A 144,179-nucleotide genomic window follows, 5' to 3' on the forward strand; every position below is an offset into this window, starting at 1 on the left:
TTTTTGTGTTGAATAGACCATTCATCGAGGAAGGCTTTAGGCTATAAACCATCACGCTGCGACTAATAGGAACGAAGATACAATGGAAAATGTGAAAAAAAAACAGGGCAGGTAGGTATAAATCATAACTTTTATCTTATACCCACGGGTACGAAGTCGCGGGCAACAGCTAGTGACAAATAAATTTGTAGGCAAACTTACCTAATAACCGTAGCATAATATATTGGTGGTTCTATCGCAACATAAATAAATCAATCGGTCAAACCAAACGAAGCATAGGGACCCGCGTTAAAGAACACATAGTTGACGTGAAACACCGCCGCTCAACGAAGTCTGCAGTCGCCGAACATGCTGAAGGTTCCAGCCATTATATTAGATTTGACCAACCATAGATCCTCGCTAAAGGATCCAAATTCCTAACCAGGATGTTTCGCGAGGCTATTGAGATTAAAAAACACCCTAATTTCAAAAGAGAAGATGGCTGGAAGATATCACCTACTTGGGATCCAATAATAAATAAACTCAAGGCCAAACCCAAGAGCAGCGCTGCAAGACATCAAGACACAGTGAGCTCATACTGCGTAGGTCGGATCACAAATAATTAATTAAAATATGAAGGTAGAACGAGCAACATCTTCTGTCAAGACGAACGCCATCTCAGTCTGCCCGTGACCATGATACCTGCAAAGGTTTCGAAACGTCGGGAACTAAAATCTAAAATTAAACCGCGATAAAATCCGTAAAAGTAGTTTCATTTCTATAAATAAATCAGTTGTAAAAAATGTAATTGTCTAGCTATGATATTTCATGAGATACAAAGACTGGTGATAGTCAGACCGATACCCGTAGTAATAATCTACCGTTTTTACCCTTTCGATGGGGAACCCTAATTTTTATAAATATGCTGTCATAAGGGTTGAAGATTAGGTTGGAACTGTGGACTTTAACCATTGCATTCAATTAAATAAGTTATTTCTTCTTCTTCTAATATATAAAATTCCCGTGTCACGATGTTAGTTACCGTACTCCTCCGAAACGGTTCGAGCGATTTTTATGAAATATTATATACATATTGGGTAGGGCTGAGAATAGAATAACATCCATTTTTCATACCCCTATGGACTAAGGGTTGCTCACACAAAAAAAAAAATTGGACGTAATTGTTTGTTTTTATATTTTTTATAATGTGGTATTAAAAATTCATACAACTAGAAAAAAAAATATTTGGCAATACAACGTTTGCTGGGTCAGCTAGTATAATATAATAACGATTACTTTCGTGGGGCGGTTTTAATATAAAATTCATAATAATTATGAAATTACTTAAGAAACATTTTGATGGATAGACCGACTAATCAACTGGGGTACTTAATTATGAGAGGGCGAGGGCACGGCGCAGCGCGGGGCAAAGATCGAAAGAAAGAAAGAGAGAAATCAATTTCGCTGAATTGAAAATCGTGTTAATCTCAAATTAGTATTAGATCACTGCTATTTAAGTTCGAACACAGGAATTGTGTATATCTAGGACAATTCACACATACTTTAACCCAGATCACTTAGAACATTTCCATGGCAATTGAATTCAATGTGTAGCCTATCATTTAGAATTGCTGATTTCAAAATATCTTCGTGGACTGATCGTATAAAATATTCCACGACGAGATTGCAAGCCAACTCACGTTATTGAAACACTGTGTGGTCTACTTTTTTATGTATACAGCTTCCAGCTGGGCAAGAGCCCAAGGGCCTGTAATGTCTTAATTTAATGTAATAAAAAGTGTGGGAGAGAGAAAGTATAAAGCGGCATCTCTCTTACACTACTGCAATGTTATTGGTAGTAGGTGCAAAGGTTATTAATTACATGACTTGTTTATAAGAATTAGGATGTAAATTTTCAAAAGAGTTTTTTTCTTAAAGAGATCGTATTTTTCCGTTTTTTAGAACTGATTATATGTAGGTATTTAATAATGAATCTAAAACTGTTATTGAAATAGTTTGTTTTTAGTTCAAAGGTTAAGATAAATTAATTATTTTAACCCATCATCATCATCATCATCCTAGCCTTTCCCAACTCTGTTTTGGACGGATTCCAGTCTAACAGGATGCAGCCAAGTACCAGTGTTTTGAAAGGACCGACTGCCCATCTGACTTCTACAACTCAGTTACCTGGGCAACACGATACCCCTTGAGAGACTGATTGACTGACTACCTGCAACGACTGTCATAGATGTGTAAACAGCCGTGTATATAATAAGTTTTTAATTCCATGAAAAATAAAAGAAGATTTAAGAAGAATTAGAAACGATAACTTTTAATGTTTGTTTGTTGATCTTAAAACTACAAGAGATTAAGATTTTTTCTCGCGCAGTTCCAAAGACGTTTATTTAAAGAATGGACAGATTAATGCTGATAAGATAAGAGCTAGAGTCTAATATCTATGTGTTTCAAAATTTGCATATTTCGGTAAAGCCTATATCAACAACACGTGCTATTATGTCACATACCATCTCCAAGTCATTCAGGAAATACATAATATGTACGTTCTAGAAAAAAATCCACCCAACCAGGGTCTCATTAATAAGGACCCCTGTTGGGTCCGAAACTAGTCGTACCCTGATACGCGTGAGAAAACCGTTACATAATTTAATAATATATTTTCCGTCATTTTTGGAAAATTTAACGACATGCAAAATGATTTCGAAAGAAACTAAAGTGTTTCGAATAGAGATCGTCTGTTTGCATTTACTTACCGAATCGGTATCCGAGATATAACTGGAGACCGTCTAAACTGGCCTGCCTAGAGGCCGGTTACACCTAAAAAACATAACCCTCCTTCAGGAAATTAGGATAAATGTAGCCTTAATCCAAGTTGTCAGATATCTCCATGCCAAATTTAATTGTAATCAGTCCAACCTTTCGGGCGTCAAAATTCTGGGTGTCTGTGCATGTGACTTGAATGTTTGTGAAATCTCCCGCGACGCAAGCATTAAAATCCTTAATGCGTGAATTATTTTCTCTAAAAATGCTTCTTTTCTTTTGGAATAATGTTTAAAAACTTCTAGGGGCCTACCGGTACATCATGAAGAAAGATGTCAATTTACACTCCGTGTATTGCGACGATGCCAGACACTTAGACAAGTTTAACGTTAGTTAAATGATAAGACATTTTAATGATAGCATTAATTAGCAAGTCACTGTGAGTTGATAATTAGCTGTTTGTGACTAAGAGATTTACTACATGATATATTTATTTTGTTGTTTTATTTTATGGGGATAGAGTGGTTTTTAATCTGAGTAGTTTATAGTTTCTTGTTATAGTGGTAACGTAATAGAAAACTGCAAGTACCTAGCTACCATGATTCACAAGATACAGAATGAAAGCATGACGGTTCACTGAAATTCCCAATTTCATATGATTGATGTAGAATTTGTCGAACAAGTAGTGGCTTTGAGAAATGCTGTGAATCGAACTATGATCTTTGTCTTGGCAGTCCAATGTTCTTACCACTTGGCTATCGTTGCCCACAATTGTAATAAACTAATTTTAGAACATGATAATAAGCTTAGTATACCTAAAATTATCTCATTCACACGTCTCAAGAAATAAGACCACCGAAATAAAATCAAATACGTTTTCTGTGATTCAATCTTTGAAAAAACAGACAGACAAACAACGCATTTTATAGTGCCTCCAATTAAAGTATTATAAAAATGTGATAACATCTCGCGGGGAAGTTGTAATGATAACAGACAGATCACGCTTTCGTAACATTATCAAACAGGGATTAAAATTAAATGTTTTGTCGTGTGCCGAAACTGCATTTCAAAATAATTTAAATATCTATACTCAAATTTGTTAAAATTGATTGATGTGTCTTTTAAAATGGTTGTAACAACACCGAGTTTAATTAAATAATTTAAATATCCACGTTTTAAATTGTCACTCCATTCAAATTTTATCGAAATCGGTCCAACCTTTTTTATACTTGTAAATTGCATTGTAATCATTTGAATGTACTGGACAACGTAGTGTAGGACGCCCATTGGCCAGGTGGGACGACGACTTGCGAAAGACTGCAGGCGGATGCTGGATGCGGCAAGCCGAAGACAGTGCGCTATGGCGCACATTGGGGGAGGCTTATGTCCAGCAGTGGACTACTAAAGGCTGATGATGATGAATTGCATTGTCATCGGGTTTGAAGCTAGCTTGAAAATTTCAGTCTGCTAGCTTATCGGGAAGTGCTTCAAATTGAGTCACAAATTCAACCGGAACGACAAACAAAGAAACAAGAACTTATTAAAAAAAACAATAAGAACTATCATCTCCTTCCTTGTCCTTGACAATTTTTACTTAATATTTTTTTATTCTTTTTACTGAGAATTCCCTACTAATCGGATAAAGAAAAATAAACCCTTAATATTTCAATCGTTGCTCAACCTCAACTTAATTCTTTGTCTATGAATCAATATTCGCAATAACACAAGTACTAGGGCAACAAAAACAAACAGCACACAACACATACTTGTATACCACACGTTATTAACGATCCTTCGGTCTCTGCATGCCTGGTACCCGAACGTAATGTTTGGTTAACTTTAATTGGATTAAGTTTAACTGGCACGGGATCAGATTGAGAATAGTTTACAATCCACGGCTATTAGAAGTTATTCTGTTAACCGTTCGATAATAAACTTTGGTTTCAAGATTAACTGATAATTTTAACTGCTTTGTTGTAATTATAACAAGAATCTTTGGTAATTATTTTAGTTTGATACATATAATTGTTTGTTTATGATGTTCAAAAAGGTCGACCAGTTTTGAAATACTATTTAGAGATAGAAATCATCTGCTCTATCTATTTCTAATAATTAAAAGCCGAGTGTAAAAGTTATTATGTCAACCCACTGTCCACGTATCTAGCACATTTCTTTTGGACGTTTGAATATTTGTAATACCCCGCAAAACGAGAAATTAATCAGGAAAATTTTATTACTTACGCCTACTAATTATACTGACTATACCATTTTTGCCTTACAATTAAAGTGTAGCAATCATTTTAAAAACGAAATCTTGTTGCTAGTTGTTTTACTCATGACGTTCTTTATAGGTCACGATGTTGTCATTTTAGTAAAGACTTTGTTTCATTGGTTCAAGTTGCAAGGGGTATCGTGTTGCCTAGGTAACTGGGTTGAGGAGGTCAGATATCAGCCACTCCTTTTACTTCCTTATACTTAGGTGCATCTGGTTAGACTGGAAGCCGACCTCAACATAGGATAGGGACAAGGCTAGGATGCTTTAATCAACTTACAACTTCTATAATGATTAACTCGCATGCACACTCTGTCTTCGAATCTTCTCTAAGAAGTCTGGTTACAAGAGCCACATGAGCGTTACCAACCTTAGAAGTAGATAGTCGCTGTATCCAAAATCAATTGAAAAGTCATCTTCATCATCTTCACCAAGACATGTAATTTTGAAACGTGTCATTTATCAGAATTACTTTCAATCTTAGCTTTTTCATTATTTTATTTGAGCTGGTAACTAATCATTATTTTACAAGTCCAAAAATAATAATCATTTATCGCAAGCGTCAAGATTCCCCTGATAAGTAATGATTGAACGATGCCTTCGTTTGCTAAGCTTTTTACCGGGATGTTGTCAATATTTTTTTTTTATCGAAATTTAATTGAGGTCCTAATTGATTGGATAAATTACTGTGTTAGAATCACCATTTACAGATAATTCTTCTCATTTCTAAGTTTCAGTTTTTAAAGGTCAATTAATCCAACTACCATGTCTTGAAGTAATATTATTTTGGTTGTAGAGGAGGAGCGAAAATAAACAGAAAAAAAATATCTATTTTTTTTATCTTTGAACTTTTGATTTGTCTAGCTGTCATGGTAAATGCGATACAGCCTGATGACAGAAGGATAAACAGTCATAAGCCTTGATAATATGCATCCATTTAACTTTATTTCTATAAGTACGGGACCTTAAAAACGACAACGACTTTACACATACATATTTTTATGAATGATCTTTAAAGAAAGTTTATCTACAATGGCTGAGTAAACAAGTTTAAACTAACTAACATTTATCACAAGACCGCTAACCGCCAGTAATCGGTGTTAAGAGTCTTAGCACAAGTTTACCTGTCGATTTTAACTAAGGAATTGTTTGGTTAACGCCTTAAGGCAGTAACCCACTTCACACAGTTAAAGAATATATTTTGCTTTATCTATACTTCTATACTAATATATAAAGCTGAAGAGTTTGTTTGTTTGAACGCGCTAATCACAGGAACTATACTGGTTCTAATTGAAAAAATATTTTTTGTATTGAATAGACCATTTATCGAGGAAGGTTTTAGGCTATATACCATCACGCTGCAACTAATAGGAGCGAAGATACAATGGCAAATGTGGTAAAAACAGGGCAGGTATACTCGTAAATCATAACTTACATCTTCGAACCACGCGGACGAAGTTGCGGGCAACAGCTAGTTGATTATATGTTTTCAATAGTTTAAAGTGTTATTTTGCTTAATAGGGGGAGGTTTTTGCCCAGTTGTGGGATACAATTGGTAAGATTAAGTGATAATACGAATACCTGCTTTCAGTATCAAACTTGAATTAAAAATATCGTTTGATTGTGGACTTTCATTATCATATCAGCTTCTTGCCATCATAATATTGCTTTGTCATGCAATATACTCATGCATGCAAAATTTCAGCTCAGTGTGAGCCTGGAATGTGGGTCAAATTTAACTAGCACGATTTCATTACATCTGGTGAAACTTAATGGAAGTTAAGAATTGAATATTCCCCATTACACATTTCGATTCCTAAGGGAACCAGAAATCCGAGATCCTAAGGGTATTAAAACGGGACTCTATCTAGCCATAGTGTCCTGTTTTGCTTTTGAAATATAATATTATGAGTATAGATCTTGACCTTTTTAGGGGTAAAAATGGAATCCTGTAACTGACTTTTACTGTTATAAAACAGGTGAAATTTTCACACATGTTGTGTTTCTGGTGCTGTTTTACCAAAAAAAAAAAAACTTATTTATCTGGAATCCAATCGGTAGATCGTTCAACTGTTACCACTACAGGCTTCCCTCAAGTTGCACCAAAACTCCTCCGTCATGCGCATCTTATCACATACAATATTTTATTGAATTTATTTTCAGATAATACTAGGGATCATTCGAGCGAGGCACAGCGGACGTTCTGTGATGGGTAGCTCACCACCCAACCACGATCGCCCACACTGGACTGCGCATCCTTGTTGAAAAGATGTGGAGCCCATTTGGGCTGATGCTTGCCAGACTAGAGGGATAGTTCATAATGGTAACTGCAATCCCGGTACAAAAAGAGCAAAAATAAAAACATAGATACATCTTAGTAACTGGGTTGAGAAAGTCAGATAGGCAGTCGCGCCTTGTAAAACACTGGTACTTAGCTGAATCTGGTAAGACTGGAAGCCGATCCCAACATATTTGGGAAAAAGCTAGGATGATGATGATGAGGTGGGTTTTAGTCAGTAAGCCCAACCCCACTCAACCCAAAATGGGAGGACTTATTTGATGATTTCCCATCCGGAAAAAAGAAGACTGTTTGTTGTAGAGGCTCGACTCGCACTTGACCGGTTGTGTTTGTAATAAATTGAGCGTTGTTTCAAAGCGTTGGTCGTTTGTTTTATATTTGCCTAACAAGTTAACAGTGTGTCTAACATGTAAGTACTTGTAAGATATGCAATTGAGTGAAAGTCTTTTTACTTGAATCCGTAGACTTTTAAATAGCTATGACAAAACCGTGTTTAAATTACACATTGAGTAATTAAGATTTTAGTGTTCCTTACTCAATGGGTAAAAACGGAAACCTATCACTGAGGCTACATTGTCTGTTCGTCTGTACGTCACCAGACTTGGCACCAAGATCGTGGAAATTATCACAGATCATGTATTTTTCTTTTCTTTTAGCCTGTTTGAACAGACAGTCGCCGTTTTTTCATACGTACGTGGACCTTTATAAAAATCAATTTAAAATGAAACCTGAGATTTTCATTTGCTTCAAATTCTGTGGTGATTAGTTTTCGAAACTCGACAGAGCTTTGTATTATTTTCGTAAAAAAAAATCGCCGAAAAAATAAAAATTACACAACACGAAAAACTTTGCACTTTTGGCGCCAAAGTCAAGTTTCATTATAATTACCCCTGAGGTCTACCACCACGTCTGGAAGTTTTTTTTATACACTCACTTTTCTTGCTTGTTTGTCGTTCCGGTTGGATTTTTGTAACTCAATTTTGAGGGGCTTCCCTAAAATTTTCGAATTCGGATCAATTTTGATAGAATTTGAAAGGCATAAGATATTTAAAAACACGGTTTTTTTTAGCTGGTTGTGGAAGCGTGACAGCGCAATACACGTACACGTACCCTCAATATTATGACTTTGAGATGTAGCGGTAGACACCACAGATATAACAATGATTTAGGCCTTTGTATTACAGACTAGCTGTTACCCGCGACTTCGTTCCCGTGGGTACAAGATATAAGTTATTATTTATACCTACCCTGTTTTTTTCACATTTTCCATTGTACCAATCTTCGCTCCTATTAATCGCAGCGTGATGGTTTATAGCCTTAATAAAGCCTTCCTTGATGAATGGTCTATTCAACACAAAATTAATTTGGACCAGTAGTTCCTGAGATTAGCGCGTTCAAACAAACAAACAAACAAACTATTCAGCTTTATATATTAGTATAGATTTTAAGCTAATAAATTAAATTGAAAATTCCAAGTAATTCCCATTTCTTTCTCTCACAAACGAAACACAATTTACCGATCTCAAGTACCAGGGCAGCAGGAACTGCAGCAGTAAATATCATCAGCGAAGCGATAACAAAGTATTAACTGTAAACAATATACATCAAAATGTTGGCTGAGGGTATAAATAAAATCAACCCAGTTAGCAGTCCCTTACACGGTTCGTCGATTCGATTCCGTTATGATATACTATCGATTCTCTAATGATAATGTTGGTCCAGTTTTGCTTTTGTTCCTAATCAATTTAAGTTATTTATTTAATAGTGATGTTCATATAATAAATGTTATTCGGAGTGTCTCGTTGTAATTGACTGGCCTGGTCTAGTGGTTAGTAGCCCTGACTGCTACACAGGAGGTCGTGGATTCAATTACCACTCACGACAAATATTTGTGTGATGAGCACGGTAATTTTTTCTGAGTTTGGGTGTGATTCAAATATAATTCGTATGCATTAAGAAATATGTAAGTATGTTTATCAGTTGTCTAGTAATCATAATACCAGCTTTGCTTAGTTTGAGACTAGATGGCGTTGTGCGAAAGATGTGGAATAATAGATTATTAATAAGACAATTAAAGTGTGACTTGGATTTGCGACATTAAGGTGTTCGTATCTACAAAGAAGCAAAATAAAAACAATTCGGTTGTGACACACATTATTTTCATGTCAGTAATGACCGCTGCTTGAGCGATGAGCGCTGATGAGCTGACAATGATTTCAATAACATTATATTGACATTAATTATATTCTGAAAAAGTAAAAATATGTGTGTATACTTGTTGCTTGTTGAATCTTAAACGCCTAAACCCATTTGGATCAAACTTTCATTAAATTTTTAGTAATGACTGTTTTTTTTCTTGCTCTATTAACAGCATAGATCATTTTCCCACGGTTTAATACACCCACTTTTTTTGCTTATTCTTAGCTTAGGCTGAAAATTTCAGAGTAGTAAAATCGACAATACAACTTACAACTATAAAAGCGGCTGGACCGATTTTGATAAAATTTTAATGGACTGACATATAATAACGTGTGTATTCAGATTATTTAAATCTATGATTTTTTTAACTTTCACTAACATATTTAGCAATAAGTATTTATTCTCATGCTCTATTTACAACAATTTTCATTTTAATCAGAACAGTTGCTCCACGTTGCTCCTAAAACTGCGTATACGACCAACCCAAAGACATTTTTCCTTTTATAAAAGATCAAGATAGGGGTATGAACAAACACGAGTGCATTATCCATCCCTCTTGTAGGCATATTGTACATCAGGCCCATCACCCCCGCTTACACAGATGCCTTGAGGCAAGACACTGTTTTTATTATAAGTGGAAAAAGTTCAGAAATTTCCAAAAGTATCCGTTAGTATTTTGAATTTTGAAACTGGGAAATAAATAACGTTAATTTATGAGATAATACCTTGATAGCTAAAATGGACTATATGGAACTGATATATTGATGTAAAATGATACAGATATAGACTGATAGTATTTATCAATACTGCACAGTCCTAAATCAAAGTATTTTGAATTCAAATTCATATAAAATTTTCCAATTACTTTCCAAAACGTCAAAAAACGTAATGACAGCAACTGAATGTGGTGCATCGTCAATACCGCTTCAAAAAGAAACCGTTTAGCACTAACGCGAGTCGTGGTTCTGTACAAACGAACATTGGCGTCTTAGTTATAGATTTCCGTTTTTAACCTTTTATGTACGGAACTCTAAAAATCGTCTTAAAGCTGTATTTTAAACTTTTATAACTAAACTCGATTATTGAAATTTAGGTTATTCAGTTGTTCTAAGTAAATTAAGCTATATTTTTTTCATTGATACGTAGTTGACAGTTATGATTGGCTGTCTATTAAATCATTATCCAATCAAAGAGGTTACGGGTTCGATCCAGATATAATAATTAAAATTGTTTAACTATTTGAAATATTTGAGTTTATTTATAACTTATGGACAATCGAAATTATTATCAACTTTTTAACGCACAAATCGAAGTTTTTAACTTCGCTTACATAATATCATGTCACCATGATTTGAATAAAAACTTGATCTACTCTATTTTTTTAATTGTTAATTTTTTAAATGGGTTGTATCGCATTCCTAGACATTATCTTATAAGTTTCCAAAGAGTATGTGGTTACCACTGGTATATTTTTGACACTATAAATATTAAATACAGCTGGGTTTATTTAAGTTACCTAAATTCCTTAGACACAATTAAAGTTTACCACAAATTCCTCTATATTTTTACGTAAATTCATCGAAAAACGTCTATACAGGTACCAGGAGCGCATAGCAACGTAGTACTTTAAAAATCACTCGGCACCCGATGCGTATTCGAAAACGTAGAAAACGAGCGATCGCGGGCTCCGTCAGACTCCTCATTAACCCAGAAAGTGGTGGCCGTCGACTCCAAGCAAACCAGTGAAAGACGATGAAAACTAGTATACAAGATATATTAGCTAGTGTCGATGCGGAGGCAAGCTCAGTACCGACGCGACCGCGGACGGGACCGCACGTGATTGCACTCGACAGTTACGATCGAGTTAGCGTTCCAAATTTGAATATTGCTGGTTGGCTGTGTTTGTGTGTTGACGGGTGCATTGTGAATTATTTTGAGTAAGTTTATTCTTTTTTTTTAATTTTATAAATAAAACCTATTTAGATAAAATATTTTGTTAAATTAAAAGGAAGTTTTAATAAAAAATAGTTATACTTTTGAAAAATGGATGAAACAAACTACAAACAAAACTAAATGTTTTATTCAAATTAAAAACGCATATATTAATATAAAGATAACTTTCTTATTCTAAAAATATTTACCGTCCAAATACTGGCTGGTACCTAGTACTGCCTAGTAGTAACCTAGACCTTTAGAAAAAGCCTATTTTTTATGTCAAACAAGTTTGTATGCGTGTTCATTACCTACTTTTGTATTCATGGAAAGTCGTGGTTAATATACGATGTTTATTCTGGCGCCTTGCACTGGCCATTAAAAAACTTATTACCCACTGCAGTTTTCTAAGCACCCTTGCTGGTCTCTTTTTGATAGCTATTTAAATTTTACTATCACTGGTAATGTGATTCACGTCTTAAAAGGTAGATAAAAATCTTATTAGTTTTCTAGATATATTTAAGATAGTTTAAATACACTTTCTCTTTGAAATTTTAAGATCAATTCAAAATATCTTCTAAAAAAATTACAAGTATTTTACTAACTAGAAAACCATTTTAATGACAAAAATCAAGACAAAAAAAAATATACAAAAAAAATAGTATGAAACCTCCTTTCTTCGAATAAATTTAAAACAGATCTACTATTTACCAATCTAGGAATAGATTGCAAATTTTCGCATGAACATTGCAGTCTAATATTGGCTCCTCAACCTATAAAAACGGTCGGTAATAACGCCCAGGTAATTTACATTAATTACACTTGTCTGGTATTAGAGTATCGAAAAGTACTTTAAAATTATTATTATTATACCCGATATTATATAGTCAGTATTACCAGAATATTTTCGACATATCGCCAAACGTGATGACGATAGATGGAGTAAATTTATTAATGAACTAGCTGTTGCCCGCGACTTCGTCCCCGTGGGTAGAAGATATAAGTTATGATTTAGGTGTACCTGCCCGGATTTTTTCACATTTTCCATTGTATCTTAGCTCCTGTTAGTCGCAGCGTGATGGTTTATAGCCTAAAGCCTTCCTCGATGAATGGTCTATTCAACACAAAAAGATTTTTTCAATTTGGACCAGTAGTTCCTGAAATTGGCGCGTTCAAACAAACAAACAAACTCTTCAGCTTTATTATTTTATTTTATTTTATTTATTTATTTATGTTAAAACGATAGAGACACCAATTACATTAACATAGACGTGAAATTTAAAATAGGAAGAAAAACATAATATAAACTAGAAAAACCAACCAGCTTAAGTATAAACATGAGAAACTTAGTTACATCAAAGAGTAAACTATTAATAAACGAAACAAACGTAATATAAAATTTATAACAATAACAAGATACACATTAAACTATGCGTTCGCACAGGCTGAGACACAAACACATTATTATTTTAAAATCTTCAACAAATAGATCACAGTTCGGTTCAGCTTCCATGAGGTCATTGAGCATAGCTAGAACACGGGGAACTGGGGATGAGGCCCGGGCCACTGTGCGACTAGTAGGTGCGGTTAGTAGTCGGTGTTTTCGTCCTCGAAGATAGTTGTATTGTTTATATATTAGTATAGATGGTGGCCAAGACATGGACGGTGAAATAATGGCAAAGGAAGAGACATCTACACAATTTAAAAGATATAGCAAGAAGTGCACGAGACAAAGGAGAATAGATAAAACAAAGGAAGTGCTACACCATACACTTTTATAATGGAAAAACTCTCCGCAAATCATTGCAAATCTTGTAAGCCAGGATCAACAATGATAACCAACGAAGACTACCCAACATAACATTTACCAATCTTGGAAGCAGCAATGTCCTAATAAACGATGGACTGTCTTGAAAATCGCATTGAAATTAATCAGACGTAGAAAATGAGAGGATTAGGATACCCAATAGTTATTCAAAACCGATGATGATGGACTTAGCCTGAGTACAGACTGTGATAGCTTTACCGGAACTTAGTACTGCTAGCCTGTATTTGTCCCAATGCAGAGCAAAACCTTTATTCATGGTATCTAGAATGCAAGCTTTAAAAACACAAAGAAAATTATGTACTTTCTTCTTTCTAGTTTGTTTATTTGTCCAAACTTTTTGGCTCGTCTTAAAATATATAATTATTTTGTAACTATATTAATCACTCTTCCTAAACGTCTGTACCATATTCTATGCGTTTAGGCATCGCTATAGATAGTTTAGCTTCACAAATCAGTTAGGCAGAACGAAGTTTCCGGATCGGAGCATTCGGAGCGAGATTGGCATTTGATGATTTTTCAGCGGCAAAAGGGACCTCCCACAAAGCAGACATGTTCTTTTTGCTGTTGTTAAAGATATTAGCACTGAACCCTTCGCGATTCCAACTCATACTTGGGCTTATATTCAGCAGACTAAAAACAAATGACTGCATTTTAAAATGAACAGTAATGCCATTTTTCTTGTAGATCTACAGATAGGTGAGCCAAGTGATTAAGAGAATATATGGTATTTAAGAGTTAAATGACTGTAATAAATCATGAAAATATATGGCTTTTAACTGTACGTTACCCATACGGCAGAATGCTTATTATTACTTGCTTTATATTGTTTTTTTTTTTGTGGTGGTAGTGTAGTTTTCTTAGCCATCAGCATAGTCCTATTACTACTTCTTAATGTTATCGTAAAGCATTTCCTCTATACTGAATTTTATACTAATGGCCTCCCTAAATCCAGGCTTATTGAGAGTCTCGCGACCACGATAATGTCCTTTGCTAATGTTCATCTAGAAGAGCACTGAAATTCGAAACCTATTTTTATATCTCCACTAAAAAGATTTTATGGAAAGCTAGAATATGGTATGATTAAACTTTTAATGTCTTGTTGATGATGAATGATACATAATGATAATGATCAATGATATGAGATATGTTCCAGATTCGGTTTTCTTAAAAAAAAAACGGAAATAAAAACTTGGTCTTTTCTAACGAATCTTATTCTCTTGCATCAAGGACTAAGGAGATATTTAATTCAATAAGTTGTTAAAGAAAATATAATTTGGAACAGACCCGTTTAGATATCCTTTACCTTCAAAATAATATCTACGGACAATTAAAAAAACAACAACATTAAATTAAAGAACTAAATTCCAGATTCCACTTAAAGCCACTACTGAACTCCTTAACTTAAGGAAGCAATAAAAAACCTAATCTTATTTTAAGACTGCAATTGGCAGAGTCTAAAGCATTCCCAGGAGACATAGCTAAGTGCGGATAATTAATTGCTACGCGAACAGCAGGCGATAAACATAAAGAACTGGATTCATAGAAAGGTTTATTGATCATTATTTGGTTGGATTAGAAGGAACTATTTTGTACTAACGTCGAGATCGGTTATATCGCGTTTCCAAGAGAACTCTTCAAAAGTCCCGGATAAAAACTATGTTCTTTCTCAAGGTCAACTCTATCTCCGTGCCAAATTTCATTAAAATCTGTTCATTGGTTTATACGTGAAAGCGTAACAGACAGACAGAGTTACTTTCGCACTTATAATATTAGTAGGGATTTAGGTACAAAAGCACAAAGAGATAATGATTAAGATATTCAAGAAATCGTTCTAGAAATGAACACACGTTTGAAATAAATGTTTTAGGTTTTCTTGATAACTAAAGAGAGACAATTTGCAACCACTAAATTTAATCAAATGCAAAATACTAATAATATAACAGATTTGTGCATGGAGGAATAGACCAGCTCAATTTGGGTTGGCAGTTTCAGATTTCAATGTCTTTAATCTTGGTTTTCTCACAATTTTTTATGATCAAAATAGATAGAATTTGAAATGATTTGTGCATTGATCACCAGATCAACTCAATATGGGTTGGCGGTTACAGATTTTTTTTAATCTTGGTATTCTCACGATGTTTTCCTGTCTGCCAGTGCTGTCTAAGAATAATTTTGTAAGTACATTAAACTTTGAAAAAGGTTGTTTTCGTAGTTTAACGTTCGTATTGCACCTTCATACTCAACCATACAAGTCCATACATTACTACTTACAACTAATATGGTTTAAAATAATATTTATAGTATCACCGTAACAGCCTATTGTGTTGTACATATAACTGTAGTCACAGTGTAAATGACAGATTTCTAATTTCAATATTTACAACTATCGTTAAAACGAATTACAGAACAGCTGTTCATACACCCAGATTAATAATACATGTGAAACATAAATAAATACCTGAGCGTTCGATTTCACAACTCCAAAGATATACAAAAACTAGAGAATAAAGTGCGAGTAGAACTCGACACACTGAGGGTTCCGTATAGAATAAATTGTGAATAAAATTGGTCACTCGTAATTTTTTTGACCGAAACAACTGTTGCCTAACCTCGATCTTTATTTTTGTTATAGCTGCAATAGAAATAATATGTGTGAGAATTAGCATGGTCACGGTTCATGACACGTAGTTTGATGACAGACAGACAGACGGCGAGACACCGGAGCTTAAAAAATTTACCCTCTAGCTAGGGAACTTTAAAACAAGCAAAACCGTTACATCAACATAAGGATATATACCCGATAAACAATTTGTATCATCAATTCGCCACGCAAAAAACCTGACCGGTATTGTTCAAGAGATTTGGGCCAAATTTTGACATACTTTGGAAATTATTTTCGTATTCTGGGCGTACCGATGCCCGCTGCGGCGTTAACGGTTTGCAAATGTACCACAATTGGTTTATTGTTAAACTTCTTTGATGTTATTATGATCCTTTCTTCGATAACTAAAGGTTAAATGATTTGACTGGATTTTTCGGAGATGTGGACTTTGAGTTTTATTGTTAGCATCCTTTAAACCAGCCAGAATTTCAGTCATATTTTTAATATCTTTAGGACGATTTAGATTATTTTTCTACAATCTTATGAGTGCACAATATAATGTCGTTGTGGCCTTGTACACACTAACACATGGGGAATCGAAGTGCAGGTTCGATCCTAACACAATCAAGTACCAATATAGGTCTTTAAAGTTATAAAGTTTCTTAGTTATTTTTAGACAAATCTGACAAACGGTATAGGAAGACATCGTGATTAAATCTGGAGTTCCAAATTTTTGAACCTATAATCGCGAACTCACCGAAAGCTAGCGTGATGATATAATGTATGAGAGGAAGCTGTTTCCCAGCAGCATAAAACAAGAAGTTTACGATATAATTTTATGTGTCTCATAGTAGCATCAGGTTTAATGGATTTTATTAAATGCAATAAAAATACTAATCACTCTGTTCGAAAACGCTACGATGATAGTAGTGGTAGACAATAATTTTAATAGCAATAATGTACCTCAATGTAAACTAATACAGATTCGTGGTTCCCTATTATTTTTGAGTTTTGATGGAGTCTTTGAACTTGATTTGCAGTGTCTATAGATATTACAATACAAAATTTGAGTCTAGTAAAACATCCGGGAGAGTGTTCACGAGTTTGAATTGTTATATTAATACTTTCTATTTCTATTCTTGCTACAATTTTACTAGCATTACTTATATCAATAAAATTGTTACCATCAAGTTGGACGTTCTAAATTTTATCCCGTTGTCTAGACCTTAAGTAAATTTATTTTCAACAAGTGACTTTGACTTATCAGTTTCATAGTTTAAGGCGATTCGTCTACAGGCTCAGTCCAGAGGCCCAACTGTATCAAACGCTATAATATGATATTTCGATACAGTTTTTTGTTCTCCTTATTCCCTACTTACACATGCTTCTATTAACTTAATATTGTCATTTGGGTCAATATGTTCATCAACTATTCTACTAACGTCACAATCTTTATCGTAACTAGGCGATTAATCACCAAGAAATTGAGTGTGAATGAGAACGTCGGAATCTCTCATACTATAATTGCTTCATTCACCAGCAGTCTCGGAACGAATTAAAATCGTATCAATATTATATACTTTCGCAGATAATGACTTAGTGAGGTAATAAGCTGTAATTACAGCTGTTTGTAATTTAAATGGCTCTTATTCATGAGTAACATTTGGCTTATTAGCTTCATGGTTGGTTTTCTTGCCATTATCACGATTGTCTTCTTATAAGGTAGAGACATAACCACTTTAACTTTTTAAGCTAAAGTTTAGTGTTCATGTGGTATCTATCACCTATTGGTAAATTTTACTTGCGAAACTGCAAAACCATCACGGAGAATAATAATTTTCATAATGAACCTCCTTCAAAGAGTTTCTATACTTCAGATGAAAAGTTTGACCGTAAAACTATCCGAATTATATTTATTTATTTATAATAACAATTTTACCATCGACACATTACTTTTTCTTGAATTAGTAAAGATATATTTATTACAGATATAACGTCATTTACTATGATAGTTATAACATGTTTTTTGGATTCCGTACTCAGTGGGTTAAATGGAATTTCGATTACTGAGGCCACGTTGTTTGTCCGTCTATCACGGCTATATAGCTTGAAGATTCAATGATCACGAGATCGTGATCGCTAGATAATTGAAATTTTCATATATTAGGTAGTATTGCCGCTATAGTAAAAGTTTGATAGGTGACAAATAATCTGTGGTAAATTCTATTCCTACCTGATTTGTGTATTTTAAGTCTATTTGTATGTAACCCTCTAAGTCGCGTTTTAGCCCGGCACTTGACTTCTTTATATTAAAGCAGTCTTAACAAAAAATATTAACCCGCTATCCAAGCCATGAGATTTGAACGAATGGTGATTGCAACTCGTCAGATCCACTTCTAGTTTATGTCTCGTTTTATTTTATCGCTTATTTCTTTATGATAATCTAAAGCTTAAAAATACAACCTATTTCAAATTTAAAATTGGATGGGATGCGCTCTGAAAAATTCAATTTGAATCGTCGTTTAAATTACAGTTTATTGATAGGTATGCGTTGAATCGAAATTGTGTGGCTTTGTGTTTTTGGAGTTATTTTTCTAGTTTAAAATAGGCGTTAAATTAAACAGAAATAGTATTCAATTGAAGTTTATTTTTGTCTGAAATGTAAAGAGTAACGAAATTCTGTTATTGAGGCTCTGCTGTCTGACCATCATGCTGTCTGTATCTCATGAATTGTGATAGCTAAGCAGTTGATATTTCTGTTGCCACTAGTACATCCAATAATGAAAAAAAAAACTAAATTAAGAAACGATTAGTATGGTCATATGATTAATGGGTGACCAACTTTTTTGAAAATACGTATTCTGTTAGCCTAATTGCACGGAACCCTCAGTATCGCAAGTCTGACTCGCACTTGACCGGTTTGTAAATCTTTCCTCATACTGTACAAAACTAGTATCTACTATTGTCACAGTGACATATTTAATACATAAAGGTGACGTGTGGACAAAAACGGCAATTTGTCGCAGTTCAAAAACCATTTTCTAAAATTCTGTGACGTCACAGTGTCATCGGACTCAAACGAGAAAATCCGTGACAAAAAGCATGTCTTAACTTTTTGACTTCAACAAAAATCTGGATTTCTCGAACTGTGTTAAGGTAACGGTGCAAGTGCACTCCAAATGCAACTTATATATGCATACATATAAGTATATTCTATAGGAAGCTATAAAGCGTTAAGCTCTCCAAGATATTAAATATTCATGAATCTTTTTTTTTCGTCGTATCCAGCGGCGAGTCGAGTTTTTAATCATTGACAAAAAGTTCCGTTTTAAGTAAAAGATTTTTCACTTCCTTAATACCTTTGTGGTTATAATGGTGCCGATAATTTCTGCGTTCTTTGAAGGCGCGTTGTTAAACATTCTTTGAATTTATTTGTTTTTATGTTTTACTGTTAAAAGTTACGTAGCTTAGATTTACTAGTGCTTTCCAGACTGATTAAAATTAGCTTTTAATAATCAATTTTGATCGAAGCTGATTTAAAAAAAGTACTTTTTTTTATGACTCCTGTTCAGAAATCAAAAGTGGAAGTTCACCGTTGCTTAATACAATTAAAATTATGTAGGTACTGCTTATGCTTTGACCAAAAATATTTCGTCTCGTACTCAACTGATTTATTTTTCTTAAGCCTATTTGGATTTAATCTACGTCAGGATTCCGTCTCGCAATTGACCGAATTCTTGAAATATTTGTTATTATCTAAACAACAAGTTAGGAATGTCACTGTTTCCTTATAAATTGTTGCATCCACACACAGATTAATTCATGATCCTCAATTTCTATATTCATGTGTAGACTTACATTTTGCAACATACCTAAGGCACTAGACAGATGGACTGCAGTTCAACTGCAATCCAACTGCAAATTTGTTACAGAAACCGTCACACGAGTGCACGCCGACTGCAATGGGACCGTGTACGCATATGGTTGGTTTGCAGTTCTATTGCAGTCGTGTCATTTGCATTCAACATCTGGATTGCAGTTGAAATGCGGTCCGTCTGTTTAGACCCTAAGTGTTTACATAGCTACTAACAGTTTAATATTGAGAGAGAATCTTCGATCTTCGAATCTTGTGACTGACAAGATGTTGATCAAGCCTTTTCCAGTATAAACCTGTTTCCTTTCATTATCAAATACATTACATGTACGATAAAAGGAGAGATTGAATTAAAATCTTTTTGGAACAAATAAATTGGAGTACCTGACTGTAACAGGAGTATCTTCATTTGCTTAATTGCTCATTGCGATATTCGATGGACATGCAGTTGAAAAAGAATTTTATCCCATATAGAATAGAATTTAAAATATTTTGTATTTTGCTTCCATACCAAAATTCTTCTTGATTATGCAGATTGGACTGATCGATGGTCTTTTGAACGCTAACATTTGATGGTTTCTATATTTGATGTGATGTTAGAGAAACTATTCGTGTATTATTGATTATTTACCGACTTTCAAAAGGAGAAGGTTTTCAATTCGACAATAATTAATTTTTTGGACTGATTTTGATGAACACAAAAAAGTCATAAAATTTGGCTCATTAGATTTTTATTTGAAGTCAAGCCGACTTCAACTTCAATATTTGTGTTGTTAAAACAATATTATTATACTACTCAGAATTTCCGCTCCTTAATCCTTATCATCCACAAGATTATATTAAACCTCTTTATCATCAAAATTCAGGCCAAAAGAACATTTGAATACAGCTGAATTTCCAATATTTGCTTTACTGAAAACTAGGTCATCAATCAAATCAAAATCACTGCAGAGCAAATTGAATTTTAAATCTATCTGCAAAACGAAATTCGTTTTGATAGATTCCAAACAATGTTGCATCGAATGTGGAATAATTTAAGCTGAAGCGAACAAAAACAATTGTTACAAAGGACTGGAATTTCGAACTCAATGGACATCCGTAGTTAGATGTGTGCTTTCAACCAGAGAGACTTTATTTGGAGTAGAATAACTGCTATTGTTAATATTGGATTTGTTATTACTTTTTTTTATAAATTAATGTTTTAAATAGTATTTTTAGCTATTTAATTAATGGTACCAATTACTTTTTTTAATGAAGTTACAGACAATTAGATTAAAATAAAAAAAAGTAGATTCACCTAAATATTAAAACTACTGAACAGATAATTTTACTGTCGCGGTTCAAGTTTGGGACCTGTCAGATTCCAAATCGTTTTCCCTAAATTCACAAAATATAATATATAAACTCCTGAAATACGAATGCATTTATACAAACACATCTTTATCATCATATCATTTATCACAACGTTTAACGAATCCATTCCGCGCGTATTCTCAACTTATGCAAAATGAAGCGGTTATTCTGGATTCCGAACGAAATTCCCACCGGGCCGTTACTGCAGAATATTGAAAACCAAAATCCAAGCACCATCTGTACTATGTAAATGATTCGCTTCAATCGCTGCATTATTTGTTACTTATAAACTTAACAATGTACAGTTCTGTTGGATGCAGTCTGTGAGCGCTTTACGGTACTGATTTAGCGGTTCGATAGTTTTGTTAGAATTCAATTATGGTCGAGAGCAGTGACCCTGTTATATGCAGTCAGCAGTGCTCATTGGCGTACTAACGTAGTGTATTTTAATCGTGAATGTTATACCCATATTACTGTTTGTTTGTTTTTTAATGAGAGTACAATAGAATAATTCAGATCGTTATTTTTTTCGTTTGGTTGTATGACTTGGATTATTGGATGCTGTTGAACGATTTTCAATCGATGCGGTACAAGTGATGTAATGTTTTATACATTTCGAAAATATACTTATAAGTAATGCCATTTATTAAATTAATAGTTATTTTTCACTGAATGTCACTAGATTGAATAAGATGTTTAAATCAAAATTTAAGTTTCATTTTTTTATTTATTTTGTTGATCGATGCGGTTTTATGATCGAAAAATATAAAAAACTTTAAGTAGGTAGCAGAATAATAATAAAACTAGGGTATTGTATGTGTATAGATAATAGCTATGATCTACTTTAATATAGGATAGTTCAGAATACTTTCCGTAACGTGTGTTACAGAAGATTAATAATTGTGAAAGTAGGTTTGCTTGCCAACGAGGCGGGTAAATTATAATTAAGATAAAATTTTCTTTATGCTGATTGTATTAATATGCAGGTGTATATGAAAGTTATTTAATTTTATTAAATAGGTTAGCAGTTTATTGCGTGAGATGACAGTTGATATATCAAGATAATTACAAGAGCTGAATGATTCGTTCATCAAAACTATTAAGAAATGTCATAATCATTAAATTTTCGTACCAGTTAGTCAAGTATTGAAAAGTTGTCTGTTTTAGATATTTGAATAAACGGTCAAAGCTCAGTCGTAATAAGCATTCATAAATCAATAACTAATTAAGCAGGGAGTTAGGTCTAATAGATAAAAGCATATAATTTATGATCTTTATAACCACTAATTAATTAACTCAAGTTTACAAATGGCATTTTAAATTAGCATTGCGATTCATACATTAATCATACTATGTAGGCAACAAAAAACATACAATTTAATTTGCATAATCGCTCTATGAGAACAAACACAGATACATTTTGTTTGTCCAAATACAGCTCCTTGTGGGACACCGTGCGAGCGCTCATCAAATACGAGTCCTGAATACAAAGTATCACCTTGTTATGCCTTCCTAGTACATTTAGAACAAAATCAGTGAATAAAAGACTCTCTGACCTGTGCGACATGGCTAATAAAATGTAAAAACCCCAGTTTCTACAGTGTCGAAAGCATGTGAATGAGCCAAGGACGTTTTTAGGATCAATGTGTTACTTTCCACTTTTTTATAAAATTTTAGAGATCTTTAAATGAAATTAAATGAGGCTGTCATTTGGCATAGGCTTGGGACACTGATGGGTTATTATAATAATAGTCATGTTTGAATATTTAATTAGTTTATGTACGAGACTAAAAAGTGGCAAAAAATGAGAATTTTTTTTTTTGATTTTTTTTTGTAAAACTATATGATATCTGATGTAAAGAACATTCTTTAATACCTTATGCTAGCTTTTACGAGCGATTCTGCCCACGGATGTTATTTGCCCAGACAAAATGTAGACTTATATTCTTTTTTTGGTTGAATGCATTCTCTTTACTGCCAACCCATAAAACTTGTACAATAAATTATTAAGATCATATCACAATGACCCCAAAAAAGGCTTTATTACAAGTAGCTGTAAGCAAATGACATTTGTAACAGTTGCAATAGTAACAGATAAATTCTATTAGTAAAAATGTTAAAATGACAATTTAATTATCTACTTATCACCATTAAAAATCGAATCCGTTTCGAATTTATTTTGTTTATTGCTTTTAGAATAGTTTTACGTTCAGTTACAAAGGATGCTGTATCTAGTTTATTTCTATTAGCCACATTCATTGCAAGTGAGAACTTGATTTAATTTAATTAATCAGAGTTTTTGCCTTCCGCTTCTGTTTTGACACGAGCTTTAACATCCGTGGATATTTTGTCTTGGTGAAACTAGTTTTTATAATGCTCAACAATTTCTAGTTTCCCGGAAGCTTTAAACAAGAGAAACGGTTTGCCGAAATGTTAGATTTATGTATGAAGATAAAAATGTAGAATTTTGCATTTTTTAAGAAATGGTTACGTATAAAGAAATGAGAGCATTTGCGATCTAGCGGTATTTCTCGTTTTTAAATGGACGACATCCTGATTTCGCTCATGATACCAAAAAACAGTTTAAAATGATTCTGCATAGTCGTGTTTCCTCTATACCTGAAACTAAGAAAAGATGGATTGATATATTTATATCAATATGTATAATTTTTTCAGCCTTTATGTATAATTTTTTCTGATTATAATATTTGGAAACCAGGTTTTTCAATAGTGTCTTTCAATTATTAAAAAATTTTGAAACGTTGAATAAGTTCCATTCCCACTTTCACATTGGAATCGAATGTGCACCTTGTGCATACAAACCTTACATAGAACCCCACGGCTACAGCGACATCGAAACAATAATCCCTTATTTTCATTAAATATCAAAAACTTGTTTCAGAAAACCAGTTAGTCGTTTCCTTACACCTCTATCCTTCATCTTTGTTTTAACTTGAACCGAATAGCAGTTTATAAGTGTGTAATCTGCAATTTATATCGACTTAGTTAAACATTCAATTGTGAATTTCCTACCAATTTAATTCTTAGGGGTCTAACACTCTTGGCCCTTAATGGTTGGATACGTACCACTACTTTGTTTCTTTAGTGTCAATTACCACTGTCCCTATTAAAACGGCAATGTACCCATAAAATTTTATGGAATCTGATGCATTAAAATACGTCTTGAAAATATTTCTGCTTAGTTTTGTTGAGTGCACATTTTGTAGGTGCAAAATTGTAATTGTGTAAATGTTTGACGTTTCCTGGTATTCTGCGCCATGGATGGGGGATTCTTGGGTTTAAAGGCCTATGTCTAGCAGTGGACCGCAATTTGAAATAAAATTACGTCATATTTCTTCGTTTATTATTAAAACAAGGGACCTTTTATTTAGTTAATAATCCTGGTACTGTTGGATTCAAGAATTTATACCTATTATTTGTAGCGAACTAGCCTTTTTTTACAATCAGATATTTGGCATAAATTGTTCTGATACAATTCTCGTTTCTCATGTTAAAACATAAACTTATTCCAAACGGCTCGACCGTTTCTCATGAAATTTTGTGTGCAGATTGGGTAGGTCTGAGATTTTTTTTTATTCCTTAGCACTCATTTTAATTTCAATACTAACATTTGCTGGGACAGCCAGTCCATCTATAAACAGATACATAATTAGATAGGTCTAAACTGATTCATCTAATCCTAAAGCTTGTTTCTAAGTTTGATGTTCAAGTTGAATTATAGCTTTTAAATTCACTAAACGGACCTAATGTTATGTTATTAATGAATTTTAATCCATATAAGTGTGCAAGAAACAGGAAATAGATTATTAGATTAATAGCTGCAATTTAAAAACTGAATGTTTTCGATAGTGCGTTGACCTAAAGTTTGATAGACAGAAGTTACCTACCTATACGTTAACTTTTTAGTATTTTTTGTGGAATAGTATATTTATGTATCTACTAATTCTACTAAAAAGATTTATTTTCTTCTTTCTTTTCTTTTAGAAAAACGACTCCCGCAGGAAGCAATTTAATCCTTGTGTTGCGGGGGGTTTACAAACATACAAATCACATGCATAAAGACACCCAGACTCGGAACAAGCATTTCAAATTCATTGTATTGACCTTGATTGTACCGTCCCATACAAAATTTCTAATTTTTGTGTAAGGAAAATGCTTAAGAGTTACGAAAAGTGACGTTTTGAGCCAATTTTCATTCATTCATCGGGCATAGATAGCAGGATTGGGGCCCTGATGACTAACAACCGAGATAGATAAACAGAGCGGAGCCTCAGAAATAGAGTTCTGTTTTAAACCTTTAGGAAAGAACGTGAAAATCGCAAAATTAAAATAGCTTACCAAAATAAACTAAAATGCATACCTTTTGTGAAATGTAACCAGAGCTAAATGAAAGTAAAACAATCCCTTTGTTGAAATAGTTTTGTGTTGGCAGCAAACAGAATCGTAGTCTGCTTTGGAAAAAAAACAAGCAATTTAAAAAAGGTTTTATACGAAACAGTTTTGTTTTAAGCTTTTGGTATTTAAACTATACTAAAAGGTTTTTTTTCACAAAGAGATTTTTAAAGTTCAAAATTAATTTAAGACTATGTTGTGTATGTTTTTAGGTTACATCTAAAATGCATTTTGTAATTTGAATATTGTTTTAAAGTGTTTTTTGATACAAAATAAATAGTTAGAAAAAAACGTATTTGATAAAAACAAACTAATTTGTGCGTGATGTAAAATTAATAAAAATATTTAACGAGTATTTTCATTTTAGTCATATTTGAAAATCGCCTAAAAAAGAGGCTTGATAATCGTTAAATAAGTCTAGTATCTTTAGTTGTGCAGTTTCAAAATATAATTTTCATGAAGAAGATACGGCCGGATGAATTAATTAAAACATTAAAACCTTTCATATTAGTCTAAACTCTACGCAAAACCTTTTTTTTATAAGTTTGCAAAATTATACGAAAGAGTTATTTGTACTTACGCTTAAAAATTATCATTATATTATATACTAGAAATTCTTGAAATCTCGTTTAAATTTCTTTCAGCATTGAAATTTAAACTGTATGTTCATTGTCACAAGAGCTATAGTCTTTTGCTGTTGACGGTCTAGGCTGAGTAGTATTTTATAGCTTTATTCATAGTTTTCTAGAATCATAATTATGTTTTGTGATTTATTATAATTACTGGATGGCAATAGACAAGTAACGAGTCAGTTCATTATAAAAGTTATCAGGAAGTATTAGTTCAAGTTAAAAGTTATAATTTACTAGCTATCCCTTCGGCTTCGTTCGCGTGGAATTTAATAATTTTAACAAATATTAAATATTTTTAAACTAAAATTGTCCGTAGTGAGAAAAAGTTAATTAGCCTATTTTTTGGATTTTTGCATGACTTTATTTTTCTAAAATAAAATTAGGTAGCTTAGCTCATTGTTACATCACTTAAAAGTCCGGTCAAAATCGGTCCAAAAATTTAAGAGATTTGCCGGACCAAACGCAAATAGACATACTTAGACATAAATTGTACAAAATGCTTTTTTGGTGATTATATAAATAAAAACAGTTAGTTTTATAATTATTACAAACACACATTCGAATTTTATTTTTATTTAAGTTTAGTTTTTGTTCAATAAAAGAACAAAATGCACATCGAACAAATACCTATGTGAAAGTAAAAACAATTGAGTTACAAACAAGAGGCTATTGCTGTTTATTTATAAATTAAAATTCTCGATCCATTTAATTCAGTAAGCTACGTATAAAAATAATAATAAAAACATAGGAATGCAATTAGCAGCACGTACGCACAAAACATTTCTCTATTTAGTTTCATCTAAACCTTACCGGACAGTAATCTGTGCCGGCCACAAATAAAAATATTAAAAAGTTTAATGACAGCGCGGGGTGGCGATGCCGGGAACGAAGAAAAAAAAATACAAATGGCGGACAATGGGAGGCAGAGACAATGATAGTTGTACCAGACCGTAAATATACGCTTTTCGTAGTAATTGTGGAATATTTTTTTTAAATATCCTGAATTATAAGGATTCCACGAAAAGGTACACTCATTAAAACGTTGTTGTTTTTCTTTTCGGTACAAAAATGGAAAGAGAAATTGATATTCTGCATAATTTAGTCTGTGTTATTAAAGAATGTTTTTGATGCAATTTTGTTACGTATTACAGAGAAAGGTTGTTGGTGAGTGATTTTAAATTGTGATAATGTTCGGTTTTGATGCAAAAACTTTAAGCATGTTTTTGTTTTGGTGCATTTCAATTAGAATAATCACGTATTCATATTATGTATGGAAATGGAAGGCGAGAGACTGATATTAGTTACAAGTTAACAAATACCTATGTCGTCATTATAATATTTAGGGTTTCGTACCCAAAGGGTGGAAATAGAACTTTTTGTAGGCTCTACTGTCTGTCCATCCGACTATCATCAGGTTGTATTTCGTAAACCGTTATATCTAATAATAAATAAATAAATAAATATATATATAAATATCTAGATTATTGAAACCTTCACATATGACGAGGCATCCCCGTTGCCTCTATAGCAACAAATAAAAATATAAATCAAGGTTAAGCAACGATTGGTTAAATCACAAACTTCAGGGGTGACCATTTTCCAAGGGTAATTTTACGATTAACACTAAACCGGTTTCAGTGTCATGACAATGAAAGTTTTTGGCCTCAAGATAATAGTACTGAAAACCTTTTTGCACGAATAGTTTAGAAAACTACTTAGTACGACGACTTGATGAGTTTGTCTGATTTTATGACAACCTTAAAAGTTGCATGAATTTCATTTTTGACGTTCATATTTTCACTTTTCCATTTACATCTGTATTTCTTCTTGACATCGTCCAGTAATTTCATTAACTTACCCGCAACACTAGCTACCAATTACCGAACTAAAATAATATTGTTACTATGCACACTTTATCGACACAAAGAATAGTATCGTCCGATCTACTGAGCGACGGACTCAATGCAGTCACAAGAATACCTCAGCATTCAATACTTACGGCCTGTGCTAGGCCATTTATATCGACCAACCAGCTCACTAGAACTCTACATTTCAAACGCTACCTCTCAAAGTACAGAGGTGCGGGGTTCTACGTATCTGGTCGTTCCTCTATCTCATCTTAAAAGTACCATTGTCAGTGTAGAACTTATTGGTTGATATTTGAAATAACTCAGGGTCTGTAATAATGGAATACTTTTTAGGGTTCCGTATAAAAATGGTAAAATGGGGGTCTTCTTTTACCATTTTTATTGGAGTTTATACTGGAGTTTCATGATAGCTAGACAGCATGAAATGAACAGATGATGATGATTTTTTGTGTTGCGGTTTATAAAAACAAATACTGATGGTTAAGCATCGATTGGTACAGTCACAATTTTGATGATGGGTGGCAAAAAAAAATATAAACCACCCAACATATTACATGTTGCTTAGTCTATTTGTACTGAACCCTCTGTGTCGTTAGTCCGACACGCACTTAACCGGCCTTTTTATTGTAGGTACTAAGACGGCATAAAACGAAGAAGCTTCTGCAAACAATTAATTAAAACTGATTGCTATGGACTTATGGTAGCCTGGTACTTAGATGACCTGATAAAGAAAAAAGTTTAGTTCCATGTTAGGTGTAACCTTCACTTACATTTTTTCTGCCTATAAGCAGGCATATTTATTCCTGATTCAATTAAAACTTTTAACTAAGCATTAACACAAATAAAACCAAAAAATCCAAAGATTAAAAATAAAATCTATTTTCGATTACGTTCTAAATCAGACAGTTAAATTAAATCGGTTTCGATTAGAATCGAATTCTAATTGACTGCAATTCGATTCTTATCTCCACAAACAAGACGAGACGGAAAAAGTCACTCGAGCTAATTCAAATTTACATGTCATAGTGGTGTGAAAACGAAAGTTAAAATAACAGTTTTAAACGCTTTCACTTGTTGCAATGGCTGTCAAAATAATCTAATATTGTTGATGAACAGTTTCGGTCTAACATAATAACAGGCCGTGTTTATACATACGGCAATCAAGATTGTATATCTTGAGTCGATAGATCGGCTAGTGGAATTTCGTCTTAATATATGTGTTGAAAATTGAAGAATTGTTAGAGTGATTTGGGAGATGGTTTTTAGTTATTCTTGGTCGCAATTTTCAGATCTTCTTGTTGTATGATCAATGAAAATTTAGTTTTTAGAGTTTTTGCCACCCGTGGGATCCTTAAGCGGCTTATTCCCTGATTTTTTTCGGAAATTATCAAATGAACACTCCCGCTTTGGGTAGAGCGAAAAGAAGTGTCAGGCTTTCTTTGATTAAACCCATCCATTTTATTCTTTGTATTATATTTGTGTTCATTATCACGAATGTAGGTCATTTAAATAATGAAAATAATCCACATTGCTTTCGGCATTTTATCAAATTGGATCCCCCCAAAAAACATAACTTAAACAAATAAGTATATTTATATTGACAACATAGCTTTTGTTTTTCTAAGGGTTTTTATCGAGGCCAATCCAACAAGGATAATTCTGATTTATCCTTATATCTCAAAAAATATTCTGACCACAACAATGTGGTGTAAATAATACACCTTTATTGCAAAAACCTGCCTGCAGAAGCTTTGTTTATTTTACTTTACCGTCCAGAGACGAGTAACCTATCAATAAATGGTAATTTATTACCGGTAAAAAGTTTAAATATTACAGCAAAGAGTGATTGATGACTTTTGGCTCTATAACTGCTATCAACTTTTAAACCAGGAGTTTTGCCGATGTGGAAGGGAGATGCAGCTACAAGCGGTGTATAGCGCTTTCTCCCTCGCACAGCGTTGACATTTCTGTTTCATGAACTCGTAGTACAAGCACCGATAAAATTATTAACAGCCGCAGTTGACCCTTGGCACGAGCTAAACGATCTAAAACTCTTTATTAATGGTAGACCTTATTACCAATGAATAAGGTTGATTATTGTAAGTCACTATTTTTCTGCCGGGTGACAGATTGATATATGAGAGCTGTTACATTTTTCTGCTGATAACATGTCATTTATTCGGTGAACAGTTTAAAACTTTGACAGTTTTATGGAAAATAAAACTATCAAAGTTGTGTACATGTACGACATATTTGAGTTCAAGCATAAAAAGTTACATTTCCACCGGGAAAAAACGGAAAACTTTTCTTAATCACCGCTGTTTGTCCGTCTGTCCATCTGTCACCAGGCTGTCTGTAATATCTAATTGTAATCTGTACTTAACAGACCCGAACAAAAAGAGGAACAAAAATTAAGACTACACAAGCAGATTCACTAAAGCATTTACCAAACCATTAAGCCTAAAAGACGTATACAAAACTACCTCAAAATTGAGTTCAAATTTTCAAAATAAACATTTAGCATATTAAATAACTGACAATTTATCACTCTACATCCGAACCGTCTGTGTATATCGCCAATACTTACCTGCCAATTCTCATGTCAAAAGTTTATTTTGTGCTTTCTTTTCAAGCCCACTCATAATTTGCTTTCAAATAAGCTGTTTGCGTTTTAGCAGGCTGGTTACAGACTGGTAGCTGACTCGTTGATTTATAATAATTAGTCACTCATGAGGTTCAAGAAATTTGTTTCCAAAGACGAGTCGGGATAGAATATTCTGGCACAGAGGATGACACAAATAATGGGAAGGAGAATAAAGAAAAAGAAGGTTTTGCCATAATATCTGGTACACGGTAAACGTTTACATTGTAAAGCAATTACAAGATCAAATCGAATTTGCTATGGGTATAAGAAAACGGCCTCTACCGATCAAAAAGATCGTACTGAGTAGCATGCCATAAGAGAGGAATATGTGTATCCAGCATAAAAGGTTCATGGTGATAAGAAAATATTATTTATTTTCATATCTTCATAATCATATTTCCATATTATAATATTTGTTTTACACTGAACTTTAAATCTCTTCATTCACGGAAAAACGTCTTGGGAAGAGACTTGGTTATGTCTAATGGCTAACACAGGTCCATCATGCAGAGGCCTTGATTAGAACTTTACTATAAAATTTGACGTGACATGTACATTAAACTATCCGCCCCTGCTCTATAAATTACAAAAACGGCTCAAGATAACTTTCAAATATAAATATCTTATTACATAAATAAGAGACATTATTTATAGTTATCACCCTGACTTGCAATTCGCACAAATGGTTCTAGACTTGACAGAAGAATTCAAATTTATTTTCCTTTTAAATTTAACGTCTCCTTTTTCTTTTTAAATTGCCTATGAATTATCCCAACAATAAGAATCTAATACAATTTTCGATACCCACATATAAAATGCTCACTTATTTCCAAACTTACGGAAAAAGGAAAAAAAGTACGCAAAGCTAAATCCGTAACATTTTTTGATCGATTTGCTAAAAAAATGTCTTTCGATTTAACAGATACTGTGTAGTTGGCTTTATACAGTGTAAAGTATTTCGAAGAGTCATTATAAAGGAAAAAATCTTCTTTGTGTGCATCCATTCAAGTTAATGTGGTTGATTGCAAAAAAAATTCGCACTTGACACTTTTGGTGAATGACGTCACTTTAAGCTCAAAGCAGGTCTTTTGTTGGAGGCAAAGCGAGACAACGATATATGCAGTGTAGTGCGGCATCACGCTCCCACAATGGTCACAATCGTGTTTGAAGAGTTTATAGTGAAGGTGCTAAGAAATTGGATTTATCGGTCAGTTAAGAGATAGGTGGTGATTGAATTAAAATTGTTGAGTTGACCCGTCGACCTATTGAAATGAAGTTTGAAGCCACTTAAGGACTGATCGTGATCGTTTATTACTCATTCATGTAGAGTTCATGCCATGTCTGATGATATGTGGTTAACTTGACAATGAAGATAATCTTACTTATATTATCACGCGAAAGTTTGATTATCAAAAAGTTTTGCACTTACTTTGCGGCCCAGAATAGAGAATCGTGAAAGGATTTAGGGGAGGCCTTTGCCCAGCAGTGGGACACAGTGGGCTAGAGAAAAAAATACACAGTTTTGTTTTATATGAAGCGTGAATCTTTATTTAATTTATAAATGTTGTGCACGTCGGAATCTTTCGACTAGTTTTAAATCAAATAAGTATTTACAATTATGGATGATAAAGTGAGTAATGAAAATACCTCAGATTAAAATATCAATGAGAGCCTTTGTCAAGCCAAACAAAAACCAACTTGCACCAATTTTACCACAGCAACAGTGACATTCAAAAACAATTAATCAAATGACGTAGACTCAAATCAAAAGTAAAACTATGGTTAGTTTAACGGTCGAAATACTTTTAACCGTGCCGTTTACCGTTAAACTATTATTAACGAGATGGTTTAGCCGTAAGATTGAGGAATGGTAATTAATTCATCAGATCTATTGTGTTAACGACTGCCTGCAATTTCTGTTGCTCTAGTACTCGCTATGATATCGTCATGCCCTAGTAATTGTAGTCATTTATTCTCATTACTATTCCATTGGTTCTTTTCTTGGTTATTTTTCTTAATACCACTTAAAGATATTTCTTTCATAATGTAATAGAAGCTTATTATTGTCCTCCTGATGAGTTTAGCTGTCTTTCTTCATTGGAAAGATTGCAGGTTTAAGTAGGAGTTGTATCAGAATTGAATGGATCGATTTTTGCCATTTAGAGATTATATTGCCATCCGAAAAATTTTGATACGGATGTCAAAATTCAACTTATACCTTTATTCATATACTAAATTTACTTCTTTAAATTAGACCTACGATGTTAAAAAATTTTCGAGACAATTTATTTCTTCCTATTATAAACGAGCAAGTTTGTATCTATGAATGTTTTTTCCTCTTTCAAGCAAAAACCACTGAACGGATTTAGACTAAACTTTGTAAACAGATAGTTTTTAACCAGGATTGCCATACGATAGTGTTTATACTGATTTTATGTTCCCGTGAAATCATTTTGCGTGTCGAACAGGTCCGCTGGCAAAAGCTAGTTTTGAATAATCTTTAGTTCAACAACTAATCCATTTAAACAGTCTAGTTCTAAACCTCAACTTTTGAAATCCCTCGGGGTACGCCACGGTAATCTCGCGACCACACAGCATCACCATTATGTCGTAATAACATTTTAATGGGCCCCATGTTGTGAACTGGGTCATAATATTCTATGGCAATTTAAAAATCTTTTACTCGTTAAATCTTTACGAGTGTCCTGAGAGCATCTATGAGTACTGTTTTCATTTTAAAGTCTATAAAATTTACTATTGATTTTTAAATTAATAATTTTTGAACTATGCAATTTTTTGCTTTAGCTATCTGAGGTACCCAGTGAAACTACTAATTTAGTGGAGGTCATATAAGCAGTCAATCTACGTAAAATGCATTTATTTTAATGCCGTGAATTTGAAGTAAGTCTGGAAATATGTCAGGCAGAAGTCTTCATCGTCATCTTCAGCCCATATTCGTCCTCTGATGGACATAGGCATCCCCAATTGCACGCCATTGTGATCTATCTTCGACTGCTCGCATCTGCCACCTGCCATGATGAAGTCTTGTATAAAACTAAATGTGACAAAAGACCTTTTTTATTTTTTAATCTTCATCAAACAAAACAAAAAGTATTAAGGAATCATCATAAAATATTGATGGATCTCCACAGTCAACGATATAACTACAGCAATCATTCCTTTGTTGGAAATCATCATTAAACTGTCACTTTCATCTGTATTCGATAATTTCATTTCAACTGCAAATTGTGCGAATTTCTTTTTAGATATTTCTACTTGTCTGTCATTTTTTTCCTATTGTTTTCAGCTTTGGAGCTTAGCTTTGAGAATGAGGTAATGATTGCCCATTATGTTTCCATTCTTATGACTGTCATTATCAAATTGTTGGTCTGTCATGATTACTTCTTCAGATAATGTTGTTGAAACAAGATTCGTTTCGATTCGATGGCTTTTATCTTGATGATTGTGTTATATGTACTTATATTTGTTTGATCACATTGAAAGTTTGGTGATTGTGATTTGGGCAATTAGACGTTTTGTTTTATGAATAAACGTCTCTCGCATTCAAGAATTTAGTCCTTGTGTCGTTGGGGTTTCACAGACGTTTAAATCACATGCACAAAGATACCCAGACTCAGGAAAAGAAGCTTACTCTAAATGCGTGATGACCTCAACCACTCGGCTATCGGTAAGCCAGCATGCTAGAAGGCATTAGTCTTATGAATACTTAAATTCTCTATTCAAGCAAATACAATAAACTTGTCGTCAAAATAATTTGTAACGCAATGATTTCACTTATACTACTAAAAAAGCCATCAAGAATACTAATTAATAAAGTAAACGAGGCCGTAATAAATTTCACACGCTCTCTTTAGCAATTAAAAAAAATCGATCAAATCAATTTACTTAATTTTGATAAAACTTTTTATAGTACTATGTACTCTTAAAAAGGCATCGCAAACCAAGCGTAACCAATCGCTGGTAATTTGACACACTTCTCACCGGATTCAAGAGAAAAAATTGGTCCCGAAACTGTGGTAGAAAAAAACTATAGCTGCTAAGTAAAGCTTCTAATTTGCTACGGATGTCTTCAACGTTTTGCGGATAGGCCGGGTTGTGACCAAGGCGGATGAACGAAGAGGGGCTGATAATTTAATAAAATATGTATGTACTAGCTCTTGCCCGCGACTTCGTCCCCGTGGGTAGAAGATATAAGTTATGATTTATACCTGCCCTGTTTTTTTCACATTTTCCTTTGTATCTTCGCTCCTATTAGTCGCAGCGTGATGGTTTATACCCTAAAGCCTTCCTCGAAAATGGTCTATTCAACACAAAAAGAATTTTTCAATTTGGACCAGTAGTTTCTGAGATAAGCGCGTTCAAACAAACAAACAAACAAACTCTTCAGTTTTATATATTAGTATAGAGTATAGATAAGTTAAACAAACGAAGTTTGGATATAAGTGACAACGATTTCAATTCTCACTCAATACATGTTACCTGATGATAAATTTTAATTGAACACAGTATGGGCCCTGTCGGGCTCAACAAGTTTTAAAAGAGAAGAAGAATCCCTTAATTAAATTTGTTAGGAACTTTTGTAAATTAGTTACTTTGATAATCTAGTATTTTTATGTTCTATGAACTTAGTTTTAAGTTTAATGTTGTTTGAAGATGATTTATAATAAGTACAACGCTAGAAATCAATGATGGGAGACGGCTTATTTTTTTGTCTAAATTGTGTTGCTCAGTATTATCACCTTGTGGCGGTTTGTGGCTTCATGTAACATGGGTTTTATCTTTTGCTTGTTTTTGTTTTTTGGGATATTGATCATACAAATTCGCGGCGTCAATTTGTGCAAGACTTGTGGTTTAGGTCACACTACTGTTAGGCCTAGATTTTGCGCCATGCGCTTTAAAACATAAATCCATAGAAAGATGTGAAAGTTATTTCTCGTTCTATTATAGTGAAGTATCCATCGATTGTCATAAAAATCATCAATTTCGAATCTGATATCTTATTCAATGAATCTTAATGAAGACAAATCACTTTTTTATCATAAGGCATCATTAAAATAACAATAAATTGACAGATTAAGGTCAGAAACTTAACATTCATATAAACAAGAACAATATTAGCATCAACCATTGAATGAGCACTATTAAAATGCAAAGCAAACATTTGTCTGATAATAAGAATCTAGGGCGTCTAAAAATCGCGTAAAACTTTTGCTCAGACAATTTTTTAAGCCGTGTTAATGTAAATTTCACCCCAGTGTATCCAATAACGACACACCCGCATTCATTGAGTGTAGTGAGCCCGCAGACATCCAATCTAGTTCAATGTACCAGCATGGCAACAAAAACAAAAGTGTATTTTTTGCCATCGAGTTAAAAATGTGTGGGTGTTGACGGATTATTTTGGGACATTAAGAAGAAAGTATATATCATGATACAGAGCAATAAACGAGGTTACTCTCGTTGTGACTGAAGATAATTAAATTAAAAGTGAATATAATTGGCATTCACTACTGTCTCGCGCGTTTATTTTAATTTGACTTCATTCTCTTCCAGCCAATCAAACAATATTTTTAAAAACTGGTGATTTATTGAAAAGAGGAATGAATAAATAAAGTTCTTCACAAAGAATACGGTACTATATTCACACACGAAAACGATAACTACATTTGGGATATCCGTGCCATTAAGAAAACAACCGTACAGAACCGATTGTTCAAACCATAGGCAATTATAGAGCTTGCAAAATTGTACAAAAACCGTTGCAAATGTATGTCCAGTACCAGGCGAGCATGAGTCGCGTGAAAGTCTTTCAAGGTATTGTGTGGAGAACTACTTTCGTTGCAGTCTTCCGGGTCATGGGTCACGCGGACTCAAGGTTGATCGTTCTGTGCAGCGACCTGTTTGATTTTATGATTGCCTAGTACATTGTGCATGGCTCGAAGTGGTTGACACTAATTCGTGCGTGCATTATCTTAATCTGTTGGTCCTATATTTTGAACAGGTTTGCATACAAAGCTCAGTTCACGGTATAATATTTTGATTGTGAAGCCGAAACGGTATTTTTAATTGAACAATCACCTGTTACATGTTATACTGGGCGTATTCATTTCACTTAAATCCCTACTTTTTCCTTCTACGGAATCTCATCAATGGCATTGATCGAAATTGGGTGAAACTCCTTATGTTTTTGCAGTTCTCAAAGATCCATTCAACGTGATTGCTTTCAATGTCAAGGACTTGACCGTTAAGCAAATAATTATTACGGCATAGCCAGTCATTGACCTCAAATCACACATATTCGGCGGGCAGTCGCTAAACAAAAGTTTCTAAAATCATTCTGTAGAACTTTGCGAGGCATTCTGTTAGCAGTGTGCAGTTTTTTTTATATTGGACCTAGGTGCGTAACCTTTAGGGACCCTTTTTTTTTGGTAAGGCGGGGGAATCCTCATGGACACCCACTCCCTCGGGGGAGGAAATGGGTAGTGTCAGACTTTTACTGACTAAACCTGAACCGCCGTGCTAAGTCATCCGCGTTTTGTGACGGTGTATGGCAATGCGTTGCAATCCTTCATACAAACCTTTAGGACCCTGTTTTTTTTCGTAGAATAATTAAATGTTTATATTATTTAATAACGACCTTTTAATTGAGATTCGTAGTATAACTTGGTATAAAACAATATTTAGAACTCATTCATCCATCATCATCATCATCATTTTATTTAAATTTATTCAAATTCTTGTAATTGTCTTTGTAAAATATGTTTTGTTTATGTTGCTTTGATATTGAGTTAAATATAGTTTTAAACATGTCATAATTAAGTTTAGTTTTGCTGTGAATATGAGCCCTGGTAATTTAAATCATAAATTTTATATTCGAACTATGGCTCGACCTTTGCCCAGAAGTAGGACACAGTACAAAGTGGGCTAAATAAAAAATAAGCAAAATTTGTCACCTAGAGAAGTAAGTAGCTTTATCTCATTTACATTTCGTTAAATTGAATTACTTGGGAATTTAATTAAATATTTATTTATTGGACAGCGCAATTACCTGTTGCTATCGGCTGTATCAGCCGTGTTAAGATAGGGAAACTTTTACACCTCTTGTGTCTCCTATAATTGGTTGCTTTCGTATTTATTTATCCTTTCTACTGAGTGTATTGGTTTTGGTTAGTCATTGATTTATCTTTGTTCGTACCTGGGTGTTTTATTTTGTTATTATTATAGACGTTTTATTAAATAAACTATTTTTCTTCTGTTGATATTTTTTTTAGGTTTAGACTTCTTTTCCGTTTACTAAAACATTAAGTACTTATGTTTACTTTATTATTTAACTTGTCTTAATCAACCTTGGTTTTGCTAAACTTAAACTTAACGCTCTGAGCAGGCACTAAAAGTATTTTTTTAATGTTACCTTCCTTCTCTTACCATTTTTTTTCTGACATTGTTGACTGCAAAGAAAGCATCAAGTATTAAATACCTCACAAAATAATTAACACGTTCAAACAAAACTTAAATACTCCACTAAAATACAGCAAGTCCCCAATCCTGTAATAACTGTTCCCCTAGTAACATCGATTCTGCTTCACGTAGTGCACCAATCTATTATCCGAGATGAAAGTTAAGCACTTTATACTTCTGCAGACCTAGTAATTACATTTGGATTAAGTAGGCCGGTGAAACTGAATTAACATGCTTACAATAAAGCTAAGCGGACAATTAACTTTAATAAGATGTGGAAAGTTGCTGAATTATTGAATTGGAGTTCGGTTTATCGATTGAGCATTGATTTTGAAAACTATAGCACTCACAGTGAACTTATTAGCTGTCCGACATGTTTTTGCTACGGCAGGCTTGTAGACAGCATTTTATATTATACTAGCTGACCCAGCAAACGTTGTTTTGCCGAATATTTATTCTAGTTGTATATATTTTTAATGCCACATTATAAAAAAATAAAAACAAACAATTTCGTCCATAAACAAAAATATTTTTTTTTAGTGTGAGCAACCCTTAGAGGTACGAAAAATAGATGTTAGTCGATTCTCCGACCTACTGAATACGCATATAAAATTTGGTAAAAATCGGTTAAGCCGTTTAGGAGGAGTACGGTAACTAACATCGTGACACGAAAATTTTATATATTAGAAGAAGATTTCTGCAAAGGCGAATGACGAATTGATACAGATACGCAAATGAAAGTCAGATTCCCGTAGAGTGAAGTACTTTACAGTTCCGTGCAGTAAGTGCAAGCGGTGAGTGGGTAAAAACGTATATATTGTATCCGTCCGTCTGTCACCGGGCTAAATCTTATAAAAGCGTGATAGTTGGCCACTTGAATTTTTTTACAGCTGATATAATTCTATTGCCGCTGTGTCAATACTAGTAAATAAATAAAAGATGCTAAAAATAAGGACATGTTATAATTTTATTCTTGAAAAAATACTTATTTCCAATTATGTATAGAAAAAGATTTTCAATGAGTATGAGAACGTGCTGAAAGGAATTTATCTCGAAGAACGGTTTTAAAATTGAATTAAAGGCATGGCCGAGTGACATATTCGATGCAGCAGGGTTGTCAAAGTCAACATTATATCTATACTCTATACTAATATATAAAGCTGAAGCGTTTGTTTGATTGTTTGTTTGTTTGTTTGAACGCGCTAATCTCAGAAACTACTGGTCCAAATTGAAAAATATTTTTTGGTTTGAATAGATCATTCATCGAGAAAGGCTATAAACCATCACACTGCGACTAATAGGAGCGAAGATACAATGGAAAATGTGGAAAAAACAGGGTAGGTATAAATCATAACTTATATCTTCTAACCACGTGGACAAAGTCGCGGGCGACAGCTACATAGTTCGTAAATAAAAATCCATGACATTTATTATACATACTACGGATTCTATTTCAAATTACTTGGAATATTCCATTTTTTTTCAAATTTAGTTCCCGTTCCAATTAACTGCACGCATAGTCGATTGGTGTAGGTAGCAAAGCCAAACCTATTCACATGAAGTTTTACCGTATCCTGTGTATGTTAAGCATCCTAGAATTCCACGAAAACTTTTGGAAACTCCCACGCCACAACGATTAAACCTTTAAAGACAAATAAGCTTATAAATCAACTCTATATAAAGTTCCAGCAAAACTTAATTTAAATATTATCCGATACAAAGCCAGCCCTATAGGATACCGTTGTCATCCGGATTAATACTAGCATTCCGAGCGAGCGCTTGTGGTGGAACAATATGTATTGTGGTGCCTCCGTATAAACACGGAAATAGGTTCCCTTCACCATTATCGAGTATAGTAAGACCTATACCGAAGATGTTCTTAACGGAATTCAAAGCTAGAATTGGTTTAGAATTCGTTGTAACGGTTAAGGTGCAAAATGAACCTTATTACGAGGGATTTGTTGTCTGTTTGCCTGTGCGTGTGTGTGTCCGTCTGTATCTCATGTTCTGTCATAACTAGGCAGTTGATATTTTCAAAGATGATGTATTTTTGTCGCTGCTGTAACAAAAAATAATGAAAATATACATCTAGGTCAAGCAACATTTTTTAAGGTCATAAATTTGATAAGCGACCAATGTTTTAAGAAAGTCTGACTTGCTCTAGACTATTCTGTCTAATAATCTAGAGAATTTAATATCTAGAATCATTTCAAAGTATTTATTTGTCTTTAGTAAACGCTTAAAGTGGAATACGTACGACTAACGTATTGTGTCTATTTGAAAGCTCTAGTAAGAGCATGTCTTCTGTAGTGTCTTTTTATGTCACTTTATTTGCAATCAATAAAATATAGTCTTTTTTTACGCTTTGTAAATAATGTATATTTTTCTTTTTATATATAGTTATATAGTTTTAAAAATGTAAATATTAGTTTAGTTTCATTTATTGTAATAAATAGGTTGAATAATTCTTATTGCTTGCATTTTTAATATTCTGTGTATATATCTGTATCTGACATTATTTACGTTGTTTTCCATGTTTTTGCCTCATAGAAAATATTATTCCACAGACGACAGCTTTCTCGATGCACGGGCAACAAAATTATGACTGAACGCTAACGTAACAGTTGATTCCACATCAAAGAATTAGTATAAGCTACATACAGCCTCAAAATTTCACTAATTCTAAGAGAGAAATTACTTTTTAATTTATCGTACATATTGAAATTCCCGGTCATAAAAGAATTAATAATAAAATCTATCGATAAACATTTAATACTTGTACAGCGAAAGTAAGAGAGTTATGAAGCAAAACATGGTAAATGGCTTTTAAAATACAAGGTCGCAATCGTGAGACGAAAGGGCCTTAGTAGGTGCGAGAAAGTCGGAATACTGTCGGCTTGTTATTGGCAAGGCATAAGCAGTAATTGTGCGTCGTTTGCTTATCTTAAACATAAAATACGTTGGATAGCAGCGAAGTGTGTTAGAAAAATCTTTGCTTGAAATAACGAAAATCTATTGTTGAGGAAGCAAGTTGAATCGTGTGAGAAGTATTTTATTGATAAAGATAAATTGAATTTATTTATTTGCTTTATAAGCTCCGATGTTTGTTTGTGTATATTACCTTTTTAGGTATTTTAATCCTATTGTTTTACAGTACTCATTATAATTGGCTGTGAGATGCGTTACTTAGGCCCTGCCGTCTATCAGTCTGTTACCAAGCTGTATCTTATGAACCATGACAGCTATATAGGTGAAATTGTCACTGGTGATGAGTTTCTGTTTCCGCTTTAAAATTAATAAAAATATGCATCGAAATCGAGCGGTTTGATTTAATAGGTGACCAATTTTTATTCCAATTCTGCGAATCGCACTTTTCGGAATTCAGACCCGACCGGTTTTTGTTAGATTCTTATATAAGATCCCACAGCTGGGCAACGGCCTCCTTTCTTGATATAAACACAATCTCGATACTATAATGAAACTTAAATATCAAATCCCAAAGTAATTCACATTAAAACAACTTGTAAAGTGCACTTTAGTGTTTTAAAATAATTGCTTAAGCAAATTACCCATCTTAAAACAGGTCATCTACCACCACGTCTCAAAGCAATATTATTATAATTGTGGGAGCGTGACAACGCTATACACGGCGTATAGCTCCATCTCGCTCCCACACCGGCAGATATTATTTAGAACATGGTGGTAGAAGGTAGCTTAAGTCTGTTTTGAAAATGTAATTGCTTACGAGTACTTTAATTATTATTGGTTTGCGGTATTGTTTAATAAAATAAATTGCTTAAATGCATGTCTTCTGAATTAGATTAGAAAGCAGAATTACTACTTTCAGTACTTAAAGTAAAATAATTGTTAACTTCAGTCTTATAACAGACAGTAAATGCCCCACTCCTAGACAAAGCCTCCATCATCCTCCCACATTTGAGAAATGGTCACCGCGTTTTGATAAACGGTACAAAAAAATCCATTCCAATAATTCCGAATATGCGATTCGATTCGAAATTTATACTAAACCAAATAAACTAAATAATTCTCATTGAAAGCAGCAAATATAAAACAATTTTCACAGTACATAGAATTGATAATACCATATAAAGCTCTCCTATCGCTATTGTTCCGAGAAAGGCAGATTCCGTGTTATTAGGCACAAGCATACCGTTTGTTTGGTAAAGCTATTGTTTATTATTAATCTGTAACTTGAATACCAGAGGGGTCTAGATAATGTTATATTGCATCTGAAAGTGAAGAATTTTTTTTCGTTCTAAATGCATTTAGGCAATTTGTCAAAGTTAGCGTTTGTATATGGTCCTCGAGCTTTTTTTATATTTAGATTTTGAAACAAAAATGTTTCATTAATTGAGAAGGAAATTAAAAAAAAAAATGGCAACAGATCGGTTCAAAAAACATGCCTTATAAATCCCACATATATTTTCGGACTTTTTACCTACTAAAAGGATAATAACGTGACCTTCGTACTGTTGTCTGTCCATCCGTCTATTACCATATTCTATCTCACAGTGAAACAGTTGAAATTTTTATACACATAAGACAATTAATACATAAAATAAAGATAGAGGTTTCAGCATCGATTGTTACGATCATAAATTAGTTGAGTGACAAATAAATTAGCGACAAAAAAAAATCAATTTATTTGCTACTTTGTTTTTCTGTTCAATCTCGCTCTTGAATAGTTATCTAACAATATTTTATCTTTGTTTCAGGAATCACGAGATGGACGCCTGACTTTCTTTGTGCAGTGTTTCTTAAATATTGAAGTTATTGTTATAAATAAAAAAGTGTTTACTTGTGTTTAAGTGTTAAAAAAAGACAAAATGGAGGCTAAAACGCATATACTAGCAGCAGCAGCGCTTCTTGTAATTGGTAAGTCTTTTTCCCTCATTTTTTCCCACGCTCCGGTTAGATTTTTGCTCCTCAATTTCAGAGTAGCTTCAAACCAATGACAATGCAATATACAACTATAAAAAGGTCTCTACCGATTTTGATAAAATTTTAATGGAGTGACATTCTAAAAATGTGGGATTTTAGATTTTTTAAATCTAAAAACATGTAAAAAAATAAAAAAAATTCGCATGTGTAAAGTTCCGTATAAGATAAAATATTTCGATTGTCATAAGTCACCAGGCTGAATCTCGTGCACCGTGTCACTGGTTGGAATTTTTAATAAAGATTTGTTACTGCTGCCAATTTTGAAAAAAAAGTTCTGAGGTACAGGTAAAAAAAAATACGGATAAATTGAGAACCTTTTGACGTAAGTACATTTATTTAAAAAATATTATTTGTCAAAGAAGGAACTAATTGTAAGTTTCAGCCCACAGTAAAACCAAAAATTTATAATTACAAATTCTACTTAACCGAATCGAAACGATTACTATTATATCTGTATACTTCCAAAGAGTGTTCCCAACTTTTTGATAAAAAAAATCATAAGAATAACAAGTGAGATAACACAAAAAGAAAGCTTGAATATTTTGATAATCATCAATTTATAAGTGTATTGCATTAAAGCTTATTCAGACGATGCGGGGACTCGCGTATGCGAGTTGCTAGAGCCAAGTGACAATAACACATAAACACATTTTTATCCCGATTAAATGTTCCTGAGGGATTTTTTTCGACATAATAATAATAAAATAATAAATGCGGACAACATCACATACATTTTTCTGAACCCAAAGTAAGTTGCTAAAGCACTTGTGTTATGGAATTCAGATACAACGAAGGTACCACAGACACATAGACCCGAGACAATGTAGAAATCTGATTTTTTACACTGTCTCGACCGGGGATTGAACCCGGGACCTCAGAGCTAGCGACACCTTGAAACCGGTGCGTACGCCACTCGACCACGGAGGTCGTCAAACATGTACCGGGCGGGGTCCGCGGGCTACAGCTATGCTAGCCAAGTCAAACATCATGGCCGGCACTGTATAAACTCGCATGGAGTTTCTTGCATCGTCTGAATGAGCCTTAATGAATCGAAACCAGTTCAATTTCAATTTATTAAGTTGAATTTGGCACGAGTTAGTTATAAATTATTATCGAGTGAGACGTCAAAAGTAGCAGGCTTTTTTTAATCTAATTTTGATTATGATTAAGTGTTTTTGAAGTTTCATTTTCTATAGAATAATAGACAAGCGAAAGTAAGCCAAGGGATTAGTCAGAAGAACATTTTAGAGAAGTAGGACGATGTGTTGTTTTGGCGTCTAAATTCGAGGATGTTTCGAAAAGTTCGGTTGGGTCCGAAACTAGTCGGGCTACCCCGATAAATACGCGTGAGTAAACCGTTACAACATATAAAAAATGGCAAATTATCGCTAATTTATTTGTTAACTATATATATATATATACAGATTTTTTTATTATTATTATACAATTGTAACGGTTTACTCACGCGTATTTATCGGGTTAGCCCGACTAGTTTCGGACCCAACCGAAGTCCTTAATCATGAGCGGACGCGGCAGGATCGCGAGTCGAACTGTTTCGAAAAGTTCGGTTTAATATTTAATAATGAATCATTCTCACGATAGTTACTATCAAAAGATTTTTTTTCATAAAAAGTGATTTACATTTCACCATCTTTTATGCGTTTCATCTTTGTATTTTCATTGATTTAATAGAATTAATATTTACTCGATAAATTCTTGAAATCTGAAGGAAAAAAAATGATATTTAACCAAATACCCTATTGGTTCATTAAGCCTTATTTAAGAACTAGGTTAGAGGATCAAAACTACCGGAATACAGTAATAAATTGTATTTAATGTCACTATTTATATGTGAGGTACAAAATTAACTAGCTGACTATGTATGGGCTATAACACTCGTATTTATATCATTACGGTAACATCCGATGTATGCCTATTCAGATCTCTTGATTAACTTAACTGTATTCGTATTAACCAAGAACCGTTCTGCTTTTAAAGTTATTATACTATAAATATATTGTGATTATCATGATACTATATACTTAAATTCTATTTTAATAGCACCTGTCAGTGATGTCACATAAATAAGTGAATAAACGAACAAATGTTTGGAAACTTTTTATGTTTAGTATTCGATTTTTCATTTAAATCGATTGTACGGATAGCCGAGTCGTTGAAGTATAGATTCAACTCGCGGCAAATGGCATGGCCTATACCACTCAGCTATCCAAAAAGTTGTTTTGAGTGAATTTCACCTGAAAATTCCTGAACACCGCAAGCGAAAAATCGCCGCAAACATTTGATCCAACAACAAGAGTTTGCCCAAATAAGACCGATTTTTTTTTCGATAAAATCGAGACACGCCAATTAAGTTATAAAATAAGGCCACCACGACACTTGGAAGGCATAACAGTACTTAATTAACCAGTAATTAGTTCTCAGAAACAGTATCTTGGTCCGTTTTTATTTTAATATTCTTTGCGGTATTTTATTGGGGCTCAAGAAATGTATTCATCCGTGTTCAATTTCAAAAGTGTTTCTTTCTTGAAAGATTTTTTTTTTGACCGTGGGATTTTCTAATGTAGGTAGTTTACACGTGTGGATCGATATATCGATTTTTATCGATTAACCGTGATATCGATTTGAGAGATGTCCAATAGCTAAAGGTAAAGTGGTTTTTGTTGTCAGTCTTATGTGCGTCGTCTAATAAGTTGCGGAATAAAAAATATCTGGATATTTGCGATCTTTATAATTTGCCTTTTTATTTAATCTAAATTGTTTTTTGTAATTGAAAACAGTTGTTTTTCTATCCGTCTGTCACCAGGCCTTATCTCATGAACCGGGATATCCAGACGCTAGCTGCTAAATACTTAAAATATAGATCAACAGTTCAGACCAGGAAGCTTATCACTACTTCATTTACCACTGTTGCTAGTGGGAAAGAGTCTTCCCATTACAATTTCAACCGTTTTGTCTCGCTTTCAAATTCGTTACAGCCCCGATGTATGTTCTTATGCTAAACATAATGAACGATGCTCAAGCATAAGAGCTTTGAGAAGGCCTAGCAACCACGAGTAGCTATAAGTATGACTGCACGGATAGCAGTCACCACGTCATACCCAATGTGCGCGACTTGCGGGTTCGATCCCCGCGTAGGACAAACACTTTTGTGATTCACGAATGCTTATTCTGACTCTGGGTGTCTTTGAGCATGTGATTTAAATGTTTGTAAAACTCCCAGCGACACAAGGATTTAATCCGTTGTTGCGGGAGTCGTTTTAAAAAAGAAAAAAGTTAAGAAACCCGGTTTGAAAAAGTCCATTCTCACATTTTTAACGAGATTAACATCGATCTTCGTTATCTTTGAACTGGTTTAACCCAAATATATTTGCACTACATACTACACACATACGTATGAACATAAATGTGTACTTAGTTTCGTATCAACATGCCACAAAAAATTAACCGAATTGATAAACGTAATTAAATTTGTTGCGGTTTCGTTCAAGTTAGATTTTTATAATGTAGGAGTTAAAACAGAAAATCCACTCTGGTTAGTCTTCTAAATGTATAAAGCAAGGCACACTAATTATTGTATGAAGGATTGCAACGCATTGCCATACACTGACACAAAAACGCGGATGACGTAGCACGACGGTTCAGGTCTAGTCAGTAAGAGACTGACACTATCCATTTCCTCCTCCGAGGGAGAGGGTGTCCATGAGGAATCCCCTACCTTAAAAAAAAAATAGGTAACGATGTAGCTTGTCGTTTTGGGAGAGGACTAAAAAATATCGTCTTCTCTGTCTGTCACAATCTGCATATATATACATACACATCGGCATTGTACGTTTTTTTTGTCAGGTGGGGGTATCCTCATATACACTCAGAGTCCCTATTGGGAGGGAACGGTTAGTGTCAGAATGTTACTGACTAAATATAACCGCCGAGTGACGTCAGCTGCCTTGCGTACTGACACGTGAAAACGCATGGCATTGTACTGTACCCACATTTTATTAAACCAAGGCACTGGACCTTCTCTCCGTTTCTGTACCAGAACACTGGCGCTAATGTAAGCCGAACGTTAGACCAATGATCTTGATCGATGACGCGTGCGCAGACGCCGATAACCGTTAATACGACACTTGTTTTGATTGATAGTTGCGTTTCTTTTGTTGTTTATAGAGAAACATTAGCTGTGGCTTCGTTAGATAATTTATTGGCAGTCGTTTCTATGACGGTATAACGAGTTGAAATGATAAATCATTTTGTTGGTTTTAAGAATTTAAGTGTATGACGTATTTTTCAATGACGTATTGATGAAGTTGATACAGGTCAAGCTACTCTTGATACGGCCGGTCCGTGGATGGGTGACCATCTAAGTTATTATGAATCCGTCCGTGTTTCGGAAGATAAGTGTTACATGGTTTGTCCCGGCTATTATTGATGTGTCTTGGACAGTCGTCAAGTGTCAGTCAGAAACTAAAAAGTCTGACAATCAGTCTAACCAAGAGATGTTGTATAGTCACTGGGATGAGGAAGTCAGATAGGCAGTCACTCTTTGTTAAACAATAGTAATAAGCTAAATCCGGTTAGACTGGAAGGCGACCCCAACATAGTTGGGAAGAAAGTAGTATGGTGATGTGATTGGAAAATAATGGGTGCTACTGCTACGCCCATTCTTCAGAAGCTTAATGACGTTTCAAAACTTTGACACCCGGTTTACATCCAGCATAGAAAAAGAGAAGGAGACTGCCCATTTTAACTTCTCGACCCATTATATGGGGCTGTACAGTATCGCATAGTCAAGCTGGTCGTTTGAACATCAAAGAACAAAAAACAAATGCTACGCTAAAGAAAATAACCCGTGATATTAATATTCCGAATTTAAATTCTAAAACATAGTTCCCATGCCGAAAAATTCCACGCTGATTCAGTTCACAAGATTTGCATAGTTGCAAATTCGTTTTAGCACAAAAATGCATGTTTCCAAAGCTGTTCACATATTCGCACGTCCGCCCGTGTTACACTGAACTTGTTTTTTTTTTTTGCGCACAGAACAAACTTAGCGGTAAATCCGTTGATACAGGATGTTACGAAATTACAATTTATTTTTTTTGTATTTTTTTGCTCGGTTTATAAAAAGATGGTAATTTGATTTGAGTTTATTATTAAATTATGTTTTTAGATTGGCTATATTCAATATTGCTATCGATATAGCCGAGTCTCTATTACACCCGTTTCGACAGATGCGAAATTCTACGGCAATACAGCATTCTTTTTTACGGGTATTTGACATATTTGATTAGAAAGACAGATTTTTCTTATTGCAATTTATAATTTTATCACAACTGGTAGAGCCTTTTCAGCTTTTAGAAGTAACAAGTATACCATCACAGCTTTTTTAAATATCTAAAGTATTCCGTACCCTAATGTTTTTTTATTAAAAAATACCAAAGAGATATTTTAAAGAATCTTTACAATAAACAGATACTTATCTACAAGAAAAAAAAACGAAAAGTAATAAGCAAGTACATAAAACGGCAACAAAAATTCACTTTCCCATGCATAAATAATATTTAATTAGATCAAGATCCATCAATTTCGAACAAGTTTTTTAATAGCGAAGCGCCGGATGTATTGCGTTAAACTTGATAATAACGCCCGCAGTGTGAAATGAGTCCAGCTTTCGAGATTTTATTGTCCAAAGCATTTCAATAATATTTTTTTTATTTCGAGTCTTTTTCACTTCAAGCCACACATCCACACCTATAAATATGTTATTACGATGTTAAGTCATAAATGTATACATGTTTCGTTAACAAAAATGACTTGTTAAAATGTTTAAACAAATGTTGCTTCAGTTTTTTATTGGCCGAGTGATTTGTTGAACTAGTTTTTTGGACAGCTTATTGGATTTTTCATTAATCAATACCTAGATTAAGACGATAAAATAACTTAAAAATATTTTACATTACTCATTAAAATAAAACTTATACATATACTGACTCGTTTTTTAGACTGATTGCGTAAAACATACGTGGCGCAATCCATGTGCGTACGACAAAACCCATTTAAGTGGGTAAAGCTGTTTAGGGGCAAATCAGTTACACGTACGCGTATTATAGAATGATATCAAAATAATCTAGATATCGTCAATCGTATTTTGCTATATTAATCGGGCCTATACGCAATTGAACTTCTCCGAAACGGCTCGACCAATTCTCATGAAATTTTGTGTGCATATTGGGTAGGTCTGAGAATCGAACAACATCCATTCTTTTTATTTACTCCCTTTAACACATATGTATGGCAAAACAACGTTTCCTGGGATAGCTCGGATAAAATATTATAATGAATACTGGCTATATACTAGCAAACGATGTTTTGATCAATATTTTTTTTTCTAGTTGTATGTATTTTTAATGCCACATTATTAAAAAAAAAAAAACAATTACGTCCAAAAAATATTTTTTTTTTTGTAGTGTCAGCAACTCTTATCACTTAGGGGTATGATGAATAGATGTTAGTCGATTCTCAGATCTACTGAATACACATATAAAATAAAAGCCGTTTCGGAGGAGTACGGTAGCTAACATCGTGACACGGGAATTCTATATATTAGATTTTCAATCGCAAAAACAGTTCTTATTACCGACACCATTTTAATAAATACCCAGAACGTTGATATAATTTTCCACTGCAGCCTAGGGCCAAACATAAATACAGAAGTCTAATATAACATTACTATTTGCTGAACAGGAAAACGATAAGAATTTCATGACCGACAGTTAATTGCCGACAAGTTACTGTAGATATTAATTAAAAGTAAATAAAACTGACGTTATCAGGTTATCCTTATAAAGAATGTGGCGCAGATCTCTCCATCGAGTGATAACGGAATTACAAGGAAGATAGAGCGTTATTCATACTTATATTATAATGTGAAAGTTATGCTGTCTGTTTGTCTTGCTTTCGTTATTAAACCACTTGACAGATTTTTATAAAATTTGAGTTTGGGATAGATTGAACTGTATACAATCATGAACTTACACGTGGATAGAGCCGGGAGTAAAATTTAGTTTACCTAAATGTTTAGAGTTTGTTAATGTTGAGGGCAGAAAAGAAAGTTATTTTTTTTTATTAAAATCTGTCCTTCAAATTTTAATGATTACATTGTTAACTTACTAATAATCGAAATAAAAATAGAAGTGATCAACAGTTTTAACACGATTTGTTTTCAAAAACAAAAAAGTCAATCTAACTAGCAATACGAAAACTTAAAAAAACCCCTAAAAAAGGCATATTTTTTTGCCAAAAAATAAGTAACAACCTGTAGATATTCTGTACACGTTTTAAATCAGTATGCGCTCACCGGGACACACAACACGTGTTTATAACCAAATCTATCAGCCAGACATGTGAAAGTACACATTTCGTTATTACCATGGCAACGAGGAAAATGGCGCCGGCGCCGCAGTGGTTGTATAAAAGGGAATTTTATTTTAGTTTTATTAGTACTTTCTCATATCCTTATGGTTTATTGCAAGAGTTTTAATATTCATGCAAAACTTGATATTAAAGTCTTATTCTATCCGTATATGTTATTATAACACGATTCACTCACATTTTATGAGTACTTAAGTTATTTTAAGTCTATTTTCTGACTGGTCTGTTGGTCTAGTGGGTAATAGTCCTGACCGCTATTATGGAGGTTGTGGCTTCAATTCTCACCCAGGATAAATGTTGCGTGAAAGTATCTTATAATTTCTAGCATTAGAATGAAACATCAAATAGAATAAAGCAGAACTGTATTAGTACACTATTCTACTGTATATACAAGAATTTTGAGCGAGAGAAAGAGCACCGAACTCAAGTAAAATATTTTTGTCTCAATAAATACTCATATTCTTAAAAGTAAAAAAAGTCCTTCTCCTTATCTGGTCGTTGCCATCGGTTCTACCCACTACAAATCGAAAATGAGTCCTATGAGATCATACAGGCGTCTATCTATCTGTGTATGTAATTTCATCAAAATCCGTTCAGTAGTTTATGCGTGAAAGAGCAACATACATCCATCCATACAAACTTTCTCGCTTATAATATTAGTAGGAGGATAAATGTATCACTTTTTAACGGTCTTTAACGTATCAAGGGAAGTAGGTTAGCAAAGAGGTTTAAACTCGATGACTTAACCTGTCACTACTCACGTACAGTTTTGATCTTTTAACCCGTGTACGGCGGTGACTTTGAGTGGTGCCGACATGTTAAACAGATTTTTTGAGGTTGATTTGATTAAAGATTAGGCTGTGTCAGACTGAGCTTTTTAAGAAGCTTTTTTGTTGTTATGAAGCGCATTTCACGTTTGAATAACCTAGAGCCAAAATTGCTTAGTGTTAAGAGTTTTAGACTAGCTGTTTTGCTGGTTTTGTCTGCTTGTTTTTCTCATTAGTTTCACATTTATTTCATTGTATTTTCTCAAAAAAATATGATTAGATTAGTGGTCTTTATTATCTCCTGGTATTGTTCAAGCTTTTGCATAGACAACTCCTTGAAACAGAAAAACACTTTACTTCACCTTTTTTGAGGCTTTTATAAAACGTCACAATAATGAGTCTAGTTTTGCGGATACCAAATTACTGCCAAATGGATGTCTATGGAGAACTGTCAAAATTCGGGGTCTAGACAACATAGTAATTGTGTAATAGTAAGTCATTAAATATTTGTGTAATGGAATGAAATTTTCCGTCTCATTCCGTTAAATAGTACAAAAATAAGCTAAGATAATTAATACGAACGATATTAACGTCGCATCATCAAATTAAACCAAAACGGTCACTCAATAAAATTACTCTACCAAAAAACCATCCACTGGTCCTTTCAACTGAAAGTGGTGTGTAAATGAGACAGCGCATTACATGCCATAGAGCGGTATCTCTTTCTCACAATTGCAACAGCTGCTTCAAGATAAGGCAAGCCCCTTTTCCGAAGACACGAAGTTACGTTGTATATGCAAATAGGACATTTTCATCAGTTTAAAGTATATTCCTGTTACGGATGCACGACTTTTTGCTGCGATCTTGTCTTGCTGCATAACTATGCGACTTTTTGTCGCCACGTTAATGCTGGATTATCATAAACATGGTTTTGATACATTGTTTTATGATTCAACTGGATTTTGCTTATAACGGTGTATGGATAAAATCTGGTTATCATGGTATGGGCATGTTATGCGGAGGAAAGAGAACCATGTGGTCAGGACGGTATTGAGTATGGATATAAGGGAAGAGGACGGCCAAGGAATCGATGGATAGATTGTGTATTAGACGATATGGCTGCCAAGAGTGTTTCTTGTGAGCAGTCATCAGTTAGAAAGGTATGGAAGACATGTGGCACCGACCCCAAATAAATAATAAATATATAAATAAATGCGGACAACATCACATGCATTGTTCTGAACCCAAAGTAAGTTGCTTAAGCACTTGTGTTATGGAATTCAGATACAAGAAACCACTAACACCCAGACCCGAGACAATGTAGAAATGTGAATTTTTACATTGACCCGACCGGGGATCGAACCCGGGACCTCAGAGCTAGCGACACCTTGAATCCGGTGTGTACGCCACTCGACCACGGAGGTCGTCGAATAATAATTGGGATAAGGACAGGGGAATGATGATGGTGTGTGGGTACAATTTTAATGTTATTTTTGTACCTCTTTGTTGTTTCTTTTGGCCTGGTACTTTTTTACTGTCCCGTTTTAACCTTTTTCTTCTAAAGTCTCTTCTGCCACATTTGTGAGTCACACCATGCTGTATTTTAAGTTTAGAGTTCATTGCGTTAAATCATTTCAATATTGTTTTTCATATGCTTATATTATCCTAGTATTTTTGTATGTCTAGATAAGATGGAGCGAAATATAGCTAGAAAAATCTGACAGGATATTAAAACTATAATGCTTTCTTTAGTAAATAATATACAGTTAAAAACGGTTAACTCAAAAATGATTTTTATACTTCTAATAAAATTAATGTTTTACCAATTAAAATTGCCTTCTTCTCAAGCCATGATAATCAACTCCTATTAGCCGATAACTCCTACATAGTCCTATTGCCCTAGTACTTACTCAACAAATTAGATATGCCACTCAAGATGTCTATTTAATTAATATGGATCAATAAATTGCAATTACACAATTAAGGTGGACTAGTTTTCTATTGGAAAACTCTATTTATAATTATTTTGTTCTCATTACAATATACTAGCAGTGAAGTGCGGCTTTGCCTGCTTTGAAGAGCATTATCCCGTGGTAATATTCCAAGTTTTGGACTGCACGGATAGCTGATTGGTTGAGGTCGCTAAGCCAAACGCACAAAAAGCAACGTGTCCCGGGTTCGATACTGTGGGACACGCATTTCCGTGATCCACGAATGCTGAGTCTGGGTGTGTCTTTGTGCATGTGACTTGAATGTTTGTGAAACATGTCGTTTTCTACAAGACATCGTTTTCGACAAGGTTTCATGGTTTTTTTTGTTACCAAACCTTACCTCATATATATTGGGGTATTATCAACGCTCATGGAGCGTAAAACAGTTGAAAGTTTCACAGACGACGATGTTTATGTTGGCAAAACAGCAAATACTCAAAAATGTCTTTCATTATGGTATGGAACCTTTAATGCGCGAAATCGACTCGCATGTATCCGGATTTTTATTATTTCAGAAAAATAGAAAAGGCCATAAATAACATAAAACTCTCACGAAGATTATAAATTGACAATCAGACAATTCGAATACTTAATTTACATTAATTAGTTAAGCGGCATGATTCAAAACTTGCCAAAAGTGTTATAAATGTCGCAAAGCTTAATAAAATCATGTTCATTCATTAAATTTAAATAAGTATTATAATGCTATTAATAAAAATTTAACGTCTGATTTTAATGAATGCAATTAAGATTAAAAACATGTTTTAAATAAGCTGACTGTTTTTATCTGAATAGCGAACCTTTTTTATGGAAAAATAAAATTATATTTTATAACCAAGCCTATCTGAAATTTAATTATATTTTGGGCCTATCCAATGTCGATTATCTAAATATTATGTTTTAGTTCTAGTTGTGGTGGACTGTTACCCATTTAGCGACTCGCGATCACGAAAACTAAATATTCATGAGATTTTTTTCTTATTTAAATAAATCAAGTTCGAAAAATATTAGAAACTAGCTACAAATCGAAAATGATCCCATGCGAACATAAAATCGGGATAAAAACATCCTATTTGTTAATCCTGGTTATAAACTATCCGTGTACCAAGTTTCGTTTTATTCCGTTCAGTGGTTTTTGCGTGAAAGAGGAACAAACATCGATAGACACAAACTTTCGCGTTTATTATATTAGTGGGATCTACCATACTAAAATTTTCCCAAAAAAAATCTCATGTCATAAAACTTTAACTTTAAAATGAAGATTAACACTTCTGTCAGTCAGCCGTCAAGAACCTTAATCCCAAGCAGATAATATAATCATCAATAAAATATAAATCACTATTTATACGAAGCTGCCATCTTTGATTTATGTTTATCGTAATTCTATAAGAAAGTAGAACGTTCAACTTAACCTACAATTACAACTAAGTTATGAATGAGTAAGGAGGTTGTATATACGTAACTTAAACGCAGTATTGATATCAAATTGCTTGTCATCCATTGGAAAATGTAATTTCTTAGAGAAATTATAATTTATAGACGTTAGAAATCTTTGGGCGATCTTTTACTGCCTCGCAGGTGTTTTGTATTTTATATTATTGACTAGGTTTTTGCATTGGCTTTGCTCCCGTGGATTGTAAGAATCCCGGTTATAAATCCAAAATTATTTCCTTTCTTCTGTCGCAGTTGGATAAAAAGTATAGTTAGTAGTTATTTTTTTTAATATGCTAATCAAGAGTGTCACGAACTTGTACCAAATTTTATAAAATTGGTCTAGGGATTTGAGATTAAAGTATACAAACAGAATAACAAACAAAGAACCGCAAGACCACCGCAACGACTTTTTTATTTCCATAACTTTCTCACCTCGCTATCTGACCGCCAGAAAACTGATTATCACACAATATTTTTAAAAACATCCCTAATATAAATAAATTACTCCCAGACACAGAAATATTTGTCCTGGGTGGGAATCGACCCGACGACTTCCAGTGCAGCAGGCAGGACACACTAACCACTGGACCAATAGGGGCAGTAAGTCGCAGTCAGGACTATATTAACATTTATAGTACCAGGTGAACATGTTAACATGGAGATGCTAGAAAGGAAAACTTTAGAACAGTGCCGTTGCACTTTCGAGCATAACGACGCGATTTAAAATGTATCGCGGGTTACAATCGATTAAGGAAAACATCGAGTAGAGATCCTATGATAATAGATTCTGAACATGTAGGTGCAATTGCTAGTGCAGTTGCATCGAAAACGGTCTTTAAAATTACAGTGATTGTACGTTTAAGTTAAATAGGACCAACATTTCTTGGGGTCGTTGTAATCAGGATGCCGTTCGAATCGATTTAAATCGATAACATGTTTGATTAATAACGATTATTGATTTCGTTTCAAGAAATTGCGATGTTGAGAAAATGAGGACCAATATCGATGTCAACATGACAATTTGATTAAATTGTCTGAAAATAATTCATTGTAAAACATTGCTTAAGTTTCGCTTTCATTTGTTATGTCCTTGTTTTGACAAGATGCGGAATACTAGTGCTTTGTTTGCAGAAGTAGATTATTTATTATAGTTTTATTTAATCTCATTTCACTAACTTCATGGGCACCTGGTAATTTTTAAATACGCACAAGGGGAGTCATCTCAAACATGCAGCGCTTGTTGAGAACTTTAATTTAAAATGTGATGGGACCATCGATCTTCCCGGAATCATTCACTTCTACTCCATGAAAGAACGCATGAAGAATCCGAAGTGGGTGCAGAATAATTGCATAATATTTTTAGGTTCTCCGTAAACCAGCTGGTTAGGTTTTCAGAAAACTATGGCACTTATTAAAAGCATTAATTAATTATTGTATACAATTATTCTTCTTTCTCTACTGTTCAATTTTTCGCCAAACACAAAATTCTAAACGCCCAGCCAAAGGTGCCAGGTCATCATAAATATCAGGTGCACTTTAATTAATATCTGTCTAATCCGAAAACAATATATCATTTAAAACGCCTATCAATCTTACAACGGGATACATAGTCTGGTTCGTTCATTTACCCTCTATTTATAAAGATAATAGATAAATTAATGTCATACTTGCGCTTTTATGCTGCCCTGGTAATCTCGATCGATTTGTATGCGTCAGCGGGGTACATTACTTGAAGACTGGAGAGTGATCTTTGAATCGTTACCATGGATTTATATTGCAAATTTGGTATTTGCAATTTTAAGCCATGGCTTGCTGGAGCTGGATGCGAGCAGCCGAAGATAGATCTCGATGGCGTGCAATTGGAGAGGCCTATGTCTAGGCCTAGTAGTGGACGAATAGGGCTGATAATGATGATGACGTGCAAATAGGCAATTGGCCACAATTTTCTTTTTTTTAATCGCGCATTCAAAATCATGAAGGTTTTGAGGTATAATGATGACTTACACGGATAACCAAGTGATAAGGGTCATCACGCTAAACACATGCGCGACGTGTCGCGGCATCGATCTTCACGTAGGATAATTATTTCATTTGTGTGAACCACAAATGCTAGTTGTGAGTCTGTGTCTTGCGACTTGAAAGTCTGTGAAACGCCCCGTAATACAAAGATTAAATTGCTTAATTTGGGAGTCATAAAAAAATCAACCTACGTACATAAATGTAGATAAACTATAAAAACTTAGGACTTATTTTTTACTTACACGTTAAACCTCGGAATTGTCGATATACCTAAATATTGAATGATCAATTTCCAAGATTTTCTTAGTATTCACTGTTTGCCTCCAAGTTTAAAATTCCACTCATGTTTTAAAATTCAAAATAGGGAAAATAAACCCTGGGTTTTATGATGTTGTTGGCACTCCGCCAATAGGAGTCATTGGTAGGCTTCGACGGCAATTACTGAAGGGTCAACGTTTTTTAGTTTTTCTTCAAATGGATTTCATGAAAGTGTTTGGTGTCAATACAATAAAAAGATCTTTAACAGATACGGTATTTAGGAAATGTCAAGAATATTATTTCAATGTCATTTGATTTTTAATTAATTGATTATGAAATTTAGTACCTAAGAAAATCGAATTGAAGGGTTTGAAATCACACTAAAATTACATTTGCGTTAAAAAATAAGCAAGCCTTATGATAATTTACTCAAATATGCGCAAACAAGTAATAAAGGTCTTCCAAAATAATGATGTATTTTTAAACATATTTTTTGCTACAAACCCAAAGTTTTAAAGAAATCGCGACCAAAAAACAAACAACAATGATTACCAAATCAAACGAAACAACAAGTTAGAGTCACATTAAGACACCCTTCTTAAGAAACTAACTAAATTAAGAATACTACCAAAATTAACAAAAACCATTCAAAACAGTACACAAGTTTATTTCTGAACTATAACAATGTACATCCCAAGCAAGAATGTTAATGCTTGAGCAAACAACCTAACGAGATAACTTGCTACTCAAAATCGGAAAACAGGATCGACCCAGCCATCAATCATGGCGACGGCAAAGAAAATAACAGCTGATGAAACGAAATACCGACCATTCTTGTTCTGATGCCGTGATAAGGACAAAGCAATGTGAGACAGAGATAGACATAACACTGGATGTACCGTACGCTCCAGATTCACAAAACGTTTTCTCAGTAAAGACAATTTTGTATAAATACCTACCAGGAAAGCATAAACTCAAAGGTACATCAGATGATGCGGGTGTGAAATTTAAAAGCGACTTTATTCGTGTGTTTTTTAAACAAATTGTATTAAGTTCTGATGTCCTAGTACCTGGTTGTGTATTGTGATACATTTGGTTTCGTTATTTTGGTCTCCTTTTTGTAGTGAAAATCTGACACATGGATAATCCATATTAATATTTTTATTATATTCGATAACTAGCTGTTGCCCCCGACTTCGTCCGCGTGGTTAGAAGATGTAAGTTAGTAATTTTTAAATAATTTTCTCCGTTTTTGCTACATTTTCCATTGTATCTTCGCTCCTATGAGTTGCAGCGTGATGGTTTATAGCCTAAAGCCTTCCTTGATAAATGGTCTATTCAACACAAAAAGAATTTTTCAATTTGGACCAGTAGTTCCTGAGATTAGCGCGTTCAAACAAACAAACAAACAAACTCTTCAGCTTTATCTATTAGTATAGATTAATATACAAAATACCGAATAATCATCGTATAAGACAATACTTTAAAATAATACGAGAAACATTATGTCCGTAACATTAAACGAATCAACCAATTCCGATAAAATTTGCTTCAAAAATAGCCTGGGGAACATATGCAATATTATACTCGATATTCCAAACCTATATATAGAGAATCATCAGACTATTCACAAGAATTAAGTCTAGATAAAATTACATTCAAGCAAGACTTAGAAAGCTCTTCTAAAAGTGAAAGGGGACATCGTTTAACATGGAACCGTGGACTCCAAGGAGGTCCAACCTCCATCATTATTCACGATACAAGGCGCAGGTAATTGACATGGTGCTTTCAATCTTGTCATGCGGTCATGTACCGCATTCGAAAACAATTAATTTCCCTTTTATTCTAGTTGTCTGACATCCCTTTACAAGGACGTTTGTTGTGGCTTTAACTTTACTAGCTGATCTGCAGATCTAGATCTCAGATGAATTATTTGTAGAGGATTTTCTGGTCTTAATAAAACATTGCAACACACATGCCATGAAAAAGGTTTTGGAGGGTAAGATATAGAGCATAGCCGATTCTCGGTCTTAAAAAATATAATAATCTTATTTGCGTAAAACATTATATTGAAATCGGTCAAGCCATTTCAGAGGAGATGGTTACTATATAACATTGGAATACCTACAAGAATTATATTAAGATTTAATACAACTTGAATAGTGTGTTAAGTAAACGGTCTATGACAGAAACAAAATAACATCGCTCTATTGGAAAAATTGGAATAAGAAAATGTCTGATTCTCATACCTTCCCAATATGCACACAAAATTTCATTAGAATCGGTCGACCCGTTTCGGAGCAGTTCAATTTCGTACACCGTAACACGAGGATTTTATATATTAGAATATTTAATGTCATACAAGCATCTCATTGCGTTTTTTCTAACATAGGCCTTGTAGTTAAAAAAAAAGTCTTATTAAAACTTAATATATAACACATTTTTATCCCAAAGTAACAATTCCACTAAAAACTTCAGCAATAAAACACTACACCTTACCAATAAATATAACTTGACCTTTTCCAACAAAACGGGGACCAACCTCCAAAGGTCTTTAAGTATATCCTTCAAGGACCAGTGTAAGTAGACCTCTGATTGCGAAGCGTGGTGTTTCAGACAGGTTGCTATCACGAGGTGCCGACAACCCGTTTAAAGTATATCACTAGTAGATACAGGATAAATGTACTGAATAATGAGTGTGTCGCTTAGAATGTTTCGAAATTAGGGTTGGCACGGGTTTTCTATTGATGTAAATTGACTCTAATGGTGCAAAGTCGCCTTTTGCTGTTGCCTTTAAGTTAATTTATTTCGAAGAAGGCATCATGGTCGCACAATCGTTTAAAAAAAAAAACTACACCCAAATGTGTAAAAATTGTTTCTTTTTGTGAAAAGTTGTTTTTTTTAAGTGTTTTGATAAATTCTATTGCCATATACAAAAAAAAAACAAACTAAACGTTGTAAAAGGCTTAAAGGCCATACATAAAATCAAAACAGAGACATCAAGGTCTAACTGAATGATCAATAAATAAAAGAAATCATCTTGGAATAATGTATAAAGTTTTAAAAATAATATTATCAGCTTATTATCTCAATTCTGGGCTCTCCATTCCCATATAGCGAACGATTGAGCATTCACCACCGAGATTGCTCGGCGATTTCAATATTAAGATTTCTAACGACACTTTCCTTCACCGTTTCACACTGATGTCTTAAAACAATTAAACAACTTTTAAAAACCCGCCAACCCTACGATATCGTCATGCAACGCGCCAGCCGTGGGCGACTACATGCGCTGCAAGTCCACAACGTTCGCTTAAATTCAAATCTCCGCGCGCTTTAAATGTGATGCACGCGCCCAAGGTGAAAGACCCCAGTATTGTTCGCGAAAATGGTAATTTACGCTATTCAGCAATTTCTGGAGTCCTGGTACAACGGGACTTAGTTGTGATGTCATCGCTTACTGACATAATGGATTGTTGCTGTCCTTGTTTTGATACGCAGATTTGTTTGGTTTGTTCCTAGAATTAACATAACTGTGGGTTATGGTTTCCTAGTACTCGATACATATTTTGAAATGAATTGGTATTTAGGTGTGTATTTAAATGGTCTATATTGGTTCTGAGTACAGAATATATTTAATTCAATATAACGTGAAAATGAGCACGAAGGCTAATAAATTGGCTTGATAAGATTATACATAAACTTGTTTTATTTAGTGGTTTGTACGGAACCCTCAGTGTTACGAGTCCGAATTGAACTTGACCGGTTTGTCAGTGTATCATTGTTTAGGTAATTTTTTAACTACTTATATTTTTTATCCTATAGAATATCAAATCTTTGATTTCAGTATTTGACAGTAAGGCCGGAAATATGCAATTGCTCAAAAGCTTGTTAAGTATTAAAACCTCTTCCCATGGTTACACCCGAACGAAATCACAATCACACTTAAGCTCCGAAAGCGTTCCAAGAAAGAAAGAAAAGTGCATTCTCTGTAAGGAATTAAACTACGAAAATCCACTTGAGTATGTTTCTCACACCACATCAATTCAAAAGCATTTAACCTTAGGTACTTATCTGAAAAACCCCATAGAAATCTAGCAGAACCTAATTCCCACAGTAAAACGCCTCAAAAGTATTAGTATTCATCTGCAAACACTCACTTTCCACATAAGAGAGTGATTAGAAATCAAGACTTTACAATATACTACACAACCTCAACTTCTCCATTCACTTCTATTCCCAACGCATAAGGTCCATTTTAGGACGTAGTCATACCCACTGCGTTGTCAACTGTAAATCTTAACAACCTGTCTCTGACCGGTTGTGTATCGAAAAATTGAAAGTAATTACCACTTACTAATGTCTTGTATTAGTGATGTTTACATGAAACTAACAAACATTCATTTCTTGGGAAGGTTTTAGTCACAGAGCAACGGGTCTCTTGTATAGGAAATTTCAATTCTATGGGTTCTATGTGAATATTGCACGCATATCGGAATGGTATAGGAACTTGTGTGTTCCACAAATGCTTGTTCTGAGATTGGGTCTAGTGCATTTGTGTTGAAACCACCACGATACGGAAAAAATCCTTGGCTGTATAAAAAGGGGTATGAGAGTATATTCACATTTTTGAACGCCATTCATACCCTTGGGACTTATATTAAAATTTTTCGAGTTGAAAACTGAGAAAAAAATTACTTACTATTTTTCCAACGAAATGGTAAAAATCTTAATAAAGTTTGCGTGATTACTTTTGTATGACATGACTTATTTAGTTTTTACCCCGACTAGGCTTTTAAAAGACATTATGTTTTTAAAAGAATCATCACGGATTTAAAAAAATATCCTCAATTATGTATTCCACTGCTAAAGCTTAGCTAGTTGCCAAAATTTTGCCAAAATTAAAAAATACCTATCAAACCATTCCGAATAATTCAATATCACCTTCTTCTAAAATTAAAAATCACTTTTCGTTGCCTTTTTTTCTCCTGCATTAAATACTTAGGAATCTCATACCTCCAAGCTTAACAGATCTTCTTCGTCTATAAATAGACTAAACTGATTGATCTTCCTACTTTTGTCTGGATTTATAAAACGGGTTGCCTGAACTCGTTTGCCTCGTACTACTGTTGTTACGCTTACTGTACAATAATCCTGTTTTATTACTTTATACATGCGGTTATATTTATCCCTTGTTAGGTGCGATCAGGTGGCCGTTGTATTTTCAGCGTTCTGTATCCTGGAAATCCTAACCTTATTACTATATCTCAGCTCTATGTCTGTTTGTCACAAAGCTGTTTATTTTTTTGAATCTTGATACCAAGACAATCGAAATTTTCGCATATGGTGTATTTTTGTTGTTACTAACAAATAATAAATTTTAGAATCCAGGGTGTTACCGTCCCAAATATGACATTTAAGTTACCAGACTTTTTTGATTTTTTTTTCTTTATAGTATTAATTTGTACAGAACCCTCAGTGTCAGACTCGCATTTGACCGGTCTTTGTTATTTTTCTTGCATCGCTCTCATATCGCTTGAAGTAACTGCTATATTTATTTGCATAGTGCTAGATCTTAATCATGAAATTCTTTGGTATAGTTTTGCTTATAAACCGGTATGAGAATTTTTGTTTTATGGAATAATGTGGCTTTTCTTGCGTACTTTAATGATTATATTAACTATTTAATATTTGCAAAAAGCACTGAACAGATTATGCTGTGAATTCTTTATTAATTTTAATATTAGTATCTACTGTAAGAATTAAGATAACTGAAAACAGAGTTTATTTAAGAGTAACTCTTCTTAAAGCTTAGGCACTTTTTGCAATTAAAGAAATATTCTGATTTTTTATCAAATGTCAATATAGGTTTTTTCAAATATGCGGAATACTAGGTTATATCGCAAAAGATGAAAATTTGGAAAAAAACAGAAGCGGGTAAACTAGAATTATTAATAATCCCTTCAAACAAGCAATTTCACTGGGAAGTATAAAATTCTCATACCCATCAACAGACATGACAAATCCACCAGAACTGGGTCAGTTCTGCAAATGAAATATGGCTCTTCACGACTTCCCGAACCCATTTTGAAGCTACAGAATTAATGGTCTGAAAAATGACCCACTCATCTCTCCTGTCAGGACCGTTAGTTAATAAATCTGAAAATCGAAGGCTAAATGTCTGGGTTTCATTTGTAGATAATTCGTTGAGAATTTTTAATTAACATGGTTGATTGGTTTCGATATTTCATGTTTGGGGGGAGGGGTCTAAGTGAGATTTCCTTGTTGTGATTTTCGGAAATTATGCTTTTATTTTGATACTTTTCTTTGGAAATTTTGCAAGTATTCTAAAGGAAAATTGACAGTCTCATGATCTTTTATCTACATATCTTTATTTTACTTTATTTTGAGCGTTTGAGATTGTCGTTAAATAAATACCGCATTGCTTCCCACGCGGTTTTTGATTTGGTAAAGATTATGCTTGCTGATTTTAAATATTTCGAGGATCAATCCATAAATAAGTATTGTTTGATACAGATACTGGATGTATGACTGCATAAAATACTGTTATTATTATCACTTGACTTGACTTGATTTGACTATCTTGACTTGACTATCAAAACTAGCTTAGATTCCCAGCTCAAAATATAATTTCCAAATTTTAAACCGTATTTGAAATATAGTTACTTCTTATTTGTCATCATTGTTGAATGATCTTTAAATTAATATTATCCTAAATCATTTCATTTTCCGAACTGTATTTCTACGTTATTGATTGTCTATTTAATTTTTAACCAAAATTAGAGGTTTGGTATCTTTATGTAAGTGACATGAAAGTTTATGAAAATCCCGTCGATACAAGGATAAAGTCAATCAATCAATTATTATATGGTTGGCGTTCGATTGAAGAACTTTGATTTCGCCTATATATGCTTCCAAACTAGTGGTTCTCGGTGAACAAGATTTGAATATTTATGAAACCGTCGGCCATAGAAATATTCATTTAATTTCATAAGTGCGAACAGCTGAGAAACTAATTGCAAGATATATCGACTTGAGACCACCTTGCTTTTATGTTATACTGTCTAGTACATCCAGTACAAATCAAGTATTATTTTATGCGGCTTTTATATAACCAATTAGAACCGTCATTTATTTCGCTTTTACGAAGTCGTAACTGCAATTAGATGTCGGTTATTTTTCGTTATTTCTTTAACTTTTATGAATTTATCCCTCTTGCTGATCGTTAAGAGTTTAGTATTTAATTCAATTATTTGAATCTGGATAAAAATAGAATTTTTATACCTACATGCGATGACTTATTAACCTAATTCTTACTTCACAATGACGGTGCAAAAACTTTTATAACTGCTTACTAGGGTATCATAAACGTGATTGTAAATCGAACAACGTATAATAAACGGACAAAGGCGCATAATAATTAAGAGTTGCTCCACTTCTCAGACTTGTTTTTATACGCATCTGCTAGACTGATGAAGCTGTATACAAATTATTTGATAACTAATAAAAGTATACTGCTCAGTGCTTATGATGGCCTAGTACTCGCTGACGGCTATTTATTAAAGAAATAATTGGCAATGAACGGCTGTGCTATTTTCAATTAACTCTCATTCAGTTTTTTTTAATTGTTCTTTATCATGATTCATGGAGTTTTAATTAAAACTTCTGTTCACCCTTTTCTTTAGGATTGTGTGGGGTATAGACATAGATTTCATGTTCATAGGTCAAGTAATAAAGGAAAGGATATTTCTATATTTCTTTAAATCCATTTTTTTTAACTATGGCCATAAAACCTAGGAGAAAATGCACCTACAGATGTTATTTTGTTTTGCCATAACTGAGAATAAATGCTTTATTTCTTCTTTACATGTTTTAAAAATATATGTAATAAATATATATAAAATAAATTAAATTAGTAATTGCATCAAGCAACAAAATGACAAAGATAAAAATAAATCATCATCTTTATTTTTGAACTACATCTCTTTAAATTCTAATCTTGTGGCACAATATTTAACTCTCGATGTTTCTAGAACATACTAGTTCAATAGTAAGAACTTGACCTCGTTACGACCCTTGGTATTGCAGCTGCATACTGCAGGCTCGTCAATCGGGATGTGACCCATTTGGACCTCAAGGGCGAGCGTACGTGGCGTAAGATCTATTTCATTGTGGACTATTCCGATGTAAGATTAAATGAGTTGCTACTGGTTTTGAGAACAATATTACGAGTCAGATTGCTTTGATTGGTTGGTGTCATAATTAGTACTTTTTTTTTAATTAAATATAATATAATATATATATATAATGTTGGACAATATTCACACAACGCCATCTAGTCTCAAATTAAGCAGAGCTTGTGTTATGAGTACTAGACAACTGATAAACATACTTATATATTTCTAAATACATACATATTATAGATAAATTACACCCAGACACAGAACAAATGATCGTGCTCATCACACAAACATTTGTCCTGGGTGGGAATCGAACCCACGACCTCCGGTATAGCAGTCAGGGTCACTAACCACTTGACCAACAGGCCAGCCAAATGGACTTGGAATCAGAGAAAACGTAAATTAAAAGCATATTATGTATATTATTAGACTCCAATACTTTGGAGCTAAATGATGTTTTCTGTACAAAACGGTTTTTGACAAAAAAAAAAATAAGTAGTTCGTCATATAGTTTACCTGAAAATATTTAATAGTACGTGTTTTTCATTTCATCACATTTAAAAGTTAGGAAGATTATAAGCTCAAATTAAAAGCACTTTAGATGATGAAATGTATGGTAATTGGGGAAAGAGTCTGACTGATGTCACACGAGATTTTGTTTCGCTGTGTCCCCTTCAATTTTGTTCACGAAATTAAAAAATAATACACGTATCCGATATTTTTTGAAAATCTGTCTGACGACTAAACAGTTTTTTTGCGAAATACTCTATTATTTGACAACATTTTGCTGATATGTCCTTATATTTCAATAATTCAACAATCTCTATCATTATCATCTTGAATAATAGACCGAACATTACCAAATCCTTTTCTCCGAACGTTTTTTATGCAACAAGCTTTATCTGGGAGATAAGTACGGGTTGTTGGGCCGCGGTTTGTGCTAATGGACTTGCCTAGTCGTTGGCCAGCCCGCGGCGTTTGGTAACAGAGGGGTTCCGAAGTTAGCGGGTTTGAGTTGATTCATGGGTTGCGGGTTGCGGGTTATTTTGGTGTCGTCTGTGTTATTGAATTAATGGTAAACGAAATTTATGTTCTACGAATTTGAATAGAATTTAAAGTAGTTTTTATCTAGTACTTATTTATTTTTAAAAAGAAGTTAATTTGTCCGGATTGAAAATCATCAAATGACGCTTCCTGCTTTGGGTTGAGTAGAATTGACCTGACCTTTACTAATAAAAATCCCACTTTTTTGCGTTTTGTGTACATGGGCAGCGGTAACTCTTTTGAACAAACAAACGCACTGAGCTATTGGGCTTCATCGAGCTTGCTGAAATCTCTTTGAGGCGTGCATGAACGAACACGCTGTCCGGCACGGAAAGTAGTTATTTATCTTAACGCAGTATTACTATTGAAAAGAAGCTCGTCAAATCTGTTTTCTGTTTCTGATCCCATTGAAATTTATCACTATCCAACATAACGAATTTCTTGTAACCATCGGGCACGTATTACTTAGAGATTGCTAATAAAGAGATATTTATTAACCCTCGCAATCTCTACTTCTTGAAACTCATTATCTAGTGCCTCTAAATTCAGTGATGATCGCCTTCTAGCTACTAGAATTTATGTCTATCCTTTTATAGACATAATGGCTATTATTTCACCATAGCCGCTAGTTTAGTGGCCCTGCAGGTTGCACCGCATATTTTATTCGCGACGCCTTATCTGACTGCCGTACTGCAGAGATTCAGTTTAACCGAACTATCTCGGGAATTCCAACAGCCCTTTATTTTATTGTCTGCACCCGAGCTGTTGAGGAATAGAGGATAAATGTTGATGACAATATTTCTTTTGAAATATTTTTTTTATTTTTCCTCATTGTATTATTTCTTGCAATAATTTATAGTTGTAGCCTAAAATCTGAAAAAAAGAAACTAAGCATGATACATTCAGTGTTGTGTCCTATAATACGTAGCCGGTTTAAGTCTATACCCATTTAAATTCCTCAAAAGGATTAAAAAAGTCTTCAGATTTATTTCACATTTCACTATGTAACGATCTAAATCTCTTCACCTTACCGCGTAATTGATGCACACACAGGCCTATGTGTCCATCTAACACAGCTGTTCTTACACACCTTTAATTTAAAGCATTTCGGCTTCCTAAGAGTGATTATTTACACTATTTTCAGCAACTGATGATAACTTTATATTCAGTTTTCTTTCCAAGGCTGTATTAGTGATCGAACTCATCTTTGATTTGTCAGTCCACGTACCACGACGCTATTTGATCTTAACTTACCATATAATACTTGTTACAGCCGCTTCATGGTGCGAAGGTGCTCGGGACGCCACGTGCCCAAGGATCTGTGGACCGTCGCTACAGAGCGAGCCAGTCTGCGCGACCGACGGATACATTTACCCCTCACTCTGTGAGATGAGGAAGAAGACTTGTGGAAAAGGTATGATGGATTAAATGATGTTGATAATATGAGAGTAGTCCGTCGTAGTCACCGGCTTTGACTGGTCGTATAGCTAAGTACCACCACGAAAAACATAATGTGCGGGTCGTGTCGCGGGTCCGATCCCCACGTGTTGATCCGTATCCTCATTCGTGTGATCCAAGAACGCTTGTTCTGATTTTGCCAGTTTTGTCTATAGAAGTAAAAGATTGGACTGGTGACTGGAATCATTATTTTGAAAACGCACGTAAGGGGTAAAATTCTATTTTATCATTTTTATTTTATACTAGCTGTTGCCCGCGACTTCGTCCGCGTGGTTAGAAGATATAAGTTATAATTTATACCTGCCTTCTATCTATCTTGTAGGATTCAGTCAGCGTTTGCAATGTAAGCGCAAAAAATGTGTTTTTTTACGACCTCACATAGAAACCTCAAAAATTGTAGCCTATGTGTTATTCTGATGTAAAAGCTATATTCTGGTAAAGTTTCATTCAAATCCATTCAGTAGTTTTTACGTGAAAGAGTAACAAACATCCATACATCCATACTTACAAACTTTCGTCTTTATAATAGTAGTAGGATAACTAACTTAAAAATTTTGGTACAAAAAAATGATCCTTATTTTGATAGTAACTATTACATCATTTAACAATGATCCTTAGTTTGTTTTTGTATCAATGGAATTTTCTCAAATGATCAATATCAATATTGAAATGTTTCAGGAGTCAGGCTAGCTCCAGATCAGACGTCATGCTCCCGCGCACAAGGTTCTAAGTGCGAACACAGATGTACTTCCGAAAGGGATCCCGTCTGCGGAACAAATGGAAGGACCTACCTCAACAGGTGTATGCTGCAGGTTGAGATCTGCCGGTGAGGATACCAAAGATGTTTTTAATCAATTCTAATCTTTAACTCCCATTTGATTAGAGACTAGTATAGGATATTTATGTTTTACAGCAAAAGGTCTAGATTTATATGTAACTGTTCATTCTCTATTTGTTGATCAAGGCCCGATTTTACACTTGGTCTGAACAGTGTTACTCGTTTGCAAGAAAGACATTTTTAAATGTCATTTATTTCCCTGCATAATTAAGTCATATTTAAATCACTGTTGTAATTTTTTCTTAATGATTATATTCGAAGTTTATCCTCTTTATATAGCGACAAACATAACATCAATTCTATTCACAAAAAGGTGTGAAGTTGAAGGACCTTACAATTCGTTGCCTTCTAAGAAAATTCTGCGTCTTTATTAATTAACCATTTTAACGTGTCTTATGATTTATATTTTCTAATTTCAGAGTTGGCATCGGTTTATCCCACTTGGGGGCGTGTAACAACATCAGCGCTCACCGAGAGAACTGCCCCGTGGACTGTTCCCAAGCCCCTCTCGATGGCCCCATCTGTGGGTCTGACGGCAATGTGTACAAGAGCACCTGCCAGATGAAACTCCTTACTTGCGGGTTGGTTACTTTTTGGTTATGTTGGCCTGGTACTTTTGATGTCATGGATAGTTCATATATTTGCCCTTGTGTGTTAAATGCTACTTGGTCGACCCTAACCTACCATTAAAATTTGTGAGTTCCGTAAGTTCTATTAGATCACAAAACCTAAGAACAAAATCATTATACTCCTAAAAATATACGGATAATTAATTAAAATACTGAAATTAATGAATTAATGGGACTTCTACCAAACAAATAAAAAATAAAACAAAAAGAAGGCAGGTCCCCTGCCCTGGCGTTACCTTTTTTTAATTTGGTGAAAGAATCCTACTGGACACCCATCTCCTGGGGATGGAACCGGATAGTATCAGACTCACAAAACACTTGAAAAAAGTATTTGACACATTTTCATCAATTGACGATGAAGTCAGCATAATATAAATCAATTGCATTATAAACTTTTTCTACGATTTTCCAGACAAGGCGTTGTACGAACGAACAAAAAGCATTGTCAAACAACTCGGCACTGCAGGGAGTCGTGTTGGCGCGTCGCCAGGCCGACCTGTGGCTCTGACGGAAAACTGTACGCCAACGCTTGTAGGATGAAGGCAAGCAACTGCGGGTGAGTAACTCTTATGTTGTAAGTCTTATGTTATTAGGGATTTTGGAATCCAATTGGACCGTTATCATACTTATCATGTGTGGGGTGTCTTTAAGCTATTTGTTAAACCCCCAGATACAAGGCCTGAATTCCTTAATGACCAGACACTCAGAAGCAAAGCAAATGATCGTGTTCATCACACATTCATTTGTCCTGAGTGTAAATCAAACCTCCTATATTATTATAGCAGTCAGGGCTAATTACCATAAGAACAACAACTTATGTAAAACGTTAAGTTCTATTTATCAGTAACAATGAAAGTTAGTCCATAATTTATTGGAAATCAAAATTAAGTAAAATAAAAATCGGTCAAGTGTGAGTTCGAAAAGTTACTGAGGGTTCCGTACGATAAGTTAAACAACAAAACGAAATAAAACAAACCAGCCATTGTTTAATAATTCTAGTGGTTCTTGAGACAGCCCGGTGACTGATGGGCGCACAGACTGCAGAGGCTTAGTAATAGGGGTCCGATTTTAAGCTTTTTATAAAGTCTAAAAATGGTCGTATCGAATCTTTTGTATTTAATTTTATATGACGCAACTGTTTATTTACTCACGCGTATTTATCGGTATTACCCGACTAGTTTCGGAAACAACCAGAGTTCTTAATATTTCATAATATAAATCTATTCATCAAATTTTTAATAACACCATTTCTGCTTTCAGTAAACACGTATTCGAAGTACCGATGGCGTTCTGCGTGTCTCAAGAGCGGACTTCAGGTGGAGAGTCATGTCCCAAAGACTGCATCGGTCAGAAGGAGAAGCTGGTCTGCGGCTCCGACGAGATGGTGTACAGGAACGAGTGTGAGATGAAGATGCTGAACTGCGGGTTCGTAAACTTCTTAATGTCGATCATAGCCTCGACTGGATGGATAGCTAAGTGGCATTGGTCAAGCGGCAAAATTCACTGGTCGCGATGTGTTGCAGGTTTATTCCACGCGAGAGTTTTTTTGGATGTCATGTGCATGTGTCTTGATTTTTTTGTGAAACAAGATTAATTTCCTTATAACGGGAGTTGTTTGTTTAAGAAAAGGCAATTTTTAGGAAAATTTAACCCAAGCCGGTGCTTTGTTAGAAATCAATGATTGCTCAAATTCTATGAACTGTGGTTAATAACAATACCAATTCTACTAACGTGTTGATATCTTTATCCTAAAATTGTTCAAACATCTCCAGAAGCGTCAGCAACCGCAAGATAGTCAAGAAGGTCGATATGGAGAAGTGTCGTGGCAAGATGAACAGGTGCATGAAGGTCAAGTGTCCCGCTGACCTTGACCCCGTCTGCGGTACCGACCAGAAAGTGTACACCAACCCTTGCTTCTTGAAGGTCGCTACTTGTCTGTGAGTATTTTTATGATTTTTCATACCATCATCATCAGCCCATATTCGTCCACTGCTGGACATAGGCCTCCCCAATTACACTTTGGATATAGTATGACAGTTTTAGGAGAAATGGAACTGAAATGAAATTATTTATTTTGCAAATAGGATAGACGTGATCACTTTCACATGTCATTTTTAAAGCTACCTGGAGTCGACATTTCCTAGCTACCCTTAGGAGAAAATTAGAAACAAACTCAGTTGTCATCTCCTCTTTTAAAGAACTTCCTTTTTGTTAGTTTATGTGTAAAGATTTTGTAAAATAGTGTTATGTGTATGTGTAAATAAATAGATTTTTAATATATTTCCTATCATTTCAGCAAGGGCATCCAACTCGCTCACTTTGGCAACTGCACCCTGCTACCGCGTTTCAAGGAAGATTGCCCTGATAACTGCGAGAATGTCGTTGAACAACCAGTCTGCGGTTCTGATGGAAATGTTTATAAGTAAGTCGATATGTGATTTCCTTTCTTCCAAAGAATTATTGTAGGACATTGGTTTATGACCCAGGACCCTTCTTTGAGATTTAAATTAAATCAATAATGCTAATTAAGAGGTGTGACGTCATCAAATCGCTCGATAACACGTAGTAAAAAATTGCAAAATTATTAGAATTTTGGACATGGTGTTGATTTTGAATCAACAAATAAAAAAAAAATCGGATAGTACAAAACGTGACACCATATTGCCGTTGCGGACTTCCGCACTAAAACCCAATGTGCGCGAAGTGAAGCGGCTTCGATTCCCACCCTGGACAAATGAGTCTTGTGTCTGGGTGTAATTTATCTATAATAATGTATGTATTTAGACATGTATAATTATGTTTACCAGTTGTCTAATACTGAAAATACAAGCTTCGCTTAGTTTGAGACTAGATGGCGTTTGTGTGAAAGTTGTGGGGATGATATTATTATACATTGTCGCGTAGGTCTGAGTGCGAGCTCCGTCGCGCGACGTGCGGGCAGCACGTGGTGGCGGTGGCGGCGGCGCACTGCCGCACCACGGCGCTGTGCCACGAGGCCTGCCCCGACACGCCCGCCTTCATCTGCGGCTCCGACAACCGCTTCTACAAGAACGAGTGCCTCATGAAGAAGGAGAACTGCGGGTACGTACACACCACATAAATAAACGCGGACAACATCACATACATTGTTCTGAATCCAAAGTAAGTAGCTAAAGCACTTGTGTTATTGAATTTAGGTACAACGAAGGTACCACAAACACTCACTCCGAGACAATATAGAAATGTGTTTTTTTACGATGACCCGACCGGGAATCGAACCCGGGACCTCAGAGCTAGCGAAACCTTGACAACGGTGCGTACGCCACTCGACCACGGAGGTCGTCAAATAAACATACAGTTGCCTGATCCAGGGGACCTACTATACCTGTCTATACCTAAGTTCTAAATGTAGTTTTGAAAGAGTTTTGGTTCATATAGTGTTTAAGTCTCACTACCGAGGAAATTCACTATACTTGTTATAATCTCAGACATGATTTTGACTGCACTGGTTGTCGAGTGGTCGAGGTCACTACGCCAAACCTATGTGCGTTACGTGTTGCGGGTTCAATCACGTAGTACAAGCTAGTCTAGGTGTATTTTTGCATGTGACTTGAATGTCTGTAAATCCCCCGCGACCATTGACCATTTTTTTATATATCAGTGCCCTCGACACAAGGATAATATTGTTCACTCTTCCAGACAGAGTAAGCCTTGATAAAATAATCATCCTTTTATATTGAATATTGTTCACACGACACACTTTTAGCCCTGACTTGATTTCATATTAAAATATTCTCTAACAAATCTCCAATAGACAAAGCTCCAAACAGGATACCAGGCGCGCATATTAACAAAGAGCTCTATTCACAGCAAGCACGTGTTCGTCGTCCCTCTGAAGCGTTGCCTGGCGCGCTTCCAGTACTCGGGCTGCGCTCGCGTCTGCTCGCCGGAGTACGACCCCGTCTGCGGTACTGACAACAAGACTTACTCAAACAAATGCTTCTTGGAGATGGAAAACTGCCGGTCTAGGTGAGTTGTTGAGGTTTATGCGAGCCTAGTACTTTTTGGAGACTGGTAATAAGAATAGAGAGATGACGATTTTTTTTTCTTTAGTGTCATCTTAATGTATAATAATGGATACGTATTTTTTTCATTTCACCGGCAAACATAAATTTATCAAATTACAGTGAATGAAACTGACGCGTGACGTCACGATTGTGTATAAATTTTATGAAATCGTTACGTCTTAAGCGCTTCCTAAACTTTAAAGCGGTTTTATTAAAAAAACTTAAATTAAAATTGATTTTTTGAAGTTAACACTATTTGCTATGATGTTATTATGTACTGAGTTAGCACTGAGCGCATTTTTGTTTTCGTTAGCATTTTTATCTGCAATAGTATTTGATGTTTAAAGAAAATAAAAAGTTTCAATAGTTATAAGCGAACTCAACATAATAACTTTTTTAATGTTTTTTACAGGAGCCTGGTACAATTGAAACATTTGGGCACATGCACGGAACCCATCGCCGAGGAGCCCAAGAACTATCTTTATCGATAAGCTAATCGATAAAAAGTCATATCGATACATCGCTTTCTTTCCGTAATCGTACTCTGGGAGGCGGAATCCCACTTTAGTGCCAACTTTTTATAAGTAAAAAATATAGATACTGTAAAATAATTTAAGCGACCAATCTTCTTCTTCCAATAATCGATAAATTTAAGTATTACTCGATCATGGTTTAATCGATTTTATGGATAAGGGTTTCACACTAAACAATCGCTTTCGTCTTCGTTTTGGGAATCGTGAAAATGTGGTATTAGGATTTTTCTGCTTCGTATAACTTAGTGTGTCATTCGTATTACCAAGAAAACAAGAATCGATTAAACTATGCATAAAAGAAACTAGTTCAGTACAAAAAAATTGAAATCTAATTCGGGAAAAAACATCCGGACTTCATCGCATTTTCTTTAGAATAATTAGTGATTTTAGAATTAATATTTGACTGTTTATTTATTCTATTTATTATCGCTACGTAGACTAAGAACACATTTTTTGTAAATAATTAGCGAATTTTTCATTTCTCTCTAAGGATTGATGCATTTATATGAAGACTTGTTTATTTAATATGACAATAAGGAATTTTAAATCGAATTGATCACTTTTGTATCTACCGCCTATACATAAAACATATAATAATTCATTTATTTTCACATTCATAAACAATCAATGACATAACACTAGGTTTACGTATTTATTTAATTTTAGTGTAATTGAAGAAAACCTATACTTGTTAATCATTTGGAATTGCATTCAATTTATCTAAAAACATTTAATATACTACATTTCAATAACATTTTTATACTCTATACTCATAATCAGCAGTGTATTGCCAAGTGTAATAAGAAACCATTAAAATGATTTTACAATTTTATTTATTTCATTTGCACGCTGTGCAGGATTCGTTTTCACTGTAACCATGTTTACTAAATTAATTGGGATCCGTATGTCTAGTTACAACGAAATGTCTTCTGTCATGGCGAGGTAAGCTAAAAAATTGAAAAAACATCAATTATATACCTACCACACTGAGAAACAAAAATCATTACAAAATCAAAATGTCAGAAAGAGAAAATATGCCATTCTACGCCGTGTATTACGCTCTTCAGTTTCCACAATCATAATATTACTATAGGACATAGTATTAGACCCTCTCAGCATGCTTTAATTGCTTAAAATAAACCTCTCTTTCTATGGTATGACGTGGAAATCCTCATGGTCACCCACCTACTCTGGGGTAGTATCAGAAGTATGGAGGAAGAGGGTAGTATCAGATTCTAACTGATTGACTAAACCTGAACCGCCTTGCAATGTCTCCCACATTTGGCCTGTATATGGAGATTTTCATCATTCATACACAACGCACCGACCGTCTAGTACCTACTCATGAAAATAGTCATTCGGACGTTTGACAGCTTTAACGGAGTGACGTCATTATAATTCTCTAACATTCAAGTCTTGTACGGGAAGGCGACCAGCCCTTTTTTTGTTAAGGCGGGGGAATCCTCATTGCCACCCAACCCTCGGAGGAGAAAATGGGTAGCGTCGGACTCTTACTGACTAAACCTGAACCGTCGTGCTACGTCACCCGCGTTTTTGTGTCGGTGTATGGCAATGCGTTGCAATCCTTCATACACATGGCGACCAGCCCTGACCAGCGGCACCTGATTACCGTTCAGCCTATTTGCTGCAATGTATCCATACAGAACCTCGCGACCAGCTCGATTGGGAAGCCGCATGGCTCGAAGTACACGGACAGCTCATCCACCAAACACTTGAATTTTGAACAGAACTCTTTCAGAGTTTCGAATTTCATTGCGTCGTGCCATTTCAATATACCGCCTGGAAAAATGAACTTACAGTAGAGCAGGCTGTTTTAAAAATATTCGAATTAGATTGAGAACCATGGGCTGAAAAAGGACCACCAATGTGATCAGAGGAAAGCCAGAGACTCGCTGCGTGCACACCACTACGCTAAGATAGTAAACAGCAATGGGTTTGAAATAATTTTTCGGTTTACTTTTTTTTGCATTTCCTACCGACGTTACCCTGACGTTACGGGAGAGTTCGCAATCAAATCATATGCCCATATTCAATGAAGTAATTACTTACAAACAACAACACCGTAGACGAATATCCACACAAATGCCATCTTATATTTGGCATGTATCTTTTATTTGCTGCCTGAAAAAAAGTTTAAACTTTAAATCGTAAGAAGTGTCATGTGAATGTAAGTTTGTTTTTTACGTTTTCACGCAAAGAATACTTAATTCATCATCATTAAACTTTGTACACATGTTCTTGGAGGGATAAGAAGTAACATAAGGATTCATTTAATCAACATAAATATTGTTATCAGATGAAAGCAGAGCTGCTAATGAAAATTAAATTAAAATATTGCGACATTTAGGATCTAAATCACCTCACAGTATCCTGTCTAAACGTTTCCCGTCTTAGAATAAGTCTATGAAAAAGTACCGACATAAAACAATTGGTCTGAACTTTGTATTTTGGAGTTTCACAATACAAGCTAAATTAGATAAAAATCTGACCTGCAAACTCCACGCCTTGCTGCCGCACTCCTGCCCTTTATCACACATCAACTTTGAAAATATCGCATTGGTAGCCCTTATTACAGTGGCCTTATATCTTGCTGTGAAGGCCCTATAACACTTGGTTCGAACCTGCAACCTATGAACATACACTTCCGTTCATTGAATCGCGAGGGCACCACGACATTATGGAATTACTCACCCAGTAAGGTTTACATCGTGAAATGATTCCATATTCCTAAGAATCGCTACATTTTCAATTATTACTGAAACTACGTTTTGGTGAATGACACGTTATGTTGACATTGACAGACATCGTATATTATACAGCCAATGAGGATATATGGATATTCAAACTCCTTTTAATATTGTATATGTGCTGTTCTCCGCGTCTCGGCACACGTAGTATAGGACGTCCTCAGCCACGGTGTAGCGATGATCAGCGCAAGATGGCTGGCAGGATCTGGATGCGAGCTGTCGGAGATAGATCTCGATGGCGTGCAATTGGGGATGCCTCTGTCCAGCAGTGGACGAATATGGGCTGATGATGATGATGATGATGACTGTTGTCTAAAGCATAACTGATTTTATAAGTGTAGTTCGAGTAATCGTACATCTTTTTTCAATACTCAACACTTTATAGCTTCTATAGTATACGTTCATATTAACAGATGGTTTGTTATAATTAAGAACAGTAAGGATCCTGTCGGGCACAGCGAGGTTTAAGAGCATTTATCAAACGAATCGTCCTTTGAATTTTTGAAGAAACTAATCGAGTTTATTACTACCATTAAATCTTAATAGTATGAAAGAAGTATGAAAGACCGAACGAATGCTATATACAAAATTATTTGAAAGGCTGGAAAACATATGGCCCTCGATCATATTTCCTAGAAAGCTGATGATTGAAGACTCCTGTCTGGCCCGAAACTAATCTACTAGACTATTGATACTAAGTCGTATTACATCATTTTTATCATTGAACGAAGGTAAAAATAAATAGTAAAGCAAATGAATCTCTACAACATTTATTTGAATCAATGATAAGAGAAATTCCTAAGCAAATATGCGAGTATATAAGTTAGGAGCAAAAAGTAATTGAAGGAAGTGCCCATCACTGCCGTAGCAACTACACTTACAAAATAGGTTAATTGTGAGCTGCAGTCACGACGTTAAGGGTGCCGTAGTGGCATTCCGGTTATCTGACAAAGTTTGTGACCAAAAAACATTGCTCCCTTATCGTATTGTATTACTTTTAATAGTGGCAATAGGATACATCATCCGTGACAACCATCACCATGGTTTGACTTTCTTTAAGGATTAAAACCACGTCAATAGCTTACGGGTAGTTTAAAAGCTGAAGCCTATTTTAATTTGTTCGAATTGTAACGTTAAAACGACGCCAGAAAGTAAATGATTATAATCATGAACGTTTATTTCAACAACAAATCGATTTTGACAAACTGTTTATTTGATATACAATGGTTGTATCGTTTTATAGCACCTATAGCCACCACCCAGCTCCAGTATAAAGACAGCTCAGACAAATTTTAACTTACAAAATCTGATTACAGACGAAGGGACAAATGAAAGCAAATAAATTAAGAAAATTCTTTTCAAATCTATCAACTTAATGTGAGGTGTTGTCAATGGTCATCGTTTAATAGTGTCGCGCAAAATATGAATGCCACTTCCTTTTCCCAATGTGTTCTGTGCCTCAAATCGTACGAAACTATTACATGTTTTAGTGCCTACAGTCTCAATTCAGTTTATCAAGAATCGTGACAAACGATATACGACCGCTCACATTGGCAAAATATTAAATAATATAATTTAAATTACCGTTTTAATATCATCATAAAATGTAACCAAAGTGGTTTTATTAAGTTTTTATTATAAGTGTAAAATAGCAAATTAATTATACTTTTTATACGTTTTTGATAATCGAAAATGGGAAAATATTTTTACATATTTCAAGAGGGGAGTAAAGTGAATCAGATAATATGTGCGATTTTGGGTAAGTGTTTTTTTTATATATCTGTCATTGTTAAGTTCTTCGATTTCACCGATATCCAAGGTTATTGGTCTAAGAGCCCGTGGACGCCAGACCTACGTTATTTTATAAAAGCTGAAAGTTTGTCAGCGATACCCAACATAGGTAAGAACAATGGTTGATTATGGAGTTTGGCTCTGGCAGACAAACGGCGCTAAAGGTGCCACGGTCTAGCATACACAGGCTCTTACTTTATATTCTCTGTCAGCACAGCAGATCCCGAGACGATTAACGATGAATTGTAGGTTTCGGTTCACCAATATAAACCTGGAATAGGTCTTTTTGCTATTGGACTATTAGACATAAAGTTCCAGCCGTACCTTTAGCCAGCCAGTTATGGCAAAAAGAACTATGATGTCTCCTAGTAAGAGCCTCCTTGGTACAATCAGAAATTTACCAATTCATTGTCTCTTTACGCATACAAATATACGTATGTAAGTTGTTCAGCGTGCATATGAGTATAATGATTTCCAAAACCTTCAGAAGCTCTCTGAAGATGAATTATTTTACTGTTATTTTTCTTCTTTTTATACAGTGAACATGCCAGTTTTTGCGTACGGAGCCGGTATCGGTTGGATGTCGCCAATGTCTCTACTGCTTCAATCAAAAAACTCTCCTAGAGGAATACCACTTACTGATTTTGAGGTCAGTGTATTAGGTCCTGCTATGTATAGGTCATGCTTATGTAGATCATGTATTTTGCCGAGTATTTTAATAAAAAAAAATGCTAACCCTGTGTAAATTTGATTAAAAGTAATTTATATTTTTTTTATCTAGCCCACTGTGTCCCACTGCTGAGCAAAGGCCTACCCCAAATCCTTCCACGATTCTCTATTCTGGGTCGCATGGAACCAGCCAGCCAGTTTATTAATTAGACTTGAAATATAATTGATTAAATTCGATCTTACTAAAGACAGATAGGCACCTTCTTCTTAAATTAAATTAGGTTATCTTTATAGATTTAGATCTCATCAGATTATCTTTAAGAAGTTTTTAGAAATAAATCTTTCAATATAATATTAATACCTTAAGATGATGACGATGTCTGACCTCAAGATATATTATATTTCTACTGACCATTAATTGACTAATATAAGATTGACAGACGTTTCAAACAACGTGTTGCTTTGTTTTAATATTTTCAAGGATGGCTGATCAATTTTATATCATGCTTTACAAACAGTATATTGAAAGATTTATTTGAAAAAAATACTTTTATAATTGGGTATTTAACTAAAAGAGTACTTATTTCGTCGTATAGGTAAAAAATATTGAATACGGTATTTATTTACTCCATTAACAGAAAAAAAACGAAGATAAAGACATAATAATTAAAACCTCAGCTTGGTAATCGATTCGCCCAAATTAGAATGGCCTACTTTCAATTTTGAATATTTATAGGGACAGATTCGCTAAAGACAAATTTTACAGCGGGCAAAACCGGTATACTGAAATGTTGTAAGTAGTCCATTCCGTTTCGGGCGAATCGCCTACTGAGCCAAAACCTCTAGCGTCGTTTTTGCGTTTTTTCTTTGTTTATGCGATAAAACGGAAATACGTAGCCAATATTTTTTTGAAGGAACAATGAGTTCTTTTTGACAAATCAAGAAGCTTCAAAAAGGTTTCATATAACTGTACATATTTGTACAAGTATAAAAAGCAAATCGAAATACCATAACTCTATTACGAGAAATATTTAGAATAGAATACCTACTATTATGAATGCCTAAAACGTTACCCAACAAAACACCATTGAATGATTATTATGAAAACATAGTCGATCTAGGCAAGCTTGTTGTACAACTACCGAACAAATGAATGAAAATGTTTTCATTTTTCATGTATTGTGTAGGTTTTATTTTTTATTTTATTACGACTTATGAATGATTAAGCCGATTATGATGCATGGAGTGTACTTATATATGCAACAAATATACCCGCATTCTCCGCCGCGGGGGGGTTTTACAAACATACAAATCACGTGCTCAAAGACACCCAGACTCAGAACAAGCGTTAGTGGATCACACAAATCCTTGTCCTACGCGAGATCGAACCCACGACATCGGGTACAGTTGGTAGTTTGGTGTGGTGACCGCAACCACTCGGCTATACGTGCAGTCAAGATTTTAATTTTGATGTGTTAGTAAAACATAATGAAATAACTCTAAATCCTGTATGATACGTTTCTTTTAATTTCGGAGATGATGATGCCTATGATAATTTTGGATAATCTTCTTATGTTATTTGTATGGTCTTTACAGATGTCATGGATAGCTGCAGTACCGTATCTGACATGTGTGCCAGCTAATTACTTGATGGCCCTTATTGGTGATAAGCTAGGAAGAAAACTGACATTGTTTATTATATCAGGTCTATCGTTTGTAAGTAATTCTGCCTTGTAATTCAATTATTTAATGAATTTAAATAATTTCGGAAATCAAATTCAAATACTGTTTGCATGCATAAGGCTAGCAAGTAAAAGTTTTCGGACAAGTCAGTCGATAGTGAGTCGGGCTCGCGAAACCAAGGATTTCATTGAGAATGGGCTAACAAAAAAAATTTACACGTTTTAACGTTTTACGCCCTCTCACAAATAATCTTTCAGGTAATTGCTAAGACTGTGGCGAAGTAATTGAATTCCCTTGATAATCGAACTTCGACATCCCATTTTCCCACCACCTGTTTCCCCAACAAACAAAGCTAAGAACTCTCTTAACTAAGTCTTCAATATTCACAACACAAATTCATTTATCAGTCAGTATCTTTGCCGACGGTCACGTCAAACTTATAACAGCCCTCTCTTTGCGATTGGGAATAAAAAACGCGAGGAACGAGTGACAAAAATGCTTTGTCTAATCATTTTCCTTTCCAATTCCAGACTTGCTGGGCAATAAAACTTTCATCTATGGAAGTGTGGGCCTTTATTCTAGCAAGAGCGATATTTGGTATAACAATGGCTGGCGCTTATGTAACCTGCCCTCTGTACACCAAAGAGATTAGTTCAAATAGCGTGAGGGGAATGCTGGGTACCTTGGTAAGTATACATGGTTCAAGAGGTAGAGATGATGAAAATCAAGAGTCTTTTGATGATGGATGGAGTTCTTTAGATGATGATTTCTATGCCCCACACAAAAATAGCACTAAATACCATGCAGCTACAGAGATAGCATACATTTTTTTTAGATAAGGTGTATTTTAGTCTGGTTTTATTCAAGCCCCAAATTATTTTAGAATCAATTTCTAGATATCCTCGAATCTTTCCACCGCGTAAAGATTTCAGAGCTTTTAGTTTAGCCATGCTTGAATAATTGAGAATCGAGAAGTGAGAATTGAGTGTTTTGAAGTCAGGTATCAGACTTCAACTGATTTTAAAGCGCTTTGGGCATGTAGAGAACTTTGAATTATCAGATCATCACTAACTTTTTACTTTAATAGGGCCTTTGCCGTCTAATATTATTACAGTGGTGTAAGGAAGACACAATCAACGTGTCGTTTTCATAACTGCAAACAATTTTATTTAGAAGGGTTCTCTGGTCGTAAGATAGGTTAATTTATTTAATTACAGGTTTTTTAGCTACTTTGCGTGAGTAAACGAATAAATCCACCTCAAATATTTGCCAATATTAATATTAATTTATCTAATATGTAAATTCTTGTTTTCAGGTTATCCTTTTCCATACTACGGGCAATTTGTTCCTGTACATCATCGGTGACATTCTGAGTTACCGAACTATTCTATGGATCTGTTTGGCGATGCCGACATTCCATTTGATCCTCTTTATGATGATGCCCGAGTCTCCATCTTACCTCGTGAAGAAGAATGATATGGAGGTTCGTTTTATTTATTACAAGTATTATTTTACCTGTCTGTCTGACCCTTTGTTCTAAATCAAATCTTGGCAGGATAAATTTTATTTTAAGTTCTATTTGACCCACTTACCAGTTATCGATTAGGCTAAGATTTTGCTAGCATTTGAATATTAACAATATTTTGATGATGTGACTGATCTGATGCTGGAATTGGAAGAGGTCATGGAACCATCGCAATAAAATGACTAAACTACATAAGGTTTGGGCCTTTTAAAATTTGTAATTGATAAGCCAGGACCAGGTAAGAGGGAGTTGAGTATCACTAGAGAGGAGGAAGTCTTGATGTGGAGGACCGATATCAGAAAAGCCTAAGACTTGCAATGACCTACAATGGACATAGCTAATTTATTGATATAGTACAAACTTTATCTCATTGCTCCATATACCAGTACTACTTAAGTTCATTATTTAATTTTAAAAATATGTCCTTATGAACTGTTCTTCTTAAAATGTATGATATTTTTAACAATCACTTTTATTACTAATCCTACACAATATTCTCGATGGGATTTTTTATTACTATTTGTTACTTTAACGACATTTTTCTCCTTGACAAATGATTAGGAAATTTTCTCCTCTATTTCAATATTAGCAGTTATATTGTGTAACACATAGGCTGATAACACTGTCTTAATTTATATGTAAATCTTATTAAGATTCTCAAACAAACTGCTAGGTAAATAAAAGTACTGAAATACTCTGAGGTGTGACTGTTATCTACGAGATAATATAATATATTATGTCATATCTTTATGTAAATTGTATTACTTAATGCGTATAATTCGATATACAGATAAAAAACCTCGTGTAGTACATGAAATTTCGGTAAATAAAAAGTCAATGCACTTAAAACACATTCTCTGTGTCTCTTCATTTGCGGGTTATTTTGGTTACGGTGTACGCAACACATGGACCCAGGCTCAACATGCAAAGACTTTGTTGAGAATTTAAATCTAAAATGTGATGCACTCATCTATCAATTATTATTATTACTAGCCATTTACCAACAAGCTATAAAGCGCATTATTCTATGAGGCAATCTATCTATTGCATCAAAACGCGATATTCAAAAAACCTACATAGTATTATATTAATGGAACAAGGCTCGTCACTTCTTCCGGACACCGAATCAGTTTTGAGCTACCACACAGGTGGTAAACAATAAAAAAGATCTCACGGCAAGCCGAGAAGGAGACAGCGAACCAGCGGCCCCTGTCAGCCATAGTCAAGAAATGAATGGAAGAACCAGGTTCCTTCCCTTTCCCAAAACAGATACAGATAATGATAATTATTTATTTCAAGTAATGGAACTCATAAGAGATACTCTTCAACATTAGTTTTCCTTAATTTTGTTTGCATTATATCCCTGAATAATACATAGTTTTAATTAGCTCAGAGTATCAGATATAACATTTTTCTCGTATTATTGGTTTTCAGGGAGCCGGCAGAGCTTTAGCATGGCTCAGATGTAGGAAGGAAGAAGATCCAAAAGTCATGAGTGAAATCGCTGAAATAAAAAAGGAACAAACGAAAGATGAAGAAAGCAATAAATTTGTTATTAAAGCTATTTGTAAGTACCTAACCCTTTGGGAATTTCAATTTAATTCACAATTTATTCTATGTTCTTTTACACTCAAACCCATCATGACACGCGAAACTGAGGGTCCCTTACGCATAGGCTAAAGAAAAGTGATTCGGACCAGTGATAAATAAATTTAAAGTATTTTTGTCCAAATTATTTATGAGCAGATGAATATCTAGAATTTTATTTCGTATTTGTTTTTATAGTGGCATCATAAGTACGGTCGAAATATCATGGTTCGAGAGATTCAGTAAAGTGTTCCACAGGGTGTGATAGCCAATAATTCGTGCTTTATCCGAGTTTCAGCTCCAAATAACATAAACACATATAAGACTGGTAGTTATATATTTTGGCTCCTCTTTACCAATGCCGAATGTTAATGATCTACGAATGATAGTCGGAACTCACTATTAGAAAAGCTTTACAGAAAAAATCTCATTACTTTTACATGTATACATATGTAAAGTACTAGCTTTTCGCCTGCGGCTTTGCCCGCGTCGAGGTCGGTTATATCGCGTTTCCAAGAGAAAAAAAAGAAAAAAATAAACTTCAAAAGTCCGGGATAAAAACTATCCTATGTTCTTTCTCAAGGTCAACTCTATCTCTTATTCTGTCTAATCTCCGAAATGAATTTATCGATTTTGACGAGGATTATTGGCAGGTAGATGATGTATTAAGCAAAAACTTAGACTACTTCTATTTTAGAAGAAATATCGATTTGCGAAATACGAAGTCGCGGGTACAGCTGCTACAGAATACTATCAAAGGCGTGTTTCAATTCAACTACAAGCAGTTCGGTCTTTAACCAGCTCTAATCAATCCAATCAAGCTCATTGTCTTGTCTCGCCTTTTGATTTCTCAAGACCAACAACCAATTGTTCATAATTACAGCGCCATAGCAAAGTAAGAATTTCGGCACTCGAAAATAATTACAATATTGTAACTATTTTTTGAATTTTATTTTTAAGTAGATATAAATTGAACTAAAAACAATTCAAAAGTCTGCCTTAGTTTGTCTATCAAAAGGCTGTATCTGACAACTAGAAAGTGGACATTGCCACGCAAAATCTATCCCAATAACACCAATAAACATAAAAATCGAGGTTGAGCAACTTTTAATATGGTTATAATTTTGATGGGTGACTGTTTTTCTGCAACTTTGTAGTTCCTTAGCTCATTTGTACGGAACCTTCAGTATCGCGAGTTCGAATCATACTTGATCGGTATATTTGATAACATCATGTCGCATAGACACCGATCACTAGAAGACGACCAATATGTTTAACATTAATATTTAATATTTAACTCTTCAAAGTAGTTTTTTAACTTTTCTAAGGTTAGGTTAGGTAAGGCTAATCTCCAAACACAACCGAACTAATTCCTATAACACTTTCATTTTCAGTACAAGACAAGATCTTGATAAGAGCTTTCATAATAGCCATGGTGACGGCTTTAGCGAGGGAAGTGTGTGGTGCTATTCCAGTTCTAAACTTTGCTGGGGAGATCTTCACGATGGCATCCGAAGGGTCAGGCATAGTCCTGTCTCCAAACCAGCAAGCCATGGCTTTGGGCGCTGTGCAGGTGGCAGGTGCAACTTTAGCTTCTGGCACCATGGAAAAGGCTGGAAGAAAGGTGAAGCATTGAAAACAGCCTACCAAAGGCCAATTTTGTAATAACTTTTGTGAGGAAATTCATAGTTATTCGATGTAACTGTCAATACGTACATAATATGATATCCAGACGAAGTGACCTGATATAGAAACTGGTTGAGACAGTTACTTTTGTGTGATGAGATTTTTCAATTAAGAGTGAACCATTGTCTTGGCTCTCTGTATTATGAAGTATTAAAGCTAAATCGTAGAAGCGAGAAATAACATTACAATAAGCGATGTCTTGCTTCCACAACCACCATAGGGTATTTGACTAAAAAAATCGAAGAAGTCTTTCAGACAGGTGGTCCAAAACATTGAATAAATACTTTCCATTTTATCACATCATTAGGAGCATTAAAAGCATTGAAGATGATGAAATTTATGATAGTGGGTGCTAGTAACATCACTTCCTGGTAAAAAGTTCATTTTTGTGCACGAGATAAAAGATAAACTACGTGTCGAATATTTTTGGAAAATTGTCTGATGGACAAAACAGTTTTCCCTATTCTGCTTTTAAAGTTCCTGCAAGAAATTTATGTACTCCATTTTCATTTCTCTTCACAGCCACTATACGTGTCCACGGCTCTTATATCTGGATTGAGCATGTGTGCCTTAGCGTCGTGGTTCGTAGCCAAATCATACAGTCTGTACACACCATCCTGGCTGCCTCTACTAACATTATGCCTGTGCATCTTCTGCGATTCGCTGGGATTACAAACTGTTTCCGTTATCATCGCTTCGGAAATATTCTCTTTTAAGGTTGGTATGGGCTTTGTTTTTATTACGACAATGTTAACTTCAATTACGGTTACTGTGTTATTATAATATGTATATACTTATCGACAAATATTATTTGTAACTGCACACATTATGAAATGTTACTAGTATTTGATTACTTCAAACTTTATTTTTTCACTAGCTTTTTCCGCGGCTCCATTAGCGTTAATGTTGGTTAATAGTAATATTAATCATATTACTCTCCTTAAACGCAGTCAGATCAAAAAAGCCTGTGTTAATCCAATGAATCAACAAATTTTATACAAAACTTCAACAAACAATCCAGGCGTTTCTGCGTGAAGTGGTAATAGACGTAATACCAGCAAACGTTCGCTTCTACAATTATATTTGTTTGAGTAGGTACCCTAAAAAGTGAGAATAAAGCATATTTATTATAATTACAGTACCGAGGATCAGTGTTAGCCATGACAATGTCAGCAGCATCAACAGCCGCATTCCTCCAAGTGGTATTCTTCAAATCTCTCGTTAACGCCATAGGCGTACAAGTAGCATTCTACTTCTTTGGAGTTATTTGCCTATGCGCAGCTGTTTTCGTCATCATCTACGTACCGGAAACCAAAACGAGAAGTCTTGAAGAAATATACGAAGACTTGAAGACTAAGAAAGAGAAGAGAATAGAAAGAGAAAAAGAGATGGCAAGTAGTGCGGAGAAGTGTGTATAATATTAAATTTATTTAAAATTTATTTTAGTTTCATTAAAAGAAGCCTTTTTAGAAGCAACATGTACATTAACTTGGAGTTTTAAAGGGCCGGCGAAACGAATTTGGTGCAGTATTTATTTAACGTAGACCTAGACTTCCAGACAAGATTTTATAATGAATTGTAAAGCTTTGTTTAGTAACCGATTACTGTTATAAACTTTTAATCAAATATTATAGCTTACATAAACATCGCCCTTTCCTATCCTTGAAACATACATAGATATTGATTATAACGAACAAGTGCGCATTTTCATTATGAATTTATTACTTTATTTTTTGTCAACAACACTATACTTAATTTCATTCTGAAATTTTATGTCATTAATACAACTGTGTTGACAACAGCCCCATAAAATGTCCATCAACATAAAGGGGTCTCGTCTGAGGCTAACAAATTATCGTGTAGAAATTTTATTGAATAATGTAATTGACAAAGATTTGCAGAAAATGTTGTTACCTTTAAATATCATACAGTGTCTTACGTTCTGCCCAAAATATCAAATCAGGGATAACTTTATCACGTCAAACTGTCGTGCATTAAATGTTGTGTCTTTATTAGGAACATTGGTTTTTACAGGAATTCTTGTGATACGTGCGAGCCTAGCTTTTGAATCATATGTTCCACCAGCATTCTTCATCTCCCAAATTGTCGATTCCGGAAGTTACTTCGTCGGATACATCATTAACTTCATTGTCAGTATTAAGTATTCCGAACATAATGTCAAGTGGGTTTTGGCAATCCAAGACGTTCATAGATCACTCAATGATGAGTCTCAATTCAAAAGCATCACTATTTGGACTTGGATTGTTTCTATATTTGTCACAAGTGCGTATATTGTATATTTCATTTATTTTCAAATAAAAGTGAGCACTACAACGGTTAATATTGGAACTTTAATACTCTCAGTGTTTGATTTTAATATAGTATATGCTATCAAATTGATAAAATTCTTGAAATCAAAAGTAGTTCTATGGAATATCGAAGTTGTAAAGACATTGGAACTTAAAAACTATGACACCAAGGAGTATAATGACAAAATGTTTGAAGTGATTGTCAAAATATTCGACTGCTATAAATTGTTCAAAGTTAGTTTTAATCATTTGGTAAGTACTATTTTAAGGCTGGTTTCGCAGCAGTCCGGGAGATCCCTACGCGCCAGTAGTATGGAATACATCTTGTTTCGGAGTGGAATTCTAATCACTTCAGTCAACGCCGAGGGCATGGATTAGAGAAGTGACGCACTCCTACCTACCAAAAATATCCCGGGCCCCTTCAACTGCCTGAGCCTGAGCTACGGAATTGCATGCGCATATTCTCCGCGACTTTGCCTGAACAAAGGCGCGCCTAAGTTTACGTTTACGTTTTACATCAATGCGGATTGCTTTAGCTACTATAACTTCACCCATTCATCTTACATAGTATCATAGTTTTAAATCACTGTGGCCGCTACCCGTGCAACTGTAAAACCTGCCTATACATCTGCCTTTTCTCTTAGCTTATCTCAAAAAAGATTATTTTTTTATTTCAGATTCTTTACTTTATTCTAAATGTCTTTACGCATACCCTGCTTTACACGGGACTTGTGTTACTAATAATAGACGATAAAAACCCTAAGGAATTTATTGTGAGTAAAAAGTTTTAAAAAATAACTAAACTTCTACTTAATGAACTTAAACTTATTTTTTTTGATGTTTTTATGATTAATAATATTAATTTTCAGCCTAATGCAACCTTATCGGCCGTGTCCATATATATGTGGTTGGCAAAAGGTATTTTATTGCAAGTAATACTAACTCAAGAATGCGAGAAATTTTATAAAGCTATTGAAAATGTTCAAGATACGTGCGCAATTGTATTCAAATCTGGATGTTCAGGTTTTTAACTTAAGAATATTATGGATATTCATTATAATTTACAATAGTTTCAACTGTTCCTTTGTTTACAATCCAATCTTGTAAATGTATGATCTACCTACTTTCCGGTTCCTGATTAGTTTAACATTTATATGCATACACAATATTATGATGTCATACAACTGATCTGATGCTGGAGTTCAAAGACGGCTATAGAAACTCCACAGCAACGCGGCAAACCCCATCGAGTTTGTATTAGTGTGATTTGTCTTGTCCCTCCCTGTTGTCTAACCGAAAAACTTGTACTTCAGTAGATTTGATATTGACTGATCCTTTTGGTGACTCTGATTAACCTTTGTAAATGGCGATCGCTAGCGGCGGCCTATATCTGGCAGTGGACGTCCTCTGGCTAAAATTATGATGATGACTAATTTCCGTGTTTCGGAAGGCACGTTAAACTGTGGGTCCCGGCTGTTATTCCTACATCTTTGACAGTCATTACAGGTAGTCAGAAGCTTGAAAAGTCTGACAGCCAGTCTAACCAAGGGGTATCGTGTTGCCCAGGTAACTGGGTTGAGGTGGTCAGATAGGCAGTCGCTCTTTGTAAAACACTGGTACTTAGCTGAAACCGGTTGGACTGGTAGCCGACCCCAACATAGTTGGGAAAAGGCTAGGCCGATGATGATATGATGATGACTAACGAAAATGTAAATTACAGATCATAAGAAGAAACTGTGCAAGAACATACAGCGCTTATATAGAACATCGTTCAGCAAGATAAGTGTCAGCAGATTTTTGTATGTCGATGCATCCATGACAGCTAGTTTGGTGTATTCAGCTACCGAATATATAATAGTAATATTTCAGTTTCTATTCCTCTAGTCCTGATTTAAAAAAATAAATACTACGAGCATATATTTTTGGAATTTTTCTTTCACTTTTCGCTTTTTCCGTCGGGTAATATGCTTTAAAAGTGGTGTTTTAAATTATAAAATTTAAAAGTCATTGTTATCACACATCTTGACCTAAAATCATAAAGTTATTTTGCAAGCATATGAACCACCTAATTTTATGATGTAAGCAGGACTAATGCAGAAACATGTGTCGATGTGATTTAACTATAACATTTGATTCTGTCATTCAAAATAATTGAGAGGTTTTTCAATCATTATGTTCCAAAAAGTACTGGACTAAGTTATCTGGCAAGCATTAAAACACATTAATACAGCATGTTTCTTGAAGATTTTTTTCCCATCATTATTTCTAAAGCGTTTACGGATATGGTGTTCGACAAGGTTCATGCTTAGGCCCTCTGTTATTAATATGATTAAAATGATTACTTTTACTTTATGTAAAGCTGAACTTAAGCAGGTATATCATGTATCTATAATTGAAATACAATTATAAAAAATGGTTTCGTAACAAGCAAAACATGGTCATGATATTTTATGAAGCATTTTTTCCAATTCACGTTATTTATGCCAAATAATAATTAATTACTTGAAATGATATTTCAAGTTATTACTTATTCGGTTGATTAATAAGATGTCTCATATAAATGACACCAAAATGTAATTATTTTAGTGTCAGTATAATTTATGTACAACACAGCGTACAAAAGTACACGCGTATAAAAGCTATTAAACGACATTGTTTTTTTCTTACTTTCATGTAACATTTCAGTCAGTAAATTGTTTTAAGTCTGAAACCGTGGCTAACTTAATACATGGAATTCGAAGTCAAGAACAATTAAAAAATCTGCTAAACAAAGTTAGAACATGTTGAGCCAACGGAAAAATGTAGAATTTTGGTCGAATTGTACAAAATCTTCACTTTATTTAAATTTTCATTAGTTAAGAGGCCAATTCTTTGGGTGATTTGGTGACATTAACAATCTGTTACAATGTTTTCTCAAAAAAAGAAGAATTCTTATCATCTTGGTAGAAATCACCGAGTGGAAATATTGTTGAATAACTTTGTTGACAAAGATGTTCAGATAATGCTTAGACCTTTATACATTTTTCAAAATGTAACGTTTTACCCAAACTATTGCATCAAAAACAACTTTATTACATCTAACAATCGAATATCTACAGTCCTGTCCTTTTTTGGGACTTTTCTCTATATTTTCATACTGTTTCATGAATTGTTTCAAACAAGCAGCAATCTTAAACAAGAAAATAAGATTTTAGTGAGTATTTTCTTTGCTTGCGACTGTTGTTTTTACTCTCTCGGCTTCATTTTATATTTTATCGCTGGTGTTTTGTTCTCGGTACAAAATACACAGTTTGTGTTAACCATTCAAGATGTGCATAGGTTTCTCAATGAAAAGGCTAGCTTTAGGAGTTTCACTGTTTGGACTTGGGCCATGTTAATCTCTTATGTTTGTGGGTTTATAGCATACTTTGTACGAATTCATTATTATTCAGGGAAAAATTATATTAATCTCGCTGGCGTCGTTGTTATTATATTTGATTTGCATTTGATTAACGCTACCAGATTAATAAAATTGTTAGAATTGAAATTAGCGCTATGGAATATCGAAGCACTAAATACCCAAGAATACCAAAACACAGATTCTGAAAAGCAGAGTCAAAAACTATTTCAAGCATTTAATGGAATCTTTGAATGTTACAATTTATACAAAAAGGCGTATCAACATTCAGTAAGTGAAATTTTAAACGAAAAATAAGGTTAAGTTTGTTAACTGGTGATGATGCGTTTTCTGATTTCAGTTGCTGTATTATGTTCTTGGAGTGTTCATTCATTATTTAATGTACATTATAATGGTGATTGATTTGGTTCGAAAAGATTTTACGGTAAGGCCCATTTTTTTAAATTAACAGAATTTATTCTTATCTATTTACATCATCATGTATTGTATCACATTTTTTGGTTTTAGCTTGATGTATTAGAAATGGGTGTGTTTATATACCTTTGGTTGTTTAAGACTTTGATACTACAAATAATGATGTGCGTGTGTTGTGAGCAGTTCTACAAAGTTGTTCAGAATGTTCAAGATACGTGTGCTCTCATCTTGAAATCACAATGTTCAGGTATTCATTCAAATTTATTTGAGCTGGCATTTGACAACTAAGACTTGGTACTTAAATCTCTTGTCTACTGGAGGAATTATTTCTTAGCAAATGTTAACAATAGTCAACGCACTCTCTGAAAAATATGTTGATCCACTGGAATTTTCTTCTTTGTAGATGACATGAAGAGGCTATGTAAGAATGTGCAGCGCTTGCATCGAGCATCGTTCTCTAAGATACAGTTGTTTGGCCTGTTCCAAGTTGACGCTGTATTGATCGTGCAAATGATATCTGTTATTACTAATTACGTCATAGTCATGCTACAGTTTATTTTCTTATAGATCCCATGTAGTGAGATGTAATCATCGAATATCATAAAATTGTAACAAACAATACCGATTTCAAATTTGAAGAAATTTTGTTTGTGCCTTTGTGCGCGATGAACACCAATTGCTTATCCGATTTAGATGAGAATGTCATGAATGTCTGCACCATGCAAATGATGTCTGTTATTACCAATTATGTCATAGTCATGCTTCAGTTCATGTTTCTATAATTCCAATGTGATGAGACGTATAAAATATATTTGTTTTGGGTTTCATACATCATTCATTGTTAACTGATTTTTGTTTTTAAATTTCCAAGACAATATTAAATTACATGGCGATAGTGTTGGTCAAGTATTGATGTTGTATCTTTCAAATCTAAATTCCCACAGGGTGTATTTTTAGACCAAAGTACTTATTTCATTAAAAAATAACTTGACGACCTCCATGGTCGAGTGGCGTGAGCACCGGTTTCAAGGTGTCGCTAGCTCTGAGGTCCCGGGTTCGATCCCCGGTCGGGTCAATGTAAAAATTCACAATTTTACATTGCCTCGGGTCTGGGTGTTTGTGGTACCGTCGTTGTATCTGAATTCCATAACACAAGTGCTTTAGCAACTTACTTTGGGTTCAGAACAATGTATGTGATGTTGTCCGCATATATTATATATATTTTATTATAATAATACATACATGCTTAAAAGGACAAACACTTAGAATACTGAACGTACATGCTGTGGTTGTAACTCAGTATATTGCTAAAAACTATTTTGATAACAATAAAACATTTGGAGACATATCCTTGGTCTATATTCTTTTATTACAGGCAGGTACCTAAAGTAACAACTTTTTAAGTAATCACCCATTTCATTGATTAATAAAGTGCCTGTTCAGTCGATGTATCAAAAAAGTCAATACAGTAGCAGAATTTTCTGTACAGAAGAAAAGATAACCAAATATACAGACAATTTTGATCCTTAATCCGAACACAGAAGTATTTATCAACATAGTATAGCATTTTGATGGAAATAAATCACTAGGGACCAGTTTGTTAAATGGAACGATCAATAACAAATAAGAAAAGAACCAGTACCTAATCATCATTCCCTTCAGTAAAATTGTAGTTCCGAAAACTCAGAACAATGTTGAGTCGAAAGAAGATGACTCGTCATTTCGACGGAAATCACCGCGTGGAAATATTCTTGGATAATATTATTGACAAAGATATTCAGACAATGCTTAGACCTTTATACATTTTACAAATTCTCACGTTATATCCCTATTTTCGAATCAAAGACAATTTCATAACACCAAAAAGCCGAACATCCACCCTAGTGTCCTTCTTCGGGACTATATTATTTATTTTCATCCTGTTTTATCAATTTGTCGTGGGTCTACAACGAGACTTTGAGATCTTTGTCAGTATTTGTTATGCTTGCGACTATTGTTTTTACTCTCTCGGATACCTTTTATATTTTATCACTGGTGCTATGTACTCGGTTCAAAATACACAGTTTGTGTTAACCATTCAAGATGTGCATAGGTTCCTCAATGACGAGGTTAGCTTTAGGCGTTTTACTGTTTGGACTTGGGTCATTTTTATGTCTTATGTCATTGGGTTTATTTTCTATTACATAGGAATCCAATATTATTTACGGCGAAATATTATTAATATTGTTAGTTTTATCGTTACAATATTCGACTTCAATTTGATTTACGCTGCTAGATTGATAAAATTGTTGGAATTGAAATTAGCGCTATGGAATATCGAAGCACTAAATACCCAAGAATACCAAAACACAGATTCTGAAAAGCAGAGTCAAAAACTATTTCAAGCATTTAATGGAATCTTTGAATGTTACAATTTGTACAAAAAGGCGTATCAACATTCAGTAAGTGAAATTTTAAACAAAAAATAAGGTTTAGTTTGATAACTGGTGATGATGCGTTTTCTGATTTCAGTTGCTGTATTATCTTCTTGGAGTGTTCACTCATTATTTAATGTACATTATAATGGTGATTGATTTAGTTCGAATAGATTTTACGGTAAGGCCCATTTTTTTTAATTCAACAGAATTTATTCTTATCTATTTACATCGTCATGTATTGTATCACAGTTTTTGTTTTTAGCTTGATGTATTAGAAATGGGTGTGTTTATATACCTTTGGTTATTTAAGACTTTGATACTACAAATAATGATGTGCGTGTGTTGTGAGCAGTTCTACAAAGTTGTTCAGAATGTTCAAGATACGTGTGCGCTCATCTTGAAATCACAATGTTCAGGTATTCATTCAAATTTATTTGAGTTGGCATTTGACAACTAATACTTGGTACTTAAATCTCTTGTCTACTGGAGAAATTATTTCTTAGCTAATGTTAGCAATAGTCAAAACATTTCCTGAAAAAGAATATTGATCTGATGGGATTTTCTTCGTTGTAGATGACATGAAGAGGCTATGTAAGAACGTGCAGCGCTTGCATCGAGCATCGTTCTCTAAGATACAGTTGTTTGGCCTGTTCCAAGTTGACGCTGTATTGATCGTGCAAATGATATCTGTTATTACTAATTACGTCATAGTCATGCTACAGTTTATTTTCTTATAGATCCCATGTAGTGAGATGTAATCATCGAATATCATAAAATTGTAACAAACAATACCGATTTTAAATTTGAAGAAATTTTGTTTGTGCCTTTGTGCGCGATGAACACCAATTGCTTATCCGATTTAGATGAGAATGTCATGAATGTTTTGTAGTAAGCTTCACCTAACATTTAGTGACAGTTTCATTGCTGTCACTTCATTAATAAAAATTAATGACAATTTGTGTAAAACCTTTTTTTACGACTGTCCTGAAATGTTGTATGTCTAGACTCTAGAGTACATAGGTATGAGAAATCAGCCAAGAAAATGGTTTTTCTTAATGAAGACAGGATTAAAGACTTGTCGCTGATATAGGTAGTAAGAAATGTAACGAGTGTTTTGGTAGGTTTTGAATGGCAGAGTCTCACAAGGCGTAGTTTATAGACCAATATTCTGACAAATAAAAAAGAATATACAAGAAGGTTGAAAACTAGAATTGAAATCCTAAATGCTGCGAATGATATGCATTAATACAACTATGATTTCTTTTATAAAAATTAAACATTCGAATAATTTTATCGGACAATTTTTAATTTACTCAAAGTGACAACTGTTTTTATTAAGTATTTAATCATTGGATTGATTAAATGCGTGTTTATTTGTTGTTTCAAAAAGGAAATTTCCTGCTACCTGACTAAAAAATTACTGTCCACGAGTATATTAAAAGAATACAGGAACAAATGTAATTACACTGACGACCAGTTTGAACCACCAAACTATCAATTACATTATATTAAAACAGGGTCGGTTTCTTGTCGCGATTTCTTTTAATAAAAATTTTACTCCGACAATTCGGTAACATGTTATCTCAAAAAAAGACAACTTGTCTAGTTAGAAATCACCGCGTGGAAATTTTATTGAATAACGTTGTTGACACAGATATTCAGAAAATACTTAAGCCTTTGCACATTTTGCAAACTCTGGCGTTTTATCCTAATTATTGCATCAAAAACAATTTCATTACGCCGAGCAGTCGAATATCTACCCTCATGTCATTGTTTGGAATATTTTTTTATCTTTCCATATTGTTTTATCATTTAATCATTTATTTTGAATACAACCATACAATTTTGGATTTAATTTCCTTCATCCACAACTGCAGTTATTTCGCTTTTGGCTACGTTTTGTATTTTATCGTAGGAGTCATGTACTCAGTACAGAATACCAAGTTTGTGTTAACCTTTCAAGACGTGCATAGGTTTCTCAACGACAGGGCTAGCTTTAGGCATTTGACTACTTGGGTTTGGGTTGTTATTATCTCTTATATCAGTTTGTTTCTAGTGTATTGTTTTTCAATACGTTATTACTTTCGGGTTAATATTTACGTTGTTCTAATTCTCATAGTAATAATATTTGATTTACGTTTGATTCATGCTGTCATATTAATAAAATTGTTGGAAATGAAATTTCTTCTCTGGAATAAAGAAGCTTTAAAGACGCAAGATAACCAAAGCAAAGAAACGAAGCTGCATCATCGAAAAATGTCTGAAGCGTTTGATAAATTATTTGAGTGTTACAATTTGTTCAAAGATGCGTTTGAACATTCAGTAAGTGGGAAATTAAGTAAAAAATAATGAACAATTGCATGGAACTCGTGGAAAAACTGGTATTTTATGAATTTTCTGATTTCAGTTGCTATTTTATTTTCTTGGAGTGTTCACACATTGTTTATTGCATATCGTACTAGTAATTGAATTTCTCCGAAAACATTTTACGGTAAGTTCCATTTTGAATGCAATACGTCTGAGTACATAATATATTGAAGATAAAAAACTTTTTTTCGGTTTCAGGTCGAATTTTTAAAAACTGGTATATCAATATACATGTGGTTGTTTAAGAATTTTACACTACAAATAATGTTGTGCGTGTTTTGCGAGAAGTTCTACAAAGCTATGGAGAATGTTCAGGATACGTGTGCAATTGTCTTGAAATCACAGTGTTCAGGTATTCATTTCATTTTATTCGAGTTGGATACTGACATCATGGACCTACATAGAACAGTTACGTTAAAAGATTCATCGAAACAATTGTCTTTATAAACGTATATTGCTTCATTGCAGATGATAAGAAGAGGCTATGTAAGAACGTGCAGCGCTTGCATCGAGCATCGTTCTCTAAGATACAGTTGTTTGGCTTGTTCCAAGTTGACGCGGTATTGATGGTGCAAATGATGTCTACTATTACCGATTATGTCATAGTCATGCTCCAATTTATGTTCCGATAGTTTTTAATCATGAACGGTATAGTTTTCTGTAAAGTACTTCGCAACAAGTTCTAAGTATAAATCGGATTGAAACAAGCATTTGACAGTCATCACAATGTTACAATCCATTTTATGTGGATTAATATTTGGTAAGGTTCAGGTGTTGCTCTTTTTTAGTTTTTTATATGTAAAGAAATTCAAGCAAGAGATGACTAGAAAATTAACATATTATTGAAATAGTTTGGTAGGTCGATGTTGTTGTGGAGAGTCCCGCAAGGTGCATTCTTTGGTCCAGTTTTTTTTATTGTTAAACAATCAGACATTCACCAAGTAATTAAGGTCTTTAAGGAATAAGAAATCCAGGCAGCGTGTCGCGTTTTCGTGAAGATATAGAAGATACCTAAAAACTCGTAGTTGCGATGCAGTGTTGAACCGTGAATGTCTAAATCAATAAAAATTGTAATACATATGTTAGTAGTTTCCTTCGCCCGTCCAATATAATTTATGTTTATAAGTCATCAATCATCAGCTTGATGGATGTCACGGCTAAAATAATTACATTGAAGTAATTAGTTTTTTAATATTTTACTGATACTAAAATATGTTTACAGGAAGCACCATTGTTATCGATTGATATTATCTTTCAAGGTTAAGTTGATTAACTCAGCCTACCGCGGTCCGCATGCAGTCCATGCTACTTTTTCAGTTCAGAATGTACCAATAAAAAAAAATGCGTTATCCCGTTTTTTGTGTATTCAAACAATTTGGTTAAAAACTGTGCGGGAAAAAGCTGCATTAAATATTTTACAAAATTCGATATTTGGCCCAAAAAATTCAACAAGTTTCTTTTTATTTGGCGGAAGGTCCATTACCTTTAAGGATAGCGTTGACGATGTTGTTTCAAAATAAGAAAAAAGCTCGTTGCCTTCAAAGAAATCACCGCGTGGAAATATTATTGAGTAACGTCCCAAACGCCCCCAAAGTATTGCATCAAAAACAATTTGATCATATCGAACAGTCGAAAATCTACTCTGATCTCATTGTTTGGAACTCTTTTGTATATTTTTATGTGGTTGGGTCAATTATTTGTAGTTTTAGAATCTGTCAACCAAAGTTTTATGAACTTTACCTTTACTTGTGACACTTTCTTCCACTTGATTGGATGCGTTTTGTGTTTCATCGTTTGTTTTAAGTATTCAGTACAAAATACCATGTTCGTGTTAAGCATTCAAGACGAGCATAGGTTTCTGAATGACAAGGCTAGTTTTAAAAATTTACTGTTTGGAATTGAACTATTACAATTTCTTTCTCCTGCGCGTATATTCCGTTCTATTCCGTAACCCATTATTTACAAGGAGTAAGTTTTCCTAATATGGCTGGGTTTATCATAATATTATTCGATTTGCGTTTGCTTGGTGCTATCAGGTTAATAAAACTGTTAGAATTAAAAGTTGTTCTATGGAATCTTCAAACGTTAAATACGCAAGAACTTGAAAGTTCAGATGCGAATTTGCATCCTCAAGCAATGTTTGAAATATATACCAAAACATTTGAATGTTACAATTTTTATAGAGATGCATTTAAGCATTCGGTAAGCAAGATGAATTCGTTTAATGTTGTTTGTGTCATCCTGATTATTGATGATATCCGCTTCTGCAAGTAATTAATAATAATCAGGTTTTCTTTTTACAGTTGTTTTTTTATATCATTGGAATGTACTTTCATGGTTTTGTGCATGTTCTACTAGTGATCGACATGCTACGAGCAGAATTTACGGTAAGTTTTACATTTAGCTTTTTAATTTCTTAATTTCGTCTCTGAGCTACAACTGCAGAACTTGATCGATCACAGGTTAAGCGACGCTGGGTATGGTCGGTCCGTGAATGGGTGACTATCTATGTGATAGCCAGTTCTCCGTGTTTTGGAAGGCACGTTAAATTGTGGGTCCCGGCTGTTATGCGTAGTCAGAAGCTAGAAAGTCTGACAACAAATCTTACTAAGGGTAATCGTGTTGCCCAGGTAACTGAGTTGAGGCGGTCAGATAGGCAGTCGCTGATTGTAAAGCACTTCGACTTAGCTGCACCCGGTTAGACTCGGAGTCGATCCCAACATAGTTAGAAAAAGACTAGGATGATTAAGTTTTATTTTATTACTAGCTGTTGCCGGCAACTTCGTCCGCGTGGTTAGAAGATAAAGTTATGATTTATACCTGCCCTGTTTTTTCCACATTTTCCATTGTATCTTCGTTCCTATTAGTCGCAGCGTGATGGTATATAGCCTAAAACCTTCCTCGATGAATGAAATATATTTTTATTAAAATCAAAAATAATGTAATTGTAACATGTTGTTGGGATTCGACTTAACTTTTTTTTTCAATATTTTTTAACAAATCGTTTGCAGACCGATATTCTAATATTGGGGGTATGTTTATACATGTGGATGTTCAAAAAGATACTTTTGCAAGTCATGCTGTGTGTCTATTGCCATCGTCTTGAAATCACATTGTTTAGGTATTATTATTATTTCTTTTACACGAATCACGGTAAAAAGTTTCTGGCTTGTGACTGGGGGGTTTCAAACATTCGTGAATGCTTCTACTAAGCGGCGATTAAACGGTGGCTGACTATCAACACGAGTTATCACTATTGATTGATATGAAAATTCTGGCGATTTGAGTAGATTTTTGTATAATATATTTTATCGTGGCTCTGGCGGTATCGTCGTTTGTCGTGTGGGTTGTGCGGCTCCCAGATAAATGGTTGAGCTGCATGGGCCGCTCGGGCCATGCGTGCCGCTTGACGCCGCAGGCCTGCTCAGATCGATCTGACTCTTTCTTCCAAAGGCCAGTCCAGAAAAGACACTGCATTTATTTAAGCAATGTGGAAAACAACATTGTCTGGACTTTAATAGAGGCGACGACCCCTGAGTTTGTTTCGACGTTTCTTCTCAGGGTAGCCAGCTAGGGAATGTCGACTCCAGCTAGCCTAAAAAAATAACATGTAAAAGTGATAACGTCAATTCTATTATTGATGGTGCAAATGATATCTGTTATTACTAATTACGTCATAGTCGTGCTTCAGTCGATGTTCCTTTAATCTGTTTGGTCTGTTGGTCTAGTGGTTAATGGCCTTGACTGCTACACCGGTAGTCATGTGTTCGATTCACAGCCAGGACAAATGTTTGTATGACGAGAACTATTGTTCGTTCTAAGTTATAAATAATTAAGTATGTATATACAAATAATGTTTATTAATTCTCTTTTAATTATTTACAAGCTTTGCTAATTTTAAGTCTAGTTGGCATTTATGAAAGTTGTGGAATATTATATTAAAATCATTGTAATTGTTGTCAATAAATAAAAAATGGTCAAACGGTATATTATAATTGGGGTTATATGTTAATCCTGGGTTTAAATCAGTGTACTAAGTTACGTCTAAATCTGTTCAGTGGTTTTTGCTTGAAAGAAGAACAGACATCTATACATCCATACAAACAAACGATCGAACTTATAATATAGCAGGATATATCATTATAACGCTATCTGTTTTGACTTGACTTGTGACACGAGAATTTTGCATATTATATTTTTAACTTTGACGACCTCCGTGGTCGAGTGGCGTACGCACCGGTTTCAAGGTGTCGCTAGCTCTGAGGTCCCGGGTTCGATCCCCGGTCGAGTCATAAAAATTCACATTTTCCACATTGTCTCGGGTCTGGGTGTTTGTGGTACCTTCGTTGTATCTGAATTCCATAACACAAGTGCTTTAGCAACTTACTTTGGGTTCAGAACAATGTATGTGATGTTGTCCACATTTATTTTACATTCAACTAGCCAAATATTATACTGATCTATTAAGTGCCGATTTACAATCGCCAGATAATTTCTATCTGACGAATATACTTAATTGACTTTTTGACAGCTTTTGTATTGAAAATATGTCAAACGGCCATATTTATTCCTCAAATAGAAGTTATCTGATGATTGAAAAATCGGCCTTAAAACACATTGTCAACAGAAAAGCGATAAGCTGAAACGACTTTTTTATTACCTGCTTCATTAACCACCTATGGATCATTTATTCATGAGCTACATATCATGTGGAAAACTTCTAAAAAATATGAAAATAGCGTCCATTAACATCTTCCATTATCACTCATCCTTTAATGGCCTCAACACGGAAGTTGTTTTGATTGTTATCTACTAACTAAATTATTACATTACAATAAATTATATTAGGTATTCTCAATTTTTCCATTTGTTCTTTGTCAACATAATAAGGCCAATCATTAGAAGACTAAGTCAAGCTGTCAAGCGTGTATTACTGAACAAAATGTCTGTGAATATTAAGGAACCGGTTCATCGAACTAGATATAGAGTAGAAATTTTATTAAATAACTTAGTTGATAAAGACGTGCAGGCAATGTTTAGGCCTTTGAATATCATGCAGTTGATAACATTCTGTCCCAAATATCAAATCAGGGACAACTTTATCACGCCGAACTGTCGTGTATCCAAAGTCGTTTCGTTGATAGGAACGTTGGCTTTCATAGCCATTCTTGCGAATCACATAAGTTCGTTTTTTATAATGCCAGTTACAACAACAGTTTTGATCGCCAATGTGTGTGACACTACCATTTACTTTATAGGATATGTCGTAAATTTTCTTGTCTGTGTCATGTATTCAGACCACAATTTGATGATCGTTCTGTCCATCCAAGACGTTCATAGAATACTCAATGACAAGTCCCAATTCAAAAGTTTCACTTTTTGGAATTGGTTCATATTATTTTTTGTCAACTTTTGGAATATTGCACCGTTCGTTTATTATGAACTTGGTAACTTCTCTTTAGATCTTGAAATGTTAATACTGATGGTATTTGATTTTATTGTTTTACATTCAATAAGAATATTAGATTTATTGGAATCGAAAGTAGCGTTGTGGAATATGGAAGTTTTAAAGCCGAGACTAAACTCCAACACCAAGGAGTATAATATTAAAATGTTTAATGTATTCGTTAAGATATTCGAATGTTACGATTTGTATAAAGCTAGCTATCAATATTTGGTGGGTATATTACGCGCTTATAACTTTGCCTTATTTTGATTTGACGGGCCTGTTGGTTTAGTGGTTAGTGACCCTGGCTGCTATACCGGAGGTCGTGGGTTCGATTCCTACCCAGGACAAATGTTTGTGTGATGAGCACGATCATTTGTTCTGTGTCTGGGTGTAATTTATCTATATTATGTATGTATTTAGAAATACATAAGTATGTTTATCAGTTGTCTAATACTCATAATACAAGCTCTGCTTAGTTTGAGACTAGATGGCGTTGTGTGAATGTTGTCCAATATTATATTATATTATTTGATTTCTGACTTAACTAAACATTTCTTTTTTTGTTTTAGATCATTTACTTTATTCTGAAAAGTTATATTCATGCTCTGCTTTATACAGGAGTGATCCTTCTTTTTGTCGAAGCAATTGGGCCTGGAGAATATAACGTAAGTATTTTCAAAATTGAACATAACATTAAACAAAGTCAAAATCTCAAAAGATTTAGAGTAATGAAAAATAATACGATCTTGTTAGGAACAACGAAAAATATCGCATATTGTATATTACTAGCCGTTGCCCGCGACTTCGTTCACGTGGGTAGAAGATATAAGTTATTATTTATACCTGCCCTGTTTTTTCACATTTTCCATTGTACCTATCTTCGCTCTTATTAGTCGCAGCGTGTTGGTTTATAGCCTAAAGCCTTCCTCGATGAATGGTCTATTCAACACAAAAATATTTTTTCAATTTGGACCAGTAGTTCCTGAGATTAGCGCGTTCAAACAAACAAACTCTTCAGCTTTATATATTAGTATAGATATAGATTATTTGATTTAATGATAACTTATTCTAATTTACAGGCCTACGTAATTTTGATAATTGGATTTATATGTGCGTTTTTGATGAAAACCTTTATATTGCAATTTCTATTGATTCAGCATTGCGAAAAGTTTTACAAATCCGTCGAGAATGTTCTAGACGCGTGTTCAATTGTTTTGTACACTGAATGTTCAGGTAAACAAATATATTATTATTCATATTTACTGCTTACTTTGAAAACTGATTTTATAGAACAGTTACTTTCACGAGAATAATTTGTATTAAATGTTTACTCACACGTATTTATCGGGATTGCCCGATACGTTTTGGACTCAATCAGTGTCTTTAATCATGAGCTGACGCGGCAACGGGTTCGCGAGTCCGTTTCCGTGATGGTAAAATAAAAAAAAAACCTCTTGGCAGAACTTTTATCAAACATGTCTAAGAACCGATTGTCCTTAGACATTTTTATATCTTTAATAAAAAAAATAACTAAATTGAAACGCTGTATCTGTTTCGGAGTTATAATGCCATAGTCAGGCAGACGGACAGACAGTGGCAGACAGACAGACAGACCGACGGACAGTCAGACAGAAAGATAGCTAGATGGAGAGTCACATCAAACTCATATCACTCTTATTGCGTGAGCTTAATACATACGCATTAATAAGCCGTTGTCCTATTTAAGCAGAAATTAATTTAAAATTATAATTACTAATTACAGATGACAAGAGAAGACTATGCAAGAATATAAAGCGGTTATACCGAGCATCATTTAAGAAGATAGGTGTTGGCTTCATGTATGTCGACGCACCACTGGCGATTGCTATGCTAGCTACAATTAACCAATATCACGTGGTCATGATACAATTTATGTTTCTGTAATTTTACGTACGAGAGATTTGAAGCGAGATCTTTGCCGAAGTAGACAAAACGAAGGACAATGTACTTGAGCTCGCGTAGCCTCTGTTTTGCTTTAATATCTTGTAATAATTTTGACAACCTCCGTGGTCGAGTGGCGCACGCACCGGTTTCAAGGTGTCGCTAGCTCTGAGGTCCCGGGTTCAATCCCCGGTCGGGTCAATGTAAAAATTCACATTTCTACATTGTCTCGGGTCTGGGTGTTTGTGGTACCTTCGTTGTATCTGAATTCCATAACACAAGTGCTTTAGCAACTTACTTTGGGTTCAGAACAATGTATGTGATGTTGTCCGCATTTATTTATTTATTTCATTGGGCTGATTGTATTAAATGATTATCTTTTATCAAATTTGTTTGATTTTATCTGGATTCCGTACCTGAAGGTTAAAATGGAACTCTATTACTGAAGTTTTACTGAATGTCCGCCTGACCGTCCGTCCGTTACCAGATTATATCTCATGAACTATGAAAGTTAGACAGTTGAAACATCCAATGATGATGTATTTTTGATAACCAATTTGTAAGGTTCTCTAGAAGACGCTCCACTACGGCGATTTCCGCGGTCATAGCTTCATGTTGCTTTAAAAATATTCTTGGACGTTCTTACATCACAGAAAGCTTTGCTTGCTTTGCGAAAGCTATACTGATCTCCATGAACCTAAAATCATACTAAGTGATAAATTAATTAGGTTTGATCTAAAAGTACAAAGCTTAAGAGGAGCTCGTGGCTAAGTTATATCGATCCGCAGATAGATGATTTTTGTCATAACGAGTTCCTCCGTGTTTCGGAAGGCACGTTAAATTGGAGGTCCCGTCTGTTAAACGTACATCGTTCATCGATGATGATGATCAATAATGACATAGCTTGTCTCTTACTTCAATCTATTTTAGCACCTTCAAAAGCAAAATTGAAATCCATCTATATAAACTTTGACTGCATGGATAGCCGAGTGGTTGAAGGTCACCACGCCAAACCCACAGAGCTAACATTTGTGTGATCCATGAATGCTTATTCTGAGTATCCGTGTCTTTGTGCATGTGACTTGAATGTTTGTGAACACCCGCGCGAAACAAGGATTAAATTCCTTAATGCGGGAGTTATTCTTTTACACAAGAAAAGGGCTACAATTTTTCACGTCTTTTTTGATATTTTTAGCCCAACTCAACGACAAATAATCAGGTTCAATAAACATCACCCGCCCTTTCGTTGATTTAATACGGAAATAGATGTTTTCAACGAAGTAGATAAGCGCATCGTAATAAATTACCAAATAATCTAATTTTTCGGCGTCAAGGACATTTCAGTTTATTTCAATACAAAACTTTACGTCATCAAATTCAATTGTGTTTTTAACAGTCGGTCAACATGTTTGTAAACATAAAGAAGACTCGTTATAAAAGGAATTATCGTGTAGAAATTTTATTAAATAATTTAGTCGACAAAGACGTGCAGACAATGTTGAAGCCTTTAAATATCATGCAGTTGCTGACATTCTGCCCAAAATATCAAATCAGGGACAACTTCATCACGACAAACAGTCGTGTATCAAAACTCGTTTCGTTGTTAGGAACATTGTTTTTTCTTGCTCTACTTATTCAGCGTCTGATTTCATCTTACGACGCGATTGTCCCAAAAATATTTTTCATCGTGAGATGGGGTGATACTTGCACTCATTTCATCGGTTTCGTGACAAATGTTGTTGTTTGTTTCAAGTATTTGGATAAGAATGTGATTTTCGTTTTGCGCATCCAAGACGTTCACAGAGTGCTTAACGATGGAGCAAAATTTAGACTTTTCGCTATTTGGAATTGGTTTATACCATTTCTATACAATGTTGTGTCCATAATGTTGTTCTTTTACGTGACAAATAAAGTGAATTCAGCATTTTTTGATGTCGGATTATTAACGCTGTTGGTATTTGATTATAATATGATATATTCTATAAGAATACTAGAATTATTGGAATCAAAAGTTGTTTTATGGAATGTCGAAGTTCTAAATCCGAAACAAAACTTAGACACCAAGGAATATAATTGCAGAATGTTTAAAACTTTTCTCAAAATATTCGAATGTTACGAATCGTATAAATCTAGTTTTCAATATTTGGTGAGTACTTTGTGTTTTGAAAAGTTTATAATTAACAAATTTTATTGAAAATATATTTGACTTAAAATAGTATTTTTAATTTTAGATTAGTTTCTTTATTCTGAAAAACTTTTATGAAGCCTTGCTTTATACGGGAGTCATGATGATGTTGCTGAACGATACAGAGCCAACAGAATATGTTGTAAGTGTATATTTAAGACAAATAAGATCCTATTATTAGGGTATCAACATACATGAACTGATTTTCAATATGCAAAAACACATCTGTTCACAATTGACAGGCTGTTTGATTCGTGGTCTGGACTGACAACAAATGTTTGCGTGATGAGCATGATCATTTGTTCCGTGGGTAGTTGTAATTTATTTGGTCTGTATTTTGTGAGTACAGTCAGTTGTCTTGTACTCATAATACAAACTCTGTTCAATTCGAGACTAGATGGACATGTCTATAGTTGTCGAACAGTATTTATTTTTAATCATGCAAAAAATTATGTAAACAACATTAAACGGATTTCAATCTATACGTCCTTGGAAGTATGACTTCAATTTCATTAAAATTTCCAGCCTCATGCATATTTAATGGCGCTATCTATATGGGCGTGGATTTCGAAAAATTTTGTTCTGCATATGTTACTGACTTACCGCTGTGAGAAGTTCTACAGAGCTATTGAAAATGTGCAAGATGCGTGTGCAATAGTATTAAAATCTGGATGTTCAGGTAATCGTAAAAAGTTATATGTAATAATAATTAAACTCCATTTAAAAAAAGTGAACTATCTTTGATTCCGTAGTATTTACTTGTTTTCAGATACGTTTCAGTTTAAATTGAATTGTGAGACAAACAGGCGCAAGGTTGCTTTTGGCTTACCTTTTGTAAAACTTAAGCTAATTAAGTTAAATTATTACATTAACAATTCACTTTTCATGAAATACAATGCAAATTACAGATGACAAGAAGAGACTATGCAAGAACATACGGCGTTTACATCTAACAACTTTCAAGAAGATAAGTTTTTTATTCGGTTACGTGGATGCATCAATGGCAGTCGACATGACATATGTTATAAACCAATATTTTGTAACCATACTACAGTTTATGTTTCTGTAGTCCTATACTAGCACCTCTATAACAAGTCTGTCGTTATGAAAGTGACAATACAGGCTGCAGAATAATTGAATCGGTCGGAAAAAATCAAAGTGAATAAATATTAATTCCCATGTTGAGAAATGTCTTTAAGTGAACCTTTCTTGAGTTACATATTCTTTTATTTTATTAAATATCTGGATATCTATCTATCTATCTATATATATAAAAATGAAATGCTGTTCGTTAGTCTCGCTAAAACTCGAAAACGGCTTAACCGATTTGGCTTTTTTTAGTCTTGAAATATTCGTAGAAGTCCAGGGAAGGTTTAAACGATGAGAAAATACAGCAACGAAAAAAAATACTACGCGGGTGAAACCGCGGGAAACAGCTAGTTATTGATATTTACAATCTAGATATACACATTTTTTTTTTAATCATTGTCTTTCAGTAAAACACTGTACATTATTGTTATTCATCGCTTTATTTTAGCCATTCTCCTCTGTTATGTCTTTACTGACGACCTCCGTGGTCGAGTGGCGTACACACCGGTTTCAAGGTGTCGCTAGCTCTGAGGTCCCGAGTTCGACCCCGGTCGAGTCAATGTAAAAATTCACATTTCTACATTGTCTCGGGTCTGGGTGTTTGTGGTACCTTCGTTGTATCTGAATTCCATAACACAAGTGCTTTAGCAACTTACTTTGGGTTCAGAACAATGTATGCGATGTAGTCCGCATTTATTTATTACTAGCTGTTGCCCGCGACTTCGTCCCCGTGGGTAGAAGATATAAGTTATGATTTATACCTGACCTGTTTTTTCACATTTTCCATTGTACCTATCTTCGCTCCTATTAGTCGCAGCGTGGTGGTTTATAGCCTAAAGCCTTCCTCGATTAATGGTCTATTCAACACAAAAATAATTTTTCAATTTGAACCAGTAGTTCCTGAGATTAGCGCATTCAAACAAACAAACTAATAAACTCTTCAGCTTTAGATATTAATATAGAAGTATAGATTAGCTCATGGTTATAAACAAACAATTTATTAAAGTACATCGTCAAAGATTTGTTTTACTTTTCATAACGTTATTCAATATAGTCTTTTTTAGTAGCAAGGGTTCCAACAACAGTTTTCAAGGCCTGACTATAGGTCCTTGATTTTTTTATTTGTCGAATACACATAGCATTTCTGTAACATCGTTACGCTTGCTATGCTATTTCTAACGACATACTATGTATATGAATTGGGCTCTAAGGTTCCTAGAAACGGGCATTAATTAATACTAAGAAATTAGGTAAAAGACTAGAAATAAACTAGGTTCAAATGATTGTAAATTACAAGTCCATTAGAATATACAGTATGTATCAAAACCTCCGTCTTATTATTGAAGGACATGTAAGTGCCTTGTCTGACATGCTAACGAAAATATTGAAAATAATCGGTTTTCTCTAAATATATTTATAGCGCAGCAGAAATGTAAAATTTTACCCTGAATTTTATGAAATTTCCCCAAACTAAGCGCTCAATTTTAGAAAGTTGCATTTTTGTTATAATGGTTTTCAATGCTACAGGTAAACTGTAAGATATTATTTAAATTAATCAAATTGATCATAGTTAAATAAATCATTTTCGCCAAATACTAATCACAAGTACTAAATAATTCTACGCTAATATACATCCCCTTAATTTATCAGACAGGTTTTTTTAATACATACTGTAGATTTATATACTCGTTATTATTGTCCATTACCATTGTAATCAGTTGAAAAGTATAATTTTTCATCGCCTTATCTTCCATCAATTATATTGTCCTACCATCTATCAAACCGTCTCGAAGCATGAAGAAAACTCGTTGTTGTGGTAAAAATTACCCTGTTGAAATTCTATTAAATAATTTCGTTGACAAAGATGTTCAGACAATGCTTAAGCCTTTTAGCGTTATACAAACCATTACCGTTTATCCGAAGTATTGCATCAAAAACAATTTTATCACACCGAACAGTCGAAGATCAAACCTTGTGTCCTTGTTTGCAACCATTTCATATATTTTGATTGTGTGTTATCAAGTATTTAAGACGTATCCTCACTCAGAGAAAGAGTTTTATTTGGGTATTTCCTACATCTTCTTTGCTTGCCTCAAATCATTTGGTCACATTACTTATTTCATCACCGGCGTTATATACTCGGTACATATTACCAAGTTTGTGTTAAACGTTCAAGATGTGTATAGATTTCTTAATGACAAAGCTAGCTTCAAGCGCTTCACTGTTTGGACTTGGACTATCACAATATCTTATACAATTTGGGCATTAGCGCAATATATAGAAATACAATGTAACCGAGAGTTAACATTGGAGAACCTTACACAAATAATTGTTCTAATTTTCGATTTTCAATTAATTTATTCTGCAAGACTTATTAAATTATTGGAATTGAAACTCGTTCTTTGGAATGTCCAAGCACTAAAGTGGGAAGAACATGAAAATAAAGATACGAAACAGCGAAATGAAAAACTTTTTGAAGTATTTGTTAAGATATTTAAATGTTACAAATTGTACAAACATGCTTTTCGACATTCGGTGAGTAAGGCTCTAAAACTAGACAATTAGCATATTATACTAGTGATACAGGCAAAAATATGTGACTGTGTATGTTTGCCGGCTAATACAAGGTTATTTTTAAAGAAACAGATTTGTTTTTAGATAATTATGAATCGATAATAAGATCGATCGAAGGACCCTCGTACAAAGTGCAATTTGAAATAGGCGGCTTTTGGGGTAATAATCCTGATAAAAACAATCATTTGTTGTGTTATAACTATATGGGACATTGTCAAAAGATTTTTTATCGGTTATGAATTTGACGTAGTTTTTTTAAATTATATTTGTATAATTCAACGTAGTTTTTTAAATTATATTTGTTTGAATTTGTCTGGTCGTTCAAAAAATTACCTTGTCTGCCAGGCTTATTTGTAAATCTAAGCAGAATAAATATTAAAATCGGTTCTGCCTTTCAGCAGGAGTATAGCTGTTAATAATGCAATGAAAAGCAAGCAGCAGAAAAAAACTAACCCCATTAAATCCTACCGACTTGAATTAATCATAGAATCAGAGTAAGATTTTTGGGTCAATTTTTGAATATAATTTTGCCTGATACATATTTTTCACTTCCAGTTATTCTACTACATTTTAAGTGCTTTCATCAACTATCTTCTTTATGTTGTACTTTTAATTGATCTTCTTCGACATGAAATTACGGTAAGTTATACATTTCAATTTCATGAGACAAGACAAGACTACCTGTTGCCCGCGACTTCGCCTGCATGGTTAGAAGATATAAGTTATGATTTATATCTACCCTGCTTTTTCCACATTTTGCATTGTATCTTCGCTCCTTTTAGTCGCAGCGTGATGGTTTATAGCTTAAAACCTTCCTCGATGAATGATCTATTGAACAGAGAAAGAATTTTTCAATTTGAACCAGTAGATCCTGAGATTAGCGCGTTCAAACAAACAAACAAACAATTAAACAAACAAACTCTTCAGGTTTATATATTAGTATAGAGTATAGATAATATCGATCAATTCAGCCTATCCAGGTTCACTGCTGGCCATAGACTTAAAGTCAGTAAAAGTCTGACATTCTCTTCCACTCAACCCAAATCAAAAGAATTGATCTGTTTATTTAAACCTTATTAATAAATTAATATCATCTTTATTTCAGTACAAACTCTTAACAATGAGTCTCTCTGTATACCTATGGTTGCTCAAGAGCCTGGTCCTACAAATAATGCTGTGCGTGTTTTATGAGCAGTTTTACAAAGCTGTGGAGAATGTTCAAGATACGTGTGCACTCATCTTAAAATCACGTTGTTCAGGTATTAATAAAGAGCATTAGATTTCACAGAACACAGTCATAGTTCCATCATCATAGCTTTTTTCACAAATATGTATAGGCTGAGACGAAGGAGATGTTGATGTTATTGTCAGCTTCCAGTCTGAAATGAAATGAAATGAAATTATTTATTCTGCAAATAGGATATTTTTTTATCACTTTTAAATGTCTTTTTTGAGAACGATGGAGCCGACATTTCCTAGCTGACTACCCTAAGAAGAAATGTCGAAACAAACTCAGGGGTCGCAGTCTCTTTTAAAGTCCAGACAATTTTCAAATTCGAGTGTCTAACCTGATGCAGCTAACAAACATTGTTTTCCAAGAAGCGACTGCCTATCTGACTTCCTCAACCCAGTTAGCTTGGCAACACGATGTCCCTTAGTAAGACTAGTTGTCAGACTTTCTAGTTTCTGACTTCACGCAACAACTGTCTCTGATGTATAAATTAAAACAGAGAGCCACAATTTAACGTGTCTTCCGAAACATTCAGAAACTCGCCACGACATAAATGGTCACCCATCCACAAACCGACTGTATCAAGGGTAGCCTGTGATTGATTAACTTGTATTGTAGCTTAGTCTCAAGCCCCTAAACTACTTGAACACAGTTTGAACTTCTTTTTCTTTGACGCAGATGATACTAAGAGAGTCTTCAAGAATGTGCAGCGGTTTCATCGAGCATCGTTCTCCAAAATAAATTTGTTTGGATTGTTCTACGTTGACGCCTTATTGACAGTGCATATGATGTCCACTACTACTAATTACATTATAGTCATGCTTCAGTTTATGTTTCTATAGAAATACTTAACTATACTGCGGCTACTAAATGCTGATGCCAAGAAAATAAATGCTTGTAATGCAGTAGTAGATGGTGCTTTCATTTTAAGTCTTTGCTATCTCAATGATGTCTCAAACCTCCAATGTTATAATAAATCATTACAGTTCTTATCTCTCTTATTCTTGTCTTATTCCTAAATATTGAAATATTCGATGAAATATTTATTGTGCAATTGTTATTTCAGTCAATACACAGATGAAGTGCATCAATACTTTACTTGGAACTTAAATAAAGGTAGAAAAAGTAACAAAGCAACATTAAACTTATCAAACGAATAATATTCCACTACTTTCACACAACGCCATCTAGTTTCAAACAAAGCTAAGCTTTTATTTAGAGTACTAGACAAATCCTTAATACATACGTAATATATTACCTACAGATAAATTACACCCAGGCATAGAACAAAATTAAATGATCATGCTCATCACACAAATATTTGTTCTGGATGGGAATCGAACCCAAGACCTCACGTAGCAGTCAGGGCCATTAACAACTAGATCAACAGGCCAGTCAAATGTGTGTTACTGTGTAATCCAGTTTGTGTATCCAGTCCAAACAAGGTCACTATTATATAATTGAATTGATAATGAATAGATAATGGACTATTTGTTCAACAAAGTAATTATGTTACAAAATTAAATTTAAAAAATCCTAATTCGATTGTAGGGTCCTTAAATGTTCAACATTTATAGAAAAATTGTGTTCTTAGTTCACCATGTCTTGGTTTTCTCGTAGAAAAGTGCATTCGAAAATAAATTTATCAAGAATTAAAATTATATCAAGAAAGGAAAATCCAAAGAATAATGACATGACATCGAAACATATTGATAAAGATCTGCAATCGATTCTCAGGCCATTGAATATGATGCAAGCTATGTTTTTCTGTACTAAGTACAAAATTCGAGACGATATCATCTCAGAAAACAGCTTTCGTTATTATATTTTCTCAAGTTTCGGGATTTTACTAAACATAGTGTTATTTACCACCAGCATAATTAATATAATAAGTCCTGCTAACCGGAGTTTGAGAAAAACGATTGTGGAAGTCGGACAAAAATACAGCATTGTCTCCAACAGCTTTGGTTTCCTCATCAACTACTATACAAATGTAATCCACAGACACAAAAACGTTTCGTTAGTCTGTAAAATTCAAAAAATACACAAGGTCCTCAAATTCAGCGGCAGGAAATTTATCATTGTCCATTGGTTTTACGTCTTCTTGTTCCATTGCCTTTACGTCTATTTCTTGTTTAGCGTCTATTTATTTCATAGAGCTATCGACGTGGAAATTGTCATCGTCTTTTATGTTTCTATTAACTTTGATTTCAATATTTTATACGCGAAAAGCGTCTTGAAGATCCTATGCAGCAGTGTCAGGATCTGGACGGAAGACTTGCGACGCTCAGGGTACCTGAGTGGCTCAGACTATGAGGATTACTGGGAGAACATGTTTAAAGTATTTATGGAAATATTTAAAGTGTACCGTTTAATTGGAAAAACTTTTCAAGAACAAGTAAGCGACATTGATTTATTACTTTCTCCATATGCTCATGTGAAATGAAAAGAAAGGTTTTTTGAATGTTCAGCGACGTCTTAAACCGATTCAATATTTTTTCCAGATTTTGTTTTTCAACATCCACTTATTCCTACGCACTCTCATCGATGTTGAACAAACGACGGAATTAACATCAGTGATACGACATAGCACGACCCTTGTAAGTATTTTTCTAGATGTTGAACACTTAAGCTGTAACGCATGTATGCTGATTACTTTTCGGCAATCGTCTAAAAAGTGAAATGCACTTCTTATCTCGATCCTGTTGATACCCATTGATTGGTTATAATGAAAAGATAATGTCAAGCGTACAAAAAAGAGCAAGAAAAGAAATTTTCAAAAGAGGTCGTTCATCAAAATCGACCACATCAACATTATTTGTCGTTATGGCGACAACAGATATACTATATCTGTGTAAGTTTTAACTCTTTAGCTATGAGATAAGATACAACCTAATAACGGACGGAATGACCGCGATGCCTTGGTAACAGGGTGCCATTTGTAGCCTATGGGTTCACGATAAGATTATTTTCGTTTCAGTTCTGTAAGTTGTCCGTTTTAACAACATCATGGATACTCAAAAATATAATTTTGCAAATTTTGTTGAGCGCGGAATGTGAGAGGTTCTACTCAGCAATGAAGGACGTCCAGAGCTTGTGTTTCATGCAAATGAAGACGAGGAATTGTTCAGGTAAATAAAAGATTAGGTCTGTTAGATTTTGGACAGGGAAATTTATGAGGTACATTACCGAAAGTATAAAATTTTACAACCTTTCGAAATGGTTGGGTATTAAAATAGATTGAATGTAACAAAACGGTGGAATCCCATCGTGATAGACCTTGCGTTTCTTTTCTAAATGAAAGAACTATGAATCTAAATGATAAAAAACTTGAGTTTACTATACTTTTGGACCAAAAGCAGCAATGTAGTTGAAAAAATAAAAAAAATGTGTTCATTGATACATAGAAATCAAGGTATTGTTAACATTATTACAATTTAAACAATTTTCGAATTATTATCTTTTTTGTTTTTCTTTGTTACACCATCTGAATATGGATTGAAAGGGTCTGGACTCCACAACACAGGAAATACTAGTGTGGGGCTCAGAGTTTCATCGACGACTGTAAAATTTTATGAGATAATAAATATGTTTTCATTTTAATTACAAAAATTTTTACTTATTTTGCAGTTAAGCAGAAAAGAATTTACAAGAACATCCAACGAGTAATAAGATTTGAATTTGAGAAAATGAATACGTTTCGAATGTTTGTCATCGACGCTGCTCTGCCGCTGACCTCCTTTAGTGTTATCGCGACTTATAATATCGTTCTGTTGCAATTTTTATTGCTTTAAATATCATGGTATGATCAACTCTTAGATGGCACACATACTCGAATGATATCCTTCGCGGGCTTGATACCGGAGTAGGACAAGCGTTTGTGACCCACGAATGCTAGTTCTTTTAAGTTAATTATATTGATCCGAGAAAATTATTTTGTATTTTTCTTCAATAAATTATCACAACTCTAAAACCCCTTAATTGTTCGGACTAGTTTTTGAATACATACTGTATAATAACGATATTCCTATACTTATATCTTTATTTTTCGCATTCGTAACCACTTTTGGTATCCTCAGTTATCTTTATTTTACTTTCCTATAATTATTAATAATCTTACCAGAGGGCGATGGCCTGCAGACCAGGTACATTTTCCTGAGCACAAGCGCTACTGAATTGCTTCAATGTATTGAATTAACAAGTCAAATCAAGTCACTTGTAGAAAAGAATTATATTCTTACACATTTCTATTATTCGTGTTCTAATACCATGTAAGAAATTTTAAGAGGAGAGATTAGGTTTCAAAAAGACAAGGTGCTGAAATAAATAATTGATATTTGATCCATATATTTGATCCATATATTTGTTTATTATTTCAATAAGCTAGTTTAGGCCCAAATATTATGTCTAGTAAAATAAACAATCAATTGACACTGTCAATTTATGAAGTGGATTGAGAAATTAATTACTTAATATTTGAATAATGGAAAGGCTTGAGCAAAATGAAATACCAAACTGTGGAGGTTTCATGACTTAGCAACGTGATAAAGATCCAAAAAAATGACGATAAAAATACAAGTGTCAGTCACGAACAAAAAGAATACAATTGATAAAGAACTGCAATCTGTACTTAGACCATTGAGTTTAATCGAAACTTTATTAATCAGTTCAAAGTATAGAATTCAAAATGATTGTATAATAACTCACAATAACTGTTATCATATCGTTTCCTTCATTGCATTGCTGTTCAAATTGTTTCTTATTGTCTACACCGCAAGACAAACTTTTTTGCAGTATGGAAAAACAGACTTGCTCGGTTTTCGTATCATGTATGAAACAATATACAATTTCATTGGTTGGTGCCTTAATTACTATAACAACATCGTCCACGAGCCTTCAACCATCGCTTTGATTCTCAAAATCCAAAATGTCCAGCGAAATCTTAAAATTGACGGAAAATTATATATTAGAAGCAACTGGTGTTGGTTAATTTTCATGTCTTGTTTCTACATCACGTACATCATCATTTATTATATCGTGTACCGTATCAAAGATGTCAGTTTATGTTTCACATTATTTCTCTTCATTTATTTTGATTTTAATGTTATATACACGATGAGAATCTTGAAGATTCTGTGTAAATGTGTCAAGGTATGGACGAAAGATTTGCGACGCGCCGAACACCTGAGGGGTTCTGAATATGAGTTCTTCTGGAAGAACATGTTTGAAGTATTTATGGAAATATTTGAAGCTTATCAGTTGCTGCAGAAAACCGTTCAAAAAATGGTAAGTATCACAATTTGGTGTTGGCGAATCATGATGATGTTACGACTTACCCGTCCCTTATGTTTTTTTATGACTCCCAGACTTAATACTTTCATCCTTATGTCGCGGGGTTGCACAAAGACATCCAGACTTAGAAGCCATCGATGACACATCGCGCACAATGGGCTGTGTAATCTGACAGCACGGATAGCAGAGAGGTCAAGGTAAAAGCCGTTGCGCGCGACATATTGCAGGTTCGATCCTCACATAGGGCTCCATAAATACAATCGTTTGTGTGATCCATAAATGCGTCTTCTGAGTCTGGGTGCCTTTGTGCATGTGACGAGAATGCTTGTGAAATTCCACCAACTCGTTTTAAAAAAATACAAACAAACGTTTGATTCTATGTATTTTTTCAGATTGCATATTTTATAATTGAGACTTTTTTTAATATCTTACTTAATGTGATTGGTCACAGCGACTTTAAAAAACTGAAGATGTTCAATACGAATCGGGTAAGTAGTATTTTAAGCTTTTATTACAATCTAATTTCATGAATTTTCAGAAGTCGTAGTAGTCTTGTGGTTCTGTTAGATTTCTATGCACGCGACTGAAGATTCAAATGTGATTTTTGTGAAGTATATGAACTTTCTTAAGAGAGTATTTGACAAAAAATCTTTTTAGTCCATCAAACAGATCTCCAAAAACATTTCAATGGTATATTTTTTTTATTTCGTGAAAAAGTTGCGAAGGTGATACAATGATTGAATATCTCGTATGACGTCAATTACTAGTACGATTTTTACTAGCAAGTAGTGTTTTAGCCTCCCCTTTTTATCTTCTTAACTGCCTTTATTTAATGACAGGCATAAATAAACTTAAAAGAATACCTATATTTACTTTACTTTTTACTAATTCAAATTCCGATATTTCAGTTTCTGATTCTAACACTAGTGACAATTATTTGGCTACTTAAGAACATATCTCTGCAGATATATTTATGTCTACAGAGTGAAGAATTTTATGCAGCTATAGAAGAAATTCGATATTTATGTATATTACAATTAAGGTCGAAGAGTTGTTCAGGTATGTTATATTTTATTAGATTTGAAACAATGTACCTTTTAGAACTATTTTTTTTTCGAAACAAGATATGCATAGGAGTACAGTAAATAATAAAAACTTATGTGAGGAAGACGTTAGAAATTGCAGCAGGTAAAATTTGGAATATGCTATGTCTAGTAGAAATGAAATTTTGTTGTTACATATTTACGCTCAAATGAAGGGACCAATGTTGATAAAATTTTGAGACGAATTTCTCTAAAGAGAGAGTAATACTTTTGCAGCAGTAACCGGCACCTACGCAGGCGAAAATTCAGGATTCCTCCCAGTCTAAGATATAGATATTTCAAAACATTAACTGATGCATACGATTCTTGTAATGCCCAGTGCCTTAAACTGGAAAGACTAAGAAATACTCAATCCACAAAATAACTCTGCGTTAATATTTAAAAAAAATGAAGTAGATTTAGACTTAGCTGAAACCGGTTGGACTGGTAGCCGACCCCAATATAGTTGGGAAAAGGCTGTGATTAGATTCGTGTCAACCAAGATTCTTGCTGTTCATGAAAGAGACAATAAAGTAAGGAGAATAGCTCCCTTCTGTTCTCCTTCCTTAACCGTCTCTTGTTCTTGTTTTGAAGACAAAACCCTCTACTTTGTACTGTTACTCTGTTCTACTGATAGATCATTGTGCCCTATAGGTTAGTAAAAAAAAAACAATTATAGTCAATGATTTTTCATAGACTTTTTATTTGATTACAGTGACACAAGTCAGATTATTGAAGAATGTACAGCGTGTGTTGAAAACTGGTTTCTACAAGTTGAATGCTTGTGGTCTGTTCGTCGTTGATGCTGCCTTATTATTGGAAATTATCAACTTGACAGCCATCTACATTTTAGTCGTATTACAGTTTTAGATTAGATTAGATTAGAATATTCTTTATTGTACACCATGGAATTACAGCAGTGATTCTTAATACATACAATGTTAAGGTACAATGGCGGTCTTATCGCTAAAAGCGATATCTTCCAGACAACCTTTGGATGGACAGGAAAATTATCAGTATGTACAGAGGTAGGTGGTGCACTATTGTTAAAAACATGTAAAGGTATACATAAACATACATAACATAGAAATAAGAAATAAAATGAATACATACAATAATCAGATAATCAGTGTTTAAGATGGCTACTAATTATTAAGTTTTCTGTAATGTAATCTATAGCTGAGCCAACCAGGGTCCTTATTGATGAATTAAAGATTCCAGTTGGGTGTCAAAGTAGTCTAGCATATAAAATATATGAAATAACATGTTAATTCCGAATGCATTATCATACCCTTTATCATTTTCAGATATTCCTTATGTACTCTTAAGTCTTCACAATAAACTGTAATAGGCTGTATAATACTCGTTTCATTACTATGAATTACAATTTTATTATCGAAACTAGCTGTTGCCCGCGACTTCGTCCCCGTGGGTAGAAGATATAAGTTATGATTTACCAATACCTGCCCTGTTTTTTTCATATTTTACATTGTATCTTCGCTCCTATTAGTTGCAGTTCCATGATGTTTTATAGCCTAAAACCTTCCTCGATGAATGGTCTATTCAAAACAAAAAAAAAAAACAATTTGGACCAGTAGTTCTTGAGATTAGCGCGTTCAATCAAACAATCAAACAAACTCTTCAGCTTTATGTATTACTATAGAGTATAGATAGGGCAGCAATCACATGAGCGGTATACGTCAAAGTAATAGAGCCAGCATAACCAGACAGTAATATAATTAAAATAAACCAGAATTTGAAAAAATTGACCAAGTGCAAGTCACACTCGTGACACTAAATGTTCTGTACGTTAACAGGCTGACGACAAACAAAAGTACAATAATTGTCTCCTATCAAACTTATGGCTGTATCATCTGTTGCATAACCCTGATATTTATCTATGACATTTTTATTACAGCGGCATTTACCATAGTAACCAGTTTCACCTGTCCTTCACCGCTTTTTAATTAATGTTGTTGCGAGAGATAAAGGAGCAACAAACTCCCCAGCAAGAACTGGTTCAAATAAGATACAATACAGTGAATTTTTATACATACCTATGTATAAAAATACGTACTTTATTATTGATCTTAAAACGCCACTTTTACCTACAACGAAGCAATGAGGAGTCAAATTAACCTTCAAAAAAATGGTGATTGAATCGTTCCGTTAATTGAATGGTTCCGGTACTTGACTTGGCGAGGGCACTGCCGTGCCCCTAGATACTGAGGTATCGACTTATTATTTACTTTCTGCCGATGAGCCTGTTTCATGTAATTCATTTTATGAGTGGAAAACTATGATACATACTTACACTGCTACTAATTTCCTAATGGCTCATTTCCATAATTTACAATAACACTTACGTATAACATACTTAGTTTACTCATTTATTCAATAGAATAAGAAGAAAATACGAAAAATTGAACGAAAAAAATTCGGTTTTCAGATCAAAAATTGTTTCGTGAAATGATGACATATTTTAGTAAAATTTACAAAATGCTTTTCATGAAGAAGAAAAAACATAAGAATACCAGAAACAAGCAAACAGTTGTTGAAGTACTATTAGACAACTTAGTCGATAAGGACATACAGTTGCTTCTCCTACCTCTAAACTTCGCATCAAATATCATTCTATGTCCTAAATACTGCATCAAAGACAACTTTATCACTCCAAATCATTTCTTGTCTATTATTAATGGGATAATTATAGCCTCAGTAATAGCTTGTTTCTATATTTATCGCTTTTACGAGGTTTTATTCATAAATATGATGGGACACGTTATGAAAATTTTGTATGTCTTACATAGTTTTGACGCGTGTTTTTATTCCATTGGCTTCATTTCCACTTTCGTATTGAACGTCATTCGGAGTACTAGGAACATTAATTTCGTCTTAACCTACCAAGACGTTCATAGGTATCTCAATATGGGTGGCAGTTTCAAAGTTTTTGGACTTTGTGCTTGGATCAGTGTCTGCACATCCATGTTTGGCCATTGCGTCATGATTCTCTACGTTACGTTCCAAGGCTTCTCTCATTACCTATGGATCAATGCTATAATTTCGGGATTATTTGATTCAAATATTTGGAACGCTGTTATTTTAGTTCAGGTGTTAAATGGTGTACTAGTTCAGTGGAAAAATAATCTTGAGCATGGTCTGTATGGAGTTGAAGATGAAAATGTAAAAAATATGTTTCAAGCATTTGTTAATATTTTGAATTGCTATAGCGAATACGTAAAACTATTCCGTAACGTGGTGAGAGAATTAAAGTACAAATTAATATTATCTATTTTAGTTTTGAAGCAGAAGCCACAGTTGACATTTCCTATTTTCAGATACTTTATCATGCAGTAGATATGATAGCTCATGGACTGCTTTTCATAGAAACGATCTTAGAAATGTTTGAGACGAGCAATACTTTTGTGAGTACAAAATAAATGCGTTCTTGTGATAAACGAATGCTTGTTCTGAGAGTCTGTGTGTGACATGAGAGTTTGTATTTTTTTTTAATTATTATAAGTTGAAATCGCTTAGTGCATAAATTTAAATGCATGACAAAGAAATACATGACTATAAATAACCAAAATGTTATCATTGATCGGATTATTGTAGATAAACAAAAAGGTACTAAAACATTTAATATCCCATCTATCGATGAAGAAAAATATTTAAGAATCTCTCTTTTCCAGGAAATATCATCATTTACATGTAAGACCATATTTATTTGGATAATAAGGACTGTTATCATACAATTAATATTGTGCAGTAGTTTTCGACAATTTTATGACTCACTCGACGATGTTCAAGATTCTTGTTTTGCCAAGTTGAGGTCAAATTGCACTGGTAATTATATTTTATTTTTGATGTAGTTTTATGAGCCAGTACAAGGTTGGAATTGATGATACTTTATTTAATCGATCAACGGAATAGTACGAACTCTTCCTAGATTAAGAAAACAGTTAAAAGAAAGACTTCTCAACTCAAAAAACAAAAGAGTTTCTTGTTACTCAAACAAATTGCTTGATTTTGGAAAAGTCACACCTTTCATAATTCCCAACAATTTTTTTTTTATTAATTAACCGTTAGATAATGAAACTAGACTAGTGCATGGTGCATGCAAAATGTCATTGCGATGGAGAAGAAAAAATCATAGGTTATTCTTTTTAATAAAATAATAATACAAGGGTGTATTAGTTCTCATAATATGCGATAAAACGCTGGATAGATAGCTATTGATTCGAATGTGAAATTTTGACTTAAAACATGGTGTATATGTAATATTGACAAAACTACGCTGTTGAAGGGTTAATAGAAACAACTTAACCCTACATTGATAAGTGCTTTAACTTTATCTTTATTTTTTCTGACATTCCAGGCAAAGAACGTCATCTTTGCAAAAACGTGTTGCGTTTGTGTCGATCTACGTTCGAGAAGATAAGTGTGTGGGGATTATTCGAAGCGGATTCTAAATTACTATTGACCCTTGTGGAACTCCTCACTAATAACACAGTGGTGTTGCTGCAATTTGCATTTCTGTAATTATATGGAAGTCAGATTCTACTGTGAAAGTTCTTTAAGTAAAATGTGAAAAAAGTTTTCAATTCTAAAATTAGTCTTTTAATCTTCATGTCCTGTTCATCGGATAGATTTGAAAAAAAAATTGAATACGTCTTTTTTATTTTATGCTACCATACTTAAGTGCTTCTTATCTTTTTTACATTGTAGTAATGTGATAAGATGAAAAATATGTAGGAATTCACTGTTTTTTGGAAATCTGCCTAACGAACTAAACAGATTTATATTATTAGATTTAATCAAATTACCTATTAATATTCAATCTGTAAAAAATAAAAACTTAATCAAGCGCGAATTTTATTCGTGATCACAGTAACTAATTGACAGGAAACGCTGACTACAACTTTCGCACAACGAAGTTTTTATCATAAATCGAAATCGAAAACTCATTCCAGGAGTCACTTTACCTTAAATATTAAATTTAACTTCAAAAATAATTACTACTTACAATGACTACAGTTTTATCACAAAGCCATCTTCACTTCAATACCTTATCATTTCACATACAATAATGAATGATTGTTCGACAGTTAAATTACTACACACATCGTCATTGCAGTTGAAGTACGACCATAAGAAGACATGGTTTCCAAAAGAAAACGGCCCAAAACGGCCAAAATTACTCTAATACAGGTCGAACCAATCGCCTGCTCAGACGTGGTTGATAAACAGCTACAATATATACTTAAGCCTTTCAACATTCTCCAAACATTCCTTTTTTCCAACAAATATAAAATTCGAGATAATGTCTTATCAGCAAATAGTTTTCGTGAATGTTTTGTGACACTCTTTGGTGTGTTATTTGCCACCGGCTCCTACGTTTACGCTTTGACCCGAAGTGCGACCTTGACTCCTACAATGACCTTGGATTTTGTTATTTCTGTTTCTTATTTGACCACTGCAGTTATTGATTTAATAGGCTGTTGGCTAAATTACTGTTCAAGCGTTAAAAATCGTCAAGATAATGTTCTTTTGGTTTTGAAACTTCAAAGGGCTTTAAAATTTAGTAGCATCGATTACAGAAAACATGTCGTAGTAAATTTGGTTATCATCGCAGCATTAATTTCTTTTTACATTTTATTTGTCTTCATATTTTGGTACTACCTGGGAGGATTTCAAGTGGTGGACATTATAAATACATATTTTTTTATCACCTTTGATTTAAATGTCATATACGCAGCAAGATTGTTAAACTTGTTGTCTTGTCATCTGGAGATATGGATTGTAGAGGTTAACAGGACGGAGTTTGACGAGAATTTAAACAGCGAGGCGTATTGGAGCAGAATTTGCGATTCTTTTATGAATGTTTTTGAAGCTTATCAATTAATTGGGAAAACTTTTAAATGTTTTGTGAGTACATTCTAAATTTCTTTTCGGTGCACAATTTGTGTCGTTGTTAGGTTATAAATAGAAAGTTTTTGATCACCTAAAGGTTCTAGAATGACGGATGATTAAAAAGTATGTGAACGAACCGATAGAGATTCTGCTAACAGTTTAAAAGTTAATACAAAAATACTCATGGAAACATTTAGAAAAAAAACAGTAATAGAAGAATAGAATAGTATTTTTAGTATCGACGACATTGTTGAAATGAAATAATTAATTCTGGAAATAGAACAGATGGTATCACTTGTACATGTAATATTTATAAGTTAGCTGAAGTCTAAATTTTTTAACTAATTACCTTGAGGTGAAACATTAATGAAAAAGTCAGGTTTCATCGCCTCTCAAAAGTCCAGAAATGTACTTTTTCCATAATGGCTTGTGTTCAGAGTTTTATATCTTCTTTACTTTTGTGGATGAAGGCTTGAATTAAATTACTGTCTTTGTTACAGGTGGCTTATTATTTAATCCAATCATTTTTTAATTCTTTAGTTACTTTATTGAATGGCTTAAGGTTACTCCAATTTCTGGATTCGAATTATTTACCAGTAAGAACAAAATTTTCTTTTGTGATGATTTTAGTGACTAAATATGAGGTTTAATAATTTTAAGTATAAAATTATTTGTTTCAGAGCCTTTTGTTAATGCTTTTGTCTACATGTTGGATGTTAAAAGTCTTTATTTTCGTATTGTATTTGATCATTGAAAGTGAGAGATTTTACTCAACTGTTGCTGAAGTTCAAAGCGCATGTATTTTAAGAATTAATTCGATTCAATGCTCAGGTAAATATAGTTTTTAATATTGAAGACTACTTTTGACTGCACTTTTGCTCTACCTTGCAAATACAATTGAATAACGCAGCGACGATGATATCCTACTAATATTACATACGAGATTGTACGTATGGATGTTTGTTCCTCTTTCACGCAAAAACTACTGAACAGATTTAGATAGTTTATCTATGTATTTAGTTTCATCTAAATCTGTATGTGTATAACCTTGATTAACACATATAATTTTAAGGCGAAGTTAAATAAACTTTTAGTTGCGATTAAACAAGTATTCCATAAAATGGTCACCCATATTTTTTGTCTGTAACAAGCATTGTTCTAATTTCGATCGGTTTCTTTCTCAGGTGCACAAAAACGAGTTTGCAAGAACATACAACGTTTACTCAAAGCATCCTTCAGGAAGATGGATGCTTGCGGTCTGTTCGTCGTCGACGGTTCCCTCTCGATAAATTTCTTAAGCCAATTCACTTCCTACGCTATCGCCATATTGCAATTCTACTTCTTGTAGTCAAGTATTATTTTTATTGTCTTGATCGGGTATACCAGTGTATGAGGTATTTAATACCGATGATGTAATTTTGCAATTTTTTAGTTTAGTAGTAGAATAAGTAATTAGTAGAATTAGTTCTTCATTATTATATGTAATACCGACTTTACTACTGATACTTTTATTTTATTTAAATCTGTACTTTTAAAATTTAAGGCCCTAAAATTATCTAGATAGTTTTTTAGTTGCTGAACTAAATAAATCTACTTGTCTTAGGTTACGTTAGGCCGAAAGTGTAAAGCCATAACGCTGTTTATTTTCATCATATTAAACTTTATTGTTGCTTATAGGTTTCATTAAAACTACGATAACAAATTCGCGGGCAGCCGCTTATACTAATATTATAAACGCGAAAATTTGCATGTATGGATGTTTGTTCCTCTTTCATGCAAAACCACTGAACGGATTTAAACGAAACTTGGTATAAAGATAATTTATAACCAGGATTAACACACAGGAGTTTTTAGCCCAATTTAATGTTCCCATCGGATCATTTTCGCTCTGTAGAAACAGGTAGTGAACAATAAAAAAATGTAATTGTTTTCTGAACAGAATTTAAAGGTTTTATCAAAGCAAAAGCTGGACCCTATATTTTACAAGAAAGCAAACTGTAGTAATACAATGGTGTAAGTAGACATCAGATCCAGGAACTCCTTCAACGTTGCCACTTCAATGAAAAACATGCCACAAGCGCTCATCTTCTCAAAGTTTGTGTGCAACATCCTGTAGATATTCTTCCAAACATGCATTGAAATTACTGAAAAAAAAGTTTTTTATTTTTGTGTTAATCATTTTTAATAAAAAATACCATCAGAGCAAAGTCAAAGTCTTGTAAAATGTGAAAGGAATTCATATTTTGACATTCACCATTGCTTTTTTTGAGAGAAATGTTGTACTAAGATGTTGATTTGACAGCAATGTCGTCCACACCACACATGCCAGCTCTCTAAATTTTGAGGCCGGTGAGTTGTATTTAAACTATACGTGAATAGGTGAAATCTTTACAAAACATTTACTCAAATGAACAGAAGGAGCGTATTTTATTAATAAAAACAGCTTGATGTTAGCCTATTATTGGCCACTCAATGTGTGTCACTCATATAACCAACAAAAGATACCACTAAAAAGTCACTCACAATCCGTAGACGACTTGATCAAGACGGTACTGAATGTTCTTGAAATTTCAAGATAAAACAATTCGCATGTGACGCATAGTGAAATCTGTACAACAAACATTTTTATCATCCAAAGCGATACTCCAAAAGCATGGCTCATAGTAAGGAAATGATCAGACTGAAAAGTAAAATATTTCGTCAATAAATTGAAGCACAGACATGGATAAACGTGAAAATTTTTGTTGTTTTCATTGAAACGACTCCCGCTCTAAGAAATGTTATTCTTGTGTCGCTGGGGGTTTCACAAACATTCAAGTCGCATGCACAGAGACCCCCAGACTCAGACCAAGCATTTGTGGGTCATACAAATGATTAGCCTACCCAGGAATCTAACGTAATGGGTTTGGCGCTGTGGCCTACTGCTACTACGTCAGTCTTCTATACAAGACTAAAACTATCCTGAAAATAGGGAATAAATTCGTTTGATGCTGATAAATAAACTCTTCAGGTGTGTAGTGTTTTCGAAGATAAATAACATTTCAATGTTATGAGTGACGACACTGATCGGATTGTCTAAATATATGGAGATGTCATTTGTTTAAGACAAGACACTTTATTTTGACTTGCCGCTTCAAAACATCTTGATTGGGTCGACGTTGATTCTTAAATAATTGTCAGATATACAACAGTCATAGTTTAACATTTGCCAATATATCGAAGTTATGGAGAATAAACGAAATAATGGTTTTCGTTTCTACTCACCACGTTACTTTTCGACCAGCTTACAAGTATTCCTACATACGTCATACCGTGTAGAAACGAAATAATGTATTGGAAGAGAATCTGAAAATAGACTTGACAATGATTGTACTAATAGGGAAGATTTTTGGAGAGATATGGAGAGTGACATTTGTGACGATAAATGTTACATTACCGATAGAGCGAAAATGGGAATAGGGATGTTATTTTTAAAAGATTAACCAATGGAGTTGCTTGCCGGTTCTTCTCTTTCTTACTAAGAAACGTCAGTATTGTAATGTGACGTTTATTAAGCTCCTGTTTCATGCTTATTAGAATAAAACATTAAAATTTGATTTGATTCGTGGCATGGAACAACATAGAAGAATGCCACAAAAGCCTTTTAGTTTTAAATAGTTTGAGAACAATATTATACTGCATACTTTTGAACACGTTGCGTATTAAAAAATGGTATTTACTTTAAATTCCGATGATTTCGACGTTAAAGACCAAGAATTAATAATTAATTTCATAACTTTGTGCAAATCTTTTAATTCTCTCTTCCTGTCAATTGATACTTCTTCATTCTCTTCGATGTTCATTTTTAAAACCTTATCGTTCCATAATTTAGTTTTTTGTTTTAAAATATGCACAGTAAGAACAACTTGAGAAATTTCGATGTCTATCAGAATGGAAGTGAACAAATAAAGGGCTCTCGATACAGTCCAAGTTCTGTCATAACATAGTTTAAAAATGATTAGAACCACATCCCACGAAATAATTAAAATAATTGATGCCCATGAAATAATTTTGTAATGTTTAGCCTGTTGTCTGTTGGAAAAAGATTCACAGATTTTATGAAGATTTGAAAGAATGCGTACATATGAACAACTGTAGTACACATTAGTGAGACACACGACAACGTGAATGAAAAAATAACTAATGTAAACAAGATAGTACATGAATACGCTTGAAGTAATCGTTGTGAAATTTGTGTACATGGCCACAAAAATAAATAGGATGAGAAGAACACAACTGCCCAACACAGCGAAAGCGATGTTCGCTTTCGAGACTCGGCTGACAGTATTATACTTTATGTGATACTTTTGTGCACACAGCATTATACTGAATAGATAGAAAGGACGAAATATTTCTAATATCTCGTTTCCTAATACTGCTTTTTGACGTTTCGATTCCATTTTAATGAATAACATTTTACTGTCTGCCTTCTGTTTCTTTTTTGACACCACGTCATATGCTAGTCCCGTTCCCATCTGAGTTTAACTGACGTTGGGTTTTAATCTTGTAATGTGTGCCACCAATACTAGTAATTGCAATCGATAGTTTGAGTTAATTTCTTTCATCATACGAGTTGCTACTATATGTATGTTTACACTTCTTTTTATTGGTTTTAGTTACAGTAAATTCTAATTATGAAATGCTCCACAACTATACATATTTCTACTAATAAAGTTTGCTTCAAGTAAAAGTTATACGAATTAAAAGTTGCTTTTAAATCTTCAACTTGCTTTTTTTATTGACCCCAAAAAGAAGTAGGTCCCATTAAAATTTTAAAACCGAACCCAAGCTTTAAAAATATAAATTCAGCACTCTTGAAAGCGTAATGAGCTTGTCAGTAGATACATTTTCCAACTCAATTCGTCACTAATTTTGTTTGCTATCTCAGGACTTGGAATTGGACGAGTAGTTCTTATTTGAAGTGGTAGTATTGTAAAGTACTTTACTTTTTTATTTCTCATTTACGTATTACATAATAATTATTAAGTTTGACTACTTTCGCGGAGTACTGGCGCTTTCAGTCCTGCACAGTAGGATCGCCGTGGTGACCCATACCACTACCCATGTATAGAGCCAACGAAAAGCAATTTGTATGATTTAATCATTATTATATATTTATTCTTATAAGACATTTCATCATTAGCCCTAATACCATTAATTTTATTAATACTAAGTGCTTTTTAGACTATCTTTTGAATATTTTCAGAAAAAGTACAACCCTCTCCTAACATAATAAAAAAATCAAATCCTTGGCCAAAATCAATGTAGCTTTATTCATTTTGTTGTATACTACAGGAAAGCAAACTGAAGCAATACAATAGTATAAGTAGACAATAAATCAAAGAAGTCTGCTAACGTTGCTGCCTCAATGAGGAACATGCCACAAGCGCTCATCTTCTGAAAGTCGTTTCGTAACATCCTGTAGATATTCTTCCAAACTCTTGGTGACGTTACTGAAAAAGTCGTAGATGCCAGTTATTTTTTTAAAACCGTTTATGTACATAATGAACAATTTTACTTGATCCTTGATCTTGTCTGTGTGACTGCCGTGGTTTACACAAACGTATTTATCAGAATCGGTAGCCGCTGGTTGTTGGGCAATGAATCAAGGCTATCAATGAAATAGGTAACATTTTTTAATTGATAAAAAGTACTTAATTTTTTTTTAAATATCAATGTTGTCGTCTAAGAAACATTAAAAGACCTTACTCACAATCAGTAGACGACTTGATCACGACGATACTGAATGATCTTGAAATTTCTTTGTAAAACAACTCGCATATGACGCATAGAGCAAACTGTACAACTAGCATTTTAAACATCCAGAGTGTTACTGCACACGAATGACTTGCTGTATGTAGTTGATCAGTCTAAAACGAAAAAAATCCTTTATTTAAATTTCGAGTTGAAGCCCTGACTGGTTAATAGTCTAGACTGGGCAATCACGTAATGTCTTACGATAAATAAATAAATAAATGCGGACAACATACATTGTTCTGAACACAAAGTATGTTGCTAAAGCACTTGTGTTATGGAATTCAGATATAACGAAGGTACCACAAACACCCAGACCCGAGACAATGTAGAAATGTGAATTTTTTACATTGACCCGACCGGGGATCGAACCCGGGACCTCAGAGCTAGCGACACCTTGAAACCGGTGCATACCAAGTATTAGCATTGTCTACTGTACATAAACACGTATTTAGATTTCCACTTAATTTAACTTTCATCCCGAAATCAATATGAAGTGGATACAGTAAGGTAAGATCTCTTATGACGACTTACCAGTAAACGTTTCACCATTAAGGGAATTAAATTGAATGCAATACAAACAAGAAATGGCTTGCTCCAGTCCAACGGCTTAATACCAATCAGCATATTAAAGTTAAACAAAAACTGTAATACTCACTGCGTCATATTTGGACCAACTTATAACGAGTCCTATATAAGTTATGTTTTGGATAAATATAGTGATGAAATGAACAAGGATCTGAAACAAGAGAAGATTATGATTAAAAAAAGCGACAAACATTGAGGAATTTCAAGAGGAATCGAAAAAATAAAAAACGACTCCCACTTTAAGGAATTCAATCTGTGTGTAGTTTGGTTTCACAATGGATTAAGGTACACGCACAAAGACACCCAAATTCAAAACAAGCATTCGTGGATCACACAAGTGCTTGTCCTACGCTAGGAGAAAAACCGCATCACGTCACTACGTGTTTGAGTTTGGCGTGGTGACCTCAATCTCTCGGCTATCCGTGCAGTCAAATCAGTTATATCAATAAAATCTTGTATAAAAGCAGTTGAACAAAAAGACGATATTCTTTAACCGAACAGCATCGGACGTTTTGTTCTTTTGGACAGGCTTGGAGAACAGTTTTTGATTGGCAACCATACTTAGCACATACGGTTGCTTCAAAAACATGTGAAATTTAAAAAACCTTCGTAAAATTAAAAAATACGGGATAAAGTTTTTGTAAGATATTTACTTTTAAATTCGATGATTTTGCCATCAAAGACCAAGATTCAATAATTAATTTCATAATATTATACATTTCTTCTAATTGTTTCTGTCTATCGATCGATTCTTCACTGTTCTCTTCAACACTAATTTCTTCCACCTTATCGTTCCATAATTTAGTATTTTCTTTCAAAATACACACAATGACAACTGATTGTGCAACTTCAATGTCTAAAATGATGGAAGTCGACAAATATATAGCTCTTGTAACATTCCAAAAATCATCGTAGGAAAGTTTAAAAGTTACAACAACCAAATCGCAACCCAGGACAAATGCAATTGATGTCCAGGAAAGTATTTTGTAATGTCTGGACTGTTGTCTATTGGAAAATTCATGGATTCTATGAAGATTCGAAAGTAAACGTACACTTGAAGTACTGTAGTACACATTAGTGAAACAAACGACAACATGAATGAATAAATAAGTGGCGTATATGACTTGGTACGCCAGTCTACTCAACGCGCCTTTAGTGAAGTCGGTATAAATGATGACGAAAATAAATAGGATGATGAGAACACAACTGCCTAACACTGCGAAAGCGATGTTTGCTTTCGTGACTCGACTGACAGTATTATACTTTATGTGGTACTTCTGTGCACACAGCATTATACTGAATAGATAGAAAGGATGGAATATCTTCAGAATGTCATCTTTTAATACTGGTTCTTTATGATTAGATTCCATTTTTATTTTCAACTTTTCTAATTTCAACTTATTTAACGGAAAGTCTTTTGATCCTCGCTTTACTTAAGTTTGACTGAAGTGACTTTTATTAATATTGTTAAGTATGTTAGAAATTAATATGAGTAATTGCAATCGATAGTTGGTGAGCTATTTTTAGGGTCCCGTACCTCAATCATTGGATGTTGAAAACGGAATCCTCTTACTGGGCCACCGCTGTATGACAGTGTATTTTTGTTATTGTATATTGGGAACTGGTATTGGTGTCACCGAAGATCACTTAGAGAGAATTATAGATAAAACAATGTTTTTTTTAAAAAAAATCAGTCAGGACTCAAACCTCCGACTCCCAGCTATAAGTGCCAGTCGCTTGACCAACTAAGCTACCAAGGACACTGAAAAATTCATCTCTTGGTCATAAAGAAGAGTCAGGTTGTTTATCTGTCACATTGGTTCTGATGGGATCGAAAATTTTAGGCTAAATAATTAAGAGTTTCGATTCGTATATATTTTTTTTATTGCTTGTGTAGTTTCCAATAGCTGTGCTATTTATATTCAATTCGATCTATTTTTATACAAATTAATGAAGGTGTGACCCTATTGGTTGTAACGTCATAACTTTACGTCTCATTATCGTCAGAAAAATCAATATCATTAAATTAAAAACAACTTTTATAGACTGAAAAACATTGTTTTGATACCTACATCAACAAAAATAAAATAATAAGTTGCTCTTTTAAACTGATTTACATCAAGTTTCGTAACATAATAAATATTTCAAATTGGCTTTGGAGTTCAGTCAAAATACATATATTATCTTCTTCTAATATATAAAATTCCCGTGCCACGATGTTAGTTACCGTACTCCTGCGAAACGACTTAACCGATTTTTACCAAATTTTATAAGCGTAGTCAGTAGGTCTGAGAATCAACATTTATTTTTCACACCCCAAAGCGATAAGGGTTGCTCAAACCAAAAAAAAATTTTTTGGACGAAATTGTTTGTTGTTATTTTTTTATAATGTGGCATTAAAAAATACATACAACTAGAAATAATTTATTAGGCAAAACAACGTTTGCTGCGTCAGCTAGTAAAATTTGTAAAAAACCTCGGTGTCTGATTAATAGGGTTCCATTTGTACCTTTGCCTATGGAACCATTAAAACACCCAAAAACTAAAAAATAAGTATCCTCATTGGTATAAAATCCAAGATTTGTTGACCCACGATTGCGATTAGTTCATAAGCTGGCTTAACATAACCTATGTCTTACAAAGAGATAAATACATATAATATTACCTATATACATGTCCTCAGGTTTTTCAATTAAGTAACATATAAATTGGCAAAAATAAAACATCAAAAAAATCTGTACCTTATATTTATTGATCCCAATCACGGCAATATAAACTGTAACATAACTATAATATAATTGCTGACAAGTGACACCATTTGCACAGTTAACAAGGCGTTAACTTGGAACAAGCCACAGACACGCATCTTAGAGTGGGATGCTCGATATAAACGCTGCACGTTCTTGCAAAACCTCTTCTTGTCATCTGAAGGTAATAATAATATTTTTGGCAACAAAACATAATTGACAAACAAATTTGATGGCTTTATGGGACCAAATGACAGCTAATTCACGTTAAATGAAAAAAATCAGCAATATCGATTAAACCAGTCTGAAGTGCTCAGGTAAAAAACAAAAATATACAAAAGAATTGTGAACCTCATACTCTTTGAAATCGGTTGACAGAAACTTATGTTTTTTGATTATAACGGCAATATCATTGGGAACGTTTCTTTAAGCATGATAATATTACTTTAACTACTTAAGCAACTATTTAATCATGATAATATGACTAGATCATGGACTATTCAATGAACAATATCCTTAAAAAGAAATAAAATAAATTCACCTGAACAACGTGATTTTAAAATGACAGCACACGTGTTTTGAACATTATCAAGAGCTTTGTAGAACTTCTCGAAATTCTGGCACAATGATATTTGCAACAACAATTCCTTCAGTATAAAAATGAATAACAACAAAGCCAGAGCTGCATGTGATGCAGGGAGCTGAAAAAACTTTTATCCTTAAGATATGGGGCACAATAACACAATACTATATTCAGTACAGAAAGACAAATAAAAATAGTGCACAAGCACGTACACAAATATAGGTGCAATCTCTGTCCTTACTCATACAACCCAATCGGAAGGCAATCCAACACGTGACCAGGCCCAGATCGAACTGGAGACAGATGACTCGGTAGTTCTGTGATTTTAATCGAAGCTATTATAGCTTCAGATAAATCTAAGACAAGTTCTCCAGATGAATTGGTCACTAAACTGTCTTCGTAGAGTCCATACTAGTGAAGTTACTTTCAACATCGGGTGATACAAAAAACATTATGTAGAAAAACATCTTAAATATACATACCATCTTTGTTTTTTGAATAATATCGAGGAATAATACAATGTATACTAAGGCATGAGAAAACACCGCCAATATATAAAACAGTATCTGAAATTAGGACATAAACATTTTTAAGTAACTTTTGGACTACGCTACGTCAAATTTCAAATCTAAGAATGTCGCGATTTTAAAATTATATCAAATAAGGGCTAAGATTTGGGCTGAGCCTTAAGCAAACAGTAGTTTTAATTATTTTAAATGTTACTCACCGGATATCCAAATGCAACTCCACACATTTCGTAACAATTCAATATTTTCCGAAAACTATCAAACAGTTTTTCATAATGTAGCCTGATATCAAGGTCTTCACCTTCATCTATCTTCAAAGCTTGAACATTCCAAAGAGCTGCTTTGATTTCCAACAATTTTATAATTCGTATACTATATATCACATGGGTGTCTATAACAACTAAAATGATAGTAGAAAAATCCGACAAAGCTAATGGCGTAAGTATTATTAATTTGAAATAAACCAAGTATAAAATATAGAAACTGAAAATGCAAACATAAGTGATCCAATTCCAGACAGTGAAGACCCTAGAACTGGTTTCGTTGTTTAAAAACCTATGAATTTCTTGGACAGTCAATATAATGTTGACGTTAAGGTCAGAATACAAGAGACCTGATATAAAATTAACAATAAACAGTGTAGAATTATAAATAGCAGAGAAAAAAGAAAAAATGAAAAGCGAAATTAGAGTATGCTTTCCTTCATAATACAACAAAATTACTGGCCAGCATGTTATGAAAGTATACAAAATAGTTCCTAAAAACGACGCGAGGTAAGAAAAGCGTCCGTTTGGGGTTATAAAGTTATTCCTGATGCGGTACTTTGGGAAGAGTGAGAGCTCTTGGAATATGTATAGAGGCTTAAGCATGGTCTGCAAATCTTCGTCTACAAAATTGTCCAATAACACTTCTAGTCGATGATCCTTTTTAAGGTTTTCATTCTCTTTTGTTTTAACAGACATCGTTTCAATGGGAAAGTCGCGACTGTATTAAAGGCACCTTATTCATGAAATATATTAAGTCCTAATGGACTATGAATTAATGTAGTCATGCAGGTTCGTTAGCAGTCATTAATTGACGAAATGTCAAGTAGGTAATTTATTTTATTTCGTCACTTTTATAGGTAATTTAGGTTTAAAATAGAAAATATACTACTAAGAAAATTGGTCACCCTTCAAGTTTCTAACATTGATTTCTTTTGCAGGGATCAGGAATAAATAATTTGAGAAAATTTCAATTGTCTAACTATCATCATGCGATACAGCCTGGTGAAGACAGACGGACAAATGGGCAGACAGTAGAGCCTAAGTATAAGAGTACCGTTTGGGTTGGCAATCCTTATCCTTAATTCATTCACTTTAAACTTATTAATCTAATCAAATAACAATTTCTATAAATAAACGTAATGCGATTTTTATGTGAAACAATAGCTACATTGATGTTGTTTTTGTTTAGAAGTTATAAAAGGAAATTAAAATGGTGTAGGCCAGGGTACAACTATTGGTCCACTTTTTCTTACAACTTATAATAGTTTACAATATCTTTAAAGGATGTCATAACTGCTGTCCAAAACATATGAACAGAAGACAAACACGATACGATTGCATATTAAGAAATCTTTTAAAGCAACGTGAATTGCAATTGTACAATCGCATAAGCGGTGATAAGACTGATCAAGCGCACAGGTAAGTTAGCGTCTACAAAGGTCAGACCACACGCGTTCATCTTCTCGAAGCAAACGGTCTGAAGACGGTGAATATTCTTCAACACCTTCGAAAAGCCTGGAAAGATATCTATTTTTATTAGGTATTTGTAATGTAGGGTATATCTAGATAATGTTGTATCTAGATGTTGTGTGCGTGACTTGTATTGTGAGTGAAGTCAGTTTGAATATACGCAGTGTGCCGCTAAGACGTTGTTTCTATTTATACCCCCCCCCCCCTATAGTTGAGTATTTTGAGAACGAAAAATGTTTAGTCCATCAGACAGATTTCCAAAAATTATTGGATTCGTATTTTTCTTTTATTTAGTGAACATAAAATGAAGGGGATGCAGTGATTTAAAATTTTCTTGTGACGTCACTGACCAGTAAGCTCTTTACTAGCAAGTGACGTAGTTGTTCTTACTTTATGATGATGTGATAAAATGAGAAAATAATATCCAATATCTTTTTAAATCTGTCTGACGGACTAAACATTTTTCGTTCACAAAATACTCAACTATAGCGGAGCATCTCATCTTCTCATCGAGCTGTGCAAGCTCGATGAGAAGATGAGATGGAGCAAGAGTATCATTTAAAAACACAAATAACTGTTTACTAGTATTGAGTACTGATACACTTACAAGTACCTACCCAGTTTTCGCCTTGGGTTCAAATTATGTTGATCTAGACGAAATTCATTCAGAAAACAATAAATATCCCCCATTTTGGTATAGACTGCTTCAGTTTTAATGCACAAGTAGGTTATCCAGAACATTCTTTTAGCTATCCAGAGACACGAAAACAAAACGGAAAACGTAGTCTGAAATGAAACAGGGTTCAAATTATATTGGTTAACTGTTATTTTATTATAAGTACTTACGTATTGAAGTTTATATATTTAACAAACTATTTCAGATTTGTTTTCATCATCATCATCATCATCATCTACAGCCTCCAGGCCAATTTCTACGGTCCTGTGCTAGCCTGATCCAGACTCGACCCGATCAGATTTGTTTTAGGACCAGAGTATTCATCAGGATGAATCAAACGAGATTAAACTCGAGATAAGATCCAAATACAACTTGCAGACAGATGAAAAGACACAACGAACAGGGACTCGATTCTGCTATTTACAATGGCCGACAAATGAATGGCAATTGGATAATTTTTACACTATTGAAAGCATTTTGCCAAGGCAATAATGGGAAATTCATTGTATTGACCGTGAGTCATCTGCCGGGCACTGAATCGTATTATTTATCCGCCATTGTTAATACCAGATTTTTGGGGAACAATTGAAACTAAATATGAGCTTGTAAAAAATAAAAAAGGAAAATTAATGGAAATTACTTCATTGTCTCTACTGCATACTTACTTGAGAAAGGTTTTCACTAACTGCATTCGAATCAACTAAAAACCGCATCGCCAAGAGGCTTCCAATAAATGTATAAATTATGTAAAAACTAATCTGAAAATGAAAATATTACCCTAAATTATATTTTTTTATATAATTCGACCTGTTTTTCTTTAATTCATTCTTTGTATGGCAGGGTGTTCAAAAAAAAACACAAATTACTGATAAAAAATACACATTCCCATTCTTGGTGGAAGTTGTTTATATCGAAGATCAACAGTAGTCAATTCAATCAGCGCTTAATTTTATCACAATAAAAACAATTATTGCCATGAGAGGGAACTTACCAGTGGTCGAAACGTTATTTCTATCAATTGATAAACTTCAAATGTCTCCATACAAAAGTCAAACTTGGTATTCAAATTCATATCAGTCAACAAATCGGTATCAAGTCGTGTTTTGTTTACATCAGCAATCCAACTTTCTAAACAGTCTGCCAGTAGTTTCATCATTACTATCGCATATAACAAATTAATGTCAAAACAACACGCGAAATACTCAAAAAATGTTACAAAAATATCAAAAATGGAGTAAAAATAACTTAAATAATAAACTACAATAGCAATGTAATATAAGTTTAGGCCCACAACGAAAATCCGGTTACAAATAATCAAACTTCTGAATTTCATTGGATTCATTTTCAGTGCTCGTTGGGCATTTTGAATTTTGATTATCATTAAAATATTGTTTCTTCTTTGTTTAATATGGGTAAAGTTGTTAAATAAGACGCCAAAACAGTTGAGGACCACACTTGTAATGGTCATTGGGTTAATAAACATGAGCTTGCGATACCCATAGTAAACGCAAAATATCAGTTGCATTATCACTGAAGCAACAACATAATTCAAACTGATAGGAGTGATAAAACCGTTTCCCATTTTAAACTTTGGAAAACCGAGCAAATATTGCACTGAATTCATTGGTTTTAATATGTTGTGCAAATGTTCATCAATGTAATTTTCTTTAACAATTTTGTGACTTGCTTGACATGGTGTAACGTTTAAAGTAATAGGATTTTGTTTTAAAAATGAAGGCATGTTTAGTGAGAAAAACGAAACACCAGTATACAGCGATGACACGTTCATAGCTTTAAAATAATAATGTATTTTATCACATAATTGGAATCTATTGGAATTGTCTGAAAATAGGACTTCCAAAGAAAAATGTTATGAATATTTTATTACGTGTCCTCGCAAGCCAGGGAATGTGTTAGATAAAAACAGGTTTCAGTAAATTTTTGTGTTTTGTGGAACAGCGCCTATGATGGTTACAAAACTAACAATTAGGCTGAAAGAAAATTTTGCAAAACTGTTTAGATGACATACTTTTTACGTATTAAGTAATTCGTCTTAAATTACTCCACGAAAATAGACCCAAAATCTTGCTTGCGACCTACCAATAAGATATATGAATATAATATTTTCAAAGAACAATACACTTTACCGAATGACATTATTTAGATACGCCATCTTTGAAACTAAAATAAATTACTCTAGTCACATAATGGCTACTTCGTATCAAGTTTCATAATTCCTCGAATATCCGGGTCGAAATGAACTCATTCTTCAACCAAAATTCAAAAATCAAAAGGAATGGAGCGATCAAAATAAGAGTGAAACCAAATAACGATAACGGAGATATACCAGAAAATCTGATTGAATGGGATATACAAAAAATACTGAAACCATTTAATGTAATGCAAGCTATGTTTCATAGTGCAAAGTACAAAATCAAAAACGATGTGATAACTGCAAACAGTCTTTGTTACGATATAACCACGACTGTCGCATCACTGATCTTTTTTATTATATACGTTTCAAAAAAGATGACGGAATCCAGGAAGTGCTTCGATTATGTGCTTGATATTCTCCTCATCGTCTGTTTTTCCATTAACTGTTTTACCATCACCACACAGAAACATAATAATGTCTTACTCATCATTAAAATCCAGAAAATCTACAGAATCGTCAAGTGTGATGCTAACTTCTTTAGACTGTTTAGTGCCATTCATTGGACCTGCGTTTTTTTGATCAACCTCTTATTTATTTTCGTAACGACTTTTTTTCTTTACTTTTTCAATATCGCAATTATGCTTGAAATAATAATTAATCTTCTATTCAATTTAGTTGACCTAAACGTGTTGTATGCTATTGCCTTTTTGAATCTATTGTGTAAGGCTCTTGAGCTTTGGCTTGAAGATGTACAAGAGTCAGGGTACACTGAAGAATGGGTACCTGATCATAATTGGATCAAGATGGTTGACGTATTCATGGATATGCTGGAGGTTTATCAATTAATTGGAACTACTTTGGGACCGCTTGTAAGTTTACATGAATATTTAATTTAAAAAGTCGAGTGACATAAAAATATGTTCAAGTGCTCATGCTAGAAAGACAACAACAAAAAATTATGATCCTTGAATCTATATTTTTTTTTTTGGTTTGCGGTGTTTTGATTTGAAATCATCATGGACGCTAGGTATAAGAGCAAGGGAATGATGATGATGATTTACATTTAAAACAGTATTAATTCTTGTAATGATCTCGAAAAGAGTTTGTTGATTCGTTCTGTGATCAGAAGACTGGTCTATTTAAAAAAAAAACTACATTGGCCATACTATTGACAGTGACGAAAGCGACTCTTTTGAATCTTAAAAAATATATAATTTTTATTTCATCATTAAGATATTGTTGGTCTTATGTTTCAGATCTTCTATTATATCGTTTTTACTTTTATGGAAGGATTTATAAATATGACTTGGGTTTTGAACTCAGCACTGAACTTGGATTTCAATAATCCTGATGTAAGTAACTTTTTTATCCACTCAGTAAGGTTACAGCAAACCTATTGTAAAATAATAAAATATAACAAAAACATTTAAGTGCGATCAGGACTCGCACAACTGAGAGTTCCATAAAAATAGGTAACAGATAAAGAAGCGGTTAGGTTAGCCCTTACCGGTTATACAAAAATGTAGCTTCAAATCAGGGCCCCAATTCTGCTATTTACAACGGCCGATGAATTAATAAAATTTGGCCTATAATGTCAATTTTCGTATTCTCTTAAGCATTTTTCTACACAATAATTGTAAATTCAGTACGGGATGGTATACTCAAGGTCAGTACAATTAACTTCCAATTATTGTATTGGTAAAATGCTTAAGATAATAGGAATAATATAAAATTTAATCCAATTGCCACTCATTTATCCGCCATTGTAAAATAGCAGAATCGGGGCCCTAATGATAATGCAATTTTCAACTTGAATTTTTAATTCTATTTTTAGGACATTTAAAAACGTGGCTTTCTGGATCTTTTTAATTATTTATTTTTGTTTCATAGGTTATATTGGTCGTCTTTGCATCACCAGTGTGGTTAACTAAGAACATGTCTGTCATAATATACTTCTGTGTGAAGATTGAAGAAGTGTATGCAAAAATGAATGACGTTCAGAGTGTTATAAACCAACTATGTCTGAATCGTCAAAGTTTACTCGGACAAGGGACTATGCAATCAGGTAATATGACGTATGGATGTATTTTGTTCCTCTTTCACGCAAAAACCAGTGAACAGCTTTAGACGAGACTTGGCACACAGATAGTTTATAACCGGTATTTCGGTATACGTAGCATATATTAGAGCATCTTCAGGCACGGTGGAGTGATGATCTGCGCAAGATGGTTGGCAGGAGCTGGATGCGAGCAGCCGAAGATAGATCTCGATGGCGTGCAATTTTGGATGCCTAAGACCAGCGATGGACGAATATGAGCTGATGATGATGATGATAGTTTTTATGCCGATTTTATGTTCCCCTGGGATTACTTTCAATTTGTAGTGTGAATTAAAAGCTAGTTATATTACATTATTGGTTGTATATGTTGTTCACAGATAGACAGAAAATGTTGACCAAGAACGTTCTTCGGGCGCGGAGAGTTTATTTCGAGAAGATGACAGCTTGGGGTCTAGTGGTTCTGGACGCCAGGCTGCCTCTCAACCTCGCGAGTCTGATCGCCACTTATATGATCGTCCTATTTCAGTTTCGGTCATACTGAATAACAATATGAATTCACCAGTCGAATAAACATAGAAACAATAGTTTGGTCCAAGGATGTATGTGTATGATTTTTTCATTTGCATTGCTTTTTATTTTATTTTGATCATTACTCAAGAAATGAGTTTTATAAGAAAACCCTTATTCACGAAATAGTTAAATGAGTTTCGAAATAGATCATCATTGGCCTTGCCTTTTCCCAACTATGTTGGGGTCGGCTACCAGTCTAACCGGTTTCAGCTAAGTACCAGTGATTTACAAGGAGCGACTACCTATCTGACCTCCTCAACCCAGTTACCTGGGCAACACGATACCCCTTGGTTAGACTGGTTGTCAGACTTTTCAAGCTTCTGACTACCTGTAACGACTGTCAAAGATGTAGGAATAACAGTCGGGACCCACAATGTAACGTGCCTTCCGAAACACGGAGGAACTCGTTATGACAGAGATGGTCACCCATCCACGGACCAACCGCGTCAAGCATAGCTTAACCTGTGATCGAATCACTTATGCGGTTATAGCTTAGCCACGAGCTCCTCGAAATAGTTAAAGACAAAGTTTTTATTGCTCGTACAGGCTAGATAATAATATTCCAAAATTAAGTACTCAAGTAATAGACGATAATGTTATATAACTTGTACATTTTATTTTATCTTTTAATTTTATTAAGTTAAGAAGTCACCACACTATGGGAGCCAACGGATGGACGGCGTCGTCGTGGGCGACCTAGGAAGCGGTGGCGAGACGACCTTAACGCTTACCGCGCAGGCTGGTTCCATGCGGCCCAGAATAGAGAGTCGTGGAAGGATTTGGGGGAGGCCTTTGCCCAGCAGTGGGACACAGTGGGCTAGAGAAAAAAAAAAAAAAAAAAAAGTTAAGAAAATAATAAAAAATTCAAACGTTATTGTGACTTTTTCTAAGTTCTAGCGTTGGGTACCTATTTCTTATTTTATGAATATGAACAATGAAAATTTATACAATTTGAACAATTTTCTAAGTGTACAGTAATATTTAGAACAAGTTTGTCCGAACCGAGGACACCGGGAACCTCAGAGAAAACGATTTTACAGACTCATCAATATAAAAAAATAAGACTAAAAAAATAACTCAGTATTAAAAAAACAACTAATTTAGCATCAAAACAATATTTAAATAACACTCATTTATTATCAACACAAAAAAATATCCCGATCCATATCTCAAATTTACAAGAAGGCAAACTGTAAAATGACTATAACATGGGCTGTTACAAGGTTTAACAAATTGATCATAGTCTTGCCATCAACGGCGAACAAGCCACAAGCAGTCATCTTCTTGAAATCATTCAATATTATTCTATACATGTTCTTCCAAACATGACTTGATGTTTCTGAAAAATATTTTAAGGTTTACATTTTAATCATCATCATCATCATCATCATCATCATCATCATCATCTCAGCCTATAGCACACTGCTGGACAGGCCTCTCCACAATTTCTCCAGCGCGACCGGTTCATTGCCACCTGCATCCAACGGGACCCAGCGGTTTTCACCAGGTTTTTACATTTTAATATCTTTAGTTAAATATTTTAAGGAATAGTTTCAATAATACTTCGATAGAATAATGTTTAAATGAATATATACAATTGTGCATAGAGACTATTAAGCTTAAAAAAATCGTAGATTGTGTGAAAGACGATAATATATGAGAAAGAAAAAATTATTGAATGAAAGTACCCCTTAAAAATATTTCTGTTTTTAATTAGCTGGTCATAAATATTTATCTTTTAAATAAAGGTGCTACGATGTCACAGACAGACACACATCCCAGTCAACCTTATAGCAACCCTTTTTTCGACAGGATTTCAACATGATGCTCAAGAAAACACTAGATTGTGTTTCATACTAGTCAACTTACCGGTACGTTCTTGAAACAACTTTGTAAATATAAAAACGTTTAGTGCTCTCTCAACTTCTTTGTAAAATGATTTACAAGCGAGACATAATGCTACCTCGACTGAGTACTCCTTGGATAGCAACATTGCCATTCCCACGGAATGACTTATGATAACTCGAATATTACTCTGAAATTTAGTAAAAATATTATTGTTTTTACAAGACAAACATACAAGACACTTGAAATAAAAAAGTCTTCTTAACCAAACTTGACCAAACGATAGCCTTTTCACGGTGAATGAAAAAGAATCAACAAAATTAGTTCATCGAATCCGAAGCTAAGAAGTTACAAACATAAAATATACACGATTAAAGAAATTCCTCCTTTTGACGTGGGTTGAAAATAACAATAATTTAAGGTATGATAATAAAATTTCACAACGCCATCTAGTCTCAAAGTAAGTGAAGCTTGTACTATGAGTACAAGACAGCTGAAATGCGCTTATATTTTTCTCAATACATGCATTCTATCGATAAATTACACAGATGAATTCATAACGCAAACATGAATCCTGAGTGAGATTCGAACTCCCGAACTCCGGTATGGCGAGGGCCACTAACCACTTTTACTTACCCTCTCATATTTTTGCTTCTCAATTATAATTTTCACGTAAAGTAGTGTCCTTAAGTAGACTGCCGTGGTGTGAATCAATATCTGAAAAATATACCTTATATTTCAAATGCGGGTCAGACTTGCGATAATGAGGGTCCAGTACAAATAGGGGAAAGAAAAACAAATCGTTTGGGAGACCTTAAATGCAATTCTTTTGCCACTATTTATAGTTATAGCAGCAACAGAAATATTTTTTGTTGCCTCTTTTCAGAAAGTCATTCAAACCGTTACTCAAACTAACATACTACTGTAGAATTGTAGTAAACGAAAAATTCGAAACAGTTAAGAATTTTCAAGGTGGTTCAGTTTTCGTCGGAGACCTAAACCTCAAAACTCGGTCACCAAGTTGCACATCAACATCCATTTGAGACTAAGAAGTCGAACGATTTGATTTTTTATGTTTATTTAACAAGTTGCACTTATATTACACTTACTATGAACCCTGTTGATTTCCTAATCAGTTTCCAAGCTTTTTTCATCAATTTTAAAATATTCAACAATTCTTTTAAAGTTGTTTCCATATCAAAACCAACTTCATCGTCTACGCCATGGCATTTTAGCTTTTCAATATACTCCCTCCATAACCTCATCTTACACGAAAGCAAACATACATAAGTAACAACTTCCATTACTTGTACATCAAAAACTATGGAAACAAATAGAGTAACGGCTCGACACGAAAACCAAGTTTTGTCGTAAAGAAATTTGAACAAAATTAATGAGACGACACAGGTTACAAGATAACTAGTAGCAGCCCATGACAGAAACTTAAATATCACCAAATCTTTATCGATATTCATCCGCCTATGTAACTCGCTTAAAGTGGAAAGCAAAAGAACGCTACGAGAACTATTGAATAAAATATAAACACTTAGAAAGAAGAAGAAAATTTCATATTGAGAATAGAGAATGCAGTAATATGGTCTCCCAGCACTGAAGTATGCGAATTTATAAATACTGTAGCAAAAAATTGTGAACACACAATTGGCGAATATCGAAACCAATATATTTTTTAAACTGATTTCTTGCGCACTTTTTTCTTTGATATTGTATTTCCGCGTCGCAGTTATTAAATTAAGGAAGTAAAAAGGAAGGA

The 144,179-nt window shown here is 34.0% G+C and overlaps 3 protein-coding genes and 1 long non-coding RNA gene across 5 annotated transcripts; 3 read left to right on the forward strand and 1 right to left on the reverse strand.

Moving 5' to 3' along the window:
- The first annotated feature begins 10,952 nt into the window (after nt 1-10,952).
- LOC113494106 (serine protease inhibitor dipetalogastin) lies at nt 10,953-74,609 on the forward strand. Its single transcript, XM_026872255.1, has 12 exons — nt 10,953-11,464; nt 42,889-43,048; nt 67,551-67,691; nt 68,414-68,561; nt 68,993-69,154; nt 69,615-69,758; nt 70,463-70,627; nt 70,975-71,139; nt 71,499-71,624; nt 72,107-72,283; nt 73,052-73,210; nt 73,661-74,609. Exons 2-12 carry the CDS (start codon nt 43,000-43,002, stop codon nt 73,737-73,739), a joined length of 1,515 nt encoding a protein of 504 aa, XP_026728056.1. The 5' UTR covers nt 10,953-11,464; nt 42,889-42,999; the 3' UTR covers nt 73,740-74,609.
- On the reverse strand, nt 74,597-76,669 carry LOC113494107. Of its 2 annotated transcripts, none has more exons than XR_003400629.1 (4): nt 76,292-76,669; nt 75,852-75,923; nt 75,412-75,581; nt 74,597-74,728 (listed from the first exon to the last, which is right to left on the reverse strand). It is a non-coding gene; the product is annotated as an uncharacterized LOC113494107 (long non-coding RNA). The 2 variants fall into 2 exon arrangements; XR_003400630.1 differs by having other exon boundaries at nt 75,449-75,581; nt 76,292-76,665.
- Nucleotides 76,670-78,016: 1,347 nt separating this feature from the next.
- On the forward strand, nt 78,017-86,930 carry LOC113494108 (facilitated trehalose transporter Tret1-like). The gene is made up of 9 exons (XM_026872256.1): nt 78,017-78,308; nt 78,880-78,989; nt 80,606-80,725; nt 81,223-81,378; nt 82,008-82,175; nt 83,652-83,784; nt 85,199-85,428; nt 86,013-86,207; nt 86,630-86,930. The coding sequence occupies exons 1-9, from the start codon at nt 78,242-78,244 to the stop codon at nt 86,906-86,908; spliced, it is 1,458 nt and encodes a 485-aa protein (XP_026728057.1). The 5' UTR covers nt 78,017-78,241; the 3' UTR covers nt 86,909-86,930.
- A 71-nt stretch (nt 86,931-87,001) lies between these two features.
- Nucleotides 87,002-92,201, forward strand: LOC113493877. Its single transcript, XM_026871909.1, has 4 exons — nt 87,002-88,051; nt 88,477-88,572; nt 88,669-88,822; nt 91,987-92,201. Exons 1-4 carry the CDS (start codon nt 87,302-87,304, stop codon nt 92,175-92,177), a joined length of 1,191 nt encoding a protein of 396 aa, XP_026727710.1. The 5' UTR covers nt 87,002-87,301; the 3' UTR covers nt 92,178-92,201.
- Nucleotides 92,202-144,179: the final 51,978 nt, after the last annotated feature.

This window comes from Trichoplusia ni, chromosome 5, assembly GCF_003590095.1.
Source record: "Trichoplusia ni isolate ovarian cell line Hi5 chromosome 5, tn1, whole genome shotgun sequence".
In the NCBI taxonomy this organism is placed as follows: domain Eukaryota; kingdom Metazoa; phylum Arthropoda; class Insecta; order Lepidoptera; family Noctuidae; genus Trichoplusia; species Trichoplusia ni.

Excerpts from the sequence above, each read along its gene's own strand:
- LOC113494108 (XM_026872256.1), top strand. The coding sequence starts at position 78,242 with ATGGGAAAATATTTTTACATATTTCAAGAGGGGAGTAAAGTGAATCAG. Across the intron at positions 82,176-83,651 it reads TGAAGAAGAATGATATGGAG|GGAGCCGGCAGAGCTTTAGC; the intron begins GTTCGTTTTATT and ends ATTGGTTTTCAG. Across the intron at positions 86,208-86,629 it reads CGGAAATATTCTCTTTTAAG|TACCGAGGATCAGTGTTAGC; the intron begins GTTGGTATGGGC and ends TTATAATTACAG.
- LOC113494106 (XM_026872255.1), top strand. The coding sequence starts at position 43,000 with ATGGAGGCTAAAACGCATATACTAGCAGCAGCAGCGCTTCTTGTAATT. Across the intron at positions 72,284-73,051 it reads ATGAAGAAGGAGAACTGCGG|CAAGCACGTGTTCGTCGTCC; the intron begins GTACGTACACAC and ends CTCTATTCACAG. Across the intron at positions 73,211-73,660 it reads ATGGAAAACTGCCGGTCTAG|GAGCCTGGTACAATTGAAAC; the intron begins GTGAGTTGTTGA and ends TGTTTTTTACAG.
- LOC113493877 (XM_026871909.1), top strand. The coding sequence starts at position 87,302 with ATGTCCATCAACATAAAGGGGTCTCGTCTGAGGCTAACAAATTATCGT. Across the intron at positions 88,573-88,668 it reads AAAACCCTAAGGAATTTATT|CCTAATGCAACCTTATCGGC; the intron begins GTGAGTAAAAAG and ends ATTAATTTTCAG. Across the intron at positions 88,823-91,986 it reads ATTCAAATCTGGATGTTCAG|GATCCACTGGAATTTTCTTC; the intron begins GTTTTTAACTTA and ends GAAAAATATGTT.